General features: G+C 39.0%; 3 protein-coding genes, 1 non-coding gene and 1 pseudogene across 9 annotated transcripts in view; 3 read left to right on the top strand and 2 right to left on the bottom strand.

Moving 5' to 3' along the window:
- Enoph1 (enolase-phosphatase 1) overlaps positions 1-55,709 on the top strand; it is a 65,614-nt gene extending 9,905 nt beyond the window's left edge. The window contains exons 1-6 of one of the 3 annotated variants that reach the window (XM_077803246.1): positions 25,395-25,702; positions 40,337-40,438; positions 41,989-42,191; positions 43,905-44,037; positions 46,815-46,938; positions 52,324-55,709. In XM_077803246.1, coding sequence (XP_077659372.1) covers positions 25,619-25,702; positions 40,337-40,438; positions 41,989-42,191; positions 43,905-44,037; positions 46,815-46,938; positions 52,324-52,463 — 786 coding nt within the window. In that variant the 5' untranslated portion in view covers positions 25,395-25,618 and the 3' untranslated portion in view covers positions 52,464-55,709. Of the gene's footprint in view, positions 1-25,394; positions 25,703-40,336; positions 40,439-41,988; positions 42,192-43,904; positions 44,038-46,814; positions 46,939-51,347; positions 51,415-52,323 lie in introns of those variants that run through there. The other 2 variants (XM_077803248.1, XM_077803247.1) reach the window with 2 other exon arrangements.
- Hnrnpdl (heterogeneous nuclear ribonucleoprotein D like) lies at positions 19,585-24,831 on the bottom strand. 3 transcript variants are annotated; one of them, XM_026409000.2, is made up of 8 exons: positions 24,061-24,829; positions 23,155-23,323; positions 22,896-23,057; positions 22,359-22,490; positions 22,109-22,223; positions 21,415-21,585; positions 20,993-21,085; positions 19,585-19,847 (listed from the first exon to the last, which is right to left on the bottom strand). In XM_026409000.2, exons 1-7 carry the CDS (start codon positions 24,501-24,503, stop codon positions 21,015-21,017), a joined length of 1,263 nt encoding a protein of 420 aa, XP_026264785.1. In that variant the 5' UTR covers positions 24,504-24,829; the 3' UTR covers positions 19,585-19,847; positions 20,993-21,014. The 3 variants fall into 3 exon arrangements, with proteins under 3 accessions (XP_026264785.1, XP_026264789.1, XP_026264787.1); XM_026409002.2 differs by lacking the exon at positions 19,585-19,847 and adding an exon at positions 19,854-20,632 and having other exon boundaries at positions 24,061-24,830; XM_026409004.2 differs by lacking the exon at positions 21,415-21,585 and having other exon boundaries at positions 24,061-24,831.
- LOC113196915 (small nucleolar RNA SNORA70) lies at positions 49,642-49,772 on the top strand. The gene has a single exon (XR_003302628.1). It is a non-coding gene; the product is annotated as a small nucleolar RNA SNORA70 (small nucleolar RNA).
- A 10,172-nt stretch (positions 55,710-65,881) lies between the features above and the next one.
- Positions 65,882-131,234, bottom strand: Tmem150c (transmembrane protein 150C). Of its 2 annotated transcripts, XM_026409006.2 has the most exons (9): positions 131,148-131,234; positions 81,849-81,938; positions 80,577-80,630; positions 80,420-80,452; positions 80,255-80,322; positions 74,187-74,314; positions 71,187-71,364; positions 67,799-68,033; positions 65,882-67,422 (listed from the first exon to the last, which is right to left on the bottom strand). In XM_026409006.2, the coding sequence occupies exons 2-8, from the start codon at positions 81,926-81,928 to the stop codon at positions 67,825-67,827; spliced, it is 750 nt and encodes a 249-aa protein (XP_026264791.1). In that variant the 5' UTR covers positions 81,929-81,938; positions 131,148-131,234; the 3' UTR covers positions 65,882-67,422; positions 67,799-67,824. The 2 variants fall into 2 exon arrangements, with proteins under 2 accessions (XP_026264791.1, XP_026264790.1); XM_026409005.2 differs by having other exon boundaries at positions 65,882-68,033.
- On the top strand, positions 82,658-83,092 carry LOC113196900 (DNA-directed RNA polymerase III subunit RPC10 pseudogene; annotated as a pseudogene).
- Positions 131,235-144,179: the final 12,945 nt, after the last annotated feature.

The following is a 144,179-nucleotide window of genomic DNA, read 5'->3' as shown; positions in this document are numbered from 1 at the left end:
ATGGATAAGTAAAATGAAGTATATCCAGGGACTGGGGATATATCTCAGTGGTAGCAAAAAAAAAAAAAAGTATCCATATGTTTCAGAGGTACATAATATAATATATTTGATGACTTGTTAGAAGGACTTACAGACTTAGCATATAATCATGTTGGTGGTTAAAACTCATTACAGGCCAGAGACTGAGGGCATAGTTCAGTGGTAGAAAACTTGTCCAGCACATACAAGGCCTGAATTCCATTCCCAAAGCTGAAAAAAAAAAAAAAAATTCATACAATTTTGCTATGGTTAGTGAGGCCTATCCAGCCCAACCCTAAGTTCATATAAGGGAGGAAAAAAGTATAATATGATTTGCTGGGTATGGTGGTGCTCGCCTGTTAATTCTAGTGACTGGAGACTGAGCAAGAGAGTCAAAAGTTTGAGGCCAGCCTGGGCAAGTTAGGTTGATCCCTGGGTTCAATCCCCAGAACTGGGGGGAAAAGAAAGTGCAGTCAACACCTGTAATCCTGGCTACTTCAAAGGCCAAGGTAGAAGGATCACAAGTTCGAGACCAGCCTGGGCAGTTTAATGAGGACTAGGGATATAGCTCAATGGTGGAGCACCCCGTGTTCAATCACCAGTACTTTAAACCAAAGGGGAAAGTTATAATGGAGCAAAGTCAAGAGGAAACCAGGCAAAAACTTCCAAGAGTCCTCCCTCAGTGGAGTCACACAGGATGAACTTAAAACTTCCAGGAATGAGATATGATAATGTGTGAAATGTTATCTACTGGGGAAACTTCATCCTAAACTCCATGCCTAAGATCTTTATCTGGATTGGCACCCTCTGTCTAACACTAATACCAAGATTCACACTCCCAGAATGAAAGCAGGTGAACAGCAATAACCAGAGCTTACCCAATGAGTTGCTGCGGAACAAACCATAGAGAACGGTGGGAATCTCCCAAAATCCTACTTCCTAGATACTAGTCACAGACAATTAAACAGGCCTTTCTTAGGTTAGCTATCTCAGAATTGTGATGTTAATGCTTTTTTGCACACTACAATGGATTGTTAGCAATAAAAAGGAATAAAATACTGATATGTGCTACAGCATGGATGAATGGAAAACATTACACTAAGTGAAAAAATCCGGTAACAAAAAGCCACATGTTGTATGATTAATTGTGCTAATATGCCTCTATCCCTTTTTCTCCACTGCATACAATCTGGTATCAAAGTTCTTTTTTAAAAATAAAACATAGTAAATCAAGGCAGGAAAAAAGCTCTCCAGAGCTTTGGTGATTTTAAGAAGATCCCTCTTCTAAACTCAAAAAAGTAAATGAAAATTTGAGTTCTGACTAGATAAAATGATCTGCTTATATTTCCAGACTAGAATTTTCAGGGATCTTTATTTTAGCCATCCCTGATAAGTGCTGCCAGGATAACTGCTGGGTGTTTGCTTTTTCTTCTTCCTTTCATCCCAGAAGTATTATATTGTTAACTGGCTCTTTGTTGTATCCAGAGCAATTATCTGACTCATTTTCCCGTGAAAAAATTTGAGTTTTCTTTTATTCTTCCTAATAACCCCTGTCCTCCACACACTAGTTTTTATTGATTCCAGATTCCCATAATCCTTCTATGTATAAGCCCTTTCTCCAAAGTAATGTGCGCTCTATAGAATATTAATAAAGTATAAAAGTTTTCTCCACTTTTTTCTCATTAAAAATTATATATATGTATGTATGTATGTGTATGTGTGTGTGTGTGTGTGTGTGTATATATATATATATATATAAAAATACACCCGGTGTGGTAGTACACACCAGTCAGAAGGCCAAGACAGGAGGATTACGAGTTCATGACCAGCCTCAGCAATTTAGCAAGACTGCTTAAGAGCAACTAAGACTTACCTCAAAATAAAAATAAAAAAGACTGGAGAAATAGCTGGGAGTGAAGGTGCACACCTGTAATCCTAGTGGCTGGGGAAGTGGAGGCAGGAGGATAATGAGTTCAAAGCCAGCCTCAGCAACTTAGGGAGACCCTAAGCAATTCAGGACCATTGTTTCTGTTTCTCTGGAAAATCCTGACTCATTACAATCATCACTGAGGTGTATCCTCAGTTAATGAAGTCAAGCACATAACTCCATAACACATCTTCACAAGGACTTCCAGGTGTGCAAAGAGGACTGGCACATTTCTCCTCTCCTTCAGAAGAGTAGGAAACATCCGGTTCGGGAGGCTGAGACATGAGGATTGAGAATTCAAAGCCAGCCTCAGCAACTTAGTGAGGAACTAAGCAACTCAGGGAGACCTTGTGTCTAAATATAAAGAGGACTGGGGATGTGGCTCAGTGGTAAAGCACCCCTGGGTTCACTCCCCAATACCAAAAACACCTAGTTTGAAAAACCCCTAAACTCCTTACTCTTCTTTTTTATAAGGTGAAAGAGCAAATATTTGGGTTCCCTAAAATGGCTTTTAGGGAACCCAAATATATTTTAAGGATAAAAGGCATCCAGACATTGTTATTCTGAATTTGGGGCCTAACGTGGTAAAGACAAAGTTTAGAATTATCAGAAGACAAGATAATAGAAGTCATAATTTTAAAAGCTTAAGACATAGTTATTAAACATTTAAAACTATAGTAATGGGGAACAGTTATTACTAGGAACTTAAAAGTGAGGGAAAATTTTTTTTTGTCAAAATTATTCTAGAGGATGCCAGAAATTCAAAGAATTAATAGACTTTTGGTGATTAAAAACTATCTGAGGGCTGGGGATGTAGCTCAGTGGTAGAGCACTTCTCTAGCATACACAAGATCCTGGGTTCAATCCACACTGCAAAAAGAAATTAGTATAACTCTGAAAGGCTAAAAAGATACTAAAAGTCTGGATCCAGTCAAAACCCATGCCTTCAAAGACAGACAGACCTATAGGTGAGACTAAAGCCCTCATGTGCTTAATCATTACTGAGTCAGGGTGCTAGTTCATGGCCATTCTTCATGGTTATTATTCAAGCTCAGTGAGACTGACTATCAGAGACAAACCTGTACTCAAAGAAAGTGAGATTTACTAACATTGCAACAAAAGAGATTCTACATAAGAGAAACTATGAGAAGTCTCACCAACCAAAATACATGACAAGTTACAGGATTGAGGGAAGGGTAACATCTAGGTGAAGTTTTTAAATGAAGCAATGCTTTGATAGGATCAAAGCAAAGCAGGGTAGCACATAAAGGGAGACAAAATTAGGTCTGGGCCACAATATATAGGCTCCTGTTTTCTTGGAAACTATAAAGTTAAAGGGGAAGGTGGAATGTCATCTTCAGAAACGTCTTTGAAGCTCTGCACTTGGATTGGAAATCAAATTTGCTTCTTTGTACCTTAGATTGTCCATCCAAAAGTGGGATATTTCATTGTTAAAGTTTGTATGTGAGGTGTCCCTAAAAAACTTTGGGGGGGGGGGCAGACAGAAAATGCAAAAAGGTTCAGATGAGAAATGATTGAACTGTGAAAGTCTTAACCTAATCAGTGAATTAATCCCCTGATCTGGATTAACTAAGCTGTAACTGAAGTGAATAGCTGGAGGAGGATGGAACATTGGGGGAGTGGCTTTGGGGTAAATATTTGCATCTGGAGGGTGGAGTCTGTTTTCTGATCACCTTTTGAGCTGCTTCCCTCTGCCCCACACTCCACCATGATGTTTGGCCTCACCTCAAGCCCCAGGGAATGGAGCCTATTGTCTATGGATGGAGACCTCTGAAACCTTGAGCCCTCAAATAAACTTTTCCTCCTCTACAATTGGTCTGATTGGGTCCTTAAGTCATAGCAATGAAAACACTCTCTAAAACATTTGTACTTCCTGATACAATTTCGAGCAGCAAAGTTTCTAGTCTATGATTTTAGCAAAATCTAAACTAACTGGGTTTCTTTCATCAGGATTATTGTGAGAATTAAACAGTTTTAGCAGGTGAATATGTTTAGCAGGGTTTGACCTTACCCAAAATATGCTATCCAGAGTCCTTTTTATCCCTGGGGGATATGGGGCTAGGTGGGATTGAACCCAGGGATGTTTTACCACTGCACTACGTCTATTTTTATTTTTTTTATTTTGAGACAGGGTCTTGCTAAATTGCTTAGGGCCCTTGCTGAATTGCTGATGCTGGCCTCAAACTTGAGATGGTCCTGCACCAGAGTCCCAACCTACATGGAGACTTGATAGGTTAGGGAAAGTAATTGTTTCTTTAAATCAAGCTTGCTTATTATATTACTCAACTTTTTCAATAGCTTCAGTTTGGTTTATTTAATTTATTGGGCTTTTGAGAGACGTGGATTAGGTCAATAAGATTTGTTTAATTTTTCCTGATTTCTAAAAATGTTTGCTTTTGCTTTTTTTTTTTTTTTTTTTTTTAATGGTACTGGGAACCAGCCTAAGGCTTTTCACATGCACTGAACAGTATCCCCAGTTCTACCATTTTTAACTTTTAAAAATAAAAAGTATCTGAAATATTTAATTACATTTCTTTTTTTTTTTTTTTTTTGAAGCTTCCTTATATCTTCAAGGTAACTTGAAGATTTTGCCTCTGAAATTTCTTTTTGTGACAAGTATTTCTACCAAATCAGACTTTCCCAGCTCAAATTTAGATTATTCATATCTACATTTTGTCCAAATACTTTGTTCTTCAATTTTTAGTTTGTATTTTTTTTATTTTATTAATTGAAAATATTTTTTTCTAAGTTTTCTTGGGCCAATATTTGAAGTCTTTAATGACATAGAAGAGGTGTTACGAAGCCAGCCACAGTGGTGCACACCTGTAATTCCAGCAGCTTGGAGGCTGAGGCAAAAGAATCGTAAATTCAAAGCCACCCTCAGCAATTTAGCAAGGCCCTAAGCAACTCAGTGAGAACCTGTCTCTAATAAGATACAAAAAGGGCTGGGGATGTGGCTCAGTGGTTAAGTGTCCCCTGGGTTCAATCCCTGGTACCACCAAAAAAAAGAAAAAAGAAAAAAAAGGCATTATGGCTAGGGATGTAGCCCAGTGGTAGAATGCTTACCTAGCATGGTGAGGCCCTGGGTTCAAATCCTTGGCACTACAAAAAATGAACAAATAGAAAGAGCAAAAGAGATATATCACTGAGCTACATCCTTAGCTCTTTTTATTTTTTTATTTTAAGATGGAGTCTTGGCCTCTCAAGTAGCTGGGATTAAATGTATGTATCACCATCCTGACACAATGTTTGTGTTTAATTTGATAAAAGATTAAGTCTCTGCATCTCTTTCTTGGAAATACATGAAAAGATAATGAGCGATTCCATTTTTGGTCATCCAGAATGTTTTAACTGTACTAGACAGCCTAGTATATTACTAATCTAATTTTTCCACATACTTAAGTAGTTTCTATATAATGTAGTAGCTATCTACACTGTGGCTAATGCAAAGAACAAATATTGGTATGTAAAGTATTCTGGATGGTCAAATTGATATAATACCATACTTCAGGAACAGATTTTAAAGTTAAAAAATCAAATGCCTTTTGTCCTTTAGAAACTATTAATTAGTTTAGTTGTCTTAAAATATACAGAAAGCAGAGGCTGGGGATGTGGCTCAGTATAAAGTACTTGGCATGCATGAGGCCCTGGGTTAGATTCCCAGCACTGAAAAAAAATTTAATGTACAGAAGCATCATCATAATAAAAGAGCTTATTTTTAATCCCAGCTACTTGAGAGGCCAAGACTCATCTTCATAAAAGAGCTTTAAAGTTCCCTTACGTATTTCTTAAGCTAGAGAAAAATGTCAGGACTGATGTTAGCAAATAAAATGAAAGCAATTCAGTACAATAACTTATTTAAATAGCTCTGCAAATTATTCAGTCATTTGAAGAATAATATGTCAATTGGCATAAAATTATACTAGTTTTTAAAACATACAAGAATTACTGTAATCAAAAAGAATAAGGAGTAGTATGCTCCTGTAATCCCATTGGCTTGTGAGGCTGAGGCAGGAGGATGGCAAGTTTGAGGCCAGCCTGGCAACTTAGTGAGATCCGATTTCAAAATGTTTTAAAAAGGGCTGGGATTACAACTTAGTGGTAAAGCACCCCTGGGTTCAATTTACAGTTCTAAAAAAAAAAAAAAAAGAACGAAAGAAATAAGGAATATTCTTATTCCTGGGTTCAAGGTGTTAACTCTTTAGTGGATGTTTAGAATTTTGGCTTTTAGGGAATTTTTAGTTGGATTATTCTCTTTCAGCACATTACACAATCTTTCTACTGTTTTCTGGCTTCTACAGTTTTTATTCAAAAGACAGGTATGAGCTTTATTGTTGATCCTTCAGAAGTAATATTTCTCTTTCCAATTACTTGTTTTTATGCTCATTATTTTTCAAAATTTAATTGAAGTTTCTATATGTACATTGAACTAGAAATAATCCAATTATATAGGGAATTCATGTACCCATCTCATACCTTTAAAGATTGTCAACATTATTCCTGTCTTATCCTTTTTATCTGTAAATACCACATACAATCTCATTTTACCACAAGTATTTTTGTATGTATATTTAACTGGTAAGAAATTCTTTTAAAAATAACTAAATATCACTCTCATGTCCATATGCAAATTTCCCTATTGTCTGTTTAAAAATTGTCTTTTCATAGTTATTTATTTTGAATCTATCTTCAATAAAGGATTATATTTTACATAAGATGAATGTGTCTATTGTTGTTGTTGTTCTACTGGTGATCAAGCCCAGGGCCTTATACATATTTGGGAAGTTCTGTACCACTGAACTACTTCTCCAGCCCACCCTTTTTATTTTTCATAAAAAGATATCCAATCAGGTGTGGTGGCATGCTCTTATCATCTCAGTGATCCAGAAGGATTGCAAGTTCAAGTCCAACCTGGGCAACTTAGTGAGATGGCTGCCTCAAGAAAGGCTGGGGATATAGTTTAGTGGTAGACTATCCCTGGGTTCAATCCCCAGTACAGCAAAACAAAAAGTTTGATTCATGTTGTATAATATATCAGTAATTTATTCCTTATTAATGACCAAATAATATTCCTTTATTTTGTTTCTCCCTTCATCAGTTGGTGAATATTTGGGTTGTTTTTTGCACTATTATGAATAACGTTGCTATGAACATTTGCATATAAGTTTCTATATGGACTTTTTTTTTTTGGTGCTGGGGTGTGTGTGTGTGTGTGTGTGTGTGTGTGTGTGGTGCTGGGGGTTGAGCCCAGGGCCTTATATATACTAGACAAGCTCTCTGTCACTCCCCAGCCAGTTTGTCAATAGCTGAAAAATGTCCAGCTGACATTCTAGTAGTGTTTGCATTGAATCTGTAGATCAAGTTGGAGAGTATTGCTGATTTTATATTAGTCCCAAATCCATGGATATGGGATATTTTTCCATTTATTTAGGCATTTTTTTTTTTATGTTTTAAATTTTCGGGTCTTGGGGCTGGGGATGTGGCTCAAGCGGTAGCGCGCTCGCCTAGCATGCGTGCGGCCCGGGTTCGATCCTCAGCAGCACCATATACCAACAAAGATGTTGTGTCTGCCGAGAACTAAGAAAAACTAAAATAAAATGTTAAAATTCTCTCTCTCTCTCTGTCCCACCCCCCTCTCTCTCTTTAAAAAAAAAAAAAAAAAAAACTTTAAAAAAAATAAATAAATAAATTTTCGGGTCTTGAACACTTTAGTTCAGTTAATCCCTCAGTATTACTGATTGATTACATTCTTTCTGATGCTTCTTAATTTATTTTTGGGTTGTTCGTTGCCAGTGTATAGAAATAAAAGTGATTTTTGTACTTTGATTTTGTACCATTCAGCCTTGCTGAACTCATGATTTTCTGTATACTGGAACATTTCTTCAAATAGAGTTTTATGTCAACCAGAATGTACAGTACAATGTTAAACAGAAGTAGCAAGAGTGAATATCCTTGTTCAATTCCTCATCTTAAGGGGTAGCATTTAGTCTTTCATCAGTGTAATGTTAAATATGGAATTTTTTAAAGAGAGTCCTTATTAGCTTGAGGAAGTTCCATCAATATTAGTCTTCTCAAGCCACCAAAAAAATATAGACTGGATGGCCTAAATAAACCACATAACATTTATTTCTCACAGTTCTGAAGAAAAGTCCAACATCAAGGTGTTCACAGGATTGAGTTCTTATGAGACCTCTTTTTCTGGCTTTTGAACAACTGCATCTCTGTGTTTTCAAGAGCTATTTCCTCCCTTCCCCTCCCCTTCATCGTGTGTGTGTGTGTGTGTGTGTGTGTGTGTGTGTGTGTGTGTGTGTGTGTGCGTGTGTGTGCGCGCGCGCGCACGCGCGCGCGCAAAGAGAGAGAAAGATCAATCTGGTATCTCTTTCTCCTGTTTTTCAGTACTGGGTATTTAACCCAGGCGTCCTCTACCACTGAGTTATATTCCCAGCCCTTTTTATTTTTTATTTTGAAACAGGGTCTTGCTAAATTGCCCAGCCTTGCTTTGAAATTTGTGATCCTCCCGTCTTAGCCTCTCAAGTAGCTGGGATTACAAGCAAGGGTCACTACACTGAGTACTTCTTTTTATAGTATAAGCATTTACAGCTATAAATTTTCCTCTCTGAAATGATTGAGCCACCTCTTGTTATTTTCACAAGCTATATTATTTTTTATTCATCTCATATATTACTTTCTAATGTTCTCCTATATTTTTTTTTTACTTTTTGCCATTTTGGAGCACATTTTATCTTCCACATAATTATGAATTTCCCAAATTTCCTTTTGTTATTAGGTTTTTTTTTTTTTATTGGTCGTTCATAACATTACATAGTTCTTAATACATCATATTACACAGTTTGATTCACGTGGATTATGAACTCCCCCTTTTACCCCATATACAAATTGCTGTATCATATCAGTTTCCCTTCCATTGCTTGACATATTGCCTTTCTAGTGTCTGATGTATTCTGCTGTCTGTCCTATTCTCTACTATCCCCCCTCCCCTCCCCTCCCCTCCCCTCCCCTCCCCTCCCCTTTTCTTTCTCTACCCCTTCTACTGTAAATCATTTCTTCCATTTGTATTATCTTGTCTTGCCCCTCCTTTCCTCTTATATGACATTTTGTATAACCCTGAGGATCGCCTTCCATTTCCATGCAATTTCCCTTCTCACTTGTTATTAGGTTTTGATTTTATTCTTTCTAAATTTATTGAGGCTTGATTCATGATCTAGAATAGAGCTTTTGCTGGAAATATTGCATGTGTAGTTGAATTTGTATTCTGTTTTTGGGAGAATTGTTCCCTAGATAGATGTCTGTTAGGTCTGGTTGGGTTATGGTATCACTTAAGTGTTCTGTTGATTTTCTGCCTAGTTGTTTTATTCACTATTAAAAGTGGCATTTTATTGTCTTAAAACTTGAATTTTGCCAGTTTTTCTTAATGTATTCTCCTTAAATGTTTAGTGTATCTTGCTTTGAAGCAGTAGTTTCCAAGCCTTTGCTGGGGAACTCAGAGTGTGCTGGAGCATGGCTTTGATGCTTCAGCAGTTTCTTTACAACTCTACCTTAGTTTTTTCTTCCTACTCATGTAGGTAAGCAGCAGTGAGAGATTAGCCCTTCTCAGTTATTTTCTGGACATCTGTATAGTTCTGCCCATTATGTGGCCTTCTAGATTCCCAGGATTATGTTGGAGCTTTCAAAGCCCTCAATGTGGATCATTTATTCCCAGTTTTTTCCTTTAAAGTTTTTTGTTAGCCTCTAATTTGCCCCAACTTGTACTTCCACCTCAGACAGTGTGATGTTAAACAATTAACACTGCCTGTATCTGAGAAACAAAATAAGGATATGGCTTTTTTATAGAGTAAGGTCTGAGTCAGGTGAAATAAAGGCAACTTTGACCAAGCTGTTTTCATTGAATTACCCTAGTGGTACATAAACATCTGGTGGTTTTCACACTATTGTTAAAATGTCACAAATTTTTTGTTCTTATTGAAATAAAGCCATTTTTTGAAGAAAACAAATATTTCTCATGTTGTTGCAAGACTTTACTTTCCAGGATTCTGAAAATGTTGAATATGACAATTTATGCTACTTGTCCTCATTGCTTTTATGGAGCAGATTTTTGGTCCTTGCACTTTTTTTTTTTTAAACAAAACATCTGTCAATAACATAGTTTATTCAACAATTTCATAGACCATGTTTGTGCAATGCCATTACATTAAAAATTATTAGTATTTAATTTATTAGACACTTGAATTTTCGTTTCAGTCTTATTTAAGATTCTCATGAGATTAGTTTATTTTTTATTTTGCCTGAATGTTTTATTATGGAAACTTTCATATATATGTAGATTTAAGTATGATGAAATAGACGGTCTTCAACAGTTATAAGGCTGATTTTTCCTTTTCATCTTAACTATAACCTTATTTTTCTAGAATCATTGACAGTCCATGAGGAATTTCAGTATCTTTAATAAAATACTACATCACACCTAAATTTAATAATTTTAATATTATCAAACACCTAGTCAATCTTTATTATTTCCACCGTTATTTTTTTTAATGGTAAATTTGTTTGAATCAGAATACCATACAGATGTACATATTATGTGGTTGATAGATTTTTTAATTCTTAATCCATTTATAGACTTCCTCTTCTTCTTTTTCTTCTTAGATAATTTTATCTTTATCTTCATTCTTCATTTTTTTGTTTTTGTTATTTTTTTTAATTGAGCCAAGAGTAAATTTAATAGGACTATTTTAGTGTTTCAAGCTCCCCAGGAAAGGTTAGAAAGCCACACTTCAGAACTCTCACCCAGGATCTCTTCAAAATCACATCACAGGGCTGGGATGGAGCGCTTGCCTAGCATGCGTGAGCACTGGGTTTGATCCTTAGCACTACAAAAATTAATTAATTAATTAATTAATTGGTATTGTGTCCATCTGCAACTAGAATATATATGTGTGTGTGTGTGTGTGTGAGCTTGTGTGTGTGTGTATGTATATTTTTAAAGATTTTTTTTTTTATGGGGCTGGGGATGTGGCTCAAGCCGGTAGCGCGCTCGCCTGGTATGTGTGCGACCCGGGTTCGATCCTCAGCACCACATACCAACAAAGATGTTGTGTCTGCCGAGAACTGAAAAATAAATATTAAAAAAATTCTCTCTCTCTCTCTCTCCTCTCACTCTCTTTAAAAAAAAAAAAAAAAAAAGATTTTTTTTAAGGGCTGGGGATGTGGCTCAAGCGGTAGCATGCTCGCATGGCATGCGTGCAGCCCGGGTTGGATCCTCAGCACCACATACAAACAAAGATGTTGTGTCTGCCAAAAACTAAAAAATAAATATTAAAAAAAAAAAAACAAAAGATTTTTTTAAAACATCATCACAGCTGGATGCAGTGCTGCACTTATAATCCCAGTGACTCAGGAGGCTGAGGCAGGAGGATTGCAATTTCAGGGCCAGCCTCAGCAACTTAGACCCTCAGCAACTTAGGAAGATCCTGTCTTAAAATAAATAAGAAAGACCAGGAACGTAGCTCAGTGGTAAAGTGCCCCTGGGTTCAATTTTCAGCACAAACAAAAACAAATCGTAGCACAAAACTGGGTCCATAAAGGCACCAGTTTCTGCTGCTGCTGCTCTTGTTACACCCACATGCAGGTGCCTTCAACACTGATAGCATCAATGCTGTATACTGGGTGTAGCTGATAGAATCTCTGCTTCTGTACAAAGTGGTTGCCACCTTGCCTGCCATCTGTCACAGCATTTATTAATTTATTAATCCTTGCTTCTTTGCTTCACTAACTACTGGCTCAAAGTACAATGCAGAATTCTGATTTTAGTGCAGAGCTGATTTCACATATCTCTGCTCTATTGGAAGGGGTTTCCCAAACATGGGAGGTATCCCTATTTTTCATGAAACTGTACAATGTTATAATAAAAGAAAAATGATTTTCACTTTAGATTCTTGATAGCCATGATAAATGTTCCTTACCATAGTATCAAAGCCCCATACACTCTCCACGAATTTTCATTCTATTTGCTTGTAGAAGAAATGGGATATTTTTGCCATGCATTTTTCCATATTATAGATTTGGATGGTTGTACCCTTGTTTAACATGTGCCTCTCTTTCTTATATTTCCTCATTACTGGTAGATGGGTCTTAAGATTTTTGTTGTGAAATAGTTTTATCACCATAAATGTGTCTTCATGTAATTTCTCTTTATTTTTCCTGATTCATTTGTTGGATATATTGAGTCTATATCCTTTGTCACTTCTGCAAAAATTTTAGCCATTGTCTCTGAGTATGGTCTTTTATTCCTTTTCTTCTTCTTTCACATTATACTTATTGTATTAGAGTTCTCTAGAGGCACAGAACCAATAGAACATATATAATTTTAAAGGGGAATTTATTAGGTTAGCTTACATGATCAGAGGCTAGATAGTACCACAATGGCTAGCCACACTGTGGAGACCCAGAGAAAAGCAGTAGCTGTTCAGTCCAAGAAGCTGGAGCCTCAGAACAAGAGGAACAATGATGCAACTCCAGTCCAAGACTGAAGTCCTGGAAGCCTGAGAGTCATGGATATGAGTCCACATTGGGAGAATGAAAGAAGCTGGAATCTAATATCTTTGGGCAATGATAGCAGTAATCAGGGCACCCACTCAAGAAGAACAGAGGCTGCACATGCTGGCAGACCTCCTCTTCCCACTTTGGTTCCATCCAAGCCGCCAGCTTATTATTTGCTACAGCCCACTTAAGTGGACCTTGCCCTTCAATTTGCTATTCTACATGTCAATTGTCTCTGGCAACACCCTCAGACAGACCCAGAAGTGTACTTTACTAATTTCCTAGGCATCTCTTAGTCCAATCAAGTTGACAGTCGAGGAACTTAGGACCTATAACTTTTCAAGTTTAGTTCTCTATGGCAATTTTCATGTTTTTTACTTTCTGTTTTGTTCAGATGCTTTATTCTCATTTCTCTTTCACTTAAATAACTCAGTTGCCTCTAATCTATTGTTAAACCCATTGATGTTTTTGCTTTTTTGTGTTTTGTTTTTGTTTTCAGATAGAATCTCACTCTTTTGTCCACACTAGCTTTGACCTCATGTGCTGAAGTGATCCTCCTGCCTCAGTCTCAGCATGTAGCTGGGACTATAGGCGTGTGCCACTATGCCCATTTATCTTTTGTTTTTTGTTGCAGTTGTATTTGTATAAGTTCTTTTTTATATTTTTCTCCCATCTTCTGTGTTTCTTTTATATTTTGAAGATACTTTCAAACTTGTATTTTAATCTGAAAAGAGTTTCAAATCTATTTTATTTCAACACAAGTATGTGTTGTCTGATACTTCCTAGATTTGTTTATTGTGCTGTTTTGTGGTGAATTTTCAGATTAAATTTATTTCTTCTTGTGGTGTTGGGAATTGACCCCAACACATGCTAGGCATGCACTCTACCACTCAGCTACACCTCCAGCCTATGATGGCTTTTTATTTATCATGTTTTGCCCATTCTGTTTGAGAAATTATTTGTAGAAACAATCAGAAATCTAAGGATGTAAAAAGCAACTGGATTGGTTCAGAGATAGAGTACATGCTCAGCATGCTCAAGGCTTTGAGTTCAATACTCAGCAAAGAGGACAGGGAAGGAAGGAAGGAAGTTTGTTACTGGTATTAGCCCATTTTCCATTGTTACAGCAAAATGCCTGAAGCTGGTTAATGTAAAGAAAAGAGGTTTATTTAGCTCTGTATGGAGATACAAGAGCTGGCTTCTGCTGAGCTCTGTGAGAGCCTCATGGCAGATAAAATGGCAGGAGTACACGTGGCACATGGTACCAGAGATTAGGGAGGGGCCAGTCTTAATCTTTTATAACTCACCCTTGAGGGAATTAATTGGGGTCCCTTAAGAATTAACATTAATCCCTTGTGAGGACAGCATCTCCAAGGATCTAATTATCTTGCACTGAACACCACCTCTTAGTTTCTTCCACTTCCCAACATTGCCACATGAGGACCAACTTCTTAACATACAAACTATTGGGGGACACACATAAAATCAAAATTATAGCAGTACTTGTTATGAACTGAATGTATCCACCCAAAATTGATATACTGAAATCCTAACCCCAATGTAATGAGTCCTTTGGTAGGTAGTTAGGTTTTGATGAGATCATGAAGGTAGATTGCTCATGATGGGAATAGTTCCCTTATAAGAGACCAGAGGGTGCTTGATCTTATGTTTTCCCCTGCCTACCCCACTCCTCTACCTTATATATACCTAAAAAGGCAGCTGTCTAAAAGCCAAGGCAGCCCTCACCTGATCATGCCAGTACCGATCTCATTCTATACCCCAGAATTGTAATAAACAAATTTATTTAACCTACGTAGCTTATGGTATTTTATTATATCAGCCTCAACTACGATAGTACCTTCTTTAAGAAATGATTTTCATTTACTTCTGGCAGGCAACTAAGGCCTTGACTATTCTCACCTTAGTTCTGTGATTGAAATTCTCTTAATTATTTAGGTAAGGAAACTGGGTAATCCCTTTAGCATGTGGCTCTGTAGACCCCTTTAATGGGATAATAATGGCATCAGAGACCCCATCTGGAGTTGAATCTACATTTTTTTTTACTTCTGTGTCATTTGTCCTTATAGGGTCATCAAAAGTTCTAGGCTTATCTGGGTTTTGAGCTTCTAGGTTTTTGTCAGGCGAATTTCTCATCTTTTTAGTTCTCGAGTGTTTTCCAGTTTAAAAAAACAAAACAAAACTTCGCCCTTCTTCTTGTCTTCAGAAGTATTGTTTTGAATTACCTAGGCCACAGTTGTAAGCAAAAGCAAGAATGTACACAATAAAAGTAAATGCTCCCGGGCGCATGCCTATAATCCTAGTGGCTCCAGAGGCTGAATCTGTTCAAAGCCAGCCTCAGCAAAGGCCAGAGGAGATGATAAAGTAAATGCCTTTTGTTTTACATAGGTATTCATGTACACATGAGTATACACTCAGTTATACTAATAGACTGTGATAATGCATATGAATATGTAATGATCAATACAAAAATATGGTATAATTTTTTTCTTACTGGAAATTGAACCCAAAATAAAAGGTGAGACAGGATCTCACTAAGTTGCTGAAGCTGGCCTTGAATTTCAGCCTTAACCTCCGGAGTAGCTGGGATTAAAGGCATGCACCACTGTACCCTATTAATATAATCTTTGGAATGGTTTCTGTTTTCTAAAATAATTCTGAGAACTTTTGACATTTTCATATAATGCTTTTTTTTCCCTTTCTCCTGGCAACAAAAGAAGTTATTAACCACAGTCTTTTTTAAAAAATTATACTAAAAGTTTGCATACTTTTCCAAAACTGTTAGTCAATAAAACGGTAATGTCTGTATTTTTCCTGTTTAAGAATCTCCACTTGTTTATTAAAAGAATACATAATTCCCCCAACCTCCCCCACCCCTTGTTCTGGGGATTGAATGTTCACGGGCTTAACCACTGAGCCACAACTCCAGCCCATTTTCATATTTTATTTAGAGACAGGGTCTTGCTAAGTTGCTTAAGGCCTTGTTAAAATGCTGAAGCTGGCTTTTGAAATTGCAATCTTCCTGTTTTAGCCTCCTGAGCCACCAGGATCATTTTTGTTTCTTTGAAATAGGGTCTGTGTTGCCCAGAACACAAGATCCTCCCACTGCTCCCTCATGAGTGGCGGGAATTATAGGTGCAGTCTTAATTTTGACAAACTCTAAGACCTATGTGTACATGCATTATAAGGAATAAGTATTGAAAAAATAGATGTACATTAAATGAGATAAAAGTTTTTGACTTGAGGTTTTGATGTCATTAAAATATATGATTTTTAAAAATCATAACAATCCCATACCCCAAGTATTTTAAAATACACTTTTTCAGATTATTAAAAGAAATATTTATTCAAAAATTCCTTTTCCATATTCCCAAAATTGTGGTAAGCATAGTTCTAAAAATTCTTAATAGTAATAAAATTTTTGGACTCATTTTCAGTATTTTAGAAGTGTGGTAGAAATCACATAAGAAAAATCTGCACAGGCTAACAAGTATTATTTCTTTGATTTTGGCTAGTATGCTTCTGATTATCAAACTAAGTTCTGATTGAGAGGTATATACCTGATTAATGTCATCACATAGGCAAAGCAATATATACAACAAACCATTCAAAATATCATCTATAGGGAGAAAATATTTAAACTACCACTTACCCACCCCCTTACTATTCACATTCTTGCCCTGAGTGTCTGAGGTTCAAGAGCAATCTAAATATTAATCAGTGAATCTCACAGGATTGATCTTTCATGAGAACAAGTAGTTGCTCCATATTATCCAGGCTCATCTCAATAGAGGAATGGACCCATTGATATACAATGCTGTTTTCCTACAAAAGATCTCAGAAACCAAGCATATTAAACATTACTGACCAATTATAATGCTTAAAAAGGGCATTCCCAGAAGTGGTAAACTCCTCAGCTGAAAATCTTGGACTTAGATATACCTCATTGTTTAGTTTAATAAATTCAAAAATATAATCTGAGTTGATGTTAACTAACTCTCCCAACTTGAAAATCAGGGCTTCATGGTTTTGAGGACCTTCGGTGGTGGGGTTGACCATCCTATTGTCTACAGTCAATCATTCATATGTGTGTTTATCAGCCAACTAAATAATCAAGTACAGAGCATCTACTTTGTGCAACCTCACCAAATTCAGTAAATTTTAGTCAGTTACCAACAATTCTATACCCTTTTTTAAAAAGGATATAAAAGCCAACAGTTCTATACCCTTTTAAACCAGCTGGCTTTTAGAGATGTCTACAGTTTCCCTGAAACTAAACTTAACATTTTTTTTTTCACTTATACAGTTTATTTTTGGTCAGAGTCTCAAAAGTAGATTGACAAGAGAAAATTTGGTCTATAGTAGTGTTTCTAACATTTTTAACTTGCTTTGCTCTTTGAGAAAAATCTTGGAATATTTCATTTGAAATTTCTAGACTATTGTATAAACTTTTTAAAAATACACCCTCAATCTCATCACCAAGATCAATATGCCATCCTCACAGATAGATACTGGTAGGCGGGTAAAACAAAATGAAATTGCCACTTAACAGCACAAAAGTCCTCACAATGTTTAGTGTTTAGCATTGTCCTGTAATGATCAGAACACCGCTATATCCTTCCTTTTCTATGGTGTATATAAAGTAGCAGTTGAGAAGTCAGTGTATTTTTTCCCACTGAACCAAGTTTTTTAAAAATATGTTTAGTTATAGATGGACACAATGCCTTTATTATTTTTTTAATGTGGTGCTAATGTTTGAACCCAGTGCCTCACGCATAGTAAGCAACTCCAACTCAAGCCCCTGAACCAAATCTTGTGGAAATTCCACTCAGGCTGGCCATTTTAAAGCAATACATATTCAAAGAATTGGGGGTCTTTTCCCAAGAAATTTTTTTAAAATATTTTTATTTTATTTACTTTTATGTGGTGCTGAGGATCAAACTCATGGCCTTGCACATGCGAGGCAAGCGCTCTACCGCTGAGCCATAACCCCAACCCCGTTTTTTGTTTTGTTTTTATGTTGCTTTTGCACAAAATGTTGAGGGAGGCCATAGTAGAATAGATGACAAGCCGATGAAGCTGAAGTTTGGGAGATTTTCAGAATTACATTTTTTAATTTTGCTCAAGACTAAAATCAATTTGGATGGTGTATAATGCATTCACATAACTTTTAACTAAAAATTGCTTGTATGTTACTTTAATTACAACCAATTAAATCTTAATAATTAAGTGGTTAATGACTAAAGAAATGCCCTTAAATTTTATGATTAGAAAAAGACCTCTGCCACTATCATGAAATGATGCACTGAATAGTGATGGGTGGGTGGGCAGAGGCTCTGCTTATCCACATTAGTATTCCCAAACTCAAGATATTTAATATCTTAAATTATTAAAATGGCTTTAAGACTGGAATATTAAGTTGCTGACAAGATATTCTGCTTAACAACTAACACGGAACTTGGAACAATTCAGAAAGCTTATTTAACTGTGTGGGTTATCACAGGTTACTTCAATTTCATTTTTACCCCCACCCCCCTAGTTATTCAAACTTGGTTTAGTTCTGAATAGATTTTTGTCATTTTGCACTACTGGAGATTTAATCCAGGGGTATTACCATAGAACTAAGTTCCAACCCCCTCTTAAGACCTAAAAATCAATTTGCTGAGGTTGGTCTCAAAATCCTCCTGTGGCAGCCTCTCACACAGCTGTATAGCAGATATGCACCATCATATCCAGCTAGAATAAAACTATCTGGTGAGTAGACTTTAAGGACCGAATTAAAATCTCAACTCCAAAGCCCAAGTAAAAAAGTACATTCTCATTTCCCCTTCAGATTCTTGATAAACCACGTAAATTACGTAGTATAGATTCTCAAAATCATACATATTAAGACTTAATTGAAGAGTTTGTATTTTGTTTAAAAAGCTTTTATTCAGTTTGATCAGGGAATAGGACAATCTCAATGCCAACTTGTCACCTAATCATAAATCTGAATTTACAGGATCCACTACTCTATATTCCATACCTTACAACAAAACTTGAAATTTATCTCTTTCCTAAAATTGCATATTGAAAGAATAAATATTCCCTTTCAATAGCCAACCTTGATACTTGGCCATACCCAAACAAGGCCAAGACATCATGACTCAGCAAGTACAAATATTGTTGGAACAAAAGTTGCAGACATCCAATGTTTAAAAAGGGGAGGGTGCTGGCCTAAAAACACTGGTTTAGTGTTAGACCAATTAATCTGTATGTGAACACATATGCCAGCCCTAACATGGAAGGAACCATGGGAACAAACAGGGTTCCCCAAGTCTGAATGTAAAATTCAAGTCTGAATGTAAAATTCAAAGCTTGTTTACAAAACCTAAGTATAAAAACTTCCAATGCACCAGGACTAATGACCATCACACTTAATACCAATATTAACCTAAGCATTTCATGCACTAATTGCCCTAAAAGTGAGATTTACTAGCATTACTAACAAAGACCACATTCCTAATATTGCCAACAAAAATACTTCAGTGTGGTGGGGGCTGTGACCAATTCTTAATTATTCTGCCATTACCTTCAATTGTAATCTTTTAGCCAAACTTCAGCAGATAACTTCACACCTATCTGGTAAAATCCTATACTTTTGGTTTTATGTTCTTTCCTCATAAGTGATTAATTTGAGAATTACAAATGGCTTGCCAGAGAACAAAGGAGCTATTAAATTTTTTGTTTGCAGTACTGGGTATAGATCCCAGTAGGCAAGCACTGAGTTAAATCCCAACCCAAAAGGTGCTTTCTTTAGATGTAAAATCTAACATGGGTCTACTAGGATTAGGTTTGAGACTGGCATCCCTAGCTATCCAGAGCAGAAAACACATTATGCAAAGAAATGTATGTTGGAAACCTCAGTTGATGTCTACAAAAATGGGTGACATTGTGGTTATTTATAAAGGACCATAGTTTCTCCCTGCAAAATAAACGGTGCCATAATTATTGCTTATTTAAAATTACACATTTACAGAGCTATGTAGTACCTGACGCAGAAAAACAATCACATAAGGAAGCATTTATTTGAGGTTTAACATGAAATCATACAAATAAAATTTGTATAAACACAAATCCACATTGAGTCATAACACAGATAGCAAAGGACAAAGTAAAAACAAAGAAAACTAATTGGCGGCTATATACAGTTGGACACAGTAGTTGTGTCTTGTACACTAGAAAGTCTTTTACAAAATAATCATCTTAGATCAACAGAAGATCAATCTTCAATGTCGTCCTGCAAGATGGGTTTCTTTAGCATCTCCTAAAAGCAAAAACAAAAGAGCAATTAGATTTGTGCCACTATCACAAGCTTTCAAAGGTCCACTTTCATGAATTGTTTTAAGTCCTCACTTTATTCTTTTCTTCAAATTATTAAAGATCACATGCATATTTATTGGCAAAATGCAGCTTGAGAAATTGATAAACTCACCCTGGAGTTCCCAAATAATATTAAATTCAAATCTGTTCAGAGAAGAATCTGGGAATACAATCTTCCCATATTCAAAGGTTGAACTTAAGGCCTACTAGAAGTATCTCTAGTAAGCCAAATAAAATGCTACCACAAATGTGAATTTCCAATAGGCTCATTATATCATAAGAAAACAGATTGCTTTGTGCATATGATCTTTAACTTATATCCCAGATTTAAAAGTTCTTGTTTTGGTTTGTAGATTTCACTATTAGCTATAAAAAGAAAAAGCAAGCATTAAATCTTAAAGAATGAACACTTAAAATGAGGCTCCACAATTGAAATACAACACTAAACAGAAGACCAAAATGATTAAGCTGTAAAAAGGCATTTATGTACTTTAACTCCTGTAAAAAACCATTTAAGTTAAGTTTAGACACTTAATCTCCAAAAAGATTAAAAAAAAGAAGCCAAAGTCTGAAGTTTTCCACTTTAATCTTTACGCTGGTACATGAAGTTGGAAGAGACCATACCACAGGACAGCGTTTTCTGGTGTATGCCTTGCGCTCTGCCCGCAACGTGCGACCCCCAGAGATAGACGTGGTCAGGGTGACACACGGCCTGCAATGAAGTTCCCGCTGGCGGGTACAAACAAGGTATAATGTCAGAGTTAGAAGATAACATTCTTGTTTTCCTTAAGTTGTACCCATTTCAGTACTTTACCTGTTAATAGTTCTAAAAAAGTTTAATTATTCCTCTAGACCTCCTGGTACACAAACAGAAAAACTCTTAAGTTTTTCTGTAATACTAAAAAAAGTGAGATAAGACTTTAAAGTTAAAGATCTATAGACACTTTAGGCAAAACAGACTCATAAAGCAATTAACAATTTAGTAAAAACAGGCTACATAATATGTTGTTTTTACTTAGATTTCATTTGTCTATTGATCTTTAAATTAAATTAGACATTTCAACTGGTTTCTTATACTCTTATACACACCTGTTTTCTCCAATGTCCTCCTCTAGTATGGCTGGTAATTATTTTGGTGATTGCCACCCCCTCGAGAAGCCTTGCCATAAGTGCTCTGTTGACCTATTTGGAAAAGATACAAATTTGGCTAAGTTTTTTATACAATGGTTTCTTCACAAACATTAAAAAGCTTTCAAATGTGTAAAACTTTACATGCTAAATATGAAAATATTCTTACTGGCCAGTAGTCATAAATCATATATCCTAGTACTTTTCCAAATCAGCATGATCTATTACTATAATCTCCTCATGATCATAATATACCTCAGAAACAACTCCAAATATTTAAAAATAGATGGAAAACCCATACACAAACAATTTCAGAATGGGAATGTACTTCAATACTGAATTTCAATACCATTGGTTTATGAAATTAAGTTAAATATTCTTACCACTGTAGTCTGCATATCCCTGTCCATATCCATAGTTCCCATAGTTATACCCAGTATAATCATATCCGCCATAGCCACTATAGTTCTGATCACCACCATAGGCACTATTGTAATTTCCATATCCTTGATCATAATAGTTATTAAATCCTTGGTTCCAGTTTTGGCCCTGACCTGAAACAATGCACAATGATTGTTAGGAAACCACTTCTGACCCCCAATTCTAACACAAAATGATGCGTTCTTGTCCCCTGCTCTGCAAATTTTAGAAGGCAGAATGGACCAAATATTGTTATCTACTGGATAGAATATGTTTTTACTGTTATTAGGGGGCAGAAAGTCTAATTGTGCCAGTATCAAGTTTCTAAATATAATGAATAATCAGTTATCATTTCCACTGAAGGTTAAGATATTAGGTCAACCTTAAGAACTTCTGAGAAGACCTATCACACCAAGTTTTGTCAAGTAATACTATTTCTCTACAAGTGATGACACTATTTGTCAAAAGTGGCCATTCTTAAACAGGTGAAACCAGCTAAGCTAATTTAAATAAAAAAGCAACCCCCTTTCCCTCAACTTGTCATTTTTTTCTATGTTGGAATAGCTTTAAAATTAATTCAACTTTGCTCTTTCTGGGCTTAGTCTTACTTAGTAGCATATAACTTAAACCCTGGAATCATTACCCAAGAAGTCTCACCTCGGCCACGACCCCTGGTACCACCTCGCCCACCAGCTGCAGCACCTCTTCCTCCTTTTTGTTGTTGCTGTTGCTGCCTATATACCTCTTTGGGCTGTGCAACTTTGATTTCACACTATAAACAAATTCCAAAACAAAATATACAGAATTTTACTGAAGTTTTAATATTAAAGCATTTTACTCTTCTCAAATTCGTTACTTTTTTAAAAAAATCCTCAAATTTACATTCAATATATTTAAATAACTTTACCTTCCCAGAACCAATTTGATGATATCTGCTTTCTAACAATTTCTTTACTGGCTCTTCATCTGTATATGTGATAAAACAAAATCCTCTTCTTTCGTTTGTTTTTGTATCCATGGGAAGTTCAATATTTTCAATCTGCAATGAAGAGGCATGTTCAAGATCATCCAATAATAGTAAAAAGCTACCAAACTGTCTCAGAACACCAGGTAATTTCCTAAAAGACATCATTATTTTATCATTATTAGCTTAAAAAAGATTTGCTATATATGGAACATTAACAGTAAATTACCTTTTAATAGCCTTTTGTACCCAGTCCATACACTGATCACATCAAATATCTGGGTTTTGTGCAAAAGAAATTAGATATTGGTTTTTGTTACAGCACAGAAAGCAACAATTAATTTACAGTCACTGGAAGGCAGTTGAACAGTGACATAATTCTGTCTTCATGAAAAATATTAAGTGGTCCTACACAAACTTAACCAAGGATAAACATTTATGAACACACCCAATACAAGATACTTGTAAACATCAGCGCACCTCTCCAAAGGCTCCAAAATATTCTTTAATTTGTTCTTCAGAAGTATCTGGGCTCAATCCACCCACAAAAACCTTTTTAGGGGGTTCTTTCCCTTTCAAAGCTTTGGCCCTTTTGGGGTCTATCAATTTGCCATCCAGTTTGTGTTCTTTCAGTTCCAAAACCTAGAAGACAAATTTGTTGACAGCAATTAAACCCCATAAAAACTTGGGGGGGGGGGGGAGGACACCAAAAGAGGCACAGTGCAGAACACATTCCTACCTTATCAACACTAGCAGCATCTTTAAAAAGCACAAATCCAAATCCTCTTGATCTTCCAGTGACTGGATCTGTTTTAATCGTACAGTCTACAACTTCCCCAAATCGAGACAAATATTCAGTCAGATCTTTCTTGCTCGTATCCCAGCTCAAGCCTCCAATAAACATTTTACTAGAAATAAAAGTTATTTTAAGTTTAGCAGTAACTTAAATGACTGCTTCACTCCTGGAATTAATCAAACTGTGAAATAAGCATAAGAAAATTTACACTAACTTCAAGCAACTTATTCTACTTTTACAGACACGAACAACTGACCACAAAAAAATCTCGAAATTGCATCTAGGGCACCCAAACAGATTGCTTTCCACATGGTGTAATGCAAAGTTTAAAATGTGGCCAAGGTTCTGCCAGATTCCTCAAGGTCCGAAAATCCAACTTCCTGAACAGATCACTCACTCACAACTTTCATTAACTCTAGTACTCAGCTGTCACGCAAACATCCTACCTAAGAACTCAAATGCCACTCATCTATTAGCGCCAAAATCAAGAGTTTCTGAACTCGCTCCGGAAAAGCTGCGCGGGGCAGTAAAAGACAATGAAGAGGCGGCGGCAGCTGCAGCATGTGGTGCAGCTAGGCCGGCCCCTCCCCCCGGCCCCACGAGGCGCCTGCGCACTTGGAACTCCGAAGCAGCCGCCCTCCTCCTCCAACCCCTCTGCCCTTCCCCCACCCTCCGTGGGCCTCTCGAGTCATCCCCGCCGTCTTACTTTCCTCTTCCCTCCCAGCTACTGGGGCCCAGTGGGCACGCGGAGAATCGACTCGGGGCAAGAATGGGGGCAGCACGCGGCTCCCGAGGGACGAATGGCGCGTGCGGCGCGCTGGGGGAGGGGAGGAGAGAAGCGTGCGGTACCCGTCATCCTGCTGATTCTTGCTCGCGTTGATCTTGGATCCCTCTGCGAATTCTTCTATGTTGCTGTACTCGTTCATGTCCTCCATAGTGGCGGAGCTGTCGGCAGTGGGGTGCTGGCGCGCAGTCCTGGTCGCGGCGGCAGCAGCGGCGGAGCGTTGTATGGAGCTGGATTTAAAATGGCGGCGGAAGAGATCCGGGCGCCGCCTGCGCCCTCCCTTTATAGCCGCCCCGCCCGCCAATCGGGAGGGCTGCTGGGCGGTGACGTGGCGCTGGGTCCGGCGCGCCCCCTGCCGGGCGGAGCCGGCAGCGAGGGAAGGGAGGAGCGGGGCGAGCTGCCGTGGCGCCCTCGGCCGCCAATGGGAAATGCTACGGGAGGCTAAAGTAGCGGGAGCCGAGGGGAACAATGGCGGCGGCACATGGGAAAGCCGGGGCGGGACCTCCATCGCGGCCCTCCCGGTGAGGAAGGAGGGAGGGGACGCGGGCTTGGGATAAGAGAAGAATCAGATGAGAAAAATAAAGGGGCGAAAAGTCCTGGGGTCAGAAATCCCGAGCAGCGCCGTCGCGGGGCCACAGTCCTTCTTGCCTTGAGAGCCTTTTGTCTCTGGCGTCTGGTCCGGCCCACTCCTACCAAAGAACCATCAACCTGCCTTTTTGCGCCCTCGGTCCCCCTGTGCGGAGCTGCTGCGGCGGCTGCTCCTATCGACTAGCGCCGGGGCCGGACTGCTCCGGAAAAAGGCGGACTGCGCCCGGCGCTGGCGGCTGAGGCGGCGAGCGCGCTCGCCCGCCGCGCGCACGCGTGTTTCGTTCTCGCGCTGGCTGGAACAAGCCGAACAGGAAGGGCGCGCGCGGCGGCCCCTCCGGGCGGCGGCGCAACACCAGCGCCTCTTCCGCTACCACCTCAGGTGCCCAGGCCACGCGACGCGGCGGATCTCCCCCGCTGGTCGGCCGCAGCCGGGGTCCAGCACTGCCTCAGTGGCTAGCTGAGGACCCGAGGAGGGGTGGGGTCTGGTCAAATCACTGTAGATATGCAAGAGCCGAGGCAGTGGGCGGGGTGGGGGCTGGGTGCAGTAGAGGGCAAGGGGCACTCACATCCCCGGCGTGCCACTCGCGGGGCTCCTGTCTGCACGTGCCCCAGGCCTCTCCCACTCGTTCTACCAGTCTGCGGAGGGCGCGCGCGCGGCTCCCGCGTTCGCTTCTTTGTTCCCGCCCACGCCTGGCCCATTTTGACGGATCCCGTTCGAGGCAGGCTGGCGGCCAATCGGAGCTGCCGCCATTTCCTCCCCGCCTCTAGGAACCCACGAGAACCGCCCCTTTTCCTGCCCACGTGGTCTGGGCCTGCTTCGCTGCCTCGTTTAGTTCTGACCCCTGGACGGCGGTCCTCTCCACTTGCCAGTCCGCGGAGGTATCCTTTCCTGCGCGCTTCAGACCCCACGAGGTCCCCACCTCCGAGGTTGCTGCGGGGCTCTCGGAAGCCTGAGACTGTCTTGAGGCGCAGCCGGCGCCGCCCTCCACCCTCCCTACCAGCCTTCCGATTTCCGTGGTAACATCTGGGAGGGAAATGGTCGTGTTTTCGGTGCCCGCTGAAGTCACTGTGATCTTGTTAGATATCGAAGGTACCACAACCCCGATTGCTTTCGTGAAGGTGAGGGGCGGGGAAGTTACTTGTGCTAAAATACAATTGGAAATTTGAGTATTGCAGACTCTGCACTAGAAACCTGAAGCTTAGGAGAGGTGCAGCTTTACATCCTCTGGAATGGAGAAGAAGGAGGTTGCTTTGGATAACGGGCGTGCTTTCCTCATGGCACCATCTTCTCCGTCCTTGGTTCTTGCTCTTGGTTAGATGCAGCTGGATAGGAAGAGATGGTGGTGGTTGCAAAAAAAAAAAAAAAAAAGGCTCAGAGGGGCAAGACCCGTTATGCGTGTGCCTCGTCACCCCGCAGGTGAGCATCCTGATAGTTCTCTGTGGGGCCTGGCAAGGCTGCGGTCGTGATTTAGTGGTCCTTGAGGTCTGGTTCCTCAAAACGGAAACACCTAAATGTCAAGATGACATTCCTGGTAGCCTTGATATCTTGGGCGGTAATGGTCGCTCTTCGTTCCTTTCCTTGGCTGCTGTTAGTGACCCAGCTGCTCACTGGTATTTTATTCAACTAGGTTTTGTGGTTCACAGCACTGATTTATTGAACTACAAGACGCTTCTAGGTTCCGTGTATTTTCCTCAGAAAAACATGGAAGCTTGAAGCTTTTAGTCAAAGCATCCTCCTGTTAATCAACACTGTGCATGTAATCACAAGCTTACTCTTTTCATTATAGCAGGCTCCTTTCCTAAATGTATTCTAGTCGTCTGCCAGAATACATACCAAATGTTAGTATAATTTTTGAAAAAATGTCTCAGGCCATGATTTCTCTTTAATGATTCATTTCAAATACAAGTATTAGAGATGCTTGGGAAAATATAGGAAAAACTTTTTGATTCGAGAAACAGCAACTTGTGTTTTAAATTCTATTTAAGTTTGTTTTTAAAAGAACCCGTGAAAAGTGATTTTTCTAGATGTAGGTTATATAAAATCTATATACACATTTAGGACTCCAGATGTCACAACTACTTAAAAAGTTTGGAAGAATTACAGTATTTTGACATCTTAAACAAAGATTCTGAAGAAATCTAGTTGGACATTTTTTCCAAGTATTTAATCACACCAAGGACGTCAGGATTGCCCAAATGCTAATAATTGTGTTGGCTTTCTTTTTTTCTTGTGACAGAATGCCTGATTTCTTGGTTTTCAGAGAAAAAAAATGATTCCTAATTTTTGTGGTTATAGTATATAGCTACTTTACTTAGCTTCATTGTGGCTCTCTTACTTTCTGCTGTCATCAGGAGATCAGGGTAGTAACAGATTTTTTTTATTAAATATGTACCATTCTTGGGGACTTTATTTGTGGAATAAAATGCCTCATACAATTCAGTTTTGTAACAAAGTTACAGATACCCTTCCCTACCTTTTCTTCCCCACTGCATAACTTTATGATAGCCACTTCTTGAAAACCTTATGACAAACTTATTCTAAATCTGAGAATTAAAATACCCTAGCAACCTAAATAAATTGATTTGAGTTTGACACTAGAACTCTGGTGGAGTAGCTCACGCCTGTAATCTCAGCGGCTCAGGAGGCTAAGGCAGGGGGATCCTGAGTTCAAAGCCAGCCTGAGCAGCTCAGCAAAGGCCCTATACAACTCAGCAAGACTCTGTCTCTAAATAAAAAATAGAAAAAAAAGGACTGGTGATGTGGCACAGAGGTTAAGCACCCCTGGATTAAATCCCAGGAGACTATTTTGAAACTCAAGGCAGGCTGCAAAAGAATGATACAGGAATGTTTAAAGGATAGATCATTAGTAATATTGTTAATGTTTTTGTTTACATATGATTTTATCAAAGCCACTATTTCCAAAAGTTTGTTCAGAAGAATGTTAGGTCCTTGGATGTTTATGGTAATTATGCAAATAAATCCATTTAATGTACCTTTGGGAATGCTAGTCTAAATGTGTTCAGCTAGATTTCTTAATTGCATGATTTCTCAGAGCTTTTGCGTGGTAATACATACGCACATACATGGTGTGTCTTGAGGATAATGGCTTTTTATAAATTTAATTGAAAAGAAACTTTAGCATAGTTTTTGCACACTTTTTTAAAGGACATTCTGAGTTGGATCCTTAAACTTGTAAGCATGGAACTGGGAGTTGAATGATGTTTTATGTGTTGAGCATATTATTAGTCAGATTAGGTATATGAACTTGCAGCCCTGCTTCCTGTGGAATGATGGAAGGAAACTGAGTACTGTACATATGTGGAATACATAATAACTCATTCTTAAAGATTATGATGAGTGTGTACTATTTACTAAGGCTTTAAAAAGTTGAACAGTTTGCCTGGGATTTGAACCAAAATTGTCTATTCGAGAACTCTTATTCTTTCCATTATTGAATGCAGTCTCTGTAATGAGACCACAGTGTTTGGACTTTTTTGCTTGGCTATTTTATATATTAAATAGCACAGTTGATATGAGAACACTTCAGTCAATATGAAGTACCATAAAAGTATATATTAACAAATCTCAACTTATGTCACCTCTTGGAAATAGGTTTAGTTACAGATCCTTGGACAAAATAAAGCCTTACCTTATTTGGGTGTTTGGTTCAACAGTGAGTGTTTACTGTAAAAATCAAGCATTGTCAGAAATTGCCTTTGAAGTACCCTTAGAAAGTGAATACTCTAGAGCTTGCCCATCTCTTTTTTTCTTTTTTTTAATTAGAGCTTAATGGTTTACATAGTTGTTGGGTTCATCCCAGCAAACTCAGACATACATGGAAATAGACTTCAGTTTCTCTACGTAAATCAAATGCAGCTCGTTTTTCCTTTATGGATGAAACATTCCTGCTTCTTCCCTTGAGCATCAGATGAAGTAGTTATTTTGGGATTTTGTGGTGATAAATGAATAATATGTCAATTATTAGCCACACACTGAACCACTCAGACTGTAAAAGACACTAGGGAACTGGGAATTGACTTGGGTAGAGGGGTAGACAGATTGCCAACACTGTTGTTATATTTTCCCTTTTTATTTTTTTGCTGAGTACTTGAAAGTGTTTGTGTGTACACACACACACACACACACATATACACAAATACAATGCCATGTAAGTACATAATGTAGTGCCAACAGTTCAGGATATCTTATGAGATGCCATAGAACCTTCCCGTTTGGGAAGTAATGTTCTCTGTTTAGTCGGTTGCTCTGTTAGGGTATGCCTTTAGCCCTAAGGTTCCAGGGAACATCAAACAGTGGTTGAACTTACCAGCTGTTACATCTTTCTCCCTCACCTCTTTTTTTTTCTTTTGCCATAGTGGGGATTGAACCCAAGGCCTCATTCATGCTAGGCAAGCACTCTACCATTGAGCCACATCCCTAGCCTTTTTAAAATTTTATTTTCAGATAAAATCTCAGTGAGTTGTCCAGGTTAGCTTCAAACTTGCAATCCTCCTGCCTCAGCCTCCCAAGTATATATTTTATTTTCTAAGTCATAAAATTTTCAGATTTATCTCTACTAATGCTATAACTGGCTAATTTCTCATAGAAGTTGATGATTGCAGGTCCTTTGTGAGAATCATTATGATTGATTGAGAGAAGAGCCAAAGTAGAACCCAACTTTATCTTTAGAGTTCCCACTGCATCTGCATCCTCAAAGTCACCAGCTCTGCACCTAATGGCAGGCTATGTATCTCTAGAGTTGCTTTTTTCTGCTACTGACTCTGATCTTTACAGTGTTGATTTCCCAACATTTTTTTGGTCATCAAATACAATTGCAGCAGGCACTGCCAATATAAATTTATGTATATATATCATTGTACTATTACTAAGTTTTAAAATAAAATGAGATGACACTCTAGTCAGAATGGTAGCTATTAAGAATACAAACAGTAAGAAGTCTTGGCCTGGATGTGAGGAAAAAGCCACACTCATACGTTGCTGATGAGACTGCAAAGTGGTACGGCCAATATAGTGACCTTATAAAAGATGAGATTACAATAATAAAAATGACTGTTGTTATAGTCTCGTATCCATTGTATCATCTTGCATGCCCCAGTGTATACACATACTATGGTGCAACCACTTGATCTTTGTCACTGGTGATGTAATATGCATTTTCTTTGTGCATTGTGTTATTCTAATGTTTTTAGTCTATGAATGAACTCCATCAACAGTCCTTGCAGTTATCCCATTGAGAAACCTGGGACTATTTCTGAATTTGGGGAAAATGATCTCTCATTCTCTATTTTTTTTTTTAATATTTTTTAGTTGTAGATGGACACAATATCTTTTTATTTTTTAAATTTTTTTTTAGTTGTAATTGGACACAATGCCTTTACTTTATTTTTATGTGGTGTTGAGGATCAAACCCAGCAGCTCGCATGTACTAGGAGAGCACTCTACCCCTGAGCCACAACCCCAGACCCTTTATTTATTTATTTCTATGTGGTGCTGAGGATCGAACCCAGTGCCTCACACCTGTGAGGCAGGCGCTCTACCCCTGAGCTTCAGCCCCAGCCCCAAAAATGCTCTATATTTAGAGTTAGTACATGTAACAATAGTTGTGATAGTCTATAAAGTTGCTATGAACACTGTTAATGAATACTGAATCTTTATTCCTAAGTTTCTGCAAGCCTCTGGTCATATTTTCAACTGATCAATGGTAACCTTATTTTACGTGTGTTTCTGTTTGTCTTATTTAGTATGTATTATTGATTTGTTAACAGTGAGTCACAGCCAATAGCACTGTAACTAATGCTTAAGCACAAAGCTTATCTAACATGTACTTTTTCCACAAGGTACCTCATAGCCTTCTTGAGTTGGAACTCTAGATAGTACTTTAGCACTTTGCTTCATTTGTAAGATTGTGGTGCTAATGGAGGATGGTAAGACAGTGGTTAGGAGCTGGAGTTTTAGCTTAGAGAACAAGGTGTTTGGCAAAGTTTTGAACAAGACTAAGGGGAAATACTGTTGCTATTATTACTATTGTTTTATTGGAAATATAACAGAAATGCCTGACAAACCAAAAATCTGATTTTTTTAATTTTTTGAGATGGGTTCTACCTATGTTTCCCAGGCTGGCCTGGGCTCTGGTGATCCTTCTGCATCAGCCTCCCAATTAGTTGTGACTACCAGCCTGTGCCACCATGCAGAATCTCTTGGAGAGATCAAAGCTACATTAAAAAAAGGAATATGGTATCAAAATCAAGGGAATTGGTTCTAGTAACTTCTTGAAGTCATCTGCCCACATATGTGAGTGGGTTTGCCTTGATATTGGCATTTGATAAACTTGGGTTTGAGTCGTGGATTTACATTTGTGCCAGCAGTGAAACTGCTTTGAATGTTTCATCTGTTATAAGACATCTCCTTGCAGGGATGTTAGGTGAATTCAAGGAGACAATATGAATTCCTTTTCTTCCCTTCCATTATTAGAGTCTAAGTCCCTGGGCCAGTCAGGTTCTCCCTCTGAAACTCACTGGAGACACTGACATTCTTTTTTGAGCTGCTTTTTAAAAACCTTATTCCAATTACTTGCCTCCTTGATAACCTTCCCCTTGTTCACTTGTGATTCATTACACTTAATTAGATGACAGTTATCTTTAATTACAATTTAATCTCCATAGCGGGATTTATAAGACACTTTTTTTGTCTTATCAACAACACATTCATTTTGAATGTGAATGTTGAAATCAAATGTTTATTTCTAAAGACTTCAGTTTTCAAAGGAACATACATTGGGGGGTCCTTCCCATTTACCTTAGGAAGATAGGATCAGTAGAGTTATGATTTCTGAGCACCTGTGGTCTCAGGGAGCTGCCAGAACACTGAAACTTCTTAATAGTTTTGAATCTAGTCTTTGAAAGGATATTTAAGGAATAGTTCTAATACTGCAACTGCTAGAAATAGCTGGCAAATGGTATGGACCATTCCAAGAAATAATAAATGCTGGTTGTTAAAAAGGGTTCAAGCAAGTCTTGGGAAATCATTTTAAGAGAGTTTTAATAATGAAAACAATTTAAAAAGTCACAGTAAAACTAGCTAGCCTTTGTACCAGACTACAACATTAGTCCAAGTAAAGTAAAGCCATAATGAGATGGCAGGTCTACTTCATTCTTCACTGATTAGACCACATCTACCGGCTTTTTTTTTCCTTTCCCCTAACCCCCTCCCCACCCCAGTACTTGGGAATTGAACCCCAGGGGTGTTTTACCACTAATACATCCCCAGACCTTTTTATTTTGAGACAGAATCTTGTTAAGCATCTGAGGCTGTCTCCGTTGTTGAGGCTGGCCTTGAAATTTGATCCTCCTACCTCAGCCTCCCTATTCTTGGGATTACAGGTATACTGCACCACATTTGGCCAGGCTTTTGTTTTTCAGTGGCAAGTGACCATATTTTAGAGACAATGGTCAAATGAGGGTGAATCTGATAGAAAGGAACTAAAGACATCTACAGAGCTTGTTAAATTATCTAATCCTTATAATAATAATTTATGATAATGATTTATTAAAACATGATAATAATGTTTTGCCTATTAAACTTTTAAGGAAATAGAAAAAACTATTAATTGTATTAATAAGCTATTAGTTTTAAGAAAGTTATTAATAAACTATTAAAACTTATTGAGAAAAATTAAGTATATTACTTTAACAAGATTATTTAAAATACTAGGTTTTATTACTAACAATCATCCCTTTTTCCTTTCTATTGATAACAGACTGGAAATGAGACTACCCTTTTTTTTTTTTTTTTTTTTTTTTAACTTCTCAGCTTCTTGATTTACAATGAACCCTGCCCTAAGGAAAAAAGTACAGTGTTGTTTATTTATTCCTGACAAGGATACTTTTGTCCTGACTTAAGAGTTACAGCACAAAGAAGGGTCAAAGAGATCCAGATATTAGAATCATTCCCAAACACATAGTTTTTGCTATTTCTTAACTAGCAGGGTGACATTTATTTTTATGCCATTTAAGTGCATTTAGATTCTACCACACTCCTGACTTAAGAGTAGCATATCCCTTGTGAATTTAATTATGTGAATCATAGTCACAGATGTGGCTAGTGCAGTCATAGCATGATAGAGATGGAGGTTATATCACCCAGAAAGAATATTCAGCTGCCTAGCTCACCCTCCCACGACTACGGTTTCAGGAAATAAAAAGTTGTCTGGCTCTGGGAAATGTTTTTTAACTAGTTCATGAAAGATCAGTATAGGTAAATTTAAAATCTGATTTATTAAGTCTCCCTAATATTATTGCTATAGGTATCTGACACTAAACTCCTATGTGAAAAATAGGATGTTTTCCTTAATCACAGAGAAAGATGTTAAATGGGAATCTCATCCAAGAAAGTGACTTAAACTGACTTCGACCTAGTAGGGAAGCATGGCTTGACCCAAATATAATTTTTCTTCAGATTTATCATATCACAGCTGATTCACTACCTGTGTTGATGGGACTCTTTTCTCTTGAGGGTACAGTCTAGCTATTCTGATTTGAAATTTGGGTTTTACTAAATTCTAATAGCCAGAGATAACTTGCATTCAAGTTTCCCCTCATTTTTTAAAATTTTTATTTATTTATCTTTTATTTTGGGGGTACTAGGGATTGAGCCCAGAGGTGTTTTACCACTGAGGTAAATCCCTAACTCTTTTATTCATTTATTGTTTTAAATATCAAGATAGGGTCTTGCTAAGTTGCTGAGGCTGGCCACTTCCAACTTGGAATCCTCCTACATTAGCCTCCTAAGCCACTTGAATTACAGGCTTATGCCACCATACCCAGCCAAGAATGTGATTTTTCTTAATTTTTAGTTTTTATTGGTACATTATAATTATACATAATAGTAGGATTCATTGTGACATATTTGTACATACACATAACATAATATGATCAATTTTATTCCCTAGTACCTCCCCCTTTCACTTCCTTCCTCCTGTCCTCTGTTTGGTCTCCCTTCTAAATTTGTGAAATTCCCACCTCCCACCTTTTTTTCTTTTTCTTTCTTTCTTTCTTTCTACTTTCTACATATGAGAGAAAACAGAATGGTTGACTTTCTGAATCTGGCATTATTTCACTTAACATAATGCTTTGTAGTTCCATCCATTTTCCTGCAAATGACATAACTTTGTTCTTTATGGCAGAATAAAACTTCATTGTATGAATACATATCACATTTTTTTTATCCAGAGTATGCAATTTATTTTTAAGAACAAGCCAGTTATTTTTCCTTTCCTTTTTTCCTCTGAGAATAATGAAATAATCTTCACTATTGCTTTTAAAATTTTAAGTTCTCAAATACTAAAAACATTTGCACTGCATGTTTCCCTTGGAATACTTTTTTTAAGTAGTTTTATTTCATTTTATTTTTTTAATTGCTTTTGTTTTTTAAATACATGACAGCAGAATGCATCACAATTCTTATTACACATATAGAACACAATTTTTTCATATCTGTATATATATTTTCATATCTGTATATACACCATTCATGTCTTCATACATGTACTTTGGATAATGATGTCCATCACATTCCTCCATCATTGTTAACCCCCTGCCCTCTCCCCCCCCACCCCTCTGCCCTCTCTAGAGTTCGTCAATTCTTCCCATGCTCCCTCTCCCTACCCAACTGTGAGTCAGTCACCATATTATCAGAGAAAATATTCGCCATTTGTGTTTTGGGGATTGGCTAACTTAGCATTATCTTCTCCATCTGCATCCATTTACCTGCAAATGCCATGATTTTATTCTCTTTTATTTCTGAGTAATATTCCATTTGCATATGTGCCACATTTTTTTATCCATTCATCTACTGAAGGACATTTAGGTTAGTTCCACAGTTTAGCTATTGTGAATTGTGCTGCTGTAAACACTGATGTGGCTGTGTCCCTGTAGTATACTGTTTTTAAATCCTTTGGGTATGGACTGAGGAGAGGGATAGCTGGGTCAAATGGTGGTTCCATTCCAAGTGAGGCCCGAAATCCCTTAATAAAATTCCTATAGCGCAAGAATTAAAACCAAAAATCAATAAATGGAATGGACTCAAACTAAAAAGTTTCCTTCTTAGCAAAAGAAACAATCTGCAAGGTGAATAGAGAGCCTACATCTTCGGAGCAAATTTTACCCCTCACACATCAGATAGAACACTAATCTCTAGGTATATAAAGAACTCAAAAAACTAAACACCAAAAAAAAACAAATAACCCAATTAATAAATGGGCCAAGGACATAAACAGACATTTCTCAGAAGAGGCTATTCAATCAATCAACAAATATATGAAAAAAATGTTCATTATCTCTAGCAATTAGAAAAATGCAAATCAAAACTACTCTAAGATTCCATCTCACTCCAGTCAGAATGGCAGCTATTATGAAGACAAACAACAATAAGTGTTGGCAAGGCTGTGAGGAAAAAGGCACACTCATACAATGCTGGTGGGACTGCAAATTGGTGCATCCAATATGGAAAGCAGTATGGAGATTCCTTGGAAAACTTGGAATCGTTTTTTATTTTAAATAGCTGTACTTTAAGTATTATTCTTTTTTTGGGGGGGGGGGTACCAGGGATTAAACTCAGAGGCACTTGACCACTGAACCACATCCCCAGTCCTCTTTTGTATTTTATTTAGATACAGGGTCTCACTGAGTTTCTTAGTGCCTTGCTGTTGCTGGCTTTGAACTCACAATTCTTCTGTCTCAGAAGAAATGTCTGTGCCCAAGTTTCAGGATTACAGGCATGCACCACTGCTCCTGGCTTTTAAGTACTATTCTTTGGAGGAAACTTTATTACCTATTTTTTTCCAAAGGAAATTTGAATAAATATTATCGCAACGATTTTATTTTTATTGATTCCATGACTTTCTCATTGAAACAACCACTTGACCACAAAGTTTATCCACATTTTGACTTTAAACTTTTATGAGGTAACTTCTTTAATTAGATTTTCAGAAAGTAATATAAATTACTGTTTATATAGTATCCCCTTCAGTATTTAATGGAATTTATTCATAATTCCCTGAAGGGCAAACTCTCTTTTTAATTTTCTAACGTTTTCTTACATGTTTACTGCTAAACCCTAACAACCCCTTAGATATCGGGTGCATTAAAAATACTCACATATTTATAGAATCCTGGATTAATTTCAGCATTTGTTCATACTAGACTGTTTGAAAGTTATAAGTGGATTATAACTGAAGTTAAAGCAATTGTAATCACAGATACTTCTGGAATTATTTTTGCAGTTAAGGGCTTTGCATATGTTGGGCAAGTACTCTGCCTCTGAATCTATATCTCCAGCACTTTTTATTTGATTTTGATGCAGGGTCTTGCTAAGTTACCCAGGCTTGCCTGGATTTTACAATCCCTCCATCTCAGCCTCCCAACTAGCTAGGATTACAGGTGTGCTCCACCACACCCACTGTTTGTGGAATTATTATTTGGTGGGGGTGGTACTGGGGATTGAACTCAGGGTCACTTGACAACTGAGTCACATCCCCAGCCCTTTTTGGTATTTTATTTAGAGACAGGGTCTCACTGAGTTGCTTAGCACCTTGCTTTTGCTCAGGCTAAACTTGCCTCTCGGCCTCCCAAACTGCTCAGATTACAGGGGTGTGCCACAACACCTGGCTTCTAGATTGGGGGGGGGGGGTCTGGACGGAATATCTTTGGTTTATTTATTTTTATGTGGTGCTGAGGATGGAACCCAGTGCCTCACACATGCTAGGCAAGTGCTCTACAGATGAGCCACAACCCCAGCACCGCCGCCCCCCAATAATTTTTTAAGCCTAAAATTTTTCTGTGGGTAAGGTTGGGGAGAAAGCAACAAATTTTTGTTTTGGGGTTTTTGTTTGTTTGTTTGTTCTTAATGACTAAATTTTCTTTACACAATTTTATTGCATATGGGATGGGCAATAATTATTATTATTTTGACATTATTTAATCTTAAGCTTGCATCATCTTATCAGAGGTGAATCAGTAAGTTTTCCTATTTCACATATTTTAGAACTAGAAGATTTAATGAATTTTGCAAAGTCCACAGATAAACATTTTGGAGAGCTGAGGCCCACTGTTGTTAGTACTGTGCTTCTATGACCACACCCCATAAAATAAAACACTTTTAAATTGGTTTTCTTCTCATCTAGGGGCTTAGAGTGTCTGGGACTTAGGAAAATTATTATTATTATCTTTTTTGACAGTGCAATTGCTTTCTTAAAGGATCTTTCAGACTACATGGGCAGAAAAACACACCAAGAATTATAAACCTTGGTGTGCTGAGTTTAAAAATGAAGAGTCAGATTTAAAAAAAAAAAAAAAATCCTGCTTAAAACAATATTTTCTAATGTGATTACTTTTTTTTGTTTTTAGTTTTTGTTCTTATACATGACAGTAGAGGATGATTTGACTTATTTCTACAAACGTGGAGTACATCTTATTCAAAGTAGGATCCCAGTCTTACGGTTGTACATGATGTAGAGATTCGCTATATTGGCATCAGATTGACCATTTTAGGTCGGGAACCATTTTATCTAGAGGCTCCAAAGTTTTGATTCTGAGGCAGTGCTGCTTAAATTCTGGTAAGAAAGTGCCTGCTAAAGGATCAACCCCACTCCAGCAATGACACAACTCCTAAGCAGCTTATGAAATTTCTCTTGTGGAGTATAAAGCTGCTCTTTGAGTGCCAACTGACTGCTCTCTCCTCAGAGGGACAGCCTTGTTGGTTTGCCTTGGGCTACTGACTAAATCTCTTGCGTGAGATTGAGTTGTGTGGTGTGGTCTTTGGACTTTGTGTGAACTCTGCAAGTAACCTTTCTCACTGTAGTGTCTTCATATATATATATATACGAAATTTATGTCAGATTCATTCCACTGTCTTTCCTATTCCTATCTCGACTATCTTCCCTTCGTTCCCCTCTAACCTACTGAACTTCTATTCTCCACGCCCATTGTGTGTTAGCATCCACGTATCAAAACATTTGACTTTTGATTTGGGGAGATTAGCTTATTTCATTTAGCCTGATAGTTTCCAGATCCATCCATTTTATGGCATGTCGTAAAGGCACTCTTTTTTTATGGCTGAGTAATATTCTATTGTGTATATATACTACATTTTCTTTATCCATTCATCTATTGTAGGTCACCTAGGTTGATTCCATAGCCTAGCTATTGTGGATTGAGCTGCTATAAACATTGATGTGAGTATGTCACTGCATTTAAGTCCTTTCAGTATAAACAAGGAGTGGAATAGGTGGGTCAAATGATGGTTCCATTCCAAGTTTTCTGAGGAATCTTCATACTGCTTTCCAGAAAGGTTGCACCAATTTGCAATCCCACAGCAATGTATGAGTATACCCTCTTGCCCACATCTTCTCCAACATTTATTGTTACTGTTTTCTTGATTGTTACCATTCTGACTGGAGTTAGATGAAATCTCAGTGTAGTTTTAATTTGTATTTCTCTAATTGTTAAGGATGTTGAACATTTTTCATATATTTGTTGACCTATCTTATTTCTTCTTCTGTGAAGTGTCTGTTCAGTTCCTTTTGCCCATTTATTAATTGGGTTATTTGGTTTTTTGTTGTTGTTAAACTTTTGTTTTCTTTATATATCCTGGAGATTAATGCTATATCTGAGGTGCAGGTGGCAAAGATTTTCTCCTATTCTGTAGGCTCCCTCTTCATGCTCTTGATTGTTTCCTTTGCTGTGAAGAAGCTTTTAAGTTTGATACCATCCCATTTGTTGATTCTTGATTTTACTTCTTATACTTTACGAGTCTGCTTAAGAAAGTCAGTTCATAAGCCTACATGATAGAATGTTGGGCCTATATTTATGTGGATTTATCTCTGTGTCTTTTATTCTGTTCCACTGATCTTCATGTCTGTTTTGGTGCCAGTACCATGCTGTTTTTTATTATTATGGGTCTGTAGTATAATTTGAAGCAACATATTGTGATATCCAACTTGCTCTTCTCCCTAGGATTTCTTGGTTATTCTGGGTTTCTTATTTTTCCAAATGAATTTCATCACTGTTGTTTCTAGTTCTCTGAAGAATGTCATTGGTATTTTGATAGAGATTGTGTTGAATCTGTGTAGTGCTTTTTTTTTTTTTTTTTTTTTTTTTTTTGGTGGTTGTTGTTTGGTTTGGGTTTTTTTGGGGGGAGGGGGGTACCAGGGATTGAACTCAACCACTGAGCTACATCCCCAGCCCTATTTTGTATTTTATTTAGAGACAGGGTCCCACTGAATTTATGAGGGCCTCATGCTGCTGAAGCTAGCTCCAGAGCCACTGGGTTTACAGGCCTGCTCTACCACACCTGCTCATGGGTTGTTTTTACTCATGATTATATTTCTGATTCTTACCACCTGGCTTGTTTATATGAGTCATTCAGCAAATATTTGAATAAATGAGTGAATGAATTTAAAAATAAGCAGCTTTCTTGAATTCAATTATAGTTTCTCCTAAAGTGTAGGGTCTTCTCTGTAGTGTGTACTTGTGTTCTACACTCACAGCTTGTCTTTTTAGACAGGTTATTCCTAAAACTGTTTGGGCTATTATACCTTGATTTTATACAACATTCTGCTGTACCGTTTGCCTCACCCATCGTCCCACAGTGTGTTGCACTACCTGACTGGCTTCTTAACCTTACTGTCAGTGAGGAACTGTTTTCCTTATCATCTAAATCCACTTCTCCATGATCTGCTCAAGAATTAGCATATCTTGGCACAAAGTAGATACTGAAAAATATTGTCAAATGTGCCACAGTTTGATTTGAAAAGATATATATATACTACATTTGTTTATAAAAATATAAACATTTTGACTAGAGAGAGAACTAAGGGTGTAGCTCATTGGTTGAGTTTGTGCTTGGCATAAATAGGGATCTGGGTACAATTAATCTGCAGAACCAGATAATAAAATTTTGACCAAAGAAAAGTCATTTGCAGAGCATATGTTGCTGATAGATTGTTTATTAGTGAATTGTTTTGCATAATACTTTCTTACAAAGAAAGAATTGTAGTGATCAGATTTTTTTAAAGAAAGAGAATTTTTAATATTTATTTTTTAGGCGGACACAACATATTTATTTGTATGTGGTGCTGAGGATCGAACCCAACGCTGCGCGCATGCCAGACGAGCACACTACTGCTTGAGCCACATCCCCAGCCCGATCACATTTTTTTTTTTTAATACTTGTTATAGGGTGTCATTTTTTTCAGCAGCCATTTGCCATTTTTCAGCACTGTGCATTGGGGGTATTATTGGGAACAAGACACACTCAGTCCATGCCCTCAAAGATCTGTGCTCTAGGAACATAGTTCAGAAGTTGGTAGCCTTTTTTTTTTTTTTTTTTTTGGTAATGGACCAGGTAGTAAATATTTTGGATTTTGCAGGCCATATTGTCTTGGTCCATATCCCCATTTCTGCCATTATGGCCTCCTAAATAGCCAGAAACACTGTGTAAATAAATGAATATAGCAGTATACCAAATTTGGCTCCAGAGTTGTAATTTACCAGCTCATGGTATAGTTCGCGTTTCTTGGTCTCTGTCTCTGTCCCACTCATAAAAGCAAATTTTTGCTAAGTTCCATTGATTTATCTGTTAAAATTAGCTAAGGTGAGATTATATAGAAGAACTGGATCTCATCACACAATTGGCAAAAGCTAACACTTTTTTCTTTGTTTTACTCATTTATCCAGGACATTTTATTTCCTTACATCAAAGAAAATGTTAAAGAGTATCTGCAGACACATTGGGAAGAAGAGGAGTGCCAGCAGGATGTCAATCTTTTGAGAAAACAGGTTGGAATATTTTCTCTCACACATTCTCCTGTATCTTATAGTTGAGGATGCCTAGAGACTTAGAACGTTCTCTGAGCATACTGTAAAATCAATGCCCTCAATTCACAAGGGAAGAAAGTTGTAGTGACTTGCCAATTTAGGAATTCACAGTACATAATTAAGCTGCCAGATCATGGCAGATTGTTGTCTATAAAATTGTCTCTTTCAGAAGCTGTTTAAATTACATGAACATATTATTTATTAATAAAATGAAGCCCTTTCTGGGTAGAATGCAAAAGGTTTTATGCAATCTCATTGCATATTTCATTAATGTCTCCAAGTGACAGCTTCTTGTCATTTTCCACTCTACTGCCTCAGGGCGTGAGTCCTTACCACCCATTTTACAGTGCTCCTGCATCCTCACACCCTGACACATGCCACACTTCTTACCCATCTCACCCTAGGCCTGCCCTTCAAACTCACCTTGGTGGCATGTACTTCATCCTGCCTCTTCTCTCACTCAGTCTTCATTCTGTCTTCTTCTTTCACATTGTGTGCTATGCATCTTCTGTTCTCTTGATTTTCTTACCGGAATTGCTTTAGTGGCAAAGATCAACCATGATGAGCAGCAGTAACTGGCAATTAGTTTTCCTACACTGGATATTATAGAATGCTCTCTATAATTCTGCTATTTAATATTACAGTTTAGGACTGGAAATATAGTCATGTTCTTTGAATCATGGGATATTTGGGTTTGTTGAATTTTCGGATAACTCAGGGTTGATCTGAAGTATCCTCTCCCCCCCCACCCCACCCCAGTGATTACCTTCTTTTCTCAACCTTGTTCTTGAAACATGCATACATAATCCCCATCCCAGACTCACATGCGCTCTTTGCTTTTTTAAAAAAACAGCGCTGGGGATTGAACCCAGGAGCACCAGGAGCATTTTATCTCTAGGCTATATTATTTTGAGACAAGCTCTAACTAATTTGCCAAACCTGGTGTTGAACTTGTAATTATTCTGCTGGGATTACAAATGTGCACCATCATGCCTGGCTTCCCTTATCAGGATTGCATTGTCACAAGGTTATTCTAAGTAGCTTTAGGGTTTTTGTAAGATGTGGCAGATTATAGTAGGCTGAATGTGAACCAATTGTATTACTTCACTAGTTTCTTTTCATTAAGTCTAGCCATAAACTAACTTATAAGATTTTCTGTTTCTACTTTAATTAGTTATAGTACAGAGAAAATGATCAGATGCAATTGAAAATTCCAGTTTGCTGATCTACTGAGTGAACAAAAAAAGACAGTTGTTCTTATAATTATGTGCTCATTCTCCTCACATATAGTGTGCCTTTTGATTTAAATTTCAGCTTTAGCAATCTAGGACAGGTAATATAAACTTATTACTTATAATCCCATTTCTTTTAGAGGTCATTCTCTTAGGAATCATTTGCTAGGGCTTATGATGACTGGAGAAAATTTATCTGCCTGGTTTGGGGGGTTCATTTTTAATGATCTTTTTAAAAAATATGCAAGAAACAAACTTCATGTTGTTTCCAATTTAAAGGCTGAAGAAGATGCCCACGTGGATGGGGCTATTCCAATCCCTGCAGCATCTGGAAATGGGGTAGATGAACTACAACAGATAATCCAGGCCGTTGTAGATAATGTGTGCTGGCAGATGTCTCTGGACCGAAAGACCACAGCACTCAAACAACTGCAGGGCCACATGTGGAGGGCAGCATTCACAGCTGGACACATGAAAGCAGAGTATGTGCTCAAGTGACTAAAATATTTCACTAAATATGTTTCTCATTAGTCTTCTCTCTCCATTATAAGCCACATTATTAGTAAAATGGACACATTAGCATTGTTTTAATCTAACAAATGAGCTGTTTTATTTTTCAAAGCTGAGCTGAAAGGATTTTACTCAGCTGTATCCCAAGATGTTCATGTCTGGCTTTGTGGATGGTTGAAGTTAATTTTAGACCCAGTTTAAAACAACTTCCTAGAAAATGATGACTTCCTTGAACTAAGTCATATTGGATTCTTAGCATACGAGTGACAGCACTATTGGTCTATTTCCCAGAACCAACAGATCACCTGCATTTTTGCCTTGTTAGAAAAACAGAATACTGTGAATTATGAGCCCGTTATTTTGGGATTACACAAAATGTCAGCACTGCCACTTTTGCTAGCTATGCTCTTGTGTTTTCCACAGATCCTGTGAGTCTTGGTTACAGGGTTCCTGATATTCTTTTGCCTAAGGAGACTCTAGAGTATCATATTACTGAGAAATTCTTAATAAGAAAACCTTTGGATCCAAGACTTGTTTACAGCTACCTATATTTATTTTGTATTTCTGTCAAATGAGATGTCATTCCTTTATATGATAACCATCATGTACCTTTTTAAAGGATATACTGGAATTTCAGGATATGCCAGTGATCTGGGAATATTCAGCTGGCTTAATCTATAAAACACTCAAAAGTGTGAAGCCAAGAGATTGTTCTCCCAGTAGTTGGCCTTTCTTTTGGTTCTTTAAAAAGAAAAATTGGTTCCACATCTCAGGTTCTTTTACTTTTCTTTTCACTTAGTTCCCAGGATATTATTTTGACCACTAAATATGGCAAATACTGTAGAATCAATAGGAGACTTGGAGTGTCAGGAATCAAAAAATCAAATACTGTCAAGTCTCTTAATTGATTTGTTCAGAATAAAGTTTTTTTGTTTGTTTTTTCTGTGTAAAACTTTAGACTTTCTGAGTTCTTTAAAAAAAACTTAATTCCATTATCTAGCTTATAGATTTGTAGCATTGAGCCCCCAGACTTTTTTTTTTCCGCTCATTGTTTTGGATGTATATATTTCTAGTTCCATGTCTTCTTAAAGCACAGTGGACATAAATTAGCCTTTTCTTTTCATTAATTACATCAAAAATTATATTACAATGTAGTATTAATTACAATATTTTGGTTTTTGCTTTTAAGTTCTTTAACAACTTTTAAAACAGTTTATTTTGTTCTTTTGAGATATACATACATGATAGTAGAATGTATTTTGGCATATTATACATATATGGCGTATAACTTATTCTAATTAGGAGCCTATTCTTGTGATTGTACATGATGTGGAGTAACCCTGGTCATGTATTCAAATACAAGGCTAGGAAAGTTATGTCCAATTAATTCTATTGTCCTTCCTATTCTCCTCCCCACTTCCTTAACAATTTAAAAACCCACTTTCTTATTTCCTTCATTTACCTGTAATCCCTTTACATTGTCAAATTGTTCCATATAATCTTCTGTGTGATCTTGGAACTCCAGTAACATTTATTAGAACCATAGGAGTTCACACTCTGTGTAGAGTTGGTTCATAATGTTACCATTTGAGCACAAATAGAGAAGATTATGTCATTTCTTTTCTCTGGTTTTCATCTGACTAATGATGTGTTCCTGCAGTTTAACTTTGTAGTTTTCCCTCCAGGTTCTTTGAAGATGTAGTTCCAGCAGTCAGGAAGTGGAGAGAAGATGGAATGAAGGTGTATATCTATTCTTCTGGAAGTGTGGAGGCTCAGAAACTATTATTTGGGCATTCTACAGAGGGGAATATTCTTGAGGTAGGTTACTTAGTTTGCTTTGTTTTGACACTATCAAAGCACAAAATGATAAAAGGAATGTACTACAGTATAAACTAAATCATTCAGATAATTACCTTTGTACATGCTGACAGGTTGTAAAGAGAAGCAGAAAAACTTTAATACATTATAGTGAAGGGAGAAATGTTTGGTTTGGTGCTAGTTTTTTGATCAAAATCTCAAACATTTTTGTGGGTTTACCTGCAGAGCTTATATTAAAAAGGTATATCCCTGGTCCCTGCTTCCTAGCTTTTTTTTTTTTTTTTTTTTTTTGTAGTGGGGATTGAACCCAGGGACACTTAACCACTGAGCCACAGACAAGATCTCACTAAGTTGCTTAGGGCATCTCTAGGTTGCTGAGGCTAGCTTTGAATGTGTGGTCCTCTGTCTCAGCCTCCAAAGCTGCTGGGATTATAGGCATGTGCAACTGCTCCTGGCTCCTTCCTAGTAAATTTTAATTGGCAGGTCTGGAAGGAGGAACCTGGAATTTGCTTTTATAAACATCCACCCTAAGGATACTGATGAGGATAGTCCTTGAACCAGCTATTATATGTGTGTAAAAATAGGTATACATGAGTTAGCGTATACAGGAATACATCCTAACTCATGGGCTAACGTGTAAATCAGTTATCTTGCCAGTATTAGGAAATCAACAACTCAAAAGAAACTAATGGAATGCTTCTTTTGATTGTTTTTAAAAAAAAAAAAAGGTAAAAAGAAACAGTCACTTTTGTTATTGAATATATAATTTCCTCTATATGAAGTAAAATTTACTGTCTTGAAAAAAAATAAAGATGCAAGCTGGCCACAGTGGCCTGCAATCCCAGAGGTTCATGAGTTCAAAGCTAGTCTCAGCAATAGCAAGGCGCTAAACAATTCAGTGAGACTCTGTCTCTAAATAAAATACAAAATAGGGCTAGGGATATGTCTCAGTGGCCAAGGGCCCCTGAGTTCAATACCTGGTACCTCCCCACCCTCAAATAAATAAATAAATATGCAAAATAGGATCATGCACAATGCTAAGAAATACATAAAGACTTCATTTTTTGTTGCTCTTTTTTTTTCCCCATTGTGCTGAAATTGAGCCAAGGACCTTGTGCACACTAGACAAGCAAATGCTTTACCACTGAGCTGCATCCCCAGCCCTAAAATAAATATTTATTGAGCCCCTGCTGTGTACAGAGAATACTTTGGCTTTGGAGGTTGTCATATTCTCACTTGAGTACTTCCCTACTTTTTTTTTTATTAATTTCTTTATTTTAGTTAGGTATATATATGATAGCAGAATTCATTTTGTTGTATTGTACACAATTGCAGCACAACTTTTCATTTCTCTGGTTGTACACAATATAGCATCGCAACTTATGTGCAGTCATACATGTACCTAGTATAATGTCCATCACATTCCACCATCTTTCCTGCCCCCATGACTTCTTCCCTCCCCTTCCCTCCCTTCCTTTGTACCAGAAAACTTCTAGAATTAATAAATGAGTTCAGTAAAGTATCAGGATATAAAATCAATACCCATAAATCAAATGCATTTCTATACATCAGTGATTAATCATCTGAAAGAGAAATTAGAAAACTACTCCATTCACAATAGCTTCAAAAAATAAAAAATAAAATACTTGATAATCAACAAAAGAGATGAAAGACTCTGCAATGAAAAGTACAGAACACTATGGGGGACTGGGGATATAGCTCAGTTAGTAGAGTGCTTGCCTTGCATGCATAAAGCCCTGGGTTCAATCCCGAGGACCGGGAAAAAAAAAAAAAAACACAGAATACTAAAGAAAGAAATTAAACATCTTATAACAAATAATGAAATCCTTTAATAATTTAAGACTGTTTTCTGAATACAGATATAAACTTTTCTGCTCTAACTAATGAAATAGGCAATAATAAGGTGAAAGTAGATAGGACATCATAATTATCTACTGAGTTCAATAATAAAAAAAATCTTTGGTTACTAAATAAATCAGAGAGGAAGTATGCAAAAATCAATCCAATCTTAACATTTTTTAAAAGTTAAATCCTTAATATTGCCTTAATTTGGTTTTGTGTCCTCTTTAGACTTAGTTTGTGAAGAGTTCTGAAGACATTCAGAAGATTACATCATAATAGCTGATTATAAATATGGACTTACTTTAACTACTCTTGATAAAATTAGCAAGTGATAATTAGAGAAATCTTTTTATTCTAGGATCAAAAGGGTAATATTTAGAACCTTTCACCAGAGGAAAATCCAGCCCAATCTAATATGTGGTTTACATATAGTGTTTTTAAAGTAGACTGTAGGACATGTATATTTTAGATAAGTTTTGAAGTGCTAATGAAAACCAAGTGGATTCTTTATTTTGTTTTGTTTTAGTGCTGGGGATTGAACCCAGGGGCACTGAGCTACTACATCCCCAGTTCTTTTTTTAAAATTTTTATTTTTAGACAGGGTCTTGTTAAATTGCTGGGGCTGGTTTCAAACTTGTGAACATCCTACCTCAGCTTCTTTAATAGCTTGGATTACAGCTGTGTACCAGCACATTCAGCTCATCCAAATGTTTTTTACTTTGAAATCTTTATATTTACCTTTTGGAGCCTCTATAAAGTCCTCTATTAAGTTGATTTTCAATAAATATTTACTGAATGAGTGAAGCCACTATGTTTGTCATGAGATTCAGAGGGAAAGGATACTAAATAAAAGGGATTTAGTGTGTTGCAAGTGTACTTATAATAGAGTTAGTGTTTCTCCTCTCTTTGTTCAGCTTTTTGATGGTCACTTTGATACCAAAATTGGACACAAAGTAGAGAGTGAGAGTTACAAAAAGATTGCAAATAGCATTGGATGCTCAACCAACAACATCTTGTTTCTAACAGATATTACTTTAGGTGAGTAATTGGGCTTTCTTCCTTCCTTCCCCCTTTTTTTTTTTTTTTTTGAAGTGGAGTCTTACTATATTGCTCAGGCAGGCCTGGAGCTCCTTGGGCTCAAGTGATCCTCCAAGTAGCTGGAACTACAAGTACATCCCACTGTGCTCGGCTCAGACATATTACACTATATACTTCAGGAGAGGAGTTGGGCCTGATAATATCAACATATTTCTTAAGTGAGAATTCTTGAAATACAATAGTTTTATAAAAAAGAAACAGCCACATGACCCACCTTCCTCTCCATTTACCAGTCCTTCAAGGTTGTGAATGGGAATAACACTAAAAAAAACTTTATTCTCTTCATTTTTCTCCATCATGGTACCCTATACATCACTCTATATGTACACATATACACCAATGACGTGGGAGTATAGCAGAGGGAGACTTAATGTTATTGGGATGATCATGCAGATCAGACCGTAGGTGATGGTTAGTTAAGGACAAAAGAGTCACAGTGAACCTGTACCAGATGCATTTAATAGCAGTGAGATCAGTTGTACACTTGTGGAAGGGGGGTATAAGAGAGAGAACTATAAATAGTTGAAGCAGTTTTACCTGTCATTTTGATCAGTGAGCTGTCCCATGATGAGTAGGAGCTTCATCTCTGCCTTCCTTCAATTGGTCTCTTTTCTCGAGACACCTATCGGGTAAATCTTGGGCTTCATTGTAGTGATTTACCTTTTAAAGACTCTTTTTTTAAACTTAGCATTGCCCTTCGTATTATATACAGTACATTAGCATTATACATTATTACTTTAAGGATTTAATGTGCAAAACAGCATGTACTGTCCTTTGTTGTTAGTATAAATTATTTTAATAATAGTTTGGATCAAATTGGAAACTCAGGTTTTAGCATCTGTGTAAGAATGTGATCTAGAGAATTATAACAAACATAAGTGAAGAGGTAGGTGAAGAGTGCTTGGAGAATGTAATATCTGATTCTTATTTGCAACCCCTTGCTAAAAAGGCATTCCCATGTGGCTACTTTTATTTATTTATTTTTGAGGGCTGGGGACAGGGTCTTGCTAAGTTTCTGAAGTTGGCTTGAACTTAGGATCTTCCTGCCTCAGCCTCCTGAGTAACTGGAATTTCAAGCCTGAACCACCAGGCCTGGCTGGTTGTGTAGTCATTCTTAGAGTTCATGCATCTCCTTGTGGGCTTACTTTTGCTGTTTATAATTTATTTGCATTTGAGGGCAGTCCTACATATTTGAGTTTTTCTATTCTACTTTAAATTATAAATTTCTCTGGGACTGAGATCACACCCCCAAAAGAGCACTTTGTGCAGTTCTAACAAACTGGATCTGTGGCATTAGTCTAGAGAAGGATGTTAGGGGGAGGAGGAGGTTGTTCTCTTGTCTAGGTGTCTCTACATGACTCCTGGGCCCCTTGGAGGGAGATTCAGTGGCCTGTATATAAGATTACTCTCTCTAGACCTTAGACCTTCCTGTTTGTTGTCACACAACTAAGTTACTTCTACTGGTCTGGACTTTCATAGAGGGGGCCCAAAGGAACATCCAGGTTGCTAGCAAAGGTTCTTGCAGATAATGTATATGATCTATATTCTTTGTCTTCTGCTAACACTTAATCTTTTGGTCTGATGTAATAGGTGAGAGTTGTAAGTATATAAGCAGGTGCTAATTTGCTAAACTGATCCTTTTTTTTTTTTTTTAATCCTAACCAGCGTAGATCATTTGATGTGATCAGAAGTTACACTGCCTTTTTCCAAAAACAGTAATTCTTAATATCGTTGTTCCTGCCTTGGACTCCCAAATTGCTGGGATTACAGATGTGTGCCACTGTGCCCAGCTCTTTAGCACTTTAGATGATAGATTTCTGCAAGCTTAGAATGAATGTCTGCTTTGTACCATCTCTCTACCCAGTGAACCACTTGTTGATGAAATATATGATTCCACTTTTTATCCCCATGCCTTTTCTCTATCCAGTTTTTTGGTTATATTGATAATACTATAGTTTCTTTATATTCTTTTCCTTAACCACTTTTTTTTTTTTTTTTGGTAGTTGTACATCTATAATTTTAGGTCTTTTCTCTTTTCACTTAAGCATTTCCTTTGGATTGCAGTTCCATAAATTATCTTCACTTTAAAGAATAGAAGTAATCCCCAAATGGGCCTCAAAATGAAATACCTTTCTCTTAGTCCTTTAAAAGAAGGTTTTATTTCTGTCCCTCATCTTCTGCCAGCCGCACACCCCATTAGGCAGGGTAAGAATTTGGATTATCTGTAGCTGGGATGAGGCCAGGTAGATGGCTGCCTGCCTTTCTCTTTTCTGTCACTTCTGGTCCTGTGTTTTGGTACCACATGCTCAGGCTTCCACTGCCAAGGTAGAACAGAAAACCAAGTTGATATCCCAGATGGTACCTAAGTATGAAAAAAAGAATTTAAAGACCTCTTCTCATTGGAGAAAAGAAAAGCGATCCAAGAGTTTTAAGTCAACAAGTATTGCTTAAGTGTCTCAATATTATACCAATAGAGCCAGTGGATGCTTAAGAACAAAACTTGCCCTCTGTGATCTAGTTTATGAAGCCTGAATATGAAACAGCCACTAGCTAGTGTCAATTCCCAGATGGACTATAATGTCCCAACTTAGTCAAAATCCTGGATGCCAGTCGAGATGAAAGCTTTGTTTAAGGAACTCATGTCTGCAGCCAATTAAACTGTGTTCCTTTATTCATGGCAGCCCAGAGTGTGATGGCTACAAACAGCAACCTCCTCCATAGTATATGCAGCCTGTTGCTTAAATGGGTTTCCCTAAGGGACCTTGGAAATGGTGCTTTTCAGTGGAAGTTCATATCTCCAATCTAGGCTCCAGAAAGGTCTGTGGGGTATCTTTGGGAAACCTCAAGACACAGTGGCAAGTGTTCATGTTGGCCAAGTCATCATGTCTATCCACACAAAGCCACAGAACAAGGAAAATGTTGTGATTGAGGCCCTATGTAGGGCTAATTTCAATTTTCAGTTCCCTAGCCACCAGAGGATCTGCATCTCAAAGAAGTGGGGCTTTATCAAGCTTAACACTGATGAATTTGAAAACATGGTGACTGATAAGCAGTTGTTCTGATGACTGTAAGGTTATATATATATATCTCCAGTCATGGTCTGCTGGACGTGGTAAACCCTGCACTCATCAGTCTGGGAGGTAGGGGCAAGTATAAGGCAGCTGCTTTTTCTGCTGACACAAGTGGCATCTGCGGTTTGCTTAATGATAGCATTCTTACATGAAGAAGAGAGTCTTTAGCACTTGGTTTGCTCAGGGTCCCTAGGAAGGTGACAGGCCCTTTCATAACAAGAGCAGAAAGTAGACTTGCACAAGTGGACAGGGTTAAGAAATGGCTTTCCTCTTTCAGGAACAGCTTATCTCTCAACACTGCTGTCCTTTAATTAGTCCATTAACAATCTGCTACTCTTTTCCAAAAGTTGCAAAACTGCCAAAGCTTCCTGTTGTGCCAAATTTAAATTGCATAGACTTTTCCAGATTTTTTTTTTACCTGTTAACTTGACTGTCCTAAGAAGCCACATCTCTCTTACCACAGACCTTGTCCTGTTTGCGACTCTGACTTCCTCCATTCTCCCAGATATATGTGTGTGTTTTATTTTTGCCTAGAATTCCTCCTGTCTCTGCCAGTTTTTTTTTCCCTAAAAAGTGCAGATAGTAAATACTTCAGTCTTTACAATCTGTCGCAGCCCACGTGACATTTATTCAGTTTCCCCAAATCCAGGCTGATGAGGGGATTGGAAAAAAGATAAACAGACACAAATGTAGAGAAAGCAGTAATCCTAATGGAAGAAGACTGGCCAGGAGCAGCTCCCCATGTTTATTATATAGGTTTAAACATCAAAAGGATTTACTGTGAGAAAACTTTTTCAAGATAAACAAAACTAAGTTATGGGTAAAACAGCTCATTAAAGGTTGTCAGCTTGCGCTCACAATTCTCTACCTCCAGGCATTTAAACTCAAGGCCATTACCAATAAATTCTATGAGCTGCACAGAATCCCTTTTGAAAAGGGCATTACCATCAGCTAAGCAATCTCGATCAGCACCTTTCTACCAAGAGTTCTCCAAAGGGCATCATCTCCTCTGCCTTTCAAAGAAACCTATCATTCATTCGCCACTCCAACAACAATCTATGTCACAGCTATTTTCAGCTCTCTCCTTATAATGCAAAATTAATCAGATGATACACAGATAAATGGGTGTGACTATGTTCCAGTACAATTTTATTTACAAAAGCAGGTGACAGCCTATCAATTGCCAGCTGTAGTTCTAGAGTACGGATGATGGAATCAGATTACAATTTCAAATTTTAGCCCTATACCACCTGTTAACTCTCAGTTTCATATCTTTAGGATGGAGGTAATGATACTATCTTGGGGTTGCTATGAAGATTTCGATGAGAAGGGGAGCTCCAAGAAAGTAGGAGCTTTATTTTATTCACATATTTCTGATCCTAAAATAGTACCTAGCACATGGTACATGATAAATTCATGGGATGTATTAGTGGTTATTTTTCAAATAGAAGTAAAATAGAGAAAGTAATGTAACCCAGATGTTTTAGGGATATCTCCTACAATACCTAGTTCAATTTGACTAGTCCTATTTTTACTGTATCCCTCTGCTGCCACTGCCCCCCCAACACACACACACACGCAAACTCTTTCTCTCTCTCTCTCTCTCTCTCTCTCTCTCTCACACACACACACATCCATGTATCTTAAGATGTTCATAGGCCAATGAAGAGCAGAATAACAAGTAGTTATAAATTTATATTGTGATAGAGGTAAACACAGAGTGTTAAGGGAGTATATGGAATGTTCTGAAAGTCAGAATGTTTTGAGCTGCATTTTAATGAGCATAAATTTACTAGGCCAAAAATATAAGCAGTTTAGTCAGGGAGCATGACATGTTGGGGCTTGGAGGTGAGGGCAGGCACTTCAACCTGATTAGATTATAGGATTCCTTTTGTACCGTATCTATTTAATTGATAGATACTGCCAATTATCTGCCTTTTGGGAAATAGCTCAGTTGCAGGAAGGAATGGAGGAAGGTTATGGGATGGAACATGGCTCTGACCTGCATTCATAAGTAGCAAACTTAATAAAGCTCAGAAATGTAGGATACACTACCATTCTATTCTATCAAGTCCAGTTAGATCCCCCTCTCCAATTAAAATACATAACATAGTCAGCCCCAGTGTGCCCATCTTCTAGCTTCAACAAAAATCAAGGCCAAATGTTCTTCTGTTCTTACATCCCCCTGATGACTTTGATGCAAATTGTGGATGTTATAGTATGATATTTCTGACACATACTTTGATTTTCACAGAGGCCAGTGCTGCTGAGGAAGCAGGTGTGCATGTAGCTGTGGTGGTGAGACCTGGCAATGCAGGATTGACAGATGATGAGAAAACTTCCTACAGCCTCATCACATCCTTCAGCGAACTATACCTGCCTTCCTCAGCATAGAGGAAACTTCCATAGAAGACCAAACTGTTCCTCAGAGTTGTCCCCCTAGTGTCTAGTTTTATTCTAATGGCAAAGTAACTTACTTCTATACGTACATATGTATGCAAGTATATGTATGTGTATGCTCATTAATTTTCATGGGCACATAAGTGAGGGGAAAAAAGTCTTAAGTTCAGTGAAGAAACTTATTTAAAGATGCTCTATATGTAGACATAGTTTGAGACCCTAACAGTAACCCACATTGAGGGCAAATTGTAGTTGATAGAAGAATACAGATCAAATGTGTTATGATTATCAAATCCTATACCAAAATGAGAACTTAGTTTTGAAAATTATTCAGAGGCCTATTTTAAATACTAGAAATACTTCAGAGACATTCTTAACAATTCATTTCCCTTGTTTAATGGCGAGTTAGAAGAGTTACAATAGCTGTATTTCATATTTGCCTCCCTTGGTACAAAAGATAAATTTGTTTCTGCTCCAAAAGAGCAAAATAAGGAAAGAAAATTTACCTGAGTCTAGATCAGTCAAGTATTTGTTACTGAAGAAGAAAATTACTAATCATGTGGCACCCATAGCCAGCACTCACCTTATCAATGAAAAACATGCAGATATAACAGCTAAAAAGGAACTGTGGTTCTTTATGTCCAACAAAATGATTCTAATTCTGCTGGTTTTACCAGTTGCCTTTCTAACTTTATCTTCACACAGTTTAAAAATATATGTTAATTGCTACTTACTATTTTTTAAAATAAAGTTTTTGCTGAAATTAGTTCATAACACCCAGAAGAGCCCTAATATGTAATAGTTTCCCCTTGAATGTGAGAAATGTAAATTTTATAACAGCATTATTTATCCTGGTTCAATTCTAGTAGGATTCCATGTCAGTTTTATGTTGTGATTAATAAAAGCATTCTCTTCTTTCAGTTTTATAGAGGTCCCTGAACTATACCACATATTATCATAATCAAAACAAAACTCAGATTGAAGAAAAATTTTTTAAATAAGAATTTTATTTTAGTTTTGTCTTAATGTGTATGAAGCATGTTTTAATGAAGTGCCAGTGGAAAAAAATCATTAGCCAGCATTTGAATTATATATATATATATATATATATATATATGAGGTTACTATTTCATCTGGGTTCTAAAAGCATTCAGTATATTAGTGGAGTTTCTTATATTTATGAGAGTCTTATGTTTGAAGTATATCAGATAATGCTTGAAGGAGGCAAGTATTTTTCCTAATGAATTCTGGAGAAATAATTTTAGGATGCTTCAAATAAAGAGAAGGAAGTACTCTTGCAAATATGAGAGGACAGGGGATACAAATGATTTTACGTTGATAATTTTGATCTTCTAGTAGCTAATTTAAAGAATCTGAAGACGACAAAATGTAGTAGAAAAATAGAAATATAAATAATTTTAAAATGGGAGTTGTCGCGTTCCTCGAGACTAAAACACTCAGAGTCATTCCAGGGGAACTGGGCTGCGCGAAATAACCACACAAGAGACAGAAATACCTTTTTCTTTGGGGTTCCTGTGTCACCTCCTCTGACCTTAAGGGTTTGCAGAAAAAGAGCATGCATGCAAGCTGACCCCTTTTATTGAGGAGAAGCCATTCAAATGAAGCAAGGAGTCAGGGTTTCAAGGGGCTGAGTCTAGCTTCATGATGTCTGTTGGTTGATATCTAGGAAGGCCACATCCAAGGGCAGAGTAAGAGAAGGGGACACACAAAGTGCGTTTCCATGGAACATTCAATTCCAAACAGGGAAAAAGGGCAATATCTCAAAGGAACAGGTGAGCGAAGCTCAACTCATGGGGCTGCAGGAAGGCACACCTACACATGAAGACACATTTGACTGCATTTTTACTACTCTCAGGATCCAGATCGGGGCTACCCCTTCAGCTACTTCAAAGTTGCCAGATCACGGAAGTGACAGTGCTTCAACCTATTAGGAGAAGAAAACGCTGGTCACATGAAATAATGGCCTCCCACAGGGAGTAATTTATAAATGATGGCAAAATCAAGAATGATAATAAAAGGATGAATTTTATATATTTTCAGGACAAGTTCATGGATAGATGTCAGAACAGGGTATCCCTTAGTAATCATAAAGAAGGCACAATGCAAACTTCTCTTTCAAAGTGTTAGAAGCCCATAGTGGTTCCAAAGTCCCAAAATGGCTCAAAGGAGCTCATGAACAAGAAGAAAAACAAAGGGTGAGGTCTAGAGAGTTTAGGACCCATAGAATCCAAGAATTTATTTTATCTTTTTCACCCAGTGGTGGTAAAAAGCAGCCAGTGGGGGCCCAAAGTGGAAGGGGAATGGGTGCTGGGTAGGAAAAGGGGGAGAAAAAAAAAGAAATTCCTGCAACAAAGGTACTATTACAGGAACTGCCTGGGATTGTCCCTCCTTTCCCTTAGAAGGGTCAGCTAGCTGTGGTTGGCTGATGAGGTTTGCCTTTATCTTAGGCCAAAGATTTGTAAGTTCAAGGCAGGCCTTGGCAGTTTAGCAAGGCCTTAAGCAACTTAGAACCTATCTTGAATAAAAAGGGTTGGAGATGTAGCTCAGTGGTAAATGCCTCTGGGTTAAATCCCTAGTACCCTACCCCTCCCCCCAAAAAAGTAAGGAAGAAATGAGAAAATTATGCACCAGAATCTAAATTAGGAATTTAAGGTGCTCAGTATCTAGCCAGCAAAGAATTGGGGTAGAGAGGCATTTACTGTCTGTGATGAAGAAACTTCCTGAAAAACTATAATTCACACTGCGTAGTAAGGACAGAAAAGAAATAGATTCAGGAATTAGAAGAAAGATGGAATATCAGATTCAGTTTGTCAAAGTGGGATGTGAAAGGAGGGAGAATAAAGGTGAGTTGAATATTTCTTAGGTCCTAAGGAACCTTAGGGACAGTTAAGTATGTTGGAGATGGATGTTTGTAAGAACTTGAGGAATCAGTAAATTGGTTAAGAAGAATGAAAGATAACTACAAAAGTGGGTAATGAACTAGGAGGAAAATTCATATAAAATTCCTTTCTTATGAAAGGAAGGAAAAAATTCCGGAGATTCCAAAAAATGAGAACAAAGGCATTTAATTTTCTCAGCATCTTCATTTGCAGAGAATATAGGAGATAAAGAATTTTGAAAGTCATGGCACTTTCTATTCCTGGGTCTTAATCCGAACCTTCTAGTAGATTTTGTTAGTTGGTATTTTAGGAAGAGAAACCTCAGACAAAGAGGATTCTCTAATCTTTTCTTTTAATAATTATTAATGCATATTAATTGTACAAATTTATGGGATTCACTGTGACATTGAGTATTCTCTAATTATATCAGCACTTCTGGTGTACAAAGTTTTCCTATTTGGCCTTCTGGAAGTCTTATCTTAGTTGCTGATTATAACCCAAGTAGGGAATTGCATAAGCAGAGATTGATCTCTATTCCTGAGACAGATTCATGACACACTTTTCCCAGCAGATGGTGCTGTTTCTCCAGAAAACTAGGCCAGCAGATGGAGCATTAGGAGGCAGGGAATGAGTATGGTTCATTTATTTGATGATTGATGGACACAATTTTATTTTGTTTATTTTTTTTTATGTGGTGCCTCACACATGCTCTACCACTGAGCCACAACCCCAGTCCTAAGTCATTTATTCTTAAAAGCCAACAGCATGATATTGCAAGAGTCAGACTAGTTGTGGAAAAAAATGGCAATGTTCTCAAATGAAATCCACCCACTAATATTCTTCCTCTCCTTATCCCCTAAAGTGCATTTTTAAAAACAGTGATTTGGGGTAAATAGTTTTTCCAGCAGTAGTGTTTTAAAAAAGGCTTGTTTTCAGATTTTTTTTCATTCCTATCAGAGTATAAAAGTTGAATATAGAATGTGCCAAAACAATTTGCTATCCTACCACCCATGCCTTGAAGGCAAAATGATATTATTCTCAACCTAAGATTTGGGAATACTTTGCAGATTTTGCTAATATACTTGGAATAACTCTAATAGAAGTAAAATTCACTCTCCTTACAAATTAACCCCAAATCTACTGTGAAGGGTCATATTCCCCACTGCCGTAGTACATATATTCTTAGAGGAGAGGGACTGTAGTCAATAATGACAACAAAAAAAACTAGATGCAAGCAAGTGCTATACTTTTTACCAGGGAATGCGAAACATGACCTTTCATCTGAATGTGAAAGACTAGATATCGAAGAAGCTAGGAGAAATCATTTCATGCAGATGGAACATAGTACAGCAAAGATCTGAGGCAAAACTTGGCCTATTCCAGGAATTGGGAAGCCAATGCCTGGATGCTGTCAAAAAGTACACAAAAACCAGATGATTAGGGCTGGTACCCCAGTAAAGTGTTTGAATTGTGTTTTTTGTTGTTGTTGTTGTTGTTGTTTTCATTTTACTTTGTTTTTATTTCAATGTAACATGCAGTTAAAAAGAAAAATAATTAACAGGATTATTAGCATTTACAATGCTTTACAAAGAAAAAGGACTTTAAAAACAATTTAGTTCAGACTTAAGAAAAAGCTCTAAATACTTACAATAAATCTATTTCCAAATGTTCAGTTTGGACCAAAATTTAAGATAGCATTTGGTAGATATTTATTTCTGTTGTCTATTTGTAGTATTTTTTATATAACCTCTGATTCTTGGGATATCCAGCCCCCATTTTCCTAATTCAGCATTGTATTCTAAGTGTGGTGGGAAGTCACCACAGGATTTGAGCAGGGGATTATAGGATCGATTTACATTTTTAAGTAATTCTTTATGAGGTGGAGAATGGATCACAGATAAGCAAGGTCATTTATTCTTAAAAGCCAACAGGAAGACCACTTAAGTATGCCAGAGTTGAGTAAACAAGGGGTAAGATTTTTAGAAAATAGGAGGGGGAATAGTTAGGAGAACTACCAATGGACTGTGGAATCAAGGACATTGCCACTGCTGCTCACAGTCACAAAGGTGGCCACACATCGGAATGCTGGGCCTCCAAACTCACAACTCTGCAACCTTGCATGCCAGTTGCCGCTGTCTTGCTTCTCTTTATAATCTTTGTGTTTATGTTGCGTTTCAATGACAGTATCTAACTTCAGCCCAGGACTCAATGTGTAACAGTATCTGGGAAATGTTTTTAATTTTCCAATTCCTCCAACTAGCAGGTGCAATGACAATTGACAGAGCCAGTTGCTGGATCTAAGATAGGAAGCTTTTACAGCAGTAAAGATAAAGGAGGGTGGCAACTTGCCTTAGGGTGATAATGGTGAAAACAGAAGTGGGCACTTTCAGAATATGTTTCAGAAATGTCAAGGACTGCAGTTCTTGATTAATTGAATTTGAAAAGATAGGTCCTAGGTTTTTAGCTTGGATAGATGGCACCACTCAAAACCAGCAGTGTCACTGACACAATGTGAAAAGCCAATGCTGATATTGATTATAAATAAATAAATAAATAACCAAACAACAATTGGATGTAAGTCTAGAGTTCAGGGCCCTGGATTGGATGGAGATCTAATTCAAGAGTTTATTGGCAAAGAAATGCTATGAAAAGCCTTGGGATCCTAAACTGAGCTTTTAAGTTCCAACATGAGAGTTTGAGCAAGGAAGGAGGACAGCAAAGGAAAAGGATTGGTATGGAGGAATGAAAACCAGGAGAATGGCACAAGTCAAAACAGGAGGGAGAACTTACATCAAGCACTGGTAAGAATTCAAGGAAGTTGAGATTAGCAGTGGCCCTTGGATTGGACAAGTACAGTTTCAGGAGAGTACTGGTAATGGCTGAAAGATTAGTTCAAGTTGAAGAGAGAATATGTCGTCTACCTAAATATTTATCAATTTTGCTGGTTTTTTCAAAGAATCAACTGTGGTTTTGTGGTTCTCTATTTTGTTTATATGTACTCTCCATTATTTTCTTTTTTTTTAAGAGAGAGGAAGAGAGAGAGAGAGAGAATTTTAATATTTATTTTTTAGTTCTTGGCGGACACAACATCTTTGTTTGTATGTGGTGCTGAGGATCCAACCTGGGCTGCACGCATGCCAGGCAAGCGCGCTACCGCTTGAGCCACATCCCCAGCCCTCTCCATTATTTTCTTCCTTCTGCTTGCTTTGAGTTTAGTTTGCTCATTTTTCTAGATCTTTAAGATGTTTAGGTAGTAGTTTTGCAATCTTCTCTTTCTTAGATGAGGAAGGGTACTAGGGATTGTACTCAGGGGGTGCTGAGGATGGCTTTAAACTTTCAATCCTCTTGCCTCAGCCTGCTGAGTCAATGAACAGGTATATACCACCACATCCCATCATTCTTTCTTCTTTTTTAACATAAGCATTATAACTCAATTTTCCTCTAACCACTGATTTCACCAAATCCCATAGATTTGAGTATATTGTGTTTCTATATATATTTGTCTCAAAGTATTTTCTGATTTCCTTTGTGACTTCTTGACACACTGACTATTCTAAGAGTGTATTGTTTAATTGCTATATATCTGTGAATTTTCTAAGGTTTTGTCTACTGTTGATTTCTAATTTCATTGTATCATACTTGGAGAACATCCTTTGTACAGTTTTCATTTTTTTAAATGTATGACCTAACCTAAGACCTATTCTGAAGAATGTTTTTTATGCACTGGAGAATGTAATTTGCTGTTGTTGGATGGAGTATTCTATACGTGTCTGTTAAGATCTAGTTGGTTGATAATGTTACTTGAATATTCTGTTTCCTTGTTGATGTTCTTTCTGGTTACTGTTATTCAATGTGAGGTATTGAGTTCTCCATCTATTATTGTTAAAATATTTTTCCCTTCAATTCCAGTTTCCCTTCATATAATTTGATGCTCTGTTGTAAAATGTGTGTGGTGTGTGTGTTTAAAATTCTTATGACTTCTTGATGGGTTGGCCCTTTGATATTGTAGTGTCCGTTGTCTCATATAATACTTTTTGTCTAAAAGTTTATTTTATCTAATATTAATAGAGTGACTTCAGCTTTCTGTTTACATGGAATATCTTTTACCATCTTTTTACTTCCAACTTATTTATGTTTTTGAATCTAAAATGTGTTTCTTGAAGAGAGTGTATAATGGGTTATGTTTTAAAATTCATTCTGCCATTCTCTGTCTTTAAATTGTATTAGTTTCCTGGAGCTGCCAAGAACCACAAACTGTTTGCTTAAAGCAACAGAAACTTATCCTCTCACAGTTCTGGATGCTAGATATGTGAAATCAAGTTGTCAGGAGTCGGTTCCTTAAGAGGCACTGAGAATCTGTTCCTTGGCTCCTAGCTTCTGGTGATAGTGAATAGTCCATGGTATTTCCTGATATAGTGATGCATTAATCCAATTTCTACTTTATTTCACATGGCATTCTTCCTGCATCTGTATCTTATAACTGCTGTGCTGGATTAGGGTCCTATCCTAATCCCGTGTAATATCATTTAAATTATATATACAATGATTTTCCAAATAAGATTGTATTCTGAGTTTCTGGGGATTAGGATTTCAACATATTTTGAATGGGCGGGGAAGAGGGACACCAAATTTAACCCATAACAGCAAGAATTTGTTAGGCTTTTCAGAGCCCTTATTCACCAAAACATCTCATTCTTCAGCCTTTCTTGCCAAAGTTTTTGGTTCATTTATTGTTTGCCTCAGTGTTACTCATTATTCCAGGTAGCTGTAATTAAAATATTTGGGAACTGGCAGAGTTCCAAGTTAGGTAAGTTAAAGGAACATCATTTGAGCAGGTCCTCCAAGGAGCTACAAGACAGGTTACTATGGACTGAATTGTCCCCCAAAGTCATATATTGAAGTCCTACCCACAAATGTGATTACATTTGGGGACGAGGAGTTAAGTATTAGTTAAGATGAAATGAAGTCATAGGAATGGGGCCCTAATCTCATAAGATTGGTAACCTTATTAGAAGAAGAGGAGACACCAGAGTTTATTCTCTCCCATGAGGACATAGAAGGTAGCACCTACAAGCCAGAGAGTTCTTGCTGGAAATGTAATCACTTTGACCTTGGTGGACTTACCAGACTCCAGAACTGAGAAATATCTACCCAATCTATATTATTTTGTTACAACAGCCCACACAACCACAATTCTTCACAAATAAGATGCATTACTTTGCTTGCTATGGCACTCAGCACCAGAAATAGGCTGTTATCTTCAAGGCCATCACAGAAGTGGTACCTAGATAAATTAAAACACCACAAAGCCCTGTTTTTTTACTGAGATTTTTTTTTAGTAAGTGTTCCCTGCTTTGCTGTGTATTTTTGCTTAGTTTCCAGAATCCCATAAAAGTTGTTTCTGATTTTTTTGTTTTGTTTTGGTGCTGTTGTACTTCCATTTTAACCGATATCACCCTATGTTGCTGTTTTTGTTGTTGTTTTGGTAGTGCTGGGACCCAAACCTAGGGCTTTGTGCTTTTGTTAGACAAGCGCTCTACCACTAAGCTAAACCTGCAGTCTCCACATGCTACTTTTTACAGTATGACATTGGCCCTCCTCTTAAGTCTGGATGGAAATGTATGATGCTTCAACCAAAAGAAGTCAACAAACATGATGCTTTGTGACTTCCCAGGCTTGGTTATGATGCAAGAACTCTTTTTTTCAAGAGCTGGGGGTTGAACACCTACTCTCATGTTGTGAGAGAGCCCAGACTTGCCCGTGCAGAGGAGAACAAAGCCCCCCCCCCACCAAGTTAACAGCCAGTTTTGATCTCCAGATAAGAAAAAAAAAAAACTAGCCTTCAGATGCTTCCAACCTCCACTCAGCATCTTTCAGATGCCATGAAACAGACATGAGCTATCCAGGCATTGCCTGTAGTTCCTGACCCACAGAATATGTGACTATCATAAATGGTGATTTTATCCCTACATTTTGTGGCAATGTAGTCAGCAGCCACAGTAACTAAAATGGGACCAGGCAGTGGACAAGATTTTTATCCCTTTCAGCACAGAGAGGTTTTAAAGTCTTGTGCAAGAGTATGCAGTTAAGGGGCTGAGGATATTTCAAATCCTATCTAGAGCTTGGGCATTTGACATTTACTGGTTGCTGCAGACATCATAGGAAATAACCCTGTTTATAATGTGGACTTTCCTCCTCAAGACATAGAGAACTGTTTGCTAGAACAAGCAGAATAACTGTATTCTCTGAAATCTGACTGCATTAGCATTGTTTCCTAAATGCCAGAAAGCGGGTGGGGAACAACTATCAGTCATCCATTTGTTTTAGTATCTGTTGAGCATTTAACTATTTGCCATGCACTGTTCTAGGTGCCAGGTAAACATACACAAAAATCTTTACCTTCATGGAACGTGTATTTTAGGGGTGGAGAGAGTCTGATAACAAAGTAAAATGTGTCAATGTCATTCCTATCACAGGACCATGTTTTAAAGATGTTTTAGAGCATAATAGAGCTGTAAAGAGGAATAGATAGTGCTGGGTGGTCTTGGAGTTACATTTGGAAGTTCAGGGGCTTCTGTAAGAATGTAGGCCCAGCAGTAAATGGATGGAGCTGGAGAATATCATGCTAAGTGAAATAAGCTAGTCCCAAAAAAACAAAGGCCAAATGTTTTCTCTGATGTGTGGGTGCTAATTCACAATAAAGCAGGGGCAAGGGCTAGAGAAAAATAGTTACTTTGGATTAGGTAGAGGGGAGTGAAGGTAGGGGTAGGAATGATAGTAGAATGAATCGGACATTATTACCTTATGTACATATATGACTACATGACTGGTTTGATTCTATATTATGTGCAACCAGAAGAATGAGAAATTATACTCCATTTATGTATGATGTGTCAAAGTGCATTCTACTGTCGTGTATAATTAATTAGAACAAAATTTTAAAAAAATAAAATGTAGGTCCCTGAGTATGAGAAGAAAGTGAGAGATTTAAGTATATGGAGGAAGATTGTCCAGGGCAGAGGCCACAGCAAGTACAAAGGACCGGAGGCCAGAGCACATATGGCTGTTGAAGAAAAACAAAGAGGCAGGGGAACTGGAACAGAAAGGGAAAGGTGAAAAGCAGGTCTTGCTGAATACTGCAGGGCATTTTAATGATTCATGTTTTTAGTGAGTATAAGAGAAGCCATTGAGAATTTTTAGCAGAAGAGTAATGAACTAATGAAACTGAAATTTGAGATGAAACTCAATTCACTATTTCTGCTGGCAGTGGGGTCTGCACAAGCTGCAGGCCTCTGCAGCCAAGAAGTGTTACAGCTCTTAATGGTGGGCTATGCCCTCCAGTGTTAGAGCAGATTCCAGCAGCTCATTGTCAGTTTCTTCTGGGTTCTTGTCTCATGGATTCTAAGAACGAAATCCAGAAACCAGAAAGAGCAAGTGTAAGAGTAGGATTTCTTCAAGTGTGCACAGAAACAAAACTCAGACTGAAGGAACGAGAGAACCTATCAGGGGTTGCCATCTGAGTGTTTAGGGGTTTATATAGCACTTGGGTCAATGCTATTGGTCCAAAATTATGCTGGATAGGGTTTGTAAAAGTACTAATGCTGTTGGTTAGCCCTGAATCCCATTCAGGTTTGCCTTCCATTTTCTCCTAGCTCCTCAGGAGGTGGTTAAAGGCAGTGGATCACACATGCTCCATGGGTGGAGGGAGGGGTCTGGAGACCAGCGCTGCGTGGAGCACACTTCTTCAGCAGGCATCCACACTGTGCGCAGGCCAGACTGCTGTGAGGGGACAGGTTGGCTTGCCCCAGCCCACCTTGAGGTGCTGCTCAGGCCCTACGTGGTTTGATGGGCTCTTTACAGCAGCCTGTGCTTCAGCCTGCCCGGGCCACCACTCTGTTGTTTCAGCACCTCTCCTGCTGCTTCTTAGCAGGGAACAGTGGGCTGGCCAGGAATCTGTCACTAATTTAGCTTTCTTTTATTTATTTTTTAATGTAAAAGGGATTGGAACCAGGGGCACTTAGGCACTGAGCCACATCCCTAGCCCTTTTTATTTTTTGAGGTAGGGTCTTGCTAAGTTGCTTAAGGCCTCACTAAATTGTTGAGGCTGGCCTCAAACTTGAGATACTTCTGTCTCGCTCGGCCTCCCAAGTCACTGGAATTACAGGCATGCACCACCTGGCTAATTTAGCTTTTAACAAGATCATTTTGACTTTTGTATTAAGGATGGTTGGAGGGAGCAAATGATGAAGGCAGAGAGACAGACTTTGGAGGGTTATTCTAAAAATTCAGAATGGACAGTAGTGGCTTTGACCAGATGGTGGTAATAGACAACTATAGTCATATACTTTAAACGCAGAGCAGACCGGAGTTGCTGGCAGATGTGGAGTGTGAGAGAGAAGAGAGAAGGGAGAGAAAGGAAAAGAGCAATCTGAGCAACTGAAACATGAGTGTGCTTAACTTAGATGACTGGGAAGTCTGCATTTAAAGGAATAAGGTTAGATATGCTAAACGTGAGATACCTTTTAAGTGGAGATTTCATAAAGGTGGTTGAATATATAGATCTGGCATTTAGGATAGAGGCCTGGGCTGGAGAACTTGAGAAAGGTCAGCACATGGACATATTAAAAACTAGAACACTGAACGGGGTGACCAGAGTGTGTGTGTAGACAGGAAGAGTTTCAAGGACTGAACTGTGGGTTACTCCATTATTAGGATGTCAGGGAGAAGACCCAGCAAAGGAAATTGAGGAATGGTAGTGAAACAGGGCATGATGTTCTGAAAGCCAGGTTGAGAAAATGTTTCTGGCAGGGTGGTTTGCAAAGGGATGATCAAACTGCGAAGTTTTGCTTATTTATCTAGACAAATATTGAGAATTAAATGATACCAACCCCACATATAACCCCTACCTCCATTTCTCTGTTATGATGGGTTCTGTAATGATTTTTTGGAGCTTCCACTTAAGAGGAACGATGATTAAAGAAGCTGTGAATACTGTAGTGGTCACTAGGCTGTTTACAGGTGTTCCTCCCATTCTGGGCTCATGGTAGCAGTGCTACTCTTAAATATGTCCACATGTCCTAACCAAGGAAATGTAAGCAAAGTGGTGTTTGTCACCTTCTACAGAAGCTTGAAGAGCCAGTGAACAGTCCCTCACATGTTCTAGGCTATGAGCAACTGTGGAAGCATGAGGGAAGCCTGGTTGGCCAGAGACAGGCAGACTTCCTTGCTGACCCTGATAGACATCTAGTATGAGAAATAAATGTGAGTTTTGTTAAGATAACAAAACTCAACCAATCCTGAAACAAAGCCTGAAGACAAATAATAGTGTCCCAGGCTCCAAGTATAACCAGCAGGATTACAAATTTAAGGATGTAAAAGTTTTCTTTATAAGGGATAAAGAAAACCCAGCAGCAAATAACACAGACAATAGTTTTCCTCTCTGTCAGTTCTCCATTAAATAACTATTAACTTTTCTTCTTCAGAAACTTCCAAAAATAGGGTTGTGGCTCAGTGGTAGAGCATTGCCTAGCATGTGTGAGGCACTGGGTTCAAGTCTCAGCATCATATATAAGTAAATAAAATAAAGTTCACTGACAACTAAAAAGATTTTTTTAAGTGATTTTTAAAAAAGAAACTTCCAAAACATAGTTTAGTGTATTTCCAATTTTGTTCTCTGAGCCATGCAGGAATGCTCACTTCAAATGCAGATTCCCTGGTCTGGGCCCCTTTGAATGCTGATGTTCTTCCTCCAAGAAGGCTTCATAATCTTGTTCTTTATTTAAATAATGTGTGGTTTGGTACAAAAATATTTGTGTCTTCGTCCCAAGTTCCTGACACAGAACTCTTGGAAGTCTTGGAATGTACTGAGTGATGGAAGAGGTGTCTTCTTCTGTCTTGACCCCTTTTGATCACAACAATTAATACTAATCAATTAATACTAATGAGGTGACTTAGGTGGGTGAACCTGGTTAGCCTCAGAATGTGGCTGGTCACCTGAAAAACTAGGTGCTTCGACCTCCAACCTACCAACTTCTAGGAAAGAGGTGGGGACACTGGAAGTATAGATATAAAATAAACTCGTGAATGAGCTCTAGAGAGTTCCTGGATTATAAACACCAAGGCACTAGGAGGATGGGATGCTCTAAGGACATAGAAGCCCCATGCACCTTCCCCTGCTCTGCCCTGTCCTGAACTGTAACATTTATAACAAGCCAGTGAAATGTAAAGCGTTTTCCTGAGTTCTGCAAGCCATTAATAGCAAATTCTGGACTCAATCTGGACATAAGTGGGGACAGTCTTATGCAACTGAACCCTTACACCTGTGGAGTCTGATACTAACTCCGGGTAGTTAGAGCTGTAGACACCCAGTTGGTGTCCAGAGTCAGAGAACTGGTTGTTGAAAACAACGTACCAATGTAACACTGAAGTTCAACATCAAGTCTCACTGCTTACACATTTCAATATTAGAGAAGAAATGTTAGTGCAAGAGACAAGGAAATCACAATTCTGCATAAAAGAATTTTATTTAATGGCCAGATCCCAATGAATAATGTTAGCCATTGCTTGATTCTGCTCAAATGTGCTATTAGGTATACTCCTAAGAAAGTGTACAAGTGCATCACCAAAAGCTGTCTAATTTGGATTGTGTAGAGTAAAATAAAAGTTCATAAATCTTTGTTCTTTGATAAAATTTTTAAAATATAAAAATGAAAAAAACAGAAAAGCAGTATTCAAAACTAATAAACGTCACCTTGGACTATTTACAGTAAGATGCCTTTTTATAACAGAATACTCTGCTTGATTCTTTTCCTCACATTTTACTTAGAGGTATTCCCATGTCTTTATCTGAACCTTATTCATGATTTCTTCCTCTCGTGTCTCACATGAAACAGCCATCTTCTCTTTTCACTCATCTTTGAGTCTCTAATACTTCTTTTTCCTCACTAATAAATGATTAACAGTTCTATTCAACAGACATTTATTTATTGAGCACCTAATATGTGCCAGGCACTGTGCTAGGAGGTGGGGATACAGATGAAAAGACACCAACCCCCTTACTCAGGAAGCTCAAGAGTTTGGGTTGAAATTTTTAAATATCTTTCACATATTCCACAAAATCCTAGGCCCCTAGAAAGTACATTTGGAGATTTCTGGAAACAGTGCACTCATTGGGAATCTGTCCACTCAGCCTACTGCCTGCATGTGGAATTTGGAATTCTGCTCTTTGTGAAGCAGAGCCTAAAACACCCACCTACAGTTGGAGTTCCCAACTCTTATCAGCTGGAAACCACATGTCGGGCAGTAATATTTTACTTTGCTTCTACAAATTCCAGATTTGAAAAGCCCTTGATCCAAAAACTACCAGATTTGAGCAATAGCTACATATTAAGAAAGTCCTCCCTGATTTGGAATAACCAGATGCTCTCAAACTCCTGTCTTTTCCTAAGTGTCCAGCAGGAGCTCTTGCAGTTACCTCCACAGGCTCAGACTTCTGTGCATTTCTGTATGAAATTTTCCTTTGTTTCAAACATAAATCTGTAGGTGACTTTTTTTTTTCTTTTTTTCACGTTTGAACCAAAAGCAAGCTCAGTTCTTGCCTTTGGTCTACATTTTCTTTGTCCATGAAGTGAGACCCATGAGAGTTACTTTAAAAAGGTAAACATGAAAGAGAAAACAAAAACTGTACATGACATACCACGGAAGCAAAAACTAAACCACAGCCTCGCTGCCCTCATCCAGGGCCATGCCTGGCAGACGGTGTCCCTAGTAAGTATTCACAAGTGGTGATCTTTCTCAGGCACAGTCCATCAAGTCCAGATCATCCAGGTGGGCTCCCCTCTTCCAGTCTAGCATGTTCCTTTCCTGAGACCCACACAGCCGACCACTGAACAACGATGAAGAGTGCATTGGTGGAAAGTGATAGCTGTGCCTTTTCCAGGCCACACAGGGCCAGATCTCCACACAGTGTCCATCCAATTTGGTGACGCTCATCCATTCAAGAACTAGAGCCAGATTCACAGCTTCCTCGTGAGCTAGTTCCAAGCCCTTTGGACCTGAAGGCAACTTAGGGAGTTGGCATTATTCTCTTGTTCCATTTGCCTCCCCCCTCCCACCCCCGCTGTGGTGGGGAGATGGTGTTGGAAAGAGGATAAGACGAGCAAGGCATACTGAGAGGAGGAGGGGACCAAGGAGTGATCATGCACAAGCTTCTGGCTCTGTCGTGCATATATTTTCAGTGTAACAGCGTGAATTTTGACACATAAGGAAGGGCTTGTGCTTTTTCATTAAAGAAATAACTCGCCCTGAAAAGCTCATTTGGCAAATGTGGCCACGAACGTGTGTATGTGTGTGTGTGGGCAATGTGTCAAGAGGTGATGCCTCACGTCCGGTGAGTGTGTCCTACGGGCCCTTCCCCATTGCCACACCCACCTCACCAGCATAGAGAACCTGATGGGTTACACCTGGTCGGTTTGATATTCAGAAGCTTCTGACAGACTTTCTGAGAAGCTCAGGAAATTCTCCTGGTACTCAGAACACACAATCTCGTAGCGGTAGTGCCGGAACTCCACGGCAAAGGTGCCAAAGTAAGACAGGAAGCACATGACCAGGCCCCACTGGACCCTGGCTGCGTACATGTGGATGTCTTGGGCCATGAGGATGAAGTCTGGGGAGAAGCAGTCAAGGAGGGCACCCTCATCAGCCACACTCATCAGCAATCCCCTCACCAGCAAAACCGGGAGCTTCCCAGAGCTGCTAAAGGCCAATATTTGCATGAGTAATAACATAACTGTTGAACTCTTTGTGCCAGATGTGCTTCTAAAGGTGCTTCCATGAATAATCTCTCTCAATTCTCACAGCAACCCTCTTATCATTTGCAGTTGTATAACAGTAAAGAAACTGAGACCACGTGAATAAGTGACTGGGCTCAAGGCACTCAGGCGGACAGCAGTCGGTAGGGCTGGATTCACACAAGCACTCTGACTCCCAGGCCAGGTGTTCAACAACCGCACTCTACACCTGCCTGATGGAGTGTGGGATTAACAAAAGAATTACAACTCCGAGGTTAATTAGTGAATCAAAAACATAAAGCTATCTTTTTAAAAATCACTATGAACAACCAGAGGTTTATAGTTCTATCTGCAGAAATAATTTTGAACATACCAGGTTGCTAACGACCTCCATGTAAGCTGTGTTGGGCTGTGCTATGCTCTAATACTGTTGAGTGACCCCCTTCCCTCTTCTAATTTTCACCATTCTCTTCTAGACAATACTGTATAATCCCTGACGTCATAATATCACATTAAAACTTATGCCCAGGTGAAAACATGCAATTTAAAAACAAATAGATGAAAACCCTATTCCTGACTGTATCTGGTGTGTGTATGTGTGTGAGTGTGTATACATATAAACAACTGTATATACGGAGACTAGGACCTCCAAAAAGGGTGAAAAGTTCATAGCATGTTTTAATGAAGGGCCAAGAAGCTGAGGACTGACTACATTTATTTAGAAAAATCAGAGATGTCTCTTAGAATGAGTTTTCTCTTTAGAACTTAGGCCTAGAGTTTGGGGACATTTTCAGAAAGTAAGAATATTGAAACTATTTCAGCCAAGCTTTGTTCTCTTGATAAGGCCTGGATCCCTTCACCCAAGAACCAAGAAGTATTCTAAGTGTTCCAAAATGACATGGATCAGAATCAACTATAAGCTCAAAACAGAATCATTTAAAGTCTGCATACTCATACTAAAGCAATAGGAACTTAAGTTAATGGAGAATGATTAAATCAAACCTCAAGTGGCCAGTTTTGACTTTTTTGATTTTATGTTTTTTATCAGGTTGCTGGCAAGCAGCAAGTTTTTTGGTTGGTTGGTTGGTTGGTTGGTTGGTTGTGTATGTACTGGGCATTGAACCCAGGGGCACTTTATCAGTGAGCTACATCCACAGTCTGTTTTATTTTATTAAGTTACTGAGGCTGGCCTTGAACTTGCGATCCTCCTTCTTCAGCCTCACAGAGTCACTGGGATTATAGGCCTATGCCACTGTGCCTGGCAAGAAGCGAGATTTTTGACTTTGATTTTAAGTTCTTAAGTGTCCTCTGTCTAATGTGACTGCAGAGCTTCCGAAAAACAGTGAAATGATCAAATGGCCGTTAGTGAAGGAAAGGGAAATAAAAAGCTCTAAATGTTCCACTAATTAGAGAATGTCTTTGAAAGCTAAATGTTTTCATTCTCTAGGGAGAAAATGGTGCAGTAACTGAGGGCAAGAACTGAGCCCAAGTTTATATCTTTTTTGGAGGGGCAGGGGTGGAAGCATGTTCCTGGGGAGTGAATCCAGGGCGCTTAACCACTGAGCCACATTCCCATCCCTTTTTTGTATTTTATTTAGAGACAGAGTCTCACTGAGTTACTTAGGGCCATGCTAAATTGCTGAGGCTGGTTGAACTCAATTCTCCTGCCTCAGCCTCCTAAGCGGCTGGGATTACACAACCTCACTGGTGCAAGTTTAAATCTTGATACACTATATACTACTTGTGGGATCTTGGGAAAATTAGCCTGTGATCCCATTATTACCTTTCAAATAAGGATTAAAAGGTACCTTGATACATTAAAATTTCTGAGAATTATGCTGTACACATGGTTAAGTGCCCAGTAAGCACTGGTGATTAAAGATGTATAATTGTGTGTAATTAACCGTCTAGGAACTTTGACTCCCTTCTCTGGTTTCCTGAGGAGAAGGAGGAACTATTAGAAGGCACACTTGTGGATTTAGCTCCACCCGGGATGACTGATCTGACTGGTGGGATTGGAACTGGTCGGCTTGTATTGGGCCAGTGCTCCATCCTAACCAGCTATCTCTGGGATTTGTCTGGGATTCATGGAGTGAGCCATTTTCTGCCTTTCCCTGGTTTCTATGCTTGTTACTGGATGGGTAAGTTGAATTGCAGGGTGTAAGAGATGAGGCCTGCAGCATTCTTTCCAAACTTCCTAGAATAAAGGCTCATTTCTTCTTCCCCATCTGTCTCCTTATGTCTGTTCTCAATTGGTTCAAACTCTGAGGGAAGGAAAGGAAGAGCATCCTAAATCCTCAAATATTTGTTTAGGAAAATTACACATGCAATGACAATCTAGTTCTTGAATTTGTTTCCCAGAAAGGCTTATTTTCCTGAAAGATATAAACATCCTAGTCCCTTGAAATTCATTTTAGAATTAATAAATTAGATAACAAGGCTTAATTAAATCATAATAAAACTTTTTAAGATGGAGAAAAATTACCATTCTCTTTGGGTTATGTATTGTATGTTTTTCACAAAAGGAAACTTCTGTCATTAGTGAGGGAAGAATGCGTGACACCACTCCTACAAATTGAAACAATCTTAAGATGGCAGAACTTGCTCTTAGTTCTCCATCTCTCTTGAGCATGAAAAACTAACCTGAGAGTTTTGGTTTTCATACTTGTTTACTTTTCTGTTTTGTTTGAAGATTCTGAGATGAAGCCAGGAGCAGTGGTACACATCTCTAATCAGAGCAGCTGGTGAGGCTAAGGCAGGCAGATGGTGAGTTCAAAGCCAGCCTCAGCAATTTAGTGAGGTCCAAAGCAATTTAGTGAGATCATCTCCAAATAAAATATAAAAAGGGTTGGGGAATGTGGCTTTGTGGTTAAGCACACCTGGGTTCCATCACTGGTACCAAAAAAAAAAAAAAGATTCTGAGATGACGTGAGAGTTATCCCAACATCCTGGGAATGGCAACTGTCTCACAAACAACTTACCTGTGTTTTAATCTCACTAGTAAAGAACCTTTCACATTCAAAGGATACAAAGGACTACACAGAGAGTGATAGATGCTGACAGAATAACTCGCGGAATTCCAACTTTCCGTCCTTCATTCTTGATGTTGACTTTGAGTGTCAATGCAGCCTGGATCCAGCAGGTCAATGTGCCAAATCCAAAAGTCAAGGAGGTTCCCACATTATGGATTTCTTCATCCTTTGTGAGCTAGGGATGAACAGACCATGGCATGTGGGAGCCCATTTAGAAAAGAAGACAATGCAAGCTGATGAAATATGCGAGGGGAGAAAGATATCTCAATACTGGGATGAGAGATTTTAGGAAGATGAGAGTCCTCCATCTCCACTGGGTCTTTGTGTCTAGTCTCAAATGGTTTAAACTCTGCAGAGGAAGGGAAATAAACAGTACCCCAAACCTTAAAAACATTCATTCAGGAAAACCACTTAGGAAGTGGTCATCTATTCTTTGAATCGATTTTTTTCAGAAAAGCCTTTTGGGAAAGGAAATGAAAAAACCAGACAAGTTATACACAAAAAAAGGAAATGTCAAAGTTCGTACAAGCCTACATTCCCAAGTTTATTCTCCAGGCTAAGAAAATAAGACACAGGATCTGTTCTTTAAAGATAGGATAACCAATTCTGGTCAAGTCAAGATTGAATTGGCATAGACAACTAATCACTCTTGGGCTGTTCTTTACTTCTATAAAACTGACCTGTCTGTGTGATGGGTCCAACTCCATTCAGGAGAATTCTTTGAGTTTTGTTTTACTGTAGTAATAAGAAAAACTGCCATCTACCAGCTTGGTCATTATTTAGAGACTCATTAAAAGATAAAAGGATTGAAGATTGATAGGCAAGGCTTTTATAGAGTCAGTAGGTTAAATGAAAGTCATCTGGGTTATTTCATTTGGGAGACAGAGATATAAAATCTTCAAATCATCCCACTTATTTAAAAAAATGTATATAACACTTAAATCTCTCTTTGTAATTACATGCAATTTAGTCATACATATAGGAAAATAAAATTATTGTTGAAGGGATAGCTTTTAAACCATGCTGTAAAATATCATTTTGTTGTTTAGTATGGTTGTGAATAGCTTTTGCATCAAATGAATATTACTTCTCCTTTATAATTTTTTTGTATTGTTTTTAGCTATAGGGTTCATTCTCCCATCTAGGCCCATCCCCTTGTTTGGAAGAAAAGAAACCACTTTTTCCTCATAATTCAAAAAATATATCTTCAAAATTTGTTTAAAAATAATGATTCCTCAAATTAAATTTCCCTAGGATGTTGGTTTTCTGTGCCATATGCAATCTATTTCATTTCCTTTTTTGCCATTTTAAATGTAAATTTAAAAATAGATAATAGTTATGTGGTTCAAACTTTTAAAATTTACAAAAAAAAAAAAATGGTGTAGATTGAAAAGTCTCTTAGCCAGTATACATCATCCACCTGGTTTCTCCACAGGGAACTACTTTGTTGTTTGTTCCTTGTTTGTTTCCTATAGATATTCCTGCAAGTGTTCTTTATATCTACTGTCATTCATTCATAATTTTGATTATTTGTGGTTCATCAAGACTGTCCCATCTCTGTGCTTCTAGGACTTTACTATAGATCCAAATGGGCACTTAACTCATCAAAACCATGGTCAAGAGAACTGATCATCACTGAGCATGTTACAACCTACCTGCACCTGAAGCACAGGCAGGCAAGTGAGGGAAAGGCCCCCAAGAAGATTCTAGTAAAAATGCTCTGTGCCCTAACAATTTGGGTCTTTTTAAAAAAAAAATTTAAAAAGATTTATTTTGTTTTGGTTGTAGTTGGACACAACACCTTTGTTTTTATTTATTTATTTATTTTTATGTGGTGCTGAGGTTCGAACCCAGGGCCTCGCACACGCTAGGTGAGTGCTCTACCGCTGAGCCACAACCCCAAGCCCACAATTTGGATCTTAACAGGATAAAATCTCAAATACTCTCTTGATAATTCATTACCCTAACAAATATGTTCTAAAAATGCAGCTTTCTGGTTGTCTAACTTGATATGTGATGGGATTTAGAATAGTTTGAGGAATTTGTGGAACTGCCTGTCAAACAACTCATCAAGTGAAAAAATACTTATTTAGTCCCCAAGAGGAAGTCTTGGGGAACATGTGATCCTGGCTTAATGAATTAGCAGGAGTGAGAGTTAAGACAGGACATGCTCTTAGAAAATCCACTACCAGATTTTCAGTAAGAACATTTCCTGAATGCTCATTAGATTGCTGAGGGTCTTGAATGCCTACACCATTTGTATTTCAAATCTAAGAAACAGGAGGAGTGTCAGGATCAGTGTTTGCTCACAAGGAGAAAATCTGAAGCAATAGTATGTATGGCATAGGTTGGAGGATGGTATGGAGGGAATGGAGGCAGGAAGATCAGTCAACTACTGCAATAAATTAAGTCATTTAGGACAAGAAGTGGGTGATAGTATTGGCAAGGGAAATTATTCTTGCAGATTGTGATCTTAAGCTTCTAAATTTCTAGGAAGAAAGATTAGGATTAGTATGTCTTTATACAAGTTATAGGTGTTCTAGAGAAATTCTGAGCTTTCAAACTGGATTCCATGGGGGCTTACTAACTTGAAATGTAAGCATTCATCAAATAGAATATGTGGTGTTTAATTATAAAAAGGCAATGATCCTAAGTTTTCTAGAAAGACACATTAGGATGCAATTTGCTATTTTTAATAAAAAGTGTGACCCACTTCCAAATTCTTTGTCTAAAACTATTAATAGCTACTTCTTACAATAGCCTTGCTGTAATTCATATGCAGACTTTTCATATGTCTCACATGTGTGACAAGAACTGGCTCAGAGGGCTGGCTGCTGGAGAGCCTGTGACAGTGAGAACCACTGTTCCTAATTGTTTTTAAGGTTGATGAAAAATTAATATGGAACACATCGTGACTAGACTTCACTAGCTGCAATAATCATACAAGTGAAGGCCTTAATGATATGAGAGGGAGGTGAAAAAGGCCAAATGAAGTACCTGAAAATTACCAAGTAAGGTCATTCCAAAGGAAGCCAGACACAGCGCCACCAATCCACTAATATTCAGCCATGGGTTTAAAACCTTTGGTTTCAGTTGTATGAAGCGCAGAACAGCTACCACAAGGGCTAGGAATAAAGCAAAATCTTAAAATTAAAAAAAAATGTAAATCATTCACCTACTATGAGGCAGAGTTCTCCACCCACAACGTGCACAACTCAACTTTGCATCATACTCCATCTTAAGTCTCTGAAAGGACAGGCAATTTTACAAAGACACTTTCCATGCAGTGCTTGTGATTATTTAGATTTGTGGTGACACCACCTGGGGGAAGCCAAGAGGACTTGAAGCAGCAGTGCTGTCTATTATGGGGGTGATGCAAGGATGACAGAACTTTTAGTAGTGTTGTTCAGAGTCTGCAAAAACAAGGTCAGCAAAGGGCAGACTGGCCTCAGAGAACATTGCAGAGGTGTGGCACAGAACAAATGAGATGGGGACAAAGACCTGGAATTCATTAATATCAGCCATCCTTTAGCTTACAACAGTGTTAGAAAACAGTGTTAGGAAGGTGGGGGGAGAGGTCAAGGTAACCACATCTGGGCAAACCTGTGTTCCCTGGGCCAGAAACCATCCCTGGGGATAGGAAGGAAAGTGTACAAATCCCTTCATTATTGGTTTTAGTTTCACTTCCCTTTGATGCTCCCAGTAGGTGCTCATTGTCAAAGGACCAAGACAATTCAAATTAGAGCAGTTAAAGTAATCATGTTCATGAAATCTGCATCCTAACACCAAAGATGGTGGGGACAGAGGTTGGTGTGTACTCAAAATCAGACCTGGTACATCAAGAAGACTCAATTCTTTCAAGGGATATTAATCACCCTATCTCATTTGTTCCATGCCACACCTCTATAATACTCTTTTAAAAGGCCACTCTATCTTTTGAAGTAACTTGGTATTTAAGAACTTGAAGAGAAAATGAGGGAAGTTACTTGTATTTCAAATCTGACTTCTAATAGTAACCTTGGGGACAGTTACCACTCAAGCCACTAGTCTAATAATCACCTTTTATTAGAGACTTAGTGCAGGGATATTTTCATATAGATACAAAAAGCTGGAAGAGAATGGTTTACAAATGATGAAATGAATATAAATTGTATCTTTTAATTAATATAAATTCTATGTACATATAAGGAAATGCAGTTTCTATTGCTTAAGACAATTAATTTTGACATTAAGGTTCAGCAGGGAAGACAGAAATTCAAGAATTACCCTATTTATATTAGCAATTATGTTGGTAATTATTCACTAAAGGTTTGCCTTGATTACAGGCCCTTATCCATAATCATTAGTTAAAAAAAAATCTTCCATACATTTGCATTTTCCAAGGATGCTAAATTTCATAGTGTCAGGCTATGAACTCAAAGAGTTGGCTTTTGGTTCCAAGTACCTCTGATCACAGAGTGGAATAATACTGGATCTTAATTGGATTTTGGAACCAAAATAGAGATAAACCATGATTTGTGAAATATCAACTTATTCAGCCTTGATATAGTTTTAGTACATGTTTCACCTAATGCCCACTATGGATCAGAAAATTAATCAATTCTATTTCAGTGGACAACAGTTGCTCAAACAATTGGTTTGAGCTACCTAGTTAGGAGTTACTTCAGAAGTCTATTAATAATAACTATAGTTAGAAGGTGAAAGCTACTTCTATCCTAGAAGGTGAAAAGTAAACATTGTTATTAATTTTTAGGATGAGAATAGGAGAAGGAAGTGGTGGCAGGAGTAATTCCACATACAGCATTCTGACATAACTTGGTCAGCTGATAAAGAAGTCATTAGATTAGGACTAGAGAGTTCAATGCAGGGCACCATGGGATTTACTTGCTAATTAATTCTGCATGGCTGTAAGGGAGTAATGACAAAATACCAAGGTGGCACATTTAATTTCTTTTAAAAATGATTAGTGAAACATATTACTTTGGGAACTCCCTGCTGGCCATTTAATTAATTGTAGAATAAGACCGTGCTGGAACCTTAGCCTAGGTGAAACCCAATCCCTCATATAGCTCCTCACAATGACCCATGTAGTTTAGTCCCTATGCCCAGGGGAAGGGATCTGATGGTCAATCTCTGAGCTAACTATTTCTTGCCAGTAAACACGGGACTTGTATCATGTCTTGGTCCCAGTAATGCTAAGCTTCCTATTTGTAACATGGGTGATAAGACACTTTTCCATGAGCAAGTGATGAAATTACACAGGAACCAGAAAGCTATGTGGAGCCAATAATTCAACCCAGCACTCTTCGTTCCGAACACCATACTTTGCCCTTTTCTCCTGTTAATTCCATTATTAATCAGCTCAGATGAGGCATAATTTCCTTTTAAAACAGATTCTACTTGAATTTTTAGAATGGCAAACTAAATGAAGAGACTGACCCTATAAACAGTCGTATTAACTTTTGGTTTAAATGAAGTCAGATTCAAACTATGAAGTCCATTGTCAACAAAGTGGTAGTTTATTTATACCTTATTGAAAAAGACAGTTGGGGCAAGAGGACAATTTCAATGGCATCATTATATATGCTGACCAACTTTTACCATGTTCACCTGATGAACATGACATGCTGTTTAGTTTCATTTAAAAAAAAATTTTTTTTGAGGCAAGAGGACCACAAGTCCTGGGCAACTTAGCAACACCCTATCTCAAAATAAAAGCTTTTAAAAAGGTGCTAAGGATGTAGTTCAGTGGTAGAGTACTGGTCTAACATGTTCAAGCCCAAGTATCACAGTGGGAAGAAAATTAGGTTTTACTAGATGGTTTTTAAAAGATATTAAAAATCTTGTTTTAAAATGTAAATTTTGAGTATGTAGAATCTTTGCTATACATGTGCCCCCTATTTAATTCTCCTGTCTATTTTAAGAGTATAAATAGAAAAATTGTATATTTTTTTTTTTTTAATTTTGAGACCGACTAGGTTTTTAAAATTCAAAACTCTGAGTAACATCTCTTCATTACAGCTCTAAACTGGTGCCTGGCCAATTCTTTTTTGTTTTGTTTAGTTTTACTGTTTATATGCATCCATAATTCCTATTTATGACTGCGGTAGAACACGGCAGTCAATATGTTTTGGCTGAAGGAGGGAGAGAGGCTGCTATTAGGTGACTGAAATCATTCAGCTATTAGCTTCATCCTCAGCAACCTCCCCGGGGGCAGGAAATAATATTCCTCTCAAGAAATTTGTCTTAGGTCTTTTTTCCCCCTAGTGGAAAGGAAAATGTGGATTCAGGACAAAGAGCATAACGAATTCTGTAAAGAAAATAATTGAGCATTCAATCTTTGATTAGCCTGTCAAAAAGATAAAAGATCTTTGCTAACTAATTTTAATAAATGCTACACTGACTCATTTTTAGATTATAAATTATAATCTATAGGGCTGCTGAGAAGCAGTCACTTATAGGCAGTGCGGGCTATTTCTTAAAGGTAGTTATGTTATCTAAAGTAATAGTCTGATGTCTAGCAGGGACAGACCTGGGGAGATGAAAGTATCCACAGTGGAACAAGAATCTTTACTAAATGGATTCCTTTTCACTTCCAGAGTTTATAAATAAATAATTGTTGGTTTGCTCCCACTGAACACTAATCTTAATCAGTTTTGTGTCTACCAGATGGTCCTTCAAATGCTGAAAGATAATAAAGACTAAACACTGGATGTTGCAATACCTCCAAGCAAGAGCTGGTAAAAGCTTAATTGCATCTTGGTGGAGTAGAAAGAACTGAAGAATAAGATGATGACAAATGTCATCTGGAAGAGGGGAACTTGCTTGCATTGCTTTGTTTTTGGAAATGCTTTTATAATTAGTTAATCATATGTTTTATAACTGGTGAATCTCATGAGCTGTGCAAACTGGTTTATACAACAAAGACTACTGGGAAATATCAATTTGTTTAAAAAAGAAAAGAAAAGAATATGTAGCCTCCCACATGTTTGTTGGTTTCTTTAAACCATAAAGGAGGACAGCTTGTGACAGCTTTTGTATAAAAGCAGGTTTCTACATTTCGTGGTTAAATGAGGTAGTGTTTATAAAGCACTTAGCTTTGAGCTTGGAATAAAAATGATGGCAATTAATTATTGTTATTGTGCCCTGTGGGGTGATCAGATGAGTCGGTGCCAACCTGCAGGCCTACATACTGTGATGGCAAAGAGTGTGTGAAAGGCCCCGACTCTGTGATTCACAGTTCACTCCTGGGGCTTTGCACTCTGTTAAATGCAAACATTCCTTAGCGGGCACTGGGCAGAGTGGTGCACACCTGTAATCCCAGCAGTTTGGGAGACTGAAGCAGAAGGATTGTGAGTTCAAAGCCAGACTCAGTAACTTAGTAAGGCCTTGAGAAACTTAGTGAAACCCTGTCTCAAAATAAAGTGTGAAAAGGGGGCTGGGGATGTGACTCAGTGGTTAAGCACCCCTGGGTTCAAACCCTGGTACCAAAAAAAAAAAAAAAAAAAAAAAGTGTATTCCTTAGCAGGCATTTGTGCCCCAGTATGAATAAGTTCACTGGATCTTTTCAGGAGAAAGTGTCAAGAGTAGAATAAAAAAGGAGTATAGGGTTCCTGACAATTCTGAGGCTGAAGGCAGTATCCAAGCAAATCGATTGTGACCAGCCCTGGTCCCACATGTGCATCAGCTGCTGTGAGTGTCAGCCTTCTCAATACCTGTGACAATCTGGGCCACGAAAACCCTGACTGGCACTGGCAGGAAGACAAGAGCTGCTTCTCTTCATGGTCATGTAGTAGCCCATGCCTTCCAGACATTTCCTGCTTAGGTGCATGGGACATACTTTGAGGAAGCTTGGGTAGGGAAAGTCTCTGACAAAATTATACTTAATTCCAGGGAGAAATCTTGTTAACTTCAGAGAAGTCCCCCAGTATGCTTCTTTAGGGATGTTCTCCAAGTTTCTTTCGTTTTGAGCTGTCTGAACAAACTGATTCTGCTTGTGTTGCATGTTGAACTAAGAAGGTCCCATGATTTCCTAAGTTCTAGAGATATAACCTTTCCTATAGCAAACATTAAAAAAGAAAACATTAAGAGTGAGTAGATTTTTTTTTTTTTTCTGGTGAGGAGGAGAGGATTTACACAGAGATGGAGTAACTGGTCATGTCGTTCAGAGACAGGTACCACAAAGGCTGAAAACTCCCTTGGTAATGATATTTTTATCTCTTATTTGGAGTGAGAGCCTCTCCATCTAAAAGAACCTTTTCTAGAAAAACACTGTGGAAAGATTGAGCTGACATTGGTCTTCTCCCAACAATGTGACAACAGTGACAGATAGCTGACCCTTTGAAGGATATTTGGAAAGCCTGGCCTTGAGGAGATGGTGTACAAGTTGGACTTGAACAAGGAGAGAACACGCATAGTTACCACTATCTCTGGAAGACTAACAGGGTCATGCAACACCTGCGGAACTAGGGGACGGGATATTAAGGGAAGGTCTTGGGCCCTGAAGAAAGTGGAGGAAATCAGGGTCAGGCAGGAGCACTAAAGGTTGCTTTTTGTCTTAAGCCTCTTTCCTCATTTGCCAGCTTAAAATGTATGTGGGCACAGAGGAAGGCAAGAGCCTAATGTCAGTGCTGCTCTTTAGGCTTAAGACAGGGTCTATAAACAATATTTATCACAGAGTCCAAGCATCTTTTTATATTTGCCAGTGAAGGAATGAATAAGTCATTCTTTTTAAAGCAAATGTATTGCACCACATCACATTCTGAGGCAGGATTTCATGGCACATGAAAGATATTATTTCATGCAGCAAAAGAAATAAAGTTCAGAGTATGCTGAAATGATAAAGACAAACAAAAGGAGAGAAATGCAAGGCAAGCAGGAGGAAGTAAAAGGATTTATGAGGGGGGGGGGGGAAAGGCTCCTAAAACAAATAGCTGGCTTTGGCATATTGACATGATATGATACTAAATTATCAGCGAGGCCCTCCATTGTTTTGATATAGTTTGGGGCAATGTTAACAAAATAATAGACTGAAGTGCATCACGAATTCTTCATGCTCCTCTTACCTAGGAAGGCTGCCATGTTCATCACTTGACTAAACACACAGCTCGCAGGAGGATCATCCCCTGCAATACTTGAAAAAAGATGAAATGTTTTATAATTACTCAAAATCTATAATCCTCCCAACTTTTCCTAACATCCAACAGATCAGGTGAGAATTATAGAGTTACCTTATATATGGTGCATGCTTCACGCCAGATTTCCTGGGTAACAAACAACAGAGAGAGGCTTAGGTTAAAGCGTGGTCACTGCTGCAGTTCAGCTCTGCCACTGGCAAAGGCTTCGCTAAAAGGCTGAACAACAAACTCCCCCAGAGATAAGCTTTACCTTTCAGCTGAATTTAATGGTAATATTTTTTCATCTTCAACAGCTATAAAGTACCTATCAGGAAAGAAAGATAAGTTGATAAAACAAAGCAATTTTTAAAAAATAAACAAAAAATTCCAAGAATCATTTGTTTCCCAGTTAAATAGACTAAACTATTCTAAATCATACTCATTCTTTTCTGAGAAAATCCTTTTTAATAACATCTAATTCTTTGAAGTTCAAATGTTATTTTTAATATTTTCTTAATTTTCAAAACACCCCCAAGGGCTGGGCTTGTAGATTGGTGGTGAAGCGCTTCCCTTGTACGTGTGAGGGCACTGAGTTTGATCTTCAGCACCACATAAAAATAAAATAAAGGTATTGTGTCCATCTACAACTAAAAATAACATAATACTAAAAAAATTTAAAAACACCCTCAAAATTTATGGCATTGATTTTAATCTGCAGCTTTTTTTTTTTTTTTTTTTTAGGACTAGCGATAGAATCCAGGGCCTTCCAGAGAGTAGGCACGTGCTATACCACTGAGCTACATCCCCAGCTCCCAAGGATTATAGTTTAGAAACCAGAAAACAAAGAAACCTTCCAACTTTGAGTAAATTGAAATTACAATTCAGTTTCTAGTTTCTTAGAAATAAATATCCACCACTCTTTTTTTAATGTTATTTTTTAGTTGTAGGGGGGACATAATATCTTTATTTCATTTTTATGTGGTGCTGAGGATTGAACCCAGAGCCTCACCTCACATGTGCTAGGCAAGCACTCTACCACTGAGCTACAATCCCAGCCCCTATCCACCACTCTTAATGAATTTAAACTAAAATTTCTTAAAGTGATTTATTACTTGAAATAAGCAATTTTTGTGGTAAGCCAGGACTTCCAATGTAATGATATTCATCTTATAAACATATCAGACCTTGTCACAAATACTTGAACTATGAACAGGACTGTGAATGGAATCCAGATCATGTTAGTATCAAATTAGAAAATCTTGCAAATAATGAATTTACATGACCACTTTATAAAATGTTCATTATAAGAACAGATGAACACAAAATCAGCATTCTTTATTACCTGCTTTGCATATTTATTACTTAATCTTATTTTAAATAATAAAAGATGAGAAAATAAATGGGGACCTTAGTAAGATTAAATTACTAAGCATATTATCCTAACAGATTTATAAATACATCCATATAGATATGTCACTTATTCTCAAAACTTTGTTTTTAGCTCACTGCATCTGAATCTTTAAGTCATTAAGAGCATACTCACACTATCCACAATCCAGCTGAAGTAAACAAAGTAAATACAAGAGGTAAAAACATCCATACACTGCATTTCTTCCCATCCATGCCTGTACCACTGGAATAAAATGAACAGGTGTTAATAATTAAGGCAAAAATTTACCTAACTCTTTCAAGATGGAAAGGAATTCCAGTAGGGGGAATCTTGTGAGCAGTTAACATAGACACAGAGTCTTAACTGTGATCTGATGCCAAATTTCTCATGAAAACTTTTGAGTACATTTAAGAATGGATAAAGGGGTTAGGACTTTTAGAAGAGCTAAGTACCAAAGGCAAATTCCAACCTACCTTTAGTGCTATTAACATTTACAGGTTTATGGACCTAAGTGCATAAGTATACTCCCAGGCAGACAGGTGTTATAAACAAATAGTTACTAAATAAATCAGCATCACAGGGGAAAAGAGCAAAAGCTTTGCAAATCTGAACTTTTCTTGTGACTTTACTGAGCAGCTATCACAGTAGACACAAAGATAAATGCTCTAGAAAATAATGCATTAGATTAGCTCAATGAAAAAACTGGGGAAAAAATACAGATGCTGGGCATTTGGGGATATAACATTTTCACAGCAAAAATACATAAATTAAAAACTCCCCTAGTCAGACTCAATGGTGCACACCTGCAGTTCCAGCTACTCAGGAGGCAGAGGCAGGCGGATTTCTTGAGCCAAGAAGTTTGAGACCAGCATTGGCAACACAGTGAGACCCCCATCTCAAACTAATAATTTTTAAATTCCCAGATAAAAGTAAAAACTAGAGGCTTTAGAAGTATCTAGGAAATGCTGCTCTTCTGCCGGGGATGTGGGAATGGGCTGATCGTGGGCGGGCCAGCGCTGATCCTGCTTTGCTGGCAACATTTGTACAACAACATCACCTGCAAGGTAACAGAACTGGGAGTATCCAAAGCTGAAAGAAGTGGATGGTGTGCTTGGCTGAGCAGCAGCCTGGGAGAACGCAGACTCTACAGCAGAGCCATGTCCGAATTCGAACATCCTCGAGCTTACTGCATGCAGCTCCAGACCCGCTCTGCAGACGATCCCATGACCACCTTCTACAGGCGCTGCAGAGCTCCATGCGGACACCACTGGAGGGACTAGGGCTGGCCCACCTGCGCAGTGGACGCCCAGCAGGATATGAATTGTGTGTTCTGAGACTCTTTGCTGGTGAAGTGGGAGGTCTGCCCCTTGGGATGGGAGACCAGGGTGTCAGGAAATGGTGCCTGTCTGCCAGTCTGGGAGTTGCTGTATGGTGGTGGGGAGACCCACCGGGAAGTGTGCTTGGTTCAAAGTCCTGCACCTTCTCCTTTTACCTTCCCTAGGCAGATGACATTTCCTCATACCAATGAACAGTCTACTGTTTGCACAACTTAGTACATTAAATATCCCTAAATACTTAACTGTTAATTATAAACCTGTAACCAAAACTTGTTCTGGATGTGGCATTAAAATGAAGTCTAATAAAAAAAAAAAAAAGGTCTAGGAAAAATTATTGGTACCAAACAGAAGTAGCTAATTATCACTTTGTGATATATTTTTGCCTAAAACCATCAGACAAAATCTATTAGACATATTGGATTCCAGCATAATCCTTAAGGAAAAAAAAAAAAAAAAACAACACTTCTAAGAAAATAATGTACCCTAGTGACCTCCACTGGTGACTTGACAAACATAATGATAATGTGATTAAATGACATTTCCAGTATTAGATTCCCCTCAGTATTCATTATTTTGAATTTTACCACAAGTTTGAACCTGCACTGCCAAATTTCTGGGTACCTTCATGACATCTGCTTTCATGTGCTGAGACTATGGACCTTCCAAATGTAGACATCAGATAGAGAACATCATGCCCCGTTGAGGCTGGGAAGCCAATCCCTCTGCAAAGAAGTCTGAGTTCCTAGTACAGTCCTCCCACATAAGGTAGATCTTTCTGACTAGGAGACAGACACCTGAATCTAATAACATGCCTTTAACATTTGTGCCTTAGTCTCAAACATATATCTGGGCAGAAATGTTAAACAAATGGTAGAATCTAGGAGTTGGAAGGCATTTGAGGCACTTTCAATCAATCCAATTCATCCAATTCACAATTTTTTTTTTTGAGAATTTTTTTAACATTTATTTTTCAGTTTTTGGCGGACACAACATCTTTGTTGGTATGTGGTGCTGAGGATCGAACCCGGGCCGCACGCATGCCAGGCGAGCGTGCTACCACTTGAGCCACATCCCCAGCCCCAATTCACAATTATTGATACCCTACTTGTGCTAAGCACTCTGCCAGACTGTGGAAATACTGAGTTGAGGTCTAATGAATACCATGACTTATTTATTTATTACCAGTCTATGCGATATATATAGTAGTCTCTCCTTATGTGAGGGGGATACATTTCAAGACCCCCAGTGGATGCCTGAAACCATGAATAGCACTCAACCCTATCTATATATTTTTCTAATACATATATTTTCACTTTAAGAAAGCAGTTTATGTCTTTTATCTTGTACATCTGTGTTTAGTTTTTCATCACTGTGACCAAAATACCCAACAAGAACAACTTGTAGGAGAAAAGGTTTATTTTGGTTCCTAGTTTCAGAGGTTCAGTCCATGGTGAGCCAACTCCACTGCTCTGAGCCCAAGGTGAGGCAAGTTGAGGGGGCGGTGGAGAAGTATCGCTTATTTCGTAGCCAAGAAACAGAAAAAGAGGAAGGCATCAGAAGTCACAGGGAAGGTGAACCCTTCCAGAGCAAGCCCCCAGTGACACCTCCTCCAGTCATGGCCCCAGCTACCACTACCTGCCTACATTATCACCCAGTTATTTCATTCAAATTAAGATGAACTGATTAGGTTACAGCTCTCACAATCCAGTCACTTCACTTCCAAAAATTCCTGCATGAACACAGGAGATTTTGGGAGACACTCCTATCCAAGCCATAACAGGATCTAAATTGCCAGCATCACTATCCTTGAACTTTGGGCTATTAATAAGTAAAATAAGCATTACCTGAACACAAGCACTGAGATGCCATGATAGTTAATCTGATAACTGAGATAGCTACTCTGTGACTAATGAGCAGAGAGCACATACAGAGTGGATACACTAGACAAAGGATGATTCAAGTCCTGGGCAGAATGGAGTGGGACAGCATAAGATTTCATCACATTAGTCAGAATGGCACACAATTAAAAATGTATGAAATGAAAAAAAATGTACGAAATGTTCATTTCTGGATTTTCTATTTAATATCTTCAGACCATGGTTCATATGGATAACTGGAACCATAAAAAGTAAAGTTGCAGTAAGGGAAGATACTATAAATGCTTGGTCCATGACTTTCCAATCTATGGAAGAACAGTGACTGTTTTAAGCATAAACAATATGGCCAGGCAGGATCTATTCATATTTATGTCCAAAAAGTTATAGATTAATAACAAAGCTATCAATTATGCTAACAAAATAATTTCATCCAAAGGAGTACATAAAATGGCAATGGTAATTGAGTAGGTAAAACAATTATTCTAGATTTGCCACTGAAACAGGGTGCTCTGGCAAGTTGAGATAGTTACACTACAAGACTTAGAAGCTCTAGTTTCCAACCCCAGCTTTGCCAAAAACTGACCCCTTATGGCCTAGATTAGTTACATCATTTTCCTATCTCAACTACACCAAGATTAATGAATTTGAAGAAAGGGAGAGAGAAGTCAAAGACTGAGTTCTTCCAGGGTGGTAGTACCTTGGAGGTTAACCCAAGTCCAGTATTGTATATCTTTGCAGTAAGAGAATGCCCTAATATAATCAGAATTATCAGCCACAGAGAAAAATGTTAAACATTTTTACATTAGACTGGTGACAAAATCAGAATGCCAATATATGAAGGTAGAATGAATGAGAAACATAAGTGTCAAATACTCAGATTGGCTTCCCTTTTAGGAAGATCTATGTGGGAAATCAAAATTTGAAAGCAGGGAGGCTAGATGAAGAGAGTTAATGAGACAACTCTAAGACCATGCCAGCGAGCTACAATAGTTCTCTGCACTGATTTCCTTCAAAGAGAAGCAGTCTGGTGGGACAGAAATGGTATGGCAAGGCAAAGGACCCCAACCCAATTCTGCCATTCACTAGCAATGTCATTCCATCTCTTAAGCCTTAGTCTAACTGTAGAGATAACTCTGTTTTGTGGAATTGTGCTAAGGATTAATGATGCTGAGATTAAACACCTCCCACATAATCCGTGTTCAGTAAGTGCTGTAATTCTAACTGCAGAGCAAATCCACACTTGCCTTAGGACAAAGTTCCCACTCTACAGGACGGGGCTCAGGACAACTTGACACTTTCTCATTCTCTGGGATCCCACTTTTCTAGCTTCTCTAGAGAGGTGCAGACACCCTTCCTGATGGTAATAATCCTTTTCCCCCTCAAATGACTTCCCCTCAAGTTAAAATCTTGAGGTCTTAATAGTGAAGGTCTACCTTCCTGAGACTCTACTGCTTTGCTGTTTTTCAGTATGCATGTTTTTCAGTGCTCATGGTCAATGGCTAAAAGTACACTGTTTTTCTTTTATCAGTTTAACTCTCAAAGGGTAACCTATGTCCAAATTCTGGGAAACTCACAGTTTCCCTGGCTTAATAATATGAAATATGCCTTTTCTTAACTTTGCGAGATGCCTTGGGAGGTGAAAAGGGTAAGCCTATGAATGGCTGTGTTATCAGTTTGCAATGGAACTACTTTGGTTTTCTTTAGGATTTTTAAAATGCTGGCTATGCTTTTTTTGTTTAAATGATTGCAAATTCACATGCAGTTGTAAGAAATAATATAGACAGATCGTGTATATCCTTCATTCTGTCTCCCCAGGGTAACATCCTGCAAAAACACAGTATTATATCATCAACTAAGAAACTGGCTTGATACAACCCTTCAACTTAAATCAGATTTCATCAATTTTATGCACACTCTTTACACGCGTGTGTGTGTGCGCGCACGTGCAAAGCCCCCTTCTTACCTTCTCTATCTTCCTACCCACTTTGCTCTGCAAAAGACCCTATGAAGTGTGAAGACCTCCAGAGACCAGAAGACCCCAGTGAAAAACTCTTATAGAAACAGTTTCTGGTTCTGTCAACCTATCAATGCCCCATATGACAGATCTTGATGTTTCCATTTCTTTTTCCCTCTCAGGTAGGGCTGTGTTGATCAAAGATGAAGACTGTGTCATATCTACTTCTCTTTCCTAGTCCCAAAGATTCTATTTGTTCTGCTTTAGTCTATATTCAGCTTTTAATGTGATCGAAGAACTCAGAGTAGATAAACAACATTCATGAGCTCTCTGTTCTTAGCGCTGGAGGTTTGTGGAGGTGCCAGGAGTTAAACCCGACTGACTCCAAGCCACTCTGGCTTGGCAAGTTCAGAGAATGCACTTGACGGGAAGTACCTCTGAAAAGAATAAATGAATTGATCTGTGAACAGTGAGGCTCTGCCTCACTGTTGTCTTGAGAATTAAAGTTGTAACTGAGAGATGGTTCTCTTCCTTCCATGCTTCCAGACACCATTAAAATAAACTGCCCCATTGCTTCCAGTCACACTGAAAGTGGTACCCAAACTTTGATTACATTTCCCAGCAAGGATAAATTCCACTCTTCCAGAGCTAAATAACCAAGGTAGCTACCAGCTAGAAGAGAACACTTTTCCTTGCCTCTTTCAGGAAAGACAGGGAGAAAGAAGGAATATTCCACACTCCTAAGAGTTTTACCTTTGCATCCTGAATTGTGCTTCTTTTTTTTATTCTGTATAATATTTACTCTTGATAATAATCTTCTAATAATTTTTCATAGCTAAAAAAAAAACAAGGATAAGTGTTCCTATGTCCTATATGGCCAATTATATCTGGAACAATGTTACCTAATGAGTTTCTGACAAAAACAGGAGAAGAGCCCAAATTGCATAAACTTTCTTGAAAGTTCTGGCACTAAGATTCTGGTTTGGCAGAATCTCTCCCAAATAGTATCATTTCTCCAAATGACTCGCAAAGCTGTTATCCAGATGGTCAGATCTTCTTAGAGAGCCAATGCTGCCAACTCTGTACATTCTACCATGTGTTCGTTTCTTCCAATAAATGTCATTCTCTAAGTTTGAGTGATCTTCGCTCTCGTTTACTCAATCTGTGGTATGAGTAGGGATGCTCGGTGGGGACTCCTCCACACTCTGAGATGGTGAAAACCTCCATTCTCTATCTGTTCTAACTTCTATCTGTTTGTGACCTGGCATCCTTGAAGTTCTCATTTTTCCCACAGAGAAAAAAATGAACCATGGCAAAAGATTGTGGTGACTCCCACCATCGACATTTTTATTACTCTGCAAGTCTTCTATCTGCCAACAGCCAGGAGAGTATTTACAGTCTCCTGGAAGCAAAAAAGAGGTTTTCTATGTTCACGTGACCTTGTTACCTAGGACCCCAAATACTTTCTGAAAAAGGGTCTTTATAAAATGAAAGAAATATGATTATTCATGCTTTTATCATCAAATTCCAAACATAGTTCTTACAATATAAACTATGAAGCTCCAAAGCCAAAACTACAGCATGCTGTTACCAATGCTGATCCTCCAAGACGAATTTTCTAATTTCTCAAGTGTTGATAAAATATCTCCAATCTACAAATAGAAAAGTAAAGCACACTCGATCATCTTTGTACCTTTTTAAACTTTTGTCAATGAGAAAAAGCTTCTAATAATAATTGTGATGTGTCACAAAGTTAATACTTTCTGGGGCTGAAAAGAATCCACTTGTTATAAATGAAGATTTGTACTACCTGGGACAGTAGAGAGAGGAGAGGCAGCTTTAGTTGTTACACCCCGGAGCCAGATGACCAGGGCTTGGAATCCCAGCCCTGTCACTTACTAATGGCAGTTGTATGACCTTGGTTAAGTCCACTCTGTGTCTCAGTTTCTTTCTTTCTTTCTTTTTTTTTTTTTTTTTTTTTTTTTTTTTGGCGAGGGTGGCGGTACCAGGGATTGAATCCAGGGGCACTCAACTACTGAGCCACATCTGTAGACCTTTTTGTATTTTATTTAGAGACAGGATCTTGTTGAGTTGCTTAGTTGCTAAGTTGCTGAGGCTGGCTTTGAACTCTCAATCCTCCTGCCTCAGCCTCCCAAGCCACTGGGATTATGGGTGTGTGCCATGATGCCCAACTGTGTCTCAATTTCTTGATCAGTAAAGAGTGAATAGTAATGGTACCTACCTCACGGGGTTTTTATGAAAATTGAAAATATAATGAAAACACTCAGAATAGTGCCTAGCCTACAGATGGCCTTTCAATAAATGTTAACTATACTCACACACCATATAACGACATTTTTGTCAATGATAAATCTCATATGATTGTGGTCCCCTAAGGTAACATTGCCTAGTGACATGGTAGCCATCTTAGTTTGTGTAAGTACACTCCCCCGTGTCCCATAGGAGGAAATCACCTAATGACAGTCTTCTCAGAAGTATTCCCATTACACGGCACATGACTGTATTCTCCACTGAAAATGCTATTTGGTGTCGTCAGTTGTCTTTTTTTGTTTTGTAATCTATCAGGAAATAAGCTCCCTGGCACAGTAATTTTTCATTGTGTTCTCAGGGCCAGCTGAAATGGAGCAGAAAAGATTAACAAGCCACCTACTAATGACCAGGACGGTCACAGTATCTATGAACCAAGAGCCTTCTGGGAATCTTCGCCATGTGTGTCATGGGAAAATGTAAAGGCCTTATATTATGTTGTAATTTACTTGCAATTATAAGTGGTGATGACAAGGACTATCTGTTTTGTTTTGTTTTCTCCCTAAAATGTTTACAGACTCTTGGATAGAAATAACACGTGGAAATATGCACTACAACCAACAAATAAGTCATACTCCTTCTGCTAACAGTTATAATTTTGTTTTCACTATATCCTAAGTTTTGGAAGACCCAATAATCAGGTGCCCTTATATATCAGCAGATATAAAACTATTCAATATATAAGGTCGACCAATGCTCTATCCACACCCCAGCAACATTTCTCATGAGCCCTGGCAAAAAAAAAACAAAAAACAATATATTAGTAAAGGATTTCTGTAAAATATTACCACTCCCAAAGAATACAATTTCTAATTAGAACCAATGGTGATTGGTTTTCTTTTTCCCAATCTCTTTTGATTTCTAAAAGCAATTACCTTCAGTTAATTGACAGATGACGACAGAGATCCTTTGATACTAGTGGCCCAACAGATTCTTTTTCTTAGAATAGATGGAACAGAATGTCCCAACATCATTCACAGAATAATTCCAGAAGGAACTCCCTTCTAGTATTTAATTTAATATGATATTAAAATTTCTATGCTAAGATAAAAATACTGCTCATATATGATATCTAAAATTGCCAACCAAAACAGTCATTTGTCTTTCTCCTAGCTACCAGAAATCTAATTTTCTTGAGGTCATCAATGTGCTCAGCCCAAGGATGCAGGTCATGATTGGTTAAGGCAGGCATGGTTGTCTCATTTTTCTTTGACAGGTACCATTCCAGACAACCTTGCAACTGGCCAATGAGATGTGAAGGAAAGTCCACTGACTTGAGCAAAACTTTGAAGGGTTTGGATCCCTGATAATGGGAAGCCTCTCCCACCTATCATCCTCCTTTCCTACTTGGGTTGATGTAGTAGAAACAAGTATTTAGTGCTATGGTAGCCATGATATATCCATGAGACAATAAGCATGAAGACCCAAAGCCAACATACAGAGGATGGCAGAGCAGACGGTGGAAAGAATGAGTCCCTCACAACATGATTAAGACACTTCACCAATTCCCAGTGCTGCCATCCTCCAAACTTCTTATAATGTAAATCAATTAAAAGTCTTTATTGCTTTATTACTATAAGCTAGTATAGCAGTAAAATCCACTCTTCCTTCTTCCATTATAAATTGCCAAATGGCCACTCAACTGTATTAGCAGCCTCCCTTGAAAATGTGTCCCTGTGAGTAATTCTCTGCAAGGATTATGAGTATAGATACCTGTGATATTAGTGTTGTGTTATATAGGAAAATGTCCCTATTTTCTAGAGATATATACTGAAGTATTTAGGGATCAACTGCCATGATATAAAATTTAATTAATAACTTTTTTATCAAAAGGGTGATTTAGAAATAAAGTGGGGATGGCTATATAACATTGTGAGTACAATTAATTTATACACTTAAAATGGTTAAAATGGAAAATTTTTAAAGTATATTTCACCACAATAAAGAAGTTTTAAAAAAAACCTATTCATCAAAAGTAAGATGAAAGTATCATTTGTGAATGCTATCATAAAAAATAACAAATGTTGGCAAAGATGTGGAGAAATTAAAACTGTTATTCAGTATTGCTAGGAATATAACATGGTGTAGCTATTGTGGAAAACGGTCAGTAAGTTCCTCAAAAATTTAGAAACAGAATTATTATATGATGCAGAGATTCCACTCTGGGGTGTACAACCATAAGAATAGAAAGTGAGAACTTGAACAGATTCATGTTTATAGCAACATTATTCACAATAGCCAAAAGGTAGAAATAACCCAAGTGTCATCAATGGATGAATGGATGAACTAAATATGGCACACACATATTATGGAATATCATTCAGCCTTAAAAAGGAAGGAAATTCTGACATGTGCTACAACATGGATGAACCTTAACAACAGTAGAAGGTTCTATATGTCCTTATATAGAAGGATATATGCTATATGAAATAGGCCATTCACAAAAAAGATAAATATTGTATGATGCTGCTTATATAAGGTATCGAAAGTAGTCAAAATCAATAAAGACAGAAAGTAGAATGGAGGTTGCCAGGTGTTGGCTATGGGGTGGGCAATGAGGAGTTACTATTTAATGAGTACAGAGTTTTATTTTTTGCCATTGAAGTGCACAATTAAAATGGTAAAGATGCTAAATTTTATGTTAGGATATTTGGCCACCACCAAAAAAAAAAAACACCAAAAAAGAATACACATATAGAAAATGAATTATAAAAAAAATAGTCTGTACCAACAAAGTCTCTTGATCCTTAAAAAAAAAAAAAAACTACCACCTTACCTAACTTGAAAAGCAGATCACATTCCTATTAAGTCCTACAACTAGACTTATTTGCAAAGAGAGATACAAAAGAATTTAGAAATGTGGGACCTTGAAGGGTTGGAAAAAGCCAATGACTTCTAGACCTCAAACAGTACGAGATTAGAGATGAGAACGTGGTGTTGCTCTACTAGAGTTTGGATCTGGAATGCCCCATAAAGCTCATGTGTTGAAGCTTGGTCCCCACTGCAGCAATGTCCAGAGGTGGGGCTTTCAGAAAATGACTGGATCCTAAGAGCTCTGACCTCACCAGTGAGTTGACCCACTGATAGTTAAATGGACGACTGGGAGGTAGTGAAAACTATAGGCAGGTGGGGCATGGTTGGAGAAAGTAGGTAGGTCATTGGGGGCATATTCTTGCTCTATCTTGTCCTTGGCCCTTTCCTCACTCTCTGCTTCCCATCTGCTATGATTTGGAAAGCTTTGTACTGCCATGCCCTTCTGCCAACATGTTCTGCTTAATTTCCAGCCCAAGGCCATGGAGCTAACTGTCCATGAACCAAAATAAGCTTTTCCTCCTTTAAGTTGTTGGTGTCAGGTATTTTGGTCACAATGATGAAAAGCTAACACACTATCCCTCCCAAGCGTGCTATTTCATAGCCTTCAATACAGCTGTCCTGCAATCAAGAGAGGGAATACGGAGGGCAAGTATGCACAGGAGTAAAGCAGGCAGAAGATCTTGAAAAGAACACTGGGGAGGGCTGGGGATGTGGCTCAAGTGGTAGCGCGCTCGCCTGGCATGCATGCAGCCCAGGTTCGATCCTCAGCACCACAAACAAACAAAGATGTTGTGTCCGCTGATAACTGAAAAATAAATATTAAAAAATTCTCTCTCTCTCTCAAAAAAAAAAAAAAGAAAAGAAAAGAACACTGGGGAGATCACTGGCATGTGTACTGGCTGGAAGTGAGTAGAAGCCAGGTGAGCTCCTGAGACAGCTGTTAGCAAAGGGACCACATCCAAGCCAATAATACCTATGGCTGCCTACTCTCTATACTCTCCGAGTCCCACATTGGCACCAGCAGACAGTGGGCTGCAAAGTGGGGTGTGAGTAGAAGGGGAGATAACTTGCCTTTCAGTTCCAGGTGGGGAGGCCGTTAGGAACCACATCTGACCCTCATGGCAAAGAGGGTGTGTATAACCCAGAGACCATGGGCTTTTCAGGTGGGTTATTTACCGGAAAGGGCTTTGTTTGTGTCCTGAAATAAAGCCAGTTTGTTCTACGGGTAGGAAATAGGGCATTCACTGATAGTTGGTGGCTAGAGAGGTTAACTATGACAAAGACTGCTATCTATGAAAAACCCATTCTCCCCTTCTTCTGTTGTGATAGAAGAACAGCTAGATATATGGCTGCCTAGCTATGACACTCCCTGGCTCCTCTATGCTGGCACTTAGCCACATGATTCAGTTCTTGCCTGTGACTAAATTCTTTTTTTTTTTTTTTTTTTTTGAGAGAGAGAGAATTTTAATATTTATTTTTTATTTTTCGGCAGACACAACATCTTTGTTTGTATGTGGTGCTGAGGATCGAACCCGGGCCGCACGCATGCCAGGCGAGCACGCTACCGCTTGAGCCACATCCCCAGCCCAATGACTAAATTCTTGCCAATGGAATGTGAGCAAGAGGTATGTGTGCCACTTACTAGCTTGGGACCCATGTCTCTCAAACATTTATTCCCTATGGACTGAAACAGCAATGACCAAAAGACAGAATCTATGTCGTAGATGCTAGGAAAGTAACATGGTGTAGCCATTGTGGAAAACAGTCAGGAAGTTCCTCAAAAATTTAGAATTATTATATGATGCAGAAATTCCACTATGGGGTAAACAATCCCAGCTGCCATGAGCTTCTACTCCCATACCTACATGGAAAATATCCACCCTAAACTAGTACATGACCTAAATAAATAAATAAACAGACTTCAGTTTTAAACCACATTATTGTTGGATTTCTTGTTACAGGAGCTAAACCTTTTACTCAGGCTAATACATTCATGTATTCTACGAACTGAAGTCCAAAATATCTCATCTGATAACTCACCCTATTTCCTATCAAAATAACAAAGTCTCTCTGACCATAAGCTACTTGAGAGATACCTTGATTCTTTTTGTCTCTCTCTTTAATAATTATTTTGAGACATGGTTTCACTAAGCTGCCCAGGCTGGCCTTAAACTTGCAATCCTCCTGCCTCAGTCTCCAGGGTAGCTGAGATTACAGGTGTGCCACTGCACCCAGCTGAGACATACCTTGATTCTTTTTTTTTTTTTTAAAGAGAGAGAGAGAGAGAATTTTTCAATATTTATTTTTTAGTTTTCGGCGGACACAACATCTTTGTTTGTATGCGGTGCTGAGGATCCAACCAGAGCCGCTCACATGCCAGGCGAGCCACATCCCCAGCCCCCACCTTGATTCTTAGATGACACTCATTTAATAGAACTCTGCCCTGGAAATCAGGTAATACTCAAGAGCCAAGGGTAACAAAGTAACTTCCCTCAGTCTGTGGAAGAATTAAGGCCAGGGAATGGCTTCCTTACTTAGCAGTGGCCAATCTTTGATACACAGAATTGTTAACAAAGATTTTATAAATAAACACATATATCTTACCTCTAAAGATTTAGTTGTATTTTATAGCTCCTGAGTAAATATAAAAAACATGGGATACCATTACTGGTTTTGTTTTACAGATGACAATGAGGTGATTGGTCTTGACATGCATGAATCAGCAGTTCTAAAGAATCTTTTCTAGTCCTTTTGCAATATGCAATTATTTCATGTTCCTTCCTATTCCAAAGGCAAGAAACAAAACAAAAACATGTAAAACAATCTAACCACAAGCTCACTGAAAATAAGATCCCTGAGCCTGGATGCCCTGGTCCACAGCTTTGAAACAACATCACAGCATCTGGCCCTCGGTGCCAGATCCTAGTGCCAGACCCAGCAGCGAGCCCTCAAGGCACTGGCTCTGTCCAGCTAGCTTTGACATCAACACCTCAGGCCTAGTTCAGTGTTGAGAAACAACAAACAGGAAACAAACCAGAGAGAAACAAGAAAGGCCCCACCCAAACCCCCAGAGAATAGATAGGCCAAGTAAGTCCAAGAGATCTGAGAAGCAAATTTATATGGAATCTTATGTGGCTGATGGTTGAAGGCCAAGATCAAGAAATGCCAGGCTAATGCATGTGACTATCAAGCCCCAAACACTGAACCTGTATCTCCCCATCAAACAAGCTGGGAGTGTTATACCAAAGGCGATGATCAAAACGGTCATTCTTCTACACCCCACTATAAGGGGGACTCAGAATGCAGCAGGACCCATGTGCACGTGTCCTTAATCCAGAGTCTCTGGCTTCATATGTAGGCACTGCTATGGGGTAGCTCTGAGATGCTGTGCAAATCACTTAACCTCACTAAGCCTCAGTTTTCTCATCTGCAGAAGGGTTATAAGAATACCTACTCTTTTAGGCTGCAATGAAGACAAGAATTAACACACATAAGACTCTTTGATGAGCACATGACAAGCACACGTAACTGGAAGCTACTATTATAAATGCATGCATTAATATCGCCGATGTCCATTCCATTTGTTGTTCAGGGAAAAAAAGGTAGAAATGCAGATTTATTCCAATTTAATGATGACTAGTTAGGAATTCAGTGAGGAATCTGAAAGAGAAAGTAAAACAGGCTTTCAGGGTTCTCTTGGAGAAGCAGAGTCTGATGACCTTGTTTAAAAAAAAAAAAATCCTTCCAATAGTTCCTAAGAAATTACTTTATGCTGATGACTTCTCCGAAAGGACAAAAAAAAAAAACACGTGAAATATAGTAGACCCGGGGTTGCTTGCTGGAGCTCAGACAGATGCTGAAGAAGGCTGTACATCATCCTGCATCCTTCCCCCAGCTAGAAGAACTAATCAACAACTCAGAATCCAAACTCCCCTGAACACACAGAGCCACTACATCACCAGAATGACAAACAGCCAAACAAGGGACTTGTAAAATGCAGTTAACTGCCTGATGCCTGTTCTTCTGAAGCCAGTGAGCATTCCACACACCTGGTAAAAGGTGATCTGATGCAGTTTTCTCCCTTCATACAGAACCCTGTACCAAAAACAGCTCAGAATAGACCTCGTCCATGGTCGACCTTCCCTATCATCCCCAAATCCTCCCCCATTCATCACAGATGATGTGATTTTATGCTAATTTTAAGCACTCAGAAGGCCTCAGGTTATGAATAAGAGTGTGTCCACAGAATTAGGGCCTTTCTCATGCTAGGCCATTGCTACCGTTGGGCTACATCCCCAGCCCCAATATGGTTAATTTTAGATGTCAACATAATGGGGCCAAAGCATACTCAGATAACCGACAAATTTTTATTTTTGGATGTGTCTGTGAGGGTGATTCTGGCAAGATTAGCATTAGAATGAGTATACTAAGTAAAGTCGCCCAACCTCACTAAAATCTGTTCTCACCAATGCGCTGTGGCAGTGTCCAATCTGCTGAGGGTCCAAATAGAACAAAAGAAGGTCGGGGAGGGGCGAACTCTCTCCTTGAGCTGGGACATTCATCTCCTGCCCTTGGAGATCAATGTTCTTATTCCAGCATTAACACCAGTGGCCTTCCCAGGTTCTCAGGCCTTCAGACTCAGACTGAGTATCACCACTGGCTCTCCTGGGTCTCCAGGGGCACTTCTAACCTCCATAACTGCCTGATCCAATAACAAAACTCCTGTCTCCTGTTGGTTCTGTTTCTCTGGAAAATTCTGACTCATACAATCATCACTGAGATGTCTTCTCAGTTAGTTAATGAAGTCAAGTATATAGCTCTATGACACATCCTCACAGGGACTTCCAGGTGTGCTGCTAAGAGGACTGGCAATTTTCCACTCTCCTTCAAAGAGGAGGAAACATCCAGCTCCTAAGGCTGAGGCAGGAGGATTGAGAATTCAAAGCCAGCCTCAGCAACTTACGGAGGCCCTAAGCAACTCAGCGAGACCTTGTCTCCAAATAAAATAGAAAAAAGGGCTGGGGATGTGGCTCAGTGGTAAAGCACCCCTGGGTTTAATCCCTGGTACCAAAAAAATAAAAAATAAAAATAAAAAAAAATAAAGTAGGAAACATGATCAGTACACAGCATACACAGCAGCTAGCAGGAAATCAAACTCTAAACTGCTCTCTGCATTGGGCCCTGGCTGCCATGCCCCTCAGTGGCTCTCTAAAGGCTCTACTTGGTCCGGAGCTACCTCCACTGGGCATGCTCTCCCAACCATCCCTTTTCATTACCCCCTATGCCAGTTTGCCTCGTTGGCCCGTTTCTATTTCCCTCTGAAGGTAATTACACATTCATACCTCTCTCTTTTAGGCAGAAGGGAAGGGCAGGGTGTGAGTGGGGGAATCATCTCCTGTAACACCTATACAGTTACCCCGAGTTCCTCCCCTTCACTCTTTATACTGTACCTAGACCAACAGTCTCTTCTGCACTGTGGTTGGCTGCATGGTTTCTACACTGTGGGCACTGTTGTAGTAGCCCACTGCCACCTGCCACCTGCCTGTGCTTCTTGCTTTCCAGCTACAGAACCTGCACCATTCGCCCTTAAAGCAGCATTACAGAACTTTGTAGGGTACCAAGAACGCTATTTGTAGCACATGATCTGTATCCTCAAATTAGTTAAACTCTGTAATTGGTCTGTGCCTGTGGTGAATTACAGACAGATTGGTTGAGTGGGGAAGCTGAACCATGAGAACCCTCCAGAGTGTCTGAGCAGTGCTGTTCAGGGGAAAAGTTGCTGTGGTTCTCAGTATGAGTGCTAGTTTTCTGGAAAGAAATAATAGTAATAGCAATTGTTATAGTTTGGAATGGGATGTCCTCCAAAAGCTCCTATGTTAATGCAGACATATTCAGAAGTGAAATGACTAGACTGTGAGGGCTATGACTTCATCAGTCCCTCCCATATTGAATGGACCGGCTGGGTGGTGGGTCACTGGCTGCACCCTCTGGAAGGGGGCCTTGTCCCTGTGCCCTGCCCCCATTCCCTCTCTATTTGCTTCCTGGCTGCTATGAGCTGAGCAGTTTTCCTCTGCCACTGTCCTTGTGCCATGATGTTCTACCTCACCTTGGGCCCAGAACAAAGGCGTCAGTCCACCAGGGACTAAACTTCTGAAACTGTGAGCCAAAATAAACTTTTCTTCCTCTAAATTGTACTTGTCAGGTATTTTGGTCACAGCAATGAGAAGCTGACTAACACAGCAATTCAAAAAATAGACAGATGGGATTTTATCAAGCCAAAAGCTCCTGCACAGCAATCAATTGATAGAGTACAAAGACAGAACAGGAAAAAAAAATATGTGCAAACTATACATCTGTCAAGGGGTTAATATGCAGAATATAGGAGGGACTCAAAATAAAAATTTTAAAAAAACACCTCAATTTAAAAAATGGGCAATAGAGCTGGAGATATAGTTTGGTGGTAGACTGCTTGCCTACCATGGGCTCTGAGTTCAATCACCAGCACAGCATAAAATAAAATAAAAAGCAATATACTTAAATACACCTATCTCAAAAGAAGACATACAAAATGGCCAACATAGATATGAAAAAAAATGCTTAACATTGAGGATGGGAAAAGGCTGATCAATAGGTAGGGTAGTGAGTGATAGGATAGATCAGTTCTGGTCACACAATAGGATGAAGATGGTGATGGGGTGATAATGATTGTACTGTATACTTCAAAAACCTGGAGAAAGAATTCTGCATTTCATCATGAAGAAATGACAAATGTATGGGGTGATAGATGATAATTTTAAGTTAATGTATAAAACATAAAAATTGTTAAACATACCTATCAGTTTAAAAAAAATTAAAGAATAGGGATTTGCCAAACTAATCTTGCTTAAAAAAAAAATTCTCCTCCTGTGTAATGTTCTAAATCTGTTTACCATCTCACCTTTTGGCCTATAATACAGTTTTCTATGTGGAATTACTCACAAGAAAAGATTCTCCTAAGCAAACAATTAATATTACTTTATCCCCATTGTGAATACTTTTCTGTTCCAGATTAGAAATCAGTCTTATGACTTTGTTATTGTGCATGAAGAAAGCTGCCTATCTAAGTGCTTAGACCTTAACTTGGGAAGACTGATGGGTGACATCACCCTGCGTAAGTCAGCTCTGCTCTTTGACTTCATACACACATTGAGGGCAGGGGCCAGGTCTTAGAAAGTTTTATTCCCTTCACATACATCAGCAAGACTTGTGGATTGTATATACACATGGGATTAAAAATTGGGAAGTAAAATTCCTAGCAATGCCACACCCTAAACAGTTACTTTTAATAGTTCAATATGTATTGTCCCAGGCTTTTTTCCTCAAGTATATAAATTTTCCCAAATGTGATTTTTTTGTTTGTTTGTTTTGGTTTGTTTTGTATCAGGGATTAAACCCAGAGGGACTTAACCACTGAGCAACATCACCAGCTCCTTTATTCTATTTTTTATTTTGAGGAGGTCTCACTAAGTTGCTTAGGGCCATGTTTAATGATTTAATGTTTACATGTCAAGACTCATGCTGTCCTCTTGATCTTGCTCCCCAACCTGCTCTGCCCACAGCCTCCCTTTCTCCATTAATGGTGTCTCTCATGTTAAAAGCAACAGGATCATCTTAGACCCCTCAGTTTTTTGCACACCTTACAGTCAATGGACCAGGAAATCTTGAACCAAACTTGATCCCAAACCTAATCACTTCTCACCATAGCAGCTAGAGAGGAGATGCTTTTAAAAAACCAATCAGATTATGCTTTTTTTTTCCCCCTTGCAGTTCTGGGCTTTGAAGACCCAGGGTCCTATATGTGCCAGCCAAGCACTGAGCTAAATTCTCATTCATTCATTCATTCATTCATTTAGAAACAGGGTCTTGCTAAGTTGCCCAGGCTGGTTCAGATTTGCAATTCTCCTGCCTCAGCCCACAGAGTAGCTGGCTTCACAGGTGTGTTGCCACCACACCTGGTGATCGTGTCATTCTTTAACACAATACCCTGCCAAGCCTCTACCTCAAAAGCATACACCCGTTCCCCTCCGACTCCGCCCACTGCAATCCTCTGGCTCTGGCCGCTCCAGCCTCTTTGCAGTCCTTAACTCTAGCATTTCTTGAGCTACACGTGTGTTGTATTACCCCTTTACAGCACTGTTGCCTCTTAGAAATGCACAAGGCTCTGTTTTGGTGAGCTTTTTTGCTGCTGTGACCAAAAGATATGACAGGAACTATTAGAGGGGGGGAAATTTATTTGGTGGCTCATGGTTTCAGAGGTCTTAGTCCATAGATGGCTGACTCCATTCTTTAGGGCCCTGAGGTGAGGCAAAACATCATGGCAGAGAGTGTGGTGCAGGAAAGCTGCTCAGGACATTGCACCAGAAAAAAAGAGAGACTCCCCTCATCAGGTACAAAATAGGTAACCCAAGGCACGCCCCCAGGGACATACCTTCTCCAGCAACACCCTACCTGCCTACAGCTACCACTCAGATCATCCCTATCAGGGAATCACTGGATTCATTAGGTTAAGACACTCACAACCCAATCATTTCACCTCTAAACTTCCTTGCATTATCTCACACATGAGCTCTGGGGGGACACCTCATACCTAAACCATAACAGCTGTTTCCTCACCTCTGTGAGTCTTTGCCAAAATGGTCCCTCCCTGGCAGGGAGCCCTCCTGAACACACCATGTAAAATTACTTCTCATCCCTTTTTTTTTTTTTTTTTAAGAGAGAGTGAGAGACAGAGAGAGAGAGAGAGGAGAGAATTTTTTAATCTTTATTTTTTAGTTTTCGGCGGACACAACATCTTTGTATGTATGTGGTGCTGAGGATCGAACCCGGGCCGCACGCATGCCAGGTGAGTGCGCTACCACTTGAGCCACATCCCAGCCCCTACTTCTCATCCCTTACCCCCAGGATTCCCTTGGTCACCCTGCTGTATTTTTATCCAGAGCACATAGTCCTATATTTTATCTATTTGTTTTATTCTCTGGCTTTATTCTTTCACTAAATGTAAGTTCCACAAGGGTAAGGCCTTTCATCTTTTGTTCTCTGCTTTATACCCAGTGTCTAGATCAAAGCCCTGCCCATAGTAAGGTGCTCCATAAATACCTGGTGAAGAGTATACAGCCAGAGATATGAAAAACTGTGCTCTATATGTGTAGTATGAATTGTAATGCATCCTGTTGTCATATATAACAAATTAAAATTTTAAAAAATGAAAAAAAATCTGGATATGGCATTATGTAAAAATGTGGATGTGTAACCGATATGATTCTGCAATCTGGGAGTTCATAACCCACTTGAATCTAATGTATGAAATATGATATGTCAAGAGCTTTGTAATGTTTTGAACAACCAATAAAAAAAAATCTGGTAAAGAATAAATTAAAGGTGCTGCTCCAAAAAAAAATGGAAAATAGATGATTTTTTAAAAGCAAGATAAAAAGCAAAAGCCTTGGTTTAAGGAAACATAAATGTGAATGCAAGTAACAAGAGTATAACGAACGTGATGATAACTATATGTACACTAAACATAGAGACCTATGCTTACCCTATAGGAAGGGTGACTAACTCCAATTATGGCGATGGAAAGGGCAAGAGAGAGTGACTTTTGAGCTGGGCCTTTGATAACGAGCACAACTGCAAGATGCCAGAAGGGAAAGGAAGGCCACCAGCAAGAAAAATTACATGAAAAGAAAATGCAAAATATTTGTCGAGTAGAGTAAGTGGTGACACCACGGGGCTGACGCCTGGACATTTGTTTGAGATGGGAAGTGGGAGGTGGCTATGGGGCCTGCACAGCACACATAGGAAGGGGACTTGAGGGTCATGGGAGTGCCTGAGGTCCCTTTGTTAGTGACAGGGTAAAGATGGTGCTTTGGAGGGTTAAATTTGTAGTTGCTTACAGGAGTCTCCAAAAACACAAGACATGAGAAACAGGTTAGGAGGCCACAGGAAGGACTGATATCCACACGCTATACCTTGAGGGCTCTCTGGTCTGGAATGGTGGCTGTGGCCTGTTCTCACCAAAATCTACAACTGGCCAAACTGAAATAATATGGAGAATCCAAAACATTGACTATTGTCAAAATGACTTTTGACATAATGAGAGCAAATTCCAATAAAACATCCCAGGACATAGACTGGAAATCAGTTAGGGGTCAGCAGCACTCACAGCTTTATTTCCCGCTAAGTTAAACGATAGATTTACAAAGGTAAAGAGATGGTTTCAGGCTTATTTAGGATATGAGTATTTGAAAGCATGAGATCAAAAGTGTACTGCCACGAAAGGTATGAGATGGCCAACTGCGTGGCCCTTAAGATCCACATAATGATGAAAGCACCAGAGGAAGAGGAGGTGTTTAAAAATATTCACTGATGCTTGTGAAAAGACAGTGGTGCAGAGTTTATTCGGGACTACAGCAACTGATACAAGCACCAGTGGGATCTGCAGCTGGGGACAGAGACTGGACTCAAAAGCACTGACAAGTGTGAATCAAGAGCCAAGGAACAGAATGGGCCAGTGGGTGGAAAATGACGAGAGGGAGGATTCAGACTAAACCCACCTAGAGAATTCTCAGTGCAGACAGACAGGGGTGATCAGGTATCAGCTGGGGGTGGTACAGAATGTCAAGTGTCCAGGGTAGGGTATTTTTAGCAGGCACATGCATACACATCTTAAATTGACTTAGTAGGGTTCTTCTTTTTTTTAACTTTTTTCTTTTTTTTAAACTTTTCTTTCTTTTTCTAATAACTTTATTTTTATGTGGTGCTGAGGATCAAACCCAGGGCCTCACATGTGTTAGGCAAGCGCTCTAACACCTAAGCCACAACCGCAGCCCAACACAGTTCTTGATAAAGCACACAGATGGGCCTAAATGGAGGTTCAGGAGGCTGAATGAAGTTTGGCCAAGCAAAGAACCATTGTCCGAGGATAGGGTCTAAATAGCCTATTTTATTAAAACACAACTACCAACATGATCATAATTAGAGTGCAGAATCTAAGGTTATCCCAGAAGTATCATTTTATTCTTTTTTCATTTTTTTTCAGCAAAGCCAAAATTTCTAGTTTTTTCTTTCTTCAGACATTCATTGTACATTTAGATTCTATACCTTCCTAAAGAGATGTTTCAGGGAAACCCTGAATTTCATCCTTTAGCTATAATGACTAGTCTATATCCTTTAAATCCCAAATTACTTGCAGCTTTCTCTGGTTCCTTCAGAAAAATGTCAGGTAAGGTATTGTTTTATTATTCTTTCTTTTGTGGTGGTTGTTGTTGTTTCAGACCTGGGGATGGAATCCAGTGGTGCTCTGCCATTAAACGATATTTCCAGCCCCTCTTTTTAATTTTGAGACAAGGTCTTGCTAAGTTGCTGAGGTGGGCCTCAAACTTGCGATCCTCCTGCCTCAGCCTCCTACATTACTGGGCTTATACGCATGTGCATCATGCTTGGTTTATTCTTTCCTTCTTATTTTATACACAATAACCTCCAAAAAGGGATTACATTTTCATTCATGGGACAAATAAATATTTAACAAGAGTTAACACAGTGGGGAAGGATCAATATGAAGAAGGTAAGAACTCTGTCCTCCAGATACAGTTACAAAATCACCAAAGTAAAGGCAGAAACTGTCCTAAAATAAATAAGCTCTACAAAGCCCCAAGCAAGCCCTGCATGATCCCACCTGAGGAAGCTGAGCAGAGATAAAGAAGAGGAGGAGACATGTAAGATGGTCGGGGAGAAATTCACCAGGCAGCTAAGGAGAAAGGGTGTTCTGGCTAGAGGCCAGCTTGAACCAAGGGACAGGAACATGATGTGATCAGGAACCAAATGAGGGGCATGTTCCCAGGGAGGATTACAGGATTGCAGAGCCGTGGACTGTTGGGGAGGTGGAAGCCATTGCAGAGTTCCTGGAGAGAGACATGGCTACTCTAAACCAGAGCAACAGCGGCTGAGACATCAGGAGATGAATTCAAGGAATGTTGTGGAGGCAGGAGGGGTGAGTAGAAAGAATGCTTGTGGCATCTCACTCTTGGAAACAGGGGAGACAGGGCCTGCAGTGCACACCTTTCAGTAACTAGAACCCTTCTCACCAAAGGAAGCATAAAAATAAGGAGAATGCATTTCTTGGGTCAAACCATGCTTGATCCCATCTGCTAGGTGGGGAATATATGTTTGGAGTGAAGTCGGTTTGGGCTTGGTAAAGGAGAATGAAGTTACAGCACGGCTCGGATCTGCAGATTTTGTTCTAAAAGAGGGGTATGTAAATGAAAGTATATTCTGGGATCCAATCAATACTAAATAAAACCAAATGGGTTTCCAAAAATCTAGTTCAGTGATTTTTGCCAGTTCAAGTGGCCACAACCATAAAAGTCTAATTAAAGATGGAAGGAGAGGAATGAGAAAAAAGATTTATAGAGACTTATGAAAGCTCAGTGGTGATGAGGATAGACAGAATGGTTAGAATAGCTCTTTAATTAAAGAACAGCATTCCATTCTTTGTTTTTTTTATTGTTTAACAAAGACAAAGTGATATCCAGTCGCTTCTCTAGGGCAGAAAAAAAGCTGAACAGCTTTTGATTATGGTTATAAAGGGACAACCACAGCTATGATCAGCCTGTTTTGCCATGAGCTACAGAACAAGTCCTGAACCTGTGCTACAGGGGACCAGGTGGTCACTCCTTCCCACATGGGTGGCACATGCAGTCGCTCACTTTGTGAGCAAAGTGGTAGAGGCTCTGCCAGCTCTAAACCTGTCCTTGTCCAAGGCTTGGAAGAGCAGGGACAGGGAGAGCCTACAAAGCATATTTCTTAGGCAAAAGAATAACTTTCACAGGAAAATGCAGGGACCACTTTTGGGGTTGGGGCTGACGAGAGGAGGCAACTATATTTGAATCCAAAGGAAGCATAAAAATAAGGAGAATGCATTTCTTGGGTCAACCCATGCTTGATCCCATCTGCTAAACTGGCCTGCTGCTGAGGTAGTCCAAAGTAGTACTTAGCCTTTCAAATCCACCTGCCTAGGAAGTATTTCCTAGGGAAATAATAACACTAAAAATAATCAGAGCAACAACAATGACGATGACATGTTGGTGGCAGTTGTGCCAAGAACTTTCCATGCACCCCCCCTTATTAATTCCTCACATGAACTCCATGGGGCAGTGATGTCCTCACTGCCAATTTACAATGAGAATACAAAGGTCTCCAGAGCTTTAATGTGCTCAGGGCCACACAGCGTGTAAGTGGCTGAGTCCAGCCTCTTGGATGATCCTCACTACATTCTACTAAACTTCATTATCCTTTATTACACTTTCCACTTGCCAGAACCTCTCAATTAGCCATAATGCTTAGATGTTCTAATTAATTAATTTACAAAGCTTTGTTTTCAACCCTTACTGATAATCTTTCCAACCCCGGCTCAAGGCAACATACTAAGCACAATTATACCTTTCAGTGGTGACCAAGGATCTTTTGTTGAGACTAATGATTTTGTCTCCCTAAAAGGTCTTCCCTGTGTAATTTTTACCCATCTTTCTAGAACCAATGCCATCAGCAGCTCAACTAGGAAGGGTTTCCTCCCTCACTACCCAGCCCATACTTGTTTTTTTATTGTTTGGTTGGTTGGTTGGTTTTTGTCTTTGCAAAAATTGACCATATCTCAATTTTTTAAAAATGGCTGTTGTGGTGATTTTGTGTCATCTTGGCTTATTTGAACTACATTATCTAGAACTCCACTTCCTTTCTGGTGTGTTTCTGATGAGGCTGAGCCACAGGAGACATCTTCACATGAGATTTGGAGGCAAAAGTAAAGCAACAGCCTTTGGGAAAAAAAATACTTTGGAGTAAAAAATGCTTTGGAGGCACAGGGCCATTTTATTTTTACACTTAGAAGGCTGGACATGTGTTTTGTAGCTCAGACACATCATTGTCTATCTGCAGCTTGATTGGGGACAGCTGTGGAGCCGGCAACTGCTCTTTCTTCCCCTGGACCCTCTGGCTTCTCTGATTGGGTCAGGAGTCTACTTAGCTCCATGATGAATGGTACCCTCTTCTCTTGCAGGACTCCCATTGTCAAGGTTGGAGGCAGTGGGGACCAACCCAGCTCTAGCATCCTCATGGGTCCCATTCATGTCATGAGCTCTGGCAACTGCTTATGGAATCAGTTTTCCTTCCCTCTCCTCACATGCTTCCTTGACATCCATCTTTCCCCTCCCAACTGTCTACCAGAAATGCATGTCAAGCCCCAACCTCAGAAATGAAGACAAGACTTTCTACAGACAGTTTAACCAGCTCTATAACTGCACACATTCCAGGCCCTATAACCAATCACATACACGTGTATAGAAATCTCCATTGTGATCTCCCTCTCTTTGAACCTCTGCTGACACAGACAGATAGGAAGTAGTTGAAAGGCTGTATCCAATGAAAATATTACCTTTGGATGTCAATGTCTCATTCTGATTATTCATTCATGCCTGTAAGGCAGGTTTTCAAGGAAAGAGGGAAGGAAAAGAAAGGGTAAGGAGGAAGTGAACATAGGTCACAGGGCCAGAAAAAAATAGAAGTAATTTATGGTAATGTAATATACGTCTATTTTGTGCCAGGCACCAAGCCTGGTGCTAGAAATACACAGATGAATAATAACCTGAGATCTCATAATCCATGGGGGAGGAGAACTCTTACAGAGCTAACTATAATGGAATAAGTGCTACATAATTGGCATGAATAAAACACTATGGAAACATGGAAGAGGAAGTCATTAATTTTGTCTGAGAGGATCAAGGAGGGCTCTGCAGATGAGGCAGCATTGACACTGGGCCTGAAGAATGTGTGGGTAATTCCCTGAGTGCAGGGGCTCTCAAACCTCAGCAGGAAGCAGAGTCACCTGCAGGGCTGCTGGCCCTACCCCTGGGTTCCAATTCAGTAGGTCTGGGGAAGGGCCTGAGCGTTTGTATTTTAACAAGTTCTTGGGTGATACTACCCTACTGGTCTGGGACCCACATCTGGAGAGTCACAGCTGTAGCGAAGAAAGATGCGGATGAGGGTGGCAAGCATTCTACATGGCGTGGCAAATGGAGAGAGGCATAAAAATTCATTTACCGAGTTCCCTGCTCTCCACAGCCCTCTTTCTTGTTCTCCCCTCTCTCTTGCTAGTTCTACTTATTTTCCTCTACCCTCTTGACCCACAATCCTGGATGGGTCAAGTCTTACAGTGCCCCCAAGGCACGACAGTGGAGATGTCCAGAAAGCAGGAGACTTCTGGGTCTGGAGTTCAGGCAAGTGCTCAGGCTGGACCTGTTGACTTGGGCATCTAAACATAGGGGCAACAGCATGGGACAGAGGGGGCAGCACCTCAGGAGAATGCGCAAAGGGAGGGGATGTGTCAGAGGAGAGCAGACAAAAGCTGAGCAGAGCCACAGATGGGAATGAGAAACATCAGGGGCGGGGGGGACATTGAGAATGTTGCCAATGGAAGTGAGCAGGATTAATCAGATGGGAGAAGGACCAGAAAGAATTCTGTTATGGAAGCCAGAAAGGATTGGCTACCTCTCTCCAAGGCTGCAGTGAGGTCAAGGTGAGGCTAAGGGATTCACCAAGGCGTACACCAGTGACGGCCTGTATCAGTTTCAGGCACAGATTCACAGTATGAGGAAGACGGAGTGAATGCGCACTACTTTCAAGAGAAGCCTGGCTATGAAAGGCAAGAGACGCATTCAGAAGTAAAGGGAGTCAAAATGGCCAAGAAAGAGGTTTGTTTTCCAAAAATCAGAGATTTGAGCCTATTTTATGGTCACTGGGAAATCAGTACACAAGGGCTCCAGATTCTGTAGAAGAAGCACCCAATGGACAGACCGATCATTAACCACAGCAGGGAGGAGGCAGAAGTATGAAGAGTTTCATGCCTGATAATTTCCATTTCCTCCTTGAAAGTAAAGAACAATGACAATGGCTTCCAAGAGAGGGGAGGTGAGGATAAGAGAGAGGAGAGAGAGAGAAAGAGAGAAAAAACAATGAGGATATAGGAGCCCGAAGAGTTGGACGTACTCACTTTGAAGTTTGGAGGGGGTGAGCAGACATACAAAAACCATCCTATTTCATGTTGAGGGCCTAAATTCAGCAGAAGATCCTGATTTTTCTTCTAAGAGCTCAAGTTTTAAAACCATAGAATGGTGGCCACAGATATTTTCATTATAATAAAGAAAGGAAGGAAGAAAAAAAAAGGTGACAATGTTAAAGTTAAGGCAACATTCAATGAATTTTTTAAAAAAGAAAAAAAAAGTGTTTTTGTTTTTGTTTTTGTTTTTTGAGACAGGGTCTTGCTGTGTTGCCCAAGCTGGTCTTGAACTCCTGAGCTCAAGGGATCCTCCCACTTCAGCCTCCCACTTTTGGAATTACAGGTGTGCACCAACAAACCCAGTTTAGAGAGAAATAAACATAAAAAATAATCCAAGAGCTCAGCCAGGTACGGTGTCACAGACCTGTAATCCCAGCGGCTCTGGAGGCTGAGGCAGGAGGATCTCGAGTTCAAAGCCAGCCTCAGCAACAGCAAGGCACTAAGCAACTCAGTGAGAGTACCCTCCCCCACCAAAAAATAAAATACTCCAAGAGCTCAAATTTTAAAACCACTACCCCAACCACAGAAAACTGACACATCAAATGTCTTCAAATAATAATAATAAGCAAAATATTGATAAAAAGAATCCATAATATATAGAGAGAGTGTTTGTGTATATATGTGTATACTTATTTATATATAATGTACATTACAGGTAACTGAGAGCAATACAAAATAATTCCTGCCTATAGACATGCAAATTCTTTTGTCAAGTAGAAGATCAATTGATTGCCAGTCTCACTCTCCCACGAAATAACCACTTTTGCTTCCATTTGCACATTCAGTATTGTTTATCTCTAATTCAATACTGTTGATCTATAAACTCGTTCTTTTTCAAACACTCTTTTAAACTGTTTATAAAACCTACCAGGTTCCTGTAGTGATTAATGAGTACAATAAAAGCTTTAACATGTGTTCATTTTTATATCTGTATGAGTGTAATGCATTTCTCTTTTTCTGAAAATTGCCCTTTAACAATTGTAAAAAACTATTATGGAAAAACTAATTTTAATGTTAAAATAAATTGGAAAAATATGGTAGGGTACCCAAACTTTTTTTTGAAGATTGACTGTTTCTGATGCTGAAAACTGACAAGCATATCTCCCCAAAATGAAAACTAGAATAATTTTATTTCTGAATACAAATAAAAGATAATAACTCTTTTATATTGATACAGTTTTACAATTATTTACAATTTTTAACATGTCTTCAGTTTATGCTTAAACAAATTAACAAAAAAAAAGACATCAATGATTATGTTTCTTAGATTTTTGTGGGTATATTTATCTCTTCGTGTTTCTCTTGACTCCATCTTCTTGAAATATATTGATTGTTACGCAGCTGTCCCCCAACATGGCCATAAGTATTTTGATAATTTTTGAAAATGACCATAGTATAAGGATCATTCAGCCAAAATTGTAAAACAAAAAAAGAAAGAAAGACTATCAATGAGTCGCAAGGCCACAGAAATGTTATCTCATCAATTAAAGAAGAGAAATCAAGATAACCTACCATCTCAGGCTATCTTGATTTTAATACCAACAGATCTAGATTGTTTTAGGAGAGGTTACCACCTACAACTTTCACCTTACTGAATTTAGGTGAAAATTTCTCTATAGTTTTGCTAGGCCAGATACATTTTTAGAACCAGAACTCTGGTGATTGTTGAGAGATTGCTATTCTAGGGCAATAAAATTCAAAATATCTGGAAAGAATAAGCCACCACAACTAAGTATAAGTTATTTCAGCAGTGTGAGGATGGTTTAGAACTTTTATTAACACATGCATTTTGAAAAAGGAAAATATCATTTATATATTAAAAAGGCATTGAGTAAAATTCTACACACATTCCATATTTTTCTAAAGCAGCCTTTAAAAAATGGGAATAGTGTACATCTGTAATCCCACTGATTTTGAAGACTGAGGCAGAAGCATTGCAAGTTCAAGGTCAACCTGGGCAATTTAGACACTGTCTCAAAATTTAAAAAATAATAAAAAGGGCGGGGGATATAGCTCAGTAGGGAAGTATTCACCTAGTATATGCAAGGCCCAGTACCAAAACAATAAAAAATAAAATAAAAAACAACTGGGAATAACAGGCTATTTTCTGGATGTGATTTTTATAAAAATTCTATGTAAAAATCAATAGCCAGCACCCTTCTTAACCATGAAAACATAATAGAGGCATTCCTTTTAAAATCCTGAACAAATTAAAGGTGGACATATCTATTAGTGTTTATTTAGCATTGTTCTGGAAACTTTGGACAATGTGGTGACTCATAAACTGGAAATAATAGGTGTGATGTTGTAAAGAAGGAGGCAAAAATCATTTGATCCCAGGTGATGCACTTGTACCAACCATACCCTCATCTCACACCTGCAAAAGGCTTAACTGAAAAGCTATTCAGTTTGACAGGAGAGCTGGGCAAAGTGGCTGGATACAAAACAAACATCTAAAAATCAATAGCATTCCTGTGTAGTAGCCATAAAAATTACAAGATGTAATAGAAAAGAGAACCTATTCAACATGTGCAAGATGTAACATGTGGAGGGGAAACATTGCTAAAAGCTAAAAAGATGACCCAAATAAACGGAGAGGCAGCAAAATGTTGTCACTTCTGTGCAAAATACTTCAAAGCAGTGTATTTCTAAATGGGGTCCAGGGATTACTGCCTCAAAATAATCTCAGATTCCTATTAGCAGACAGACTCCTGGGCTTTAGCCCTGCTTATAGAATCAGAAGGGAGGGAGAGAAAGTTTGCAAGAAACTTCTTTATCACATACTCCCTATTGTGATATGAACACACATTAAAGTTCAACACCCACAGCTTTAGGTAGGTTTCATCAAAGTCCATGAAGGGGGTTGCCCTCACCCATGTTAAGGTATTTCATTCACTTAAACATCAAGTACATACATAAAACATCATAAACTTCAGTAACAAAAATAATGTGATCTTGTACAAAAACCAACAAACAAATCAGCAGAACAGAATACATAGCCTCTAGACAAACTCAAAGTTACAGAAGTAAAATTTGTTTCTGTGTCCATTACAGCATCACCAGAAATGCTGCATTTTTTTTCCAGCCAATTTGGAGGGCTTGTCTGGAATGGTGTGATGGTACATGGTACAGAGGCAACTCAGGTAGGGAGGTCACCGGTACACCTCAGGGGTACAGTGAAAACCAGAACAAGGTGAGATCATGGAATTCCTAGTCAGGAGATGTGGCCCATATATAGAAAGATATAACAATTATTAACATCCAAAAGGGCTTTAAGTTGAACCCAAGGTCACGCAGGCACTGACCAAATGGGCAACACTTTGCAGCAGGTGCCAGAATGAGGAGTAGCCTCAGTTTATGTATTTAATAATATCTAAAAGGGGAAGGCCCACAAGTCTGAGATAAACTTTAAAATAGGGTTTCACAGGCCAGGGTGTAGCTCAGTGGTAGAATGCTTGTCTTGCCCTGGGTTCAATCCCCAGTACCACAAAATAATAGAGTTTCTTGGCAGAAACACCATTGACATTTTGCAGTGGCTAACTCCTCGTGGGGGACGGACTGGTGCACGTAAGATGCTTAGCATCATCCAGGCTTCCACCTGTTAAATGCTCATAGCACTCCACATCCCTGATGTGACAACCAAATATATCTCCTCACATTGTCAAATGTCTCATCACAACTGCTTTAAAGGAATCAACAAGGAACTATTTAATGAATATGTTGGGAAAATCAATTTCAAAAGAAGGGGAAACCCATCTATGTAGATCCTCATGCACATAAATAAGGTCTGGGTGAAATAAAGAATAAAATCTTAAGCTCGAAACTGTAACATGGTTAGGAAACTTACGTATTATTTAACATCTGTATAGGAAAGCATTTTCTCAGTTTTTAAAAGCAAGAAGAAATCACAAAGGAAATACTGGTAGTTTTGATCACAGGAAGCTAAACCTCTGTAAAACGAACAAACTGGGAAAATATTTACAAGCAATATGAACAAGAGCAACATTCTCCACATATAACGACAGCATAATAAAAAAAAACTAATAATGTATTAAAACACATATTTATTTACCCTGATAAATAACATGGGTTAAAAAAGAATTACAAATAGAAGACAGCACATATAGTCAATGGTGCACTAAATGGGCAATATGTAAAAATACTTACTGTAGAAGAAATCCAAATGTCCACAATTGGTACACACAAATCTTGTTCAACCTCACTAACAAAGAAATTTTTAACTAATGAATTTCCATAGTTTCCATTTTCTCTCTATCCAAGAAACAAAGATCTTTTTTTTTAATGGTACTACTAAATGCAGGTAAGTAGGAAGACAAAGGGGTATTCTCTTATCCACTGATGATAAATGAGCCAAGTTCTTATACATACTTTGGAAACAATTAGCTTAATAACTCTCAGGAAACTTAGGAAATCTCCTATCCATTGACTTTTTACTCCCATCCACACAAATTTATAGTAGGTGTAGTATGTTGAATTGTGTCCCCTCCAAAATGATACAGTTCCTGTGAGTATGACCTTATCTGGGAATAGGAACTCTGCAGATGCAATTAGTTAAGGCTCTAGGTCATCATGGATTTAGGTGGGCAACTGGTGTCGCAGAGCAAAGGCCCATGGACAAGAAGGCAGGGACTGGAGTGATGTCCACTCGAGTAGGACAGACCAGGATCTGTCAGGAGCTGGAAGAGGCAGGGAAAGATTCTCCCCCAGAGCATTCAAAGGGATCATGGTCCTGGTTGTGGGTTTCTGGCCTCCGGAACTGTGAGCAAGTTTCTCCTACTTTATGGCAAGTTTGTGGTAATGTATTGTAGCAGCAGGAAACTAAAACATGAAGAAAACAATCAGAGGTACCAACAAAGGTTTACATATAAAGATGCTCACATCTGCATTATTTATAACACAAAAATTAGGAAAAACTTGAAGCAATGAAAAACAGAGGGTTATGTAAAAATATACCCATAATATAAGATGCGATCATTAAAATGTTTTGAAGAATTTCTAATGCTTTAGGGAAAATGTTTAGAGTGTGTATACAGAAAATTCAGGACACAACAGTATGTTCAATGTGATCACCAAATGGAAATGTATTAAAACACATATTTATTTACCCTGATAAATAACATGGGTTAAAAAAGAATTACAAATAGAAGACAGCACATATAGTCAATGGTGCACTAAAAGATGCACATCTGTAGTTCCAGCTACTTGAGAGTTTGAGCCCAGGAGCTTGAGACCAGCCTGGGCAACGCAGCGAGACCCTAGCTCAAAAATAGAACAAAAGTTTTTTTTTGGTTTTCTTTTTAAACATTACTTGAAGGAGTTTATTCAAAGAAATATAGAGCTGTTGTTATTATCAACATTATTCATTAAGGAATCAATTCAAAGGATGCTGAAAAGACACTTGATAAAATCCAGTGCTCATCTCTTACAAAGTATCTAGGAAAACTAGGAACAGAAGGATTCTATAATGAGCCTCTCATAAACCATCAGCACTATCATTCTTTGATGTGAAAAAGACAGCTTTTCTCTTAAAAATGGGAATGAATTAATACTACATCATGATTATTAATACTGGTCTGGCTATTTTTACCCATTCAGTAAGACAAAAGACAGAAATAAGGGTCTAGTTATTAAAAACTACAGCAATAGAACTGTTATCTGCAACAATAAGATCAAAGAACTGATTACACTGTTATTGGAAATAGTGAGTGTACATACAAAGGGGTGGATAAAACAGGCTTCAATCATACAGGAAAAACATAAATGTAATAGATTTATAATAGCAACAAAACCCATAAAATACCTAGGACTATCTGTAATAAGAAATGGAAGTGAGCTGAGCTCAGTGGCACATGCCCATAATCCCAGCAACTCAGGAGGCTGAGACAGGAAGATGACAAGTTCAAGGACAGCCTCAGCAATTTAGTGAGACCCTGTCTCAAAAATATAAAATATAAAAGGCCTGGGGATGTGGCTCAGTAGTAAAGCACTTCTGGGTTCATCCTTGGTACAGGAAAAAAAAAAGTAGAAATGGACATGAAAAAGTCCCTCAAAAGTCTGCTAAGAGACAAAAACTTGAACAAATGTTCCCAGAGGGTAAATTAGAGTGCTTTAAAGAAAGCCACTGTTGGCAAACTAATCAGAGATGTCAATAAAGAAATTGAGAGGATTCATGTGGAATTTGACAGTATTTCTACTGCTCAACTGGAATAACTGTTCTAATAGAGGCTTCCCCCCACTCCCTCCCCTGTTCTGGGAATTGAATCCAGGGGTGCTCTACCACTGAGCTACAACTGCATTCCTTTTTTATTTTGGGGAGATAGTGTGTTTCTATGATGATCCTCCCACCTCAGCCTCCCAAGTCCCAGGGATCATAGGCCAGTGCCACAGCACCCAGCCTGAAATCACTGTTTTAAGGTAACACCTAACATTGGTATCTAAGTCTCTTTCTAAAATCTATTTACTGATGAAGAAAGTTTGCTTGGGAGTTTCACAAAATAAGTCATTCAATGTCTCCTCGTGCTTTTTAAATTAATATTTCATTACCTGGGAGGCTTCACAACCTACGGGGTATTTTCTTAAAAAGGTGTCCCTCCCCCATCATGATTATTATTGCTTTTGCTCTTTATTTTCCTTTTTATCCTGGCTAATTTCCTCTAAGGAAATGCAAACCTCAGTAAAGCTTTGTGGTTATTTAAAAGAAGTACCCACTGAAACCTTTTTATTTGCATATCAAACTATATTTTTATATTGACATAAAACAGGCTGATTATTTTTGTTGTGTGCTGTTTCCCATTGACAAAAATTGTATATATTTATGATATGTTTTGATGTTTTGATATATGTGTACACTGGATGGATAAATCAAGCTAATTAACATATGCCTGAGAACACTTAAAATTCACTCCCTTGGCGATTTTCAAGTATTTGATATGCCCTCATTAACTCTAGTCACCACGATGTACAATAAGTCTCTTGAACTTATTCTTCTAGGACAGGTTGATTTGGATTACAGCTGTCTGACTTTAGACAATTTATATAATCACAGTGCATTCTAATTTATTTATTTTTGAAAAGTAGATTAATGTACCTATCTCAAATATTTGTAATGAGGATGCAGTCACCTAATTATTACCAAGCAGAGTGTTTGGCACATACTAGAAGTTTCATAAGTATGATTGTTTAATACATTATATACTTTCTGAGTTTCTATTTCATTCTTTGAATTTCCCAAGAGAGTCTGCTTATGTAACTACTTAATCCTTTTCTGTTTTGTTTTGTCTGCTACTAAGGATTGAACCCAGGGGCACTCTGCCACTGAACTACAGAGTCGCTGGGATTACAGGCATGCCCCACTGCACCCACCTTTATCCCTCACTTGATTCAGTCTCATGTTACAGCTGAATCACAGTTGTTCACCTGTGTCTGCTACGGGAGGCTGAATGTCTTAGAGGAGGAAACGCTTCATTCACTCACCCACACACCTCCTCACCTAGTCCACTCTCTCAAGCCAGATGCCCATCATGAAAGAAAAGAAGAAAGGGGAGAAAGGAAAGGGGGTTGATGCTGATTATAGTGACGCATGTACTATGCACTCCAGCAACAAAATTTTATTTGATTATGTCCTAATTTAATAAAATCTTAGTATTTCAGAAGATGTGCTAAGTTAGTACAGAGAGGTGAATTGATACACACAAATCAGACTAAATTAGTAAGGGGTCAAAAATAAACCATAAATCAATCTGCCCACATTTACTGAATTCCCACTAGGTACTTAAAATGATTGTGGGGGTTCTGGCTCCTAATTTTATAGTCTGCCCATGGTTTCATAGTGCAAAAATGTGGATCTACTAAAATAGGCAGTCTCATGTATCTTACAAGCCAAACCATACAGATTTATGGATCCCATAACAATAATAGTGGTCCTGTCTTGCTATACAACATTATTTTGTTTTACCATATAGAGTCCAGACTCCAGGACTTTATTTATGTGCAAGTGGGGTGGAAGTACAGCTGCCAAGAGAAAAAACAACATTTATTTATCTACTGTACGTACAAAACTAGCACAATTTTCCCTGAATGCCAAACTGTAAAGCCTATAATAATTTTAACATTATCAAGTTAACCATCTGAATCTTCAAATCAGAAGATATTACTAAAAGTGGCATCTAATAAGGCTCTCAGTTAAATATAACCAAATGTTATAACCAAATATGGGAAGAAGCCAACATTCAGGAAGGGGTAGTGTTTGTGAAAAAGTGGGCCTTCAAACTGTGGGCAAATGGGAAGAAGTTCCTTGACTTTCAAGGTATTACGTTTGTTCTGATAGACCCATTGTAAATCGAAAATATGGCAAGTCAAATATGCATTGAGCCAAGTGTGGCAGCACATGCCTGTAATACAAGCAATTTGGGAGGCTGAAGCAAGAGAACTGCAAGTTCAAGCCCAGCCTGGACAATTTAGAAGACCCTGTCTCAAAATAAAAATATAAAAATGACTCAGAATGTAGTTCATTTGATAGAGCACCCTTCCCTGGGTTCAATCACCAGTACCGCAAAAAAAGAAAAAAAAATGTATTGAATCCATCTAACCTTTTGAACATCAAGTCCACTGTATGGTTGGTTCACTCTCATAATCACATGGCTGGCTGGAAGCATCTCAAGAAGGTATCCTATAATATAGTGCTAACTCAAAGAAAAGAGCAAAACTGACAATTCAAAGGACCCTTTCCACTGAACACATTCACTTCCTCTCCGTTATAAAGTTGAAAACTCCTAGATGGAATTTTCCAAAGTAGGAAACGATCTATAAATAGATCAGGCTGGGGAGGACATTTCACGGTGGGAACCATCAATACCAGTCACAGGACAGAACTGGATCCAGGTGAGGGTCAGCCCAAGCCTACATTAGAGAGGAACTAGAAGAAAAGTATGGATAGATAAAATGGGCTCAGAGGAGATGTGGCCTCAAATACCAAAACCAGTGGGTTGGATGAGGCTGTGAATGAGAAGATGCTCGGGGGTCTCTGTGTGGGGCAGACCTAGGACAGTGGATGAAAGATGAGGCAGGCAGCAGGATGCACCAGAGCAAGAGGTAGAGAAGCCAGTGCGGAAAATACCGCAGCTTTCCTTGAAATCATGATTAACATAATCTTAAACATCTATAATTCATGGGAATTACCAAAGTTATTTTTAATTAGCAAATGGTGGAAAACAGAATAGGTAGCAGTCTCAGGCTGGGGCAGTTTGAACAGGCCTTCTTGGAACCTTGTGCTTTGCATCAAGGTGACCAACTCTGTCATGAAATGGATCCAAGTGAAAGACACACTAGCTGGGCTGCAGAAAATGTGAAACAGAAAGGACTTATAGTAATCCTTCCTCATCCACAGTTTCACTTTCTGCAGTTTCAGTTACCCAGAGTCAACTGTGGTTGGGAAATATTAATTGGAAAATTCCAGAAATAAACAGTTCATAAATTTTAAATAACTTTTATTATGGTCAATTGTTATAACTATTCTTTTGTATTATTAGCTAGTGTTGTTAGTCTCTTAACTATGCCTAATTTGTAAATTAAACAGTCACAGATTGTTTATATATATAGGGAAAAAAACCCGTGTGTGTGTGTGTGTGTGTGTGTGTGTGTGTGTGTGTGTGTATGGCTCAGTACTATCTTGGAACATATCCCTTGCAGATAGGGGGTGGGAGACACTAAACCATTAGTTAAGAGGGAAACACACGTACTGTAAGTACTTCATATGCATCCAATAGTTATCAAAACTTCATGAAATAAATATTAGCTATGTATGAAGTGCACTCTGCAAACCCCCTCATGTGCTATGTCAATGACTATATGTATATGGCACTTACTCTGTGCTAGGCACAACCACCCAGGGAGAAGGTAACTGTCACCCACTCTTACAGATGCACACAAGCAATAACCTGCCCCCCATCATGTTGCTGGGAAGGTTGGAGCCAGGATAGAACCCAGGAGGTCCAACTCCAGAATCATTAAAAATATAGCTTCTCAGTCATTTTGAGATCTATTTTCAATAACATCTCTTTGTAAAATATTTATAAATCTTCACATTACTCAGACACAGGGGAGCAGGGTGCTGTGGAATGAAGGGCCCCAGGGCAAGCCTTCCAGAGCATCATGCTATCCAGCCCCTCTGAACCACCAGTGGCTCCCACACTGCAGCTCTGTGCCAGGTGACACGAATACAAAGATGAACACACAGTCCACCCCAGGCAGCTCACACATGATTAGGAAATGAGCAGCGTTCAGAGATGGGTCCAGGAACTAGGGAGCTCCAGAGAAGACACTAATGCAGCACTGAGGGCAGGAGGGGAAGGAGGAAGGACCCTGCGCCGTCTCCAGGGATACAGAGGCATTTAGCAGGCAGGACATGCTTTCAAGCAGAAGCGAGAGCATGGGTGGGACTCTAAGGCACCCATCCACTGTGCAGGAGCCAGAGTTCAATGCTCAGAACATGATGAATCAGGCAGGGAGTGGTGGAAGACGAGCTAGGGAGGTGGGCAGCTGCCCAGCAATGGGCAACTATGCTGTCGCTGACAAGAGCAACTGAGATGTTGTCTCCTGTGGCTTTTACTACAGGGAAATATGTTCATTGTAAATACCTCAGAAAGCAGAGATCATGAAAAAAAAAAGAAAATGAAAATATTTTAAAAATCGAGACTTTAGACAACCACCATGACATTTTCATATATAACCTTTTGTCTGTATCTATGCATAATATATATCCATCTGTATATATACTTACACAACATAATAAACATTTTTCTTTGAAAATGAAATGTAAAAGGTGGTAGGTATATACGATGAAATATTATTCAGCTTTGAAAAAGGAAGGGATTTCTAGCACTTGCTATCATGTGGCTAAACCTTCAGGGGAATTATGCTAACTGAAATACCTCATCCACAAAAGAAACAAATACCATATGATTTTACTCACTCGAGGTTCCTAAAGTAGTTAAATTCACAGAGAGAAAAGCAAAATGATGGTTGCCAGGGGTTGGGAGAGAAAGGATGAGGAGTTGTTTAGTGAGTATGGAGTTTTTGTTTTACAGGGTACAGAGCTATGGAGCCTGGATGCATTACAATGCAAATATGCTCAACACTGCTGGTCTACACATTGTATAGTAGTGAACTTGACCTTATATGTATTTTACCACAATTTAAATACAATTAAATAAATAATTTTAAAGTAACTCATGTGACAAAGCTCTTGAATAGCCTTTCCATTTATTATTTTTAAATTTCTTTTTGGTAACAGGGATTGAACCCAGGGGCACTTAACCACTGAGCCACATCCCCAGTCCTTTTATATATTTTATTTAGAGACAGGGTCTCTCTGAGTTGCTTAGGGCCTAAGTTGCTGAGGCTGGCTTTGAACTTGTAATCCTCCTGCCTCAGCCTCCTGAGTTGTTGGGAATACAAGTGTGAGCCACCACGCCGGACCTATTTTTATTTTTTTCTTTTCATGTAAGATGCATACATCTCTATCATGATTTATTTAATGTAGGAAAATTATTATTATTTAGAATGAAGAAACCTACAAATTCGGGTTGATGGGAAGGGTCCAGTAAAGAGTGGAGAGAGGTACAAGACCAGAGAGAGACAGGAATATCAGTAGAGCAGAGGTCTCAGGCCTGGAGGAAGCAGAAGGAGATGGCATTAGGGGCCCAGGTGATATGCTGAAACAGAGGGAAATAGATACCACATCTTCTGAGTTCAGAAAATAAAGAGGTATTTGTAAGGAAGTTTGGGCAACTGAGGGAAGTAAGGAGACTAGCCATCTCAGTTAAGTTAGAGGAAGGGAGGCAGGGTATGGAAGAGGAAGAAGGATACACAACTTTGTTCAGAGGACAGGATACTGAGGTGAAACTGTCTGAGGGAATGTGAATGGGAGATTGGGAACAAGTAGCTATGGTTTAGTGGTGGTGAGCTCACTGCGGAGATCCAATGGATTCTGCGGGCATATTCATCAGTGGACACTGAGGATGATGCTGTCACCATGGACCAAGACAAGTTGGTGAGGATGGGAGATGGGGAACACATGGAGCTAGGTCCTCTGTTCTTTAAGAGGTGAACAGAGTGACTGGAAGCTGGATGAAGAGCAGCAATAAGAAGAAATGTGGCTGGCCACCCTCGGTCTCGTTCAGCATAAGACTTCTAGATTCGTTGCCATTTTCCTCCACAGCACCCAGACCATACATGATGCTATTTTTATCTATTTCTGGTCTGTCCTCCCAGACAGACTGTCAAGCTCCCTGAGGGCAGAAGCTTTGTCTGTTTTGTTCACCACTCTGTTGTAGATAAAGGCCAGTTAGAATATTCCTGGAAGTTTACTAAAATAGCAGGAGGGTCTTCTATAGGAGGGAGCTATTTTATTGTGTTCAGTCTTTGAGGGACAGAGAATGTCAGCCAGGGCTTCACCTCAGGCTATGGGCCTTTACGTGTCCACTTCCCTGACCATCTATCTGCCCATTCACTCACCTATGGTGCTATGATGGGGACGTCAGCGCTTACCTGTGGATGCTACTCAGCCAGTGGAACATGATGGAACCACCTGGGAAGCTTTAAATTAGAAAAAAAAAAAAAGTCTGGCATCTGGGTCTTGCCCCTGGAATTCAGATTTAATTGGTCTAGGGTGCAGCTTGATTTTTACTGCTCCTCAGGTGACTTCACTGTGCAGCCTGTCCCCTGGCTTTCTTGCCACTCCTCCTGGCTTCTGGTGCTGTCCAAGGTAGCATCTCACAGAGAACTTTGTCACTCCAGTGTCTGCCCAAGCCTGCCATGCACAAGGGTCAGTGGTCTGTTAGGACAGCCCAGTGGAAGGACGCTGCACCTCAGGACAGCACGAGAAGCCAGATCACACAGCTAACTGTACTGAAGAACACTACACCATCGCGTCCACTCTTGTGTGGCTGTCCAATTGCCACACAAGGCTACTAACATTTGAATCAATCAAAATTAAAAATTCCTTCTACAACAGGCCTGACAGTGGATATTGTCAGCTTTGAAGACCAGATAATATCTGACCCAGTTACTCAACTCTTAGGTGGTAATGTAGAAGCAGTCACCAGTAATTTGTAAACAGAGGGTGTGGCTATGTCTGGTAAAACTTTATTTCAAATGCTTTGGGATCCCTGCCCTAAAATAAACACATGCCCTAAGATTTTTTTTAAATTGCATAATATGACCTTTATACAAAAACAGACAAAGATTCAATTGGAAAGAGAAGGCAAACGTGGCAAGCAAGCAAACCAGGAGCCAGATCAAACTGAAGTGAGACTTAGGGTACCACGTCAGATTCATATTAAGTCTGCCCGGAAAGACAGCATGTCGAGAACTAATGTAAAATATTCATGGACTCCAAGTAGAGTGGAGTCTCATCCTTCTGTGATGGCTGCAGTCATGCCAAGACTCTGGGAAATAAATTGTGCGACTTCCAAAAACTTTTTCCAGCTCTTAGACTCTTGGTAGGGAGCAGTTACCATCCAGAACAATCCTCTTTAATTTTCCATGTGAAAAAAAATGAGTTAAAACCTTTGTTACAGGGCTGCAGTTGTAGCTCAGTGGTATAGCACCTGCCTCAGTGGTATAGCACTTGCGAGGCACTAGGTTCAATCCTCAGCACCACATAAACATAAATAAATAAAATGAAGGCATTGTGTCCATCTACAACTAAAAAAAAATTTAAAAAAAATCTTTGTTACAAGTAAGAAGGGAGTTACAGTAAGAAAAAAGCTATCCTGAGCCAAGGACCATGCTTAGGACAAATACTGCCTGTTAGCTAATCAAGAGCAGTATTTCTTTTTTTTAATTTTCTATTTGTCCTTTTTAGATATACCTGACAGTAGAATGCATTTTGACATATCATACATATATGGAGTATAAATTCCCATTTTTTTGGCTAAAAGGATGTGAAGTTACCTGGTTGTATATTCATATATGAATATAGGAAAGTTATGTCTGATTCATTCTACTGTCTTTCCCATTCCCATCTCCTCTCTGGTCCTCCCATATTCCCCCTGTCCAATCCAGTGAACCTCCACTCTCCCCACCCACCTGCCTATTGTGAGTCAGAGATGCTGATCCACATATCAAAGAGAATGTTATTAGTTCGGTCTTTGTTTTTTTGGAATTGGCTTATTTCACTTAACATGACAGTCTCCAGTTCCATCCATACCAGCAAATGTTATAATCTCATTCTTCTTTATGGCTGAGCAATATCCTATTGTGTTTATATACACCCCATTTTCTTGATGCATTCATCTATTGAAGGGCATCTAGGTTGGTTCCATAGCTTAACTATTGTGAACTGAGCTCAAGAGCAGCATTTCTCAACTGCTACGTTCATGGCTCTGTTAGTAGACACTGACTTTGCTCAGTAGCTTTATCTTAAAGGATCATGATGTACCCCTTTTTGATCATAACTGTATCCTTTCTGAAAATTAGTTCCTGGAAATTTTTTGTCTTTTATTTTCTCAGAAACATGTACAATCAAAACATTGGTATGAAATGGCACCTAGTGTCTTTTCATTTAAATCAATGTTTATGCCACATGTAAGAAGAAATTAAAATGGAGGTATCATAAGAAAGATAATCAGCTTTCTCAAGAATGACTGTATTAGCTGCTTGCACCCCTAAAGCTCAGGAAATAATGCCAAGAATTAATAAATTGGATGGCATCAAACCAAAAAAACTTCTGCACAGCAAAGAAAACAATTAGGAATGTGAAGAGAGAACAGAATGGGAGAAATCTTTTTAGCTACTCTTTTGACAGAAGATTAATATCTAGAATATATAAAGAACACAAAAAACTTTACACCAAAAAAATAAAATAACCCAATTAATAAATGGGCAAATGAATTAAACAGACACTTCTCTAAAGAAATACAAAGGGCCAACAATTATATAATGTTCAATATCATTAGCAATTAGGGAATGCAAATCAATACTACACTGAGATTTCATCTCACTCCAGTCAGAATGGTAGTCATCTAGATTACAAATAATAAAAATTACTACAGAGGATATGGGAGAAAGGAATACTTTCACATAGTTGGTGGGATTATAAATTAGTGCAATCATTAAAGAAAACAGGATGGAGGTTCCTTCAAAAGACTGGGCATGGAAACTCCATATGACCCAGCTGCACCACCCCTCAGTATTTATCCTAAAGAATTAAATTCAAGGTCTGGGGGTATAGCTCAGTGGTACAGTGCTGGCCTAGCACATGTAGGGCACTGGGCTTGATCCTCAGCACCACAAGAATAAAAAATAAAAGTTAAAATAAAAAGGGAATTAAAGTCAAATGGAATGAGATGAACATCATTATCCTAAGTACATATATGAAGACACGAATGGTGTGACTCTACTTCGTGTACAATCAGAGACATGAAAAAATGTGCTCTATATGTGTACTATGAATTAAAAGGCATCTGCTGTCAAATATAATGAATTAGAATTTTTTTAAAAATAAAGTCAATATATTAGAGCAATATGTGAATACCCATGTTTAAAGCAGCACAATTCACAAAAGCCAAACTATGGAACCAGCCTAGGTGTCCATCAACAGAAGAATACAAAAAGAAAATGTGGTATAAACACACAACTAAGTTTTATTCAGCCATAAACAAAAATGAAATTATGTCATTCACAGGAAAACTGATGGAACTAGAGACCATTATGTTAAGTGAAATAAGCCAAACTAAAAGGTCAAGGGTTGTATGTTTTCTCTCATGTACAGAAGGTAAAGAGGTAAAAGGAAAAGAAAGAGGGAATGGTTCTCCTGAAAATCAAAGGGAGAGCAGTAGAGGAAAGGGACCAGGGGGTAAGAAGAGGGAAGGGAAGGGGAAATACTGGGGGATGATAATGGCCAAATTATATTATATTGTGTGGATGTAAGAATATGTAGCAACATATTACATATCATTACGTACAACTATAATGCACTAATAAAAATGTGGAAAGTAGAAAAAAAGAACAATCATATTAGCTGTTAATATAAAAGGAGATAAAATGGTTCTTGTGAACTTTGTACTGTCATTGACAAGACTGGAAATTTTTCAAAATGCCATACTTTTGAAGTAGAGGGCATGTAGGGACACACCACCATAAAGGTAGAGAAATGCCACCCTTAGCTTCATAGCTGCATGAAGGTATGTTTTAGTTGTTAGTATTTCCATATAAATACACTTTAAGTTGCAGTGAAACTAGAATTTAGAAATTACAATACATATATATCCATTAGAAACTCCAGGACAGTTACACTATAGATTTCTTAAAATTTTAATTTACAAACCCTCCTAGTTCAGTAAAAAGTAATATTTATTTTTGAATTGTTTTACAATAATATCAACATTTCTTAACTAACATCTACTCACCCATGAATCAATAGAATGAAAATAATCTGAAAGGATATTTTATTAACTAACACATTTTTAAAAATATGACACCCATTTTGGCTATGTAGTCAGTTTTAATTTATTTTTTAAGATTTCCAATTAATGCCATTTAAAATATCTCTTTGACAGCTAAGTCATCAGAAGTGTAAAAAAAAAAACAGGAAGAAATCTACCTCGTTAAAAATGAAATATTTGATGAACAGTAAGGCTGTGCTATTTTGGGAGACATTTATGTTTACATTCAGTTGATTACCATTATAATTCATTATAATTGCTGCAGAGTTAAATAACACCATTTAAATTACAGACTAATTTCCTCTACTGCCATAGTTAAGCACAATTACTTCTTCAGCGTTGTCTACACTTGTCTAAAAGTATTATGTGACTTTCAACGTTTTTTCAAAGACAGTTCATCTGGCCCCTTCGTATTCCACAGATTGAGACTACATCACTGTCCACAGAGATGGGATTTTCTGTAGCTTTGAACAATATCTGAATATCTTAAGGATTTTTATATGTTAGGTAAAGCCTCTGGAGTTTCTAAGGAGGAAAGTGAGCATAATGGCAAGCTGTGGACTCATATTCTACCTGATGTAGGTGTTGGATAAGGGATCACTTATATTTAGTTTGATCTGTAAGAAAAACTGAAATCTACTTTGTAAAATGAAATGAGCTTTACTTTCTAGATTGCATTAAGAAAAAAATTCCTGGCATCAATTTTAAGACATCTCATTTTATTTGGAATTCTAAAACAATATTTTATATATATATATATATATTTAAAGAGAGAGTGAGAGAGAGAGAATTTTTTTAATATTTATTTTTTAGTTTTCGGCGGACACAACATCTTTGTTTGTATGTGGTGCTGAGGATCGAACCCGGGCAGCACGCATGCCAGGCGAGCGCGCTATTGCTTGAGCCACATCCCCAGCCCCTTTATTTATATTTTTTTACTTCTTTGATGTGGGGCTGGGAATCGAACCCAGGACCTGGCAAATGAGAGGCAAGTGCCCTACTGCTGAGTTATACCCCAAGCTGTTTTCCATTTACTTTATTAAAAATACATCATGAGGGCTAAGATGGGGGGATCGCAAGTTCAAAGCCAGCTTCAGCAACAGTGAGGCATTTAGTAACTTAGTAAGACCCTGTCTCTAAATAAAATATGAAATAGGGTTGGGGATGTGGCTCAATGGCTGAGTGCCCCTGAGTTCAACCCCCATACCAAATAAATAAATAAATAAATAAAGTATGGAAATTAAAAAAAATACATCATGAGGCACTTAACAGGCAGGTAGTGGTTTCGAAAAGCAAATAACTTAGGATACAATAAAAAAGTGAGGGATTTATGAGATGGACATATCTATTTAAAAGTATTTGTCACTATTTATTACAAACTAGTATGCAAAAGTTAGTAAGTGGTTAGAAGAAAAGGAAAACACCTCTGAAGACATAATTTGCAGTTAATGTCGGGGACACTGACATTTCTTTGGGCACCATGATGTGTTTCCAAGGGCATTAACCTTCAGAGACCACAGGCTGGCAGCAGTGAGGTCTTTCCAGTCTATTCCAGATCAAAAACTCCCCTCTTACCCATCAGGCTTCATATTACACAGAAAATAGCTACTGTCAGCTCCCTTCTGCACATGTGCAATGCGGCACAATGTTTTGAGTGTCACAAGTCTGCAGACGTCCATCTATGTGACGCTATCACATTGCAACTTAGGATGGTTGAACACGTGATCAGCCATCAGACTGCCCCGGTTCAGATTCTGACTCCACCACTGACTGGGATGTAGGTACTGAGGGGTAGCAGCAGTGACTACATCAAAGGACTGTTGTGGGAAACAGGCTAATATGTGCAAAGCACTCAGCCTGGTGCACTTGGTAAACACTCATTATTGTTAGTTACTACATATGTCTTAGATCCATGTTTCCTGAAGTGGATCCCAAGCCTAGTTTCATAGGCAATATTTGGCATCATGATTCAGTATGCACATATACACTTATATAATAACAACACAAATGATGAACATCCATATATATAGTGCTTACTGAATATGGACCAAGTTGTGCACAGTCATAATTTAAACCCAGAGGTCCAATTTCTCTAGGGCTTGTAGCCACTATTCTCCACTGCCTTGTGGCCTTGTAGGTGATATACCTGGAGGAAACAAAAGTTTTATCTAACACTGGAAACCCTCACTAACAAGAATGCACAGAGATGATTTCATTCTATCATATATTCTGTTTCAAAAGAAAAATGCTGATCCTAGCTTGTTAAATTGATTTCAAGACCTAAGACACGAAGTTTGAAAAATACTATGGTGTGGTATGAAATGTTTTGTTTTGTTTTTTAAGAAAATATCAACATAGATTTTTAAAAAGTTAAATATGCATTTCATTTCAGGAGTTCTACATTGTTATTGGATTTGTGGAGAGCATTTCCTAAAGTTATTCCTAAAGTTATTCAAGCATCCCCATTACCATGTGGGATGGACACTAATTTGGAAAACTTCACTGTAGGGGGTTAATATCCTCAGAACTAAGACAATGTTAGGTTTATCTTCACCTACAATTTAATTAGTATATCCAAACACAAATGTCTAAATAAGTAACTGAGGGAGAGTTCCTCCCAAAGAAGGGGAACCCCCAGGGCCTTGAGGTCTGGCCTGGAGAGAGGTATATAGGTCCCTAGACTAGGAAAGGATCATTCACCCCAGAGTCATGCAGGGAACTGTCTTATAAAACACTAAATATGTGTTTCTTGCCACAGCCAAAATAAGAGTTTAAATCAAAGCAAATTAGTTTAAAATTGAAACAACATAGTAGATGCTAAATCAAATTCACTCAATAGTTCTACTAAAGATAAGGGTAGGTTGTATTTTAAGTGGATTTATTAACCCCCCAGGCTGGGCTGGGCAAGGAGATTTGGGTTTGAAGCCCTAGGGAAAGAAACTAAGCAAGGGCCCAACAAAGAGAGGCCTTGTGGGATGGACCCTAATTTGGGAAACTTCACTGTAGGGGGTTATTATCCTCAGGACAGAGACAATGTTAGGTTTATCTTCACCTACAATTTAATTAGTATATATTTAATTAGTCATGATTTAAACCCAGAGGTCCAATTTCTCTAGGGCTCGTAGCCTTCAGCTGCTCCTTGAGCCAGAGGTACCCCTGTCAGACTTTTCACAGAGCTTCTGTTACTGCATGTGTATGGCAGAGGGGAACAGTTCTGCATAACTTCCTACTTCCTACCTTTCTTCAAATCCCCACTCTCCACCTTGAAAAAAATGAAAAGTACAGAAACCATCTCTGAGAATACATGATCTATACTGTGCAGGAGAGCATACAATGCTGAAGTTCATGAACATACACATGGGGTCAAGCATCCAAACAGTTCTGAGTGATGCTTATTTTGTGGAAATTAAAAAGGTAAAGCTGTTTTTAGAATAGAATTGAACTTCAACATAAAGCACCTTCTTCAGAGTGAATGCAAGTGCTTCCTCATAAAACAGAATAACAGTCAAATCTTAATTCCCAGCATTATCAATGCCAATTTCTACTGCCTTGTAATTAATGGATAATTGCCATCAAGTGCTATCTCTATAGGAAATGGGTAGAAGGATTTAGAGCTGTACTGTCCAGTATGATAGCCTCTAATCCTATGAATCTACTTAAATTAATTAAAGCTAAATAAAATTCAAAGTGCAGTTTCTCAATTGCACTAGCCACATTTCAAGTGTTCAGTAGTGGTTCATGGCTATCATATCTGACACACTATAGAACATTTCCATCACGGCCGAAAGTTCTGTTGGACAGCACAGATCTAGAGAAGGCTATTTATAGACGTTAAAAAGGAAATTTCTCAGTTGATAAAAGAATTGCAAGTCCAACCTACCAGAGCTGGCTTGACTCAGAACAGTGTGGGGTTGAACTGAAGGTGACTGCCAAAGATTCCATTATTATCTCAAAATATCATCCCAACTCTTCTTTCCAAAATCTTTTTGCATTAAGACTTTGCATTACCACAAGTAATTTTTCAACATTCAAACAACATAGCAGAAAATATTTGGCAATAATGACACTTAAAAGTTCCAATAACTTCATAAGCTAGATTGAAAGTGACTAAATCAAATATATATATGTGTGTGTGTGTGTGTGTGTGTGTGTGTGTAACTATCAGCTTTGGAAATAAAAAGTCTATAATTAAAGTAAGTAGGGACATACTTCTGTTTATGATAAGGAAAATGCAAATTGCATACCTGGGTCTAGTCCCTTTTGTTGATCTTTCATGAACTTAGAGCCAGCTTCTATAATACTTGAACTTTGTAGCATGTTTGGGTCACTTTAGCACAAATCTCATTTGGGCTTCATAAGAACCTAATCATCACTATACTACTGACTCAGAATGCTATAGATTTCCTTAGGAAGGCGAAGACTAACATGTTAAGTTATCTAGTCAGTATCTATTTTGCTAAACTGATTACTAAACTGATCCCAAATGGCTAAGACTGCAGGGGCCAACTAGCTATACTTCCTCCTGACTCCAGGCTGCCTTGCTAATCTGGCCATTGTACTGCAGAGATGTGAGCCACAGGGGAAACCAAGAGTGCAAAGTGCCCTTTCCTCTTGACAATCATAAAGCAGGTAAAGTAAGCCCCCCAAACCCTTGCAAGGTTGTTATAAACATGGTTATGGTAGTTCTTTAGCAAAGGCTAAACACAAAGTATTATTTTGATCATAAAAAAATTACTCCACAAGGAAAACTATCTCTATCCCACAGCAACTTGTAAAAGGCATTTAATGAGAAATATATGAATTAGGCAACTGCTATTAAGATAATGCAATGCTGATTTAAATAATCCAAACAAACTGCATTCAGCTTACGGCAGATTATAATAAACATGCATTTTTCAAATACTTTAATATGTTTGCTTAATGTCATAACATCTGTCAACTAGTCATTATTGTTAGCAAAACTTCTTTACCCTTTTATTTACCATATTCAGTTGTGAACTTCCAACTTGGGGTACTTGCAAAATATTTATTATAAGCATGTAATAAACATAAATACAGAGCACACAATTAAAATTCCTATGCTTATGCCTTGAAGATTAAACTCACATTTCTAGTTCATTAAGAGATGACAACTACAGTTAATCTTGAAAACATGGTGTCTCTAGGTCATATACAAGAAAAAGTTTGGGACTTAATGCATGAGAACCAAGACTGTAGAATTCTTTGATCTGCAAACATCACAAATACAAACCTAATAATTTTTTTCTTGAAACAGAAAACTTTAAGTAGGTCAGCTTATTAACTGCTACGATGGACTTTATACATTCACATTTGCTTAGCCTTTTGATGAACTGCAGCCCAGAATGGAGTCACAGCCCTGCATTACTAAAATCTATCTTCAATTCAAGCAGAGAACTGAAGAAGCAGAAACTAATATTGCCCTTCAGGCTTTGGTATTGTAATAGAGCCAAGAGCAGTTTTGTTCCGTTCTTTAACATGTCATTAGTATGCCTGCTTCCCTAACAGGAGCACACATGTTAAGCCAGAATGGGATCACTCAGGGAGAAGTGCAGCTTTCGTTCCACCTGGGCCACGTTATCACATTCTAAGTCACAATCCTGGCTCAGCCGTGAAATGATCTGGCCGGAATAAACCCGACCAAAAATATCAGTGAAGTGTTTGGGATATAATAAAGTGCTGAAGAGGTAGGAGTGGGAGGAGAGGAATAAATAGGGAGAAAAGGAATGTGAATTTAAAATGGAAAAACCTTCATCCTCCCTTTGATTCATTTAAAGACGGGAAACCACTAAACAAGGGCTCTAACGAAACATCCATCACTTTATTATTGCATTGGATAACCAAGGAGCCTCGGAAACCCACCCACCGCGGCCACCTGGAGAAACTGAAAATCCCATTTCTTCCCAAATGTGTGCGCCTAGGAAAGAGGAAAGAAAGCAAGACTGTGCTTTTCGAGTGAAGGGCGGTGCACAGGGCAAAGCAAGTTAGTGCCTCCTTCCCGATGCCCTGCTTCCCTTCCCGAGACAGCCTGACTTGGCTAGCGGCGAAGTGAACGCAGAATGGCAGAGGGACCGGGAGGTCAAACTTCGGGTCGTTTTCCTTCAGGGGAGTCCACCCCATAACCGAAGGACGGGGCGCGGGGTGGAAACACCTGTCAAAGGGCCGGGCCGGGGCCGCGGCCGGCGGGCGGCGCAGGGGCTCGGCGGACGGCACTGCGGTGCCGGGGACGCGGTGCGCGGGCTCCAGCGCTCAGGGCAAGCGGCGAAGAGCCAGCAGCAACACCGTCACTCGCTCGGGAGCCTGCGCCCGCGGAAACCAAGGGACGGCCCGCGCCCGCGGCGCTCTGGGGAGGGGTCCGGAGCCGAGGGGGGCCCCGCAGCCCGGCGACCCGCCGCCCCAGTCCCGCTGCAGCGCCCGCCGCCCCGGGTCTCCGCCTCCGTGCTGGGCGCGGAACCGGGCCGGACGCCCCCTGGCTGCCAGCCGGCCGGGACGGAGGAGGGGGCGCCGCGCCTACCTGCTCCGGTGCGGCGGGGCCGCGGTCGCCTAGCGGGGCCGTGACCTGCGGCGACGGCAACGGCGGCGGCGGCGGCGGCAGGCGCGGTGGGGAGGGCGCTTCCTTCAGGAAGGGGTGGGATCTGCCCGCCCGCGCGCTGGTCCCCTCCCGCCGCACCGCGGCCCGCCCCCGACTTATTCTGGGGTCCCCGCTGCTAGGCCTCCCCGGAGAACAGAGCCCGCCGGGTCTCGGGCTTAGACACCCCCCCCCCCCATCGGGCCCCTCATAGTCACCCGGGGCTGGAGCCGGGTGTGGACGGTCGAACCTCTTCCTTCCAAAGCCTTTGTGGACGCGTTTGCCTGGCGCTCCTCACCCAACAAAAGGAAGGACAGAATCAGGGATCCTCCGCCTGGTGGTTATTTATTCCTGACCTGTTGTAACCTTCTGGCTGGCTCCCTTCTGTCCCCACACCTAGGGTTTTTGCATATAGCAACTAAAATTCATTTTCATGCTCACTGGCTGAATGTGGTTCTCCGACACTCAGTGCTCTCCCGCGGTTTTCTTTCATCCTATGGAACAAACAGGGCCAACTTCTGACCCTGTTGATGAACTGCGGCGGACTCCAAGGCCGCCCTCCCAGCGCAGGCTCGCTTTTTTCCTCGCGTGTTTCGTCCGAGTCCGTCATAAAACTGCATTCATGAGCATTTTAATAGCTTCCCCCACCCCAGACCCCAGCCTCCCAGTGGCACCATTCTAGCAGCAGCGTGGGTCAATGCCATTTTTTTTAATACACGCCCACGGTTAACTTAGGATCCAAATGCAATCTTAGTGTCCTCCTTAGTGTCCTGACCGCCTTGCTTTGGGGAGCTTTCAGACCATACCGATCTTTTAAACTGTTGCCTCTCAAAGCCTGTCTCCCTGATTCAACCTACTCAGATTCTCCAATTCGACATTCTTTTCCAGAACTCTCCTGTTCCCCACCGAGATTTGAGATTATTGTCTACGTGTATGCACATTGATTTCTTATAACTGTTCTGTCCTAGCTGCTGGACTGTTACTTTCTCGAGATCAGTCGGCCTTCTACTGTTTTTTCCTTACCTTAATGAATGTGACTATAACTTATCCAATTAAAACAGAAAAAATAAAAACTTAATCCTAGTCTAGTTAGTATCTGCTGAAAGTATAAGCTAAATTTTGTGGGGGTTAACGCATGAGTATTTTCCTGAGGAGAGTAACTGACTTTCATCAGATTCTCAAAGTGGTCTATGAAATCTCCCAAAGTTTAGAATCCTGTCTCTAATGATACCCCTACTCACTGTCTTCCTGTGCCCCTCATTTCTTTCTGAGATGGCTGAAAGAGCTTTTCAGCTAGACCTCCTTCCAATTCATTGTTTTAAAACCTCTAGATCCATCCAAAAAATTGGTAGTTCCTCTCAACTGTGTCTGAACGTCAGAATCACCAGTGGAGGCTTTAAAAATATATATAAATGCCTAGGTCCACCTCAAATGAATTGAATCAGAGTTTGGTTGGGGACCAGGTAGAGCCAGGACATGGGTATTTTGATGATGAAGCACACCCGATGTTTTAATGCTTATATCAGTCTTGTTATCCTATTCTTGGGAATAGGATCCCTAGTTTGTAAAATTACTTTTTACTTTTCCTCTTCTCTGTGGAAGGATTGAGAATCCCTACACCATGTTTAATTTACTTGAAATTTTTCATTTTAACTTTCACTTAGAGCCAAGTTTTTGTTGTTGTTATTGTTTGTTTGTTTATTTTGTTTGAGCCACTTTTGTTAAGAAACTAACTTGAGTGTGTTTATGGACAGCAGACTCAGTGCCATTTATCAGCAGTACTAAATCACTGCCACCTTCATCTCCAAAATGTCCATCCAAATCAACCCCAAGAGTGAAATGAATTACATTCCTGACAGTGATATTGACTGCTTGAAACAGTATGTTAAAATGCTGGCCATAGAAAGTGTGGATTGTTATAAGCAGATTCTGCTAATATTATGAAAGTTCTGCTAAATTATCTAGAGCTGGAGAGAACTGAAGATAAAATATAAGTTTAACTGTGATTTTTACTTTTCTTTTATTGTTTTTGGTATCCCACTCATTAAAATCAGTTGTCCACCATGTATTCATTGTGACCTTAGATATTTTAAAATTGTGTATAAGTAAGATCAAAATACCATTTCAGAACTGGTTGTCTTTAAAAAAAAAAAAGTGCATAAGGATTCACCCCATACCTTTAAATGACCTATTAAGAGTGTTCCAAAATGCTTTAGGCTGTGAGGAAAGGGCACAGAGTTAAAGAATGAGCAAGAAAGAAACAAGACTTAAGACCTAGAGATGATGCCAGTCACAAATTTTGTTGAGTGGATGGAAATTAATATTCAGGGACATGGTTATTCTACAGGACCACAAGGAGCCATTGTGATTCCTACACCACACTACTCTATAAGTTGGCATACCCCTTCTCTGGTAACCAACACAAGGTTGCATCCATCCGAGTATGATGTCTGTTTTTCTTATGTAAGTGAAGTTGTTATGTAACTGAAATGACAAAAGAACATTTACGATTATAAAGAAATTCTATATTCCTATTCATTTTCTTTTTCTTGGGCAGTCAATTTGCTGTTGTTATTTAGGATTCAAATCACTTCCCTTATTCATTTGAACAAACAGACTTGAGAAGCACTGCTTAAGAGATCCCTGTTGCTGGCCAATTGCAAGGAACTCTGTTATAATAAAAGTCCCTGTATAACAAAGTTATTGCCAACCCTTATCCAATAACCAGTAATTTCAGTAGTCTCTGATAAGCAACCAAACCATACAAAGCTTATTGAAATGGCATTTTATCTTTACCAAAATCTACCTATTTAAAAAAAAACCTTGCAAGAGGCAATTGGACAAAGAATAAAAATACATTTGGTAACAGGATGCTCAACGGGAGCTACTATTTTCTCCCATTTTGACAGAGTCCCCAGGTAATAGTTGCCAACTCTTCCCACATAGCAAACAAGGTGCTGAATCACCATGTGTGTTCCCTTAAACTCTCACCTACCTTAAGGAATAAAGGGATGGAAGTTGATGCTGACCAGGTTGCTGTGGCTTAGGGAAGGTGTCAGCAAAATCATCAAAGTCGTCAGTGTTCTAAGAGCCCCTTCTCAGCACCGAGGGGTCCTTTCTCTCATCTGGTAAGAGAGACTTCAGGCAGACTTCTCAGAGAACTGGGTATGTGCCCGCTGCAATTTGGAGAACACTGTGGACTGGTGTCTGGCTCACGCCTGAGAAAGCAGAGTTGGCGAAAGTGGCCTGAACACCAAGTAGGGACTGTGTGGAGGAAGTAATTTACTCCCCCAGGAGACAAATCTAAGTGTGACACAGTGTGGGGCTGACTTTGATCCTGCTCAAGATGACCACTTGGAAAGGCAGAGAGATCTCGAAGAAAGAGGTCAGAGTTTGCCACCAGATCCTCAGAGTAGGGATAAGAATCTGAAGCCACCAGTCAGAGGCAATAAGAACTTGCCTGTGCAAGGGAATTAATGAAATGTACCCCACCAGGAGTGGGGGTAGTGAATGGGGCTCCAACAAACCCAGAGAGGCACCCACAAGAAGAGGTGGAAGCATTTGCTATGAGCCAGGGAAGCCATGTCGCCTAGAGCTATCCCAACCTTTCTACTTCCTTAGCTCTCTCTTCCCCCACTTCCATCCTACAAAAGTGAAGGTAATGGAGGAGAGAAGAGCCAGACTGCAAGAAATACAGTGCCTCCCATCACCCCCATTTCCCACTGAAATTTGGAGGGCTTTTTGATTCTGTGTGTTATTACACTATACCAAAAATATTAATAACTGAAATAAGATTGTATTTTTGGCTGATAGTGACCTGAGGCCTTTTTATTGCTTGAAAGTTACTTGTAGAGCCTATGTGTTCATTCATCCAAGTGGCAGGAAAACAACCAGCCCCACAGAGCAGGTTGGAACAGGGCTGGTGGGAGAGAGCTAAAGCTGTGTCATGTTTATACCATGGGTCCTACTGGGTCAGTGTATCGGCTCTACAGCAATCCATATCAAACCTCTGAGGATGTCTCTTCTGGCATTTTACCTGAATTAAGTGAAATGTGTCAAGAAATCCCTTTGGTGAGTGTATATAAATTATGATTCAAGCTTTCCCATAAGCAAGTTAGCATTAAGGATACAGGATTAAAGAGCTGGGATACTCAATGTTGGTTTAACCTTCTATCATAGCTGTCTGCTGAGGTTTTCTCATCTTTAAAGGGCTCAGATTATATGATTGTCAAGGTCTCCTTCGGTCAGAAAATTCTATTTTCAAAAGGCTACAGCATGCCATAGATCAAGGACCAATTTTCCAGGCTGTGCTGCACAGGGCAAGCAGCCCTCACATCAGCATATCAGGCGTGGGAGCAGAGCAGTGGTTTAGAGTGATAAGGAAGAAGCATTTTCAAAACGAGGTACTGACAAGTACCAAGGTGCCTTCCGTTGGAGGCGACTTGTGGCTAAGGGTGATGTGATTGCCTTGGCGACAGTTTCCACATTAGGTACTTGGCGACTGTGAACTGTGAATCCCCAAGCACTTTTCCTGTACTCTCTTGTGTGTTAGGTATTATCACTTTCGCTCTCCTCCTCCCCCGGAAATCAGAATTACAAAGCCATCCGAGACTGGTGTTCCAGGGGGGAAAACCTCAAATAAAGACCAGATTCCATGTTCTAAAACCCACTGTAGCTCCATTTTTTTCCCATATTAACTAAGGGACTGTTGTTTGCTACAGACTAATCCAAAAGGGTATGAACAGTTTTGATTTCAATCAATCCCTTCTTTGGACCTTTTTGCCAAACATGCATTAAGTTTATGGAAGATATCCTTTATTTATTTAATTTAAAAACACCTTCTAAATGGGAGAGCTCAAGATTGATCATTTTTAGGGTATAGTATTCTTTTCATCAGAAATGGCTGATTTTGAGAAATTTAGGTGGTTCTTATTCAGTCTGGAAGTTCTAACCAAGCTTCAGCCCTATAGTTTTATTGCCGCACTCTGTTGTCTGGCACACAGTCTCTATCTACCCTTTGAACTCAAGAGTTAACACCAGACAGAGTATTGAGCCTTCTTGGATCCTGCTATGCAGAACAGCTAGTGTTGGATAGGTTGGTGCCCTTTCTTCACTAGTTGCTAAATATCACACGCCTGTTTGGAGGCTGTTTGAAAACACACCCCACTGTACTGGGGATTGAACCCAGGTCCTCACATGTGCTAGGCAAGCCCTCTATCATGAGCTATACTACACCGCCAGCCCACTGACATATCTTTTTGTCCTCCATAATCCTCTATCTTTGCCCTTCCCTCTCTCCTCCCATCTTTAAAAAAATGAAGGTCCCCCACTTTATTTCCAAGCCTAAATCTACCAGTTCTTCTTCTTTATCCTGTCCTCTCTCAGCGGGCATCTAATCCCTCCCTCTTCTTAGCCTACATGTGTATGACATTTCTTCCCCCCTAAAGTCACCTTCCTTAGATCCTGCTTTCTCAGGCAAGCTCCAGTGTCATCACTTCTCTTCAAGGAGGAATTTCTCAGGTGTAGGTTTCACTTGCTACCTCCCCTTTACCTCCAGTCTTTGCATTACTTTCAGCTCCCAGCAGTCTGGGTTCTGCACCTAGTATGCAGGCCTGTGATCCCTGCAGCTCAGGAGGCTGAGGCAGGAGGATCAGGAGTTCAAAGTCAGCCTCAGCAACTTAGCAAGGCCCTAAGCAACATCATGAGACCCCATCTCTACACAAAATACAATAAAGGGCTGGGGTTGTGGCTCAGTGGCCTTGCATACCTGGGTTCAATCCCTGGAAACAAACAAACAAAAATGGCCCTTGTAGATTCACAGTGAATGACTTCCAAGGCACTGGGTTCCCCTTCCTGCAGGGACTCCCACTCTACTTTGTTATCCTCAAAACTCACATGTGCTTTTGTTCCTGAGTGTCCTTGAATCTCCTGGATTTCCTTCCCGCTCTCTAACTGCTTCCTGCATACTTCTTCACCGGAAGCTGCTCCTTTAGTGACATGGTCCTCCACAGCTGGCACCCTGTGCTCTTCTCTAACACTGTGGTCTCTCCCTCTGTGCAAAGTTATTTTTTTTCCTGATGACCCTCCAAATGCTTATACATTCTGGGTCTTTCACGAGCCAGGCAGTGCCTTTTTCTCTTCCAGTGATCTCATATTCACTCAGTAATTAGGTCCTACATCTTAATCCTGCTTTGACAGAGTCTTGGGAATCTTTCTCTTTTTCACCTCTTCGCCTTAGTGGGCCTGCTTGCTTTGCTTTCTTTTTCCTTTCTTATGGTCCCCCATTTTCTCTTTTATACTTTATTTCACTTTCTTTTTGAATACATAGTTCTACATGCTGAATTAAAAGGTGAAAAAAATCCAAATATATAGAATGAATAAATTAATACCCTCTCATTGCCTCCAACCCCTTCCTTCTGACCTCCAACGTTAGCCTGGTATGTATCCTTGGGAAATCTTTTCATGCTTATACAAACTTATGTTCACATTTTTAACATAAAATGGGGTTATAGCATATATGTTTGTGTGTTTGTTTCTGTCTTTTCTGACTTAAAAGTTTATCATACATATTCAGGGGAGTCGATAGAGAGCTAACTCTTTTTTTGAAATCACAGTTTTATTGAGATATGATTCACATATCATGCAATAAAGGTACAATTCAATACTTTTTAGTGTATTCTCCATCATCAATTTTAGTACATTTTCATCACCTCCAGTAAGTCCCATACCATTCTCCAATCCTCCCCGCCCCCATCTGTCCCATAGATTTCCCTATTTTGGATATTTCATATAATTGGAGTCACATAAATGTGTTTTTTTTGGGGGGTTGGGGGGTACTGGGGAATGAACTCAGGGTTACTCAACCACTGAGCCACATCCCCAGCCCTATTTTGTATTTTATTTAGAGACAGGGTCCCACTGAGTTGCTTAGTGCCTCGCCATTGCTGAGGCTGGCCTTGAACTCATCACGATTCTCCTGTCTCAGTCTCCCTAGCCACTGGGATAGAGGCGTGCACCACCATTCCCAGCTACATATATGGTGTTTTGTGTCTGGATGTTTTAACTTGTTCATCCATGTTTTAGCATGCATCAGTACTTAATTTCTTTTTTTTTTTTTTGCCAAATAATAGTCCATTGAATGGACATACCACATTTTATTTATCCATTCATCTGTTGATAGACATCTGGATTTTTTCCACCTTTTTGACTACATGAACAATGCCACTGTGAACACTGAAAACTTGTGCTTATGTTTTTGTTTTCATTTCTTTGATATATATACATAGTAGAGGAGTGGTTGGGTCATATAGCAACTCTCTATAGAATCTTTTGGAGAATTGGCAAACTCTTTTCCAAAGTGGCTATTCCATCTTTCTCCATATTCTTACCATTTGTTATTACCTATTTTAAGAACTTTTTAAAAAAATTATAGCTCTCCTAATGAGCAAAGTGGAGTCTTGTTGTGGCATTTCCCTGGGGGCCATCTTTGAAGCCCTTTTCATGAGCTTGTTGGCCATTTGTAAATCTTTTTTGAATAAATGTCTATTAGGATCCTTTGCCCATTTTTAAATTGGGGTTATTTGACTTTTAACTATTGAGTCATCAGATTTTTTATATTTAAATGCTTAACATAAATATTTTCTCCCATTCTGTTGGTTTTCTTTTTATGGTGGTATCCTAACAAGCATAAGAATTTTTAATATTGATGAACTCCAAATTACCTATCGTTTGTTGTTGTTACTGATCCTTTGGTGTCATGCTTGAGAAGACTTTGCCTAACTCAAGGTCACCAAATTGACTCCTGCATTTTCTTCTAAGGGTTTTAGTTTCAGCTCTTCCATCCAAGTCTGATTCATTGGAGTTTCTTTTATGTATGATGAGAGGGTGGGGTCCAACTTCATTATTTTGCATGTGGCTATCCAGTTGGCTTTGCACCATTTCTTGAATATTTTTCCCCCTTGAACCATCTTGGCACCCTGGTTGAAATCAACTGACTGCAAATGTGAGAGTTTATTTCTGGACTCTTGATTCTCTTCCATTGATCTGTATTCTAATCTATTGAACTTATGCCAGTACCATCCTGACTTCATTACTTCAGTGGGTTTTGAAATCAGGATATTAGCTGTGGAGTTTTTGTAGTGGGCCTTCATGAGGTTGAAGAAATTTCCTTGTATTCTAGTTAAATGCTTTTGTCAAGAACTAATGATGGATTTTTTCAAATCTTTCTTGCGTGTCTATTGAGATGATCATATTTTTTGTCCTTTATTCTATTAATATGATATATTACACTAATTTATTTTCAGATGTTAAATCAAACTTGCATTCCTGGAATAAATCCCTGTTGGTCATGGTGTATAATCTTGTTAATATGTTGCTAGATTTGATTTGTTAGTATGTTGTTGAAGGTTTTTATATTTATATTCACAAGATATATTGGTCTGCAATTTTTTTTCATATCTTCATCTGATTTTGATATCAGGGCTAATCCTAGCCTCCAAAAAAACTGAGCTAAGTCTGGGCATGGTGACACATGCCTGTAATCTCAGCGGCTCAGAAGGCTGAGGCAGGAGGATCAGAGTTCAAAGCCAGCCTCAGCAACTTAGCAAGGCCCTAAGCACCTTAGCTAGGCCTTGTCTCTAAAAAAGGGCTGGGGATGTTGTTCAGTGGTTAAGTGCCCCTGGGTTTAATACCCAGTACAAAAAAAAAAAAAAAAAAAAACTGGGCTAAGACATTTTAGCACCTTAGTAATGCGTCATAATTTGGATGTATGCCATATATTTAACCATAGCTCTTTTGATAAACATTTATGTTTTTTCGATTTTTTTTGCCACTATTAACAATGTACAGGATACATATACTTATGTACTTGTGTTTTACTTCTGAAAGAAATTCTTAAACATGAGTTTTCTTATTCAAAAAGTATATATTTTTAGTATTTGTAGATGTTTCCAAATATATTTTCAAGAAAGTTTTAACAATTTACACCACTACCAATAATATATGAAGATATTAGTTTCTTTATACCTCTCCGAGACTGTTATCATTATTTTAAAAAAATTAAATTGTCAATTTGATTCTTTCTACCTCTCTGACTACTATTTTTCTGTGGGCTAATTATGAGGAAATTTTTATGTATTAAGGATAATACTCCTTTCTCTATTATACAGCTAATACTTTTTTGTGGGATACTAGAGATTGAAATCAGGGTCACTCTACCACTGAACTACATCTCCACAGGGACTCACTAAGTTGCTGAGGCTGGCCTTGAACTTCTGAATCTCCTGCCTCAGTCTCCAAAATACCTGAGATTACAGGTGTGTAAATTATTTTAAGTTTGTAACTTTTCCTTTGACTTTGGTTTTGATATTTTTGACTAAAATATTTTTAATTTAAGCTCAAAGCCAGCTTCACCTTTCTTTTTCTCTCTCTTCTCAAAGTGACTTCTGGTTTTCCAGGCTTACTTGAAAAGATCTTTCAACCCTAAAGTTATTCAGATATTCTTCCAGTTTTCCTCTAATGTTTTAATTGTATGCGTGTGTGTTTTAGATTTGATTTTTCACTTTTAATTCTCTGACCTATTTTGATATTTTTATTTATGTTACAAAATAGGGATCTAACTTGCTTTCCTTCCAGTTTGACAGATAATTTTACCAGCACTTTTAATGAAATAAACTACTTACTTACCATCAAATTGTCACCTTTGTCATGAATTAATTTTAATAACAATTTAGATTCATAGAATTTCTGGGCCCTCTGGGCCCCTACTACTTTACTTTAATAATTTTAATAGGGGAAATTTTCCCTTGCTGTTCTATTTCCCATCTTTCTTCTGTGTCCTTAGACATGTCTTCCGCCATATTGTAGTAAACATTTGCTCCTCAGCCCTCTCCTAGTATGTGGTAACCATGCAGCCTGGGTGTATTGGTATTGGCTATGAAGGTAGCCTCTCTAGCTACATTACTTTGTTTGTGGAACAATGAGACCTAAATTGGTCCAATAAGAGTGAAACTTGGGACTTTTCATAAGTAGATGAAGAAAGAATCAAAAATCCCTGGGTTTTGTTGATAGCAATCTTGCAACCACAAGAGAAACCAGTCTGGAGATGATGCCTTTACATGGAAAAGGAAAAAGCCAAGATAATCACAGAGAAGTGAAAGTGAGATCTTGATCAAATTGTACCTGAAGTCCATCCTACTTTTGGACTTTTCAGTTTTACAAACCACTAATTCCCTTCTGTGTTTAAAGTTAAAGTCAGGTTATGGCAAGGGGATATAACTCAGTGGTAGAGCCCTAGCCTATCATGCAAAAGTCCCTTGGTTCAATCCCCAGCACTACCAAAAAGAAAAAGGAAAAAAAAAGTTATTTTTCACAATAGAAAGTCATTTTAACTGATGCACATTTGGACTTTGAAATAATTTTTTTTTAAATTTAAGTTTTAAAAAAATTTGTTCTTTATAGTTGTAGATGAACAGCATGCCTTTTTTGGGGGGAGGGGAGTACTGGGGATTAAACTCAGGGGCACTCAACCACTGAGCCACATCCCAGCCCTTTTTTGTATTTTGTTTAGAGATGGGGCTGACTGAGTTGCTTAGCGCCTCACCTTTGCTGAGGCTGGGTTTGAATTTGCGATCCTCCTGCCTCAGCCTCCAGACTCACTGGGATTACAGGAGTGTGCCACCTCGCCCAGCGGCATGCCTTTATTGTATTTGTTTATTTATTTATTTTTTACGTATTGCTAAGGATCAAACCCAGTGCCTCATAAGGGCTAGGCTAGTACTCTGCCACTGGGTTACGGCTCCAGCCCCCTTCAAAGAATTTTATTTCTTAAAAAATATGATAATACTCTCTCGTTGTTCCCAAATATTTCAATGTTACTGGTTGGCCATCATGCTATTCCAGCTGTTTGGCAGGGCCTGACCCTATCCCACTTCCTGGCCTTACTTCTGATTACTGTGGTCCCGTCTGTGCGCACACAGTCCTGAAGCCATCTCAAGTTCATCCTCTTAGTTCCATCCTCTACCTTCACTCCTCAAAGTGCAGCCTTCTACTAACGTCGACATACTCACACCTTAACACAATTCCTCCAGCGTGTTAAATGAAATGCGGCCTGCGCAAGGCGATGGGGACATGAGTGAGAGATGCACGCTGCCTCGGGGAGCATCCTTCGACTGGGGGAGCAGACTCAGAGCCATTTCCGTGTATGTGAGGCAGGCACACTGCCTTCCCTCTAGCAGGTGACCAATAAGCATTTGTTGGAATGGGACTGAAGCCTGTGGTAACACCAACATCGATGCTAGACCTTAGAGATTTATTTATGCAACGATAAACAACTGAGAGGAGAAATTAGGGAAGCATATGAAATGAGTAAGACCCTTTCCAACTATAATTTGTGGGTATTTTCTTTTGCTATCTTTAGTTTCATTGTCATGGGTAATCCTGGCCTCAAAAAAGAAGTTGGGTGGGGCAGGGTTGTGGTGTGAGGCACTGGGGTTCGATCCCTGGCACCACATAAAAATAAAATAAAGGTATTGTGCCCATCTACAACTTTTAAAAAAATAAATAAATAAATAGAAGAAGTTGAGCGAAGTCACTTTTAACATCTTAATAATATTCCATAATTTGCCAGCACCCCTCCCCCACCACCCCTGTGACCTGCCAGGACTGTGGTGGGTGGGCAGGTTGGAGGCTGCTGATTGAGGTGGGATACACAGAAACATTGTCACTAAGAAAACCTCAGGGGCCTCAGACGGGCACAATCAGGGATAGAGTGCGGCAGATGTGAAGAGGGGCCTCTGCTTTGTTCACTTCAGTACTCCATCATCCCAGTCCAGGTCTCCACACAGAAGACCAGCACTCAATTGCTGCCTCCTGGGCTTCAAAACACCCCCATCTTCTCTCACAAAGCCTCTCTCTTTTCTCCCCACCACTACCCCAGGCTGTTTGCTTCTTTCTTGTCCTTTTCTCCTTAATCCATTCTGTCCCATCATCCCAGATGTGGAACACCCACGAAAACTTAAATATAACATAATTATATAATAATAAAACACAACCATAATAGAATGATATTAACATAATAATAATAATATATCTAAGGTATCACAATCATGGTCTCCAATCTATTTTAATGTATCAGCATCGATTTCCTTGAAACTCACAGAAATTTAGGGTTTCATGGGTTAAAGGCTGACCACCTTTGTTGGAACCAAGGTGACCTGTGGAAGAAGAGGCACTGATGGATTCCAAACTCCCCTGGGGACATCTTCTAGGACACAGTTCATAATAAACCTCAGGCTGTGCACTTCAGGACAGGTTCCTGAGAACCAGCCCTGCAATCTCAGACGATGGTATCCACTGTGCTAACCTATCAGACATTTTATTTTTATTTTTATTTTGGTACTGGCAATTGAACCCAGGGATGCTTAACCATTAAGCCACATCCCCGGGGCCTTTAATTTTTTTTTTTTTAAATTTTCAGACAAGGTCTCTCTATATTACTTATGGCCTCCCTAAATTGCAGAGGCTGGCTTTGAATTTTCGATCTCCTGTCTCAGCCTTCTGAGCTGCTGGGATTAGAGGTGTGCACCACTACGCCCAGCCCTGTTAGCTTTTTACAGGCAGCTGAGCACTGCATATATACCTTAATTCCTTCCCTCACCTTTGGCCCCTTCGAATGCACCAGTTGAAAGGTAGACATCCAGCACTACAGTCTGCATGCTCGGCCCCGGCCTTCAGACTTCCCATCTCCACTCTCCCCTCAGAGGGCCCCTGCAGCCCACAGCACCCTGAGACTTGGAAAGGCAGGCTGACTCCATCCTTTCTCTGAGAGGTGCTGGCTGAACCTCTCCTTGGCTGTCCTTTGTTAGCAGTTTTTGTCGCTATAGATACAGTGTTTGAGAGTAACAGAAGTGCCCTTGTTTTAATTTTCTATGATGCTTTCCACCGCTCGGCATGCACGCCCACTAATCAAGATTTAGAGAG

Source organism: Urocitellus parryii, chromosome 10 (genome assembly GCF_045843805.1).
Source record: "Urocitellus parryii isolate mUroPar1 chromosome 10, mUroPar1.hap1, whole genome shotgun sequence".
NCBI lineage: Eukaryota > Metazoa > Chordata > Mammalia > Rodentia > Sciuridae > Urocitellus > Urocitellus parryii.
The sequence above is the reverse complement of the archived record's forward strand: the minus strand, read 5'-3'. Positions and strand labels throughout refer to the sequence as shown.

Bases quoted from the DNA above. Each gene is read 5' to 3' on its own strand.
- Tmem150c (XM_026409005.2), bottom strand. From the start codon at position 81,928: ATGGATGGGAAGAAATGCAGTGTATGGATGTTTTTACCTCTTGTATTT. The intron at 80,323-80,419 runs GTAACTCTATAA...TCTTTTTTCAAG, and splicing joins AAGCATGCACCATATATAAG to TATTGCAGGGGATGATCCTC. The intron at 74,315-80,254 runs GTAAGAGGAGCA...CTTTATTCCTAG, and splicing joins GAACATGGCAGCCTTCCTAG to CCCTTGTGGTAGCTGTTCTG.
- Hnrnpdl (XM_026409002.2), bottom strand. From the start codon at position 24,503: ATGGAGGTCCCGCCCCGGCTTTCCCATGTGCCGCCGCCATTGTTCCCC. The intron at 22,491-22,895 runs GTGCGCTGATGT...TCTTCATTGCAG, and splicing joins ATTTTGGAGCCTTTGGAGAG to ATTGAAAATATTGAACTTCC. The intron at 21,086-21,414 runs GTAAGAATATTT...TTTTCCAAATAG, and splicing joins GGGATATGCAGACTACAGTG to GTCAACAGAGCACTTATGGC.